This window comes from Salvelinus namaycush, chromosome 10 (genome assembly GCF_016432855.1).
Source record: "Salvelinus namaycush isolate Seneca chromosome 10, SaNama_1.0, whole genome shotgun sequence".
NCBI classification, from domain to species: domain Eukaryota; kingdom Metazoa; phylum Chordata; class Actinopteri; order Salmoniformes; family Salmonidae; genus Salvelinus; species Salvelinus namaycush.
The window spans coordinates 26,930,176-27,039,233 of NC_052316.1; the positions used below are offsets into that span (position 1 = coordinate 26,930,176).

The 109,058-nt window shown below is 43.7% G+C and overlaps 3 protein-coding genes across 3 annotated transcripts; 2 read left to right on the forward strand and 1 right to left on the reverse strand.

Annotated features, from left to right (window-relative positions):
• Positions 1-9,323: 9,323 nt before the first annotated feature.
• LOC120054276 (protein NDNF-like) lies at positions 9,324-62,423 on the reverse strand. Its single transcript, XM_039001696.1, has 5 exons — positions 62,388-62,423; positions 61,510-61,712; positions 14,937-15,140; positions 13,594-13,718; positions 9,324-10,723 (listed from the first exon to the last, which is right to left on the reverse strand). Exons 1-5 carry the CDS (start codon positions 62,421-62,423, stop codon positions 9,324-9,326), a joined length of 1,968 nt encoding a protein of 655 aa, XP_038857624.1.
• Positions 62,424-69,462: 7,039 nt separating this feature from the next.
• LOC120054905 (cytoplasmic polyadenylation element-binding protein 2-like) lies at positions 69,463-97,113 on the forward strand. The gene is made up of 11 exons (XM_039002631.1): positions 69,463-70,926; positions 79,488-79,760; positions 88,803-88,893; positions 91,669-91,719; positions 92,529-92,552; positions 93,563-93,730; positions 93,897-93,986; positions 94,286-94,404; positions 94,547-94,661; positions 94,998-95,179; positions 95,761-97,113. The coding sequence occupies exons 1-11, from the start codon at positions 70,399-70,401 to the stop codon at positions 95,986-95,988; spliced, it is 1,869 nt and encodes a 622-aa protein (XP_038858559.1). The 5' UTR covers positions 69,463-70,398; the 3' UTR covers positions 95,989-97,113.
• A 5,170-nt stretch (positions 97,114-102,283) lies between these two features.
• Positions 102,284-108,772, forward strand: LOC120054277 (complement C1q tumor necrosis factor-related protein 7-like). The gene is made up of 3 exons (XM_039001697.1): positions 102,284-102,287; positions 105,498-105,737; positions 108,144-108,772. Exons 1-3 carry the CDS (start codon positions 102,284-102,286, stop codon positions 108,770-108,772), a joined length of 873 nt encoding a protein of 290 aa, XP_038857625.1.
• Positions 108,773-109,058: the final 286 nt, after the last annotated feature.

The window sequence follows — 109,058 nt, forward strand, 5'->3', positions numbered from 1 at the left end:
CCACCATGACATTGCTTTTATCTATGCTTAATTCAGATATTTAAATAACATACTGTCATAAACAGTCATGGCAGCTGATGGCAGCAACACTGAACCATGCATTAGAGCACCAGCTGTTTCGGACAACTGTGTGATCTCGCTCTCTATAGCCGATGTGAGTAAAACCTTTAAACAGGTTAAGATTCACGGATTACCAGGACGCGTATTCAGAGCATGTGCTGACCAGTTGGCAAGTGTCTTCACTGACATTTTCAACTTCTCCCTGACACAGTCTGTAATACCTACATGTTTCAAGCAGACCACCATAATTCCTGTGCCCAAGAACGCCAAGGTAACCTGTCTAAAAGGCTATCACCCCGTAGCACTCACATATGTAGCCATGAAATGCTTTGAAAGGCTGGTCATGGCTCACATCAACACCATCATCCCAGACACCCTGGACCGTCTTCAATTCATATACTGCCTCAACAGATCCACAGATGATGCAATCTCTATTGCACTTCACACTGCCTTCTCCCACCTGGACAAAAGGAATGACTGCATGTCCACACACGACGCCAACACCATCATTAAGTTTGCTGACAACACGTCGGTGGTAGGCCTGATCAGAGATGCAGATGAGACAGCCTTTAGGGAGGATGTCAGTGACCTTGCAGTGTGGTGCCAGGACAACAACCTCTCCCTTAGCATCAGCAAGACAAAGGGGCTGATCGTGGACTACAGGAAACGGAGGGCCAATCCCGCCCCCATCCACATTGACAGGGCTGTAGTGGAGCGGGTTGAAAGCTTTAGGTTCCTAGGTGTCAACATCACTAAGGAATTAACATGTTCCACACACATCAACACAGTCGTGAAGAAGGCATGACAATGGCTCTTCCCCCTCAAGAAGCAGATCCTCAAAACGTTCTACAGCTGCACCATTGAGAGCATCTTGACTGGCTACATCACCGCTTGGTATGGCAACTGCTTGGCAAGTGTTGGTCTAACAGTAGGAACACACTCATGGTGGGTGTATAATATCAGTTACTGCTGTAGGGCCAACACTGAGCAAAATCAGCAATTGTGTTTCCACTGCTTTAAAATACCTTCTCAAGGAACTATGGTACTCTGATCCAATTGCTGTCCCCATATTCCCTTTATTGATTCTGTATGTGCAAGTGTGTGTGCGTGCATATGCGCTCGTGAGTGTGCACAATAATATGATGACTTTGCTATCCTTAGCTAAACATATCCCACTGGGAACAGTTCAACATTTGGTTTTGATTTACATTTGGTTGAGTTGTCAAATAATATGAATTCAACGTGAAATCCCCCGCAACATTCACCATATCATTGGATTTAGGTTAAAAGTTGGGTGAAAAAAATACAAAATTCAGTTTTCCACATTGATTCAACATCATCACATACATTTTTTGTTGTTGAAATGATGTAGAAACAATGTTGATGAAAGCAGTTTTTACCCAGTGGGATTGCACTTTGTTGAAGATCTCATGTACCTCCTAACCTCAAATCAAATCCAATTTTATTGGTCGCGTACACATATTTTGCAGATGTTATCGCAGGTGCAGCGAAATGCTTGTGTTTCTATCTCCAGCATTGCAGTTATACCTAACAATACCTAACAATACACACATATATACAAAAAAATTAAAGAAAGGAATTAAGAATGAAGAAACATCAGGAAGAGCAATGTCAGAGTCCGGAATGTAAAAATATATATAGGTATATGATGGTGTGTATAGACATTATGGACAGTATATGAATAGTAAAGGTGTGTACAGCATTAGTTATATAGGATGATCCTTGACTAGGATACATTATGTGCATATGAACTGGGTAAAACATGATGTAAACATTATTAAAGTGACAGTATTCAATGCAATGACTATGTATATAGGGCAGCAATCTCTAAGGTGTAGGGTTTAGTACTAGGTGGTAGCCAGCTAGTAACATTGATTAAAGTTCAGGGCAGGGTACTGGGCGGAGGCTGGCTAGTGATGACTATTTAACAGTCTGATGGCCAGGAGATAGAAGCATTTTTTCAGTCTCTCAGTCCTAGCTTTGATTCACCTGTACGGTCTCCGGCTACTAGATGGTAGCAGGGGGAACAGGCCATTCCTCGGTGGCCCTAGACAAATTTCTTCAGCCTCCTGAGATTGAAGAGGCACTGTTGTCAGTGATGTGCACGCAGAGGAACTTGAAGCTTTTCACTCTCTCCACTGCGGCCCTGTCGATGTGGATGGGGGCGTGCCCTTTCTGCTGTCTCCTGAAGTCCACGATCAGCTCCTTTGTTTTGTTGACGTTGAGGGAGAGGTTATTTTCCTGGCACCTCTCTGCCAGCGCCCTCACCTCCTCCCTGTAGGCTGTCTCGTCGTTGTTGGTAATCTGGCCTACCACTGTTGTGTCGTCTGCAAACTTGATGATTGAATTGAAGACGTGTGTGGCCACGCAGTCGTGGGTGAACAGGGAGTACAGGAGGGGGCTGAGCACGCACCCTTGTGGGGCCCCCGTGTTGAAGATCAGAATAGTGGAGGTGTTGTTGCCTACCTTCACCAGCTTGGGTCGGCCCGTCAGGAAGTCCAGAACCCAGTTGCACAGGGCGGTGTACAGACCTAGGGCCCCGAGCTTAGTGATGTGCTTGGAGGACACTATGGTGTTGAAGGCTGAGCTGTAGTCGATGAACAGCATTCTTACATAGGTATTCCTCTTGTCCAGATGGGATAGGGCAGTATGCAGTGCAATGGCGATTGTGTCATCCGTTTATCTGTTGGGGCGGTATGCAAATTGTAGTGGGTCTAGTTTGTCGGGTAAGGTGGAGGTGATATGATCCTTAAGTAGCCTCTCATAGCACTTCATGATAACAGAAGTGAGTGCTACAGGGCGATAGTCATTTATTTTGCTTTCTTGGGTACAGGAACACTGGTGGGCATATTGAAGCAAGTGGGGGACAACAGACTGGGATAGGGAGAGATTGAATATGTCCGTAAACACTCCAACCAGCTGGTCTGCACATGCTCTGAGAATGCGGCTTGGGATGCCGTGTGGGCCAGCAGCCTTGTGATCTTCCTATCTAGGTCAGAGTATGATTAATTAACTAAAAAGTATACCTTTATGTATTTAGAAACCATCTTTGCAGGAGGACTTCACACAGTCTTTGTAACTTCACACGTTAATGCTGGATGAGAGAGTATACAAAAATACATTATGCGTCCTTTCAAACTCAATCTCTGACCATTAATGAGGGAGAAATACATCACCCACCTCGATTGGTTGACTTTCACCCTGCACAACAGAGATTAGTGTGATCAAGTATTCAGGTACACTGTGTATGTTTGTGTGTATTGTCTATCTGAAGGACTGTGTATGTTGTTGGATGCAGACCTTGAACAAATCTCCTTTCTCTCTAATCAGCATTTTGTCCGCATTGTGATAGTGTTGTTTACTGTGTTTGTAACTCTTGCTTATCTTAATGACTTCCTGCGGCATTATGGCTCTGCGTTCCACTCTGACTGGTTCACATGACCAGTATGGGTTGGCTAGGTTACCACAGAGCCTTAGAGTCATAATGTTCTTGTTTTCTGAAGAGTCAATGAACTGGCATTAATCTATGCTCTCTTTCTTTGAAAGAGGATGAGTTTCCATGGGTAGGAACAGTTGTTTAAGACTCAGCACTCTGGACTCCATTGTCAAAATCCTAGTAAAGCTGTTGATTGTTTGTTTCCCTTTCCATGTTCCATTTAAACTGTGTCTTATTTATGTAGATTTCTCTTTTTAAAGAGACCAAACCTTTTAAATTTTTTATTATAACACTTTTTTTTCTCACAGTATATTCTAGTAGGAGGCTAGGCCTAGATAGACTGGAAATGGTCCTTTATTTCCGTATCACACCAGACCTGAAGTAACTCATCTTCATATTCTTTCAAATTCTTATCTGTTTCTCCTTGTCTGTTTGTGTATTTGTTTCTCAGTTCACCTTTGTATTAAAGGTTGTCTAACCAGTAGCCTTGTGTCATGTTCCAGTGGTGCTCTAAGACCCATTGACATTATATAAGAACAGGCCTATGGAAGTGCCCGCAGGAAGTCTAGGTGGACCTATTGGATGTTGGGAGTGACAAGAGGACTGAGACGGTCGTTGTGTGCCCCCAGCCCCCCTACCCCTCCTATCCCCTCCTGACCTCCCTGTCTCCCATGGTCTGGGGAGTCAGGACCGAGACAATTAAAGGCCATGACCTCTTTCTCCCCCATGCCCTCTATAGACCCCCTACCCCATTAACTTTCACTCAACTTGACTACCCTCTAGGTGATCCAGACCAACCCTGGTCTCCTACTGTTGACCAGTGACCACACACACAATCAGACATATTTTCCTGAGCTTTTCATTAGGTCTTATGTTGATGTACCTTATTCACTAGGTGGCAACAACGTTTAATTTATCTGCTAGATTCAGGTTATATTCAGGTTAGATCAGAAACAAGGCCGTATCAGACCCTGTATCAGACCATTATAAAGGTTCATAAAAAGACCAGAGGATCACTAACAGGACCAGGACTTAGAACCCAAAGAGTATTGAGCCATAGAACTTTGGATCCAACCATTTGCTCACTGTGCTGCCAATGGTGCCTCAGAGTGCCAAAAAGCACATAACACACATTTAGGACATGGCAGAGGATTGCACTGAAATAAATACTTTCAGAGATTCTTTTTTTCTAAGTAAATATTTTCACTACAGGGAAACCTCAGTTTGGCAAACACAGAAATGGTTCCATACAGGATTTTCCAAATGTCTGTGCATTTGTTGAAATACCCAAACCTGATACTGTAGGTTTAGGGGCCAGGCCACCTTTTGTTTCATGTTTCACAACCCTCCCCAGTCCCCTCACCACCCCAACCCCCTATTTCAAGTCCGTCGTCAAACAGCCAGCAAACCATTTCCTGCAGCTCCGAGGTCACTGGATTAATTATGTTTTTGTTTGTCAACCCCTGGTCCCCAACGTACCCTGTTATAGCATGTTCTTCTGAGGGAGTCTACAGAGATTACAGTACTGATGAAGCATGAGAAATTACAGGCACTTAGGAGTGATTTTATGAGCACCAGAGAACTGAGGGACCACCCCTACGAGGGTCCTACTGGGGACAGGGCATTCATACTGTAATAAGCGTACACAATCACATGTTACCTTTCATGTTCATGTATTACAATCACACACACACACACAATCATACACAACAAGGAAAAATCATGTGCATTCATACGTATACACAAAACCAACATAGACTTAGTACACATTGCACACATACATAGGCACACTAAAACACACACACACACTCCTAGATGGTAAATTACTGGCAGTTAAACAGTGAATTCAGTGTTAGTGTATTATCACAGCAGCCATACGTTGGTTGAGTCCTTCAGCTGGGGTTTGTAGATGGAGGTTGTGTGGAGCTGAAATGTCTGACTAAATCCATACTCCATCCACATCTTTTTTTCCATAGTAGCCAAGGTGCCTTAGCCTCATTCTGCTCCACAAAGCGTGTGATAGTCATCAGAGTGTCTACGGTTTCACTGCTTTCTCTGCCAAAGGGATTATCATCTCTGAGAAGCGCTCTGTGGTCTTCTTTAGTTTAAAATCTCATGAGAGTGTCATAAACAGAGGCTGTGTGTTAGTGTGTCTATGTATGTGTGTGGTGCATGGGTTTCTGTCTCTCTGGGCCTGTATGCATGCCTGCCACACTAGCGACCGTTTCTTCTTCACAAACTCTTTCCAAGTGTCACTGAGCTCTGAGGTCAGTAGCAGGATGCACTGTACATCTAGCATAATACATCCCATAGCAATTGTGGCTCTGACAATATATTATAGTGTCTGTCCCTGCTGCATTTGTGCTCAACTAGCAGTCCGGCGGTCGTTACTCTGACTGTTGCTCCAGAGCAGTTTGCGATGGACAAGTAAACTTCCCACACCAGCGTAGTGAATTTCGAGTCATGCTAACCCTGGCCAGTGATCAAAGCTGGGTCTCTGGCGCACAAGTCTCGCCATTCCACCACTCCTGCAGGGTCATGGATGTCTGTCTCCACTCTTCATTCAGCTGTATATATACGTAACGCACAGATCAAAGCTCCACGATCATTACCGTGTTAGAAAACAAACACACACAGCCCACCAGAGGGTGAGCTCCAGAACAGAGGCTTTTCTGTGTGTCTTACTTTGTGGTTTGTGCGTGCATGTGTCTGTGTCTTACTTTGTGGTTTGTGCGTGCATGTGTCTGTGTCTTACTTTGTGGTTTGTGCGTGCATGTGTCTGTGTCTTACTTTGTGGTTTGTGCATGCATGTGTCTGTGTCTTACTTTGTGGTTTGTGCGTGCATGTGTCTGTGTCTTACTTTGTGGTTTGTACGTGCATTTGCCTTTGTGTTTTACTTTGTGGTTTGTGCGTGCATTTGCCTTTGTGTTTTACTTTGTGGTTTGTGCGTGCATTTGTCTTTGTGTTTTACTTTGTGCTTTGTGCGTGCATTTGTCTTTGTGTTTTACTTTGTGGTTTGTGCGTGCATTTGCCTTTGTGTTTTACTTTGTGGTTTGTGCGTGCATTTGCCTTTGTGTTTTACTTTGTGGTTTGTGCATGCATTTGTCTTTGTGTTTTACTTTGTGGTTTGTGCGTGCATTTGTCTTTGTGTTTTACTTTGTGGTTTGTGCGTGCATTTGTCTTTGTGTTTTACTTTGTGGTTTGTGCGTGCATTTGTCTTTGTGTTTTACTTTGTGGTTTGTGCGTGCATTTGTCTTTGTGTTTTACTTTGTGGTTTGTGCGTGCATTTGTCTTTGTGTTTTACTTTGTGCTTTGTGCATGCGTTTGTCTTTGTGTTTTACTTTGTGCTTTGTGCGTGCATTTGTCTTTGTGTTTTACTTTGTGGTTTGTGCGTGCATTTGCCTTTGTGTTTTACTTTGTGGTTTGTGCATGCATTTGTCTTTGTGTTTTACTTTGTGGTTTGTGCGTGCATTTGTCTTTGTGTTTTACTTTGTGGTTTGTGCGTGCATTTGTCTTTGTGTTTTACTTTGTGGTTTGTGCGTGCATTTGCCTTTGTGTTTTACTTTGTGGTTTGTGCGTGCATTTGCCTTTGTGTTTTACTTTGTGGTTTGTGCATGCATTTGTCTTTGTGTTTTACTTTGTGGTTTGTGCATGCATTTGTCTGTGTGTATATCAATAACAAAGTGTGAGTGTTTATATTTGTTACAGGCTTATACTTCCTGAGTGACTAGTACAGAAAAAATGAAGGAGTGCCTTGGCTTCATTAAAAACCCATCTACTCCCATTCAGACCTTATTCATGACTGTGTTGACCCCTAGAGCATAGCTCTAGCAGTCCCTACCTACTGGCTTTATTAGTAGGAGTTTACAGGCCTGTCCATGACATTCCCACAGCTCTCTGGGAGCTCCTCCACATTATTCCAGGGCAACAGCAGGTTAATATAAGCCAGGTGGAGCCTCCCCCGCGCTTCCTCTGAATGAGGTCGTTTGATTGACAGGAAGTTGTGGTAGTGAATCGGAGCGTTGCTGCTCAGGATCAGGTTGTGATAGAAACATGGAGACTCACAAGGAACAGCTGTTTGACTTGGCCACAACAGAGACGACTTCTCCACTCACTTGTGACCATTCTTAATTAAAACGTGTGGATGTGTGTGTGATCAGGTCTGTGTCAGTCAGTGCATGTTGAACTCCTATTCGTCTCTTACATGTGGCAAGTATACTGTAAGTGTGGTTAAAACTGTGTTACTCTACATCTTAAAACACATGAAAACTAAACGATTGCAGACACTAATGTGACAAAAGTTGTACATTGTACCTGTGTAGACACTACAGATGTAGGATCTTAATTTGAGACAGTTTAACAACAGGTAGACTATGGCCTATTTATTGCCTTACCTCCTTACTTCATTTGCACACACTGTATACAGATTTCCTACTGTGTTATTGACTGTACGTTTGTTTATCCCATGTGTAACTCTGTGTTGTTGTTTTTGTCGCACTGCTTTGCTTTATCATGGCCAGGTCGCAGTTGTAAATGAGAACTTGTTCTCAACTGGCCTACCTGGTTAAATAAAGGTGAAATAAAATAAATACAAAATTATTATGTGGATTATAATTAATGGACATTTTTGTAGAGGCTGATACATTTTTTTGTAAGGGAAAATCAAGTCTGATATTTCTAAGTGGAAATTACAAACTACAGAAGCCTTTTAAAACCTCAAATACACTGCATTGCAGGAAAGTTCTCCGGCAACAGTTTGATCAAATGAAGATCCTACACCTGTACCTTTGAGAACTTTTGACACCGGCAATATAACAACATTTACCATCATTCAAATACATTCCTCCAAATAATTCACTCCGTCAGTCCCATTCATCTGATGCATTATGTCCATAATAAAATGTTCTTACATGTCAGTAATCGTTTATGTCAACGATCATGTTATGCTTACGAGGACATATGTAAATCTATAAACACTATATATCCTCCTTTCTGCTGATACACTGCTGTCTGACACCCTGCATCTATCTATGTGATGTTAACTAGCCCACAGAAGAACATGACACCCAGGGTGACACAGGGATTACTTGTTCTATATTTAGTGTTTATGTACATGAATATTGGCAGGACAACTCTGTACATGTGACAAACACGGTGATACAGTGATAACAGAGAGCTCCAGCACAGAACACATTTACAGACGGGCTCTAGAGTGCACCCTGGCTGAGATGCACAAGGGAATGTCTCCACAATGACAATTTCCTCATAGATTTTGAATTACTTCCTCATAAATGTAATAGTCATCATCACCAATAAATCAAACAATCAAACCAAAAGAGGCAAAGAAGTATAAAATAATTTAAATCTATCCTAAATGTGAATAATGCACTGAGAGAACTATACAAGGCCGGTAGCTATTGTATCTCTGCAGGTCAACGGGAATTGAAACTGAAGAAACAAACCATTTTGACAAACGCAAGAGTCATGCAGCAACAAAGAAACACACAAGATGAAACAGTCTCTTTTCTGAAGCTCGGAGGTCTCCCTGTTGGCAACGAGATGCTAGGTCCCCAAGCAAAGGCGACAGAGAACCTCGCTATGGATCGCCCAAAAACGTGCCAACAATGAAATGTAAACATAAATATACAGGTTGATATCTCTCTCTACAAACAGTTCAGTCTCTGCCACAGGCCCATCAGCTGTGTGAGTAGTCAGTCTGTATTCACTCCTTAGTAGAATATCACTTAGAGTTAAATAAAACTTTTTTAATATATATATTTATAATAGATTTATTCTATGCAGTCTTTTAGCAGTATTTCCTTGTTTTCACCAGTTTACTCTGGTATTTGACTGAGTGACCGCTGTGGCCCACAACATAAACGTCCAGCAGGTAGGTCTTGCCCGGCTCTAGCCCTGTGATGGTTTCCGTGGTAACGGCCTTCTGCAGGTTGGGGCTGTAAAAGTACTTGCAGAGGACCTTCTCTGACTTCCTCCGTGTCTCGGGCCCGGCACACTGGTTCTGCTCACGCCGCCGCTGCTCCTCGCCATAGCTCTCGGCCACCTCTTTTTTGTAGACACAGTACTTGTTGCGGTCCTGCGTTCCCAGCCAGGCCACAGTGGCAGTGGAGCAGGTACGCAGCTTGTCAAAAGCCTTGATGCGCGTGTCCTCGGGAAGCGATGGGAAGGGCTGCTTGCTGCTGGGCTTTGTGGTGGCCAGCACCTTCAGGGTGGACGCTCCTTTCCTGCTGCCTCGCAGACGGATCAGGTACTTGGCCTTAGGCTTCCCTCGCAGCTGGAACTGTCGTACCCCTTCCACATTCTGGGAGAGCAGCAACTTGCCGTCACGCCTCACCTGCACCTGGACAGAGTCCAGACAGGCGTGCACGAACAGAGTGACCCTCTGATGAGAGGAGACCGGGGCGAAGCGTAGGAACTTACTCCCCTTCCTCTTGATGAAGACATCAGACACCTTGCTGTTCTTCAGTTCCACCGTCTTCTGCCGAGCCTCCTCCTTAGTGCGGGCGAACGTGCCCACGTAGGCGGTGCTGGTGTTGGTGGCAGAGTTCACAGCGAATACGTCAAAGTAGTACTGAGTGTCCGGCTTCAGGTCCGACACGGTGAAGATGTTCTTGTTGCCAATACAGACTTTTTGAATGTCCGAGGCCTTGGGCTTGGCTGTGTAGGAGCGGGAGATCTTGTTGCTGGTGAGACCTCGGTCCTTGTTAAAGTCATTGTCTGAGCGGACAAAGCCAAAGTGGGCAAAGTCAAAGGGGCTGAAGTCCCGGCCTGGCTTTGGAACGGCCATGAAGGCATCGTCAGCGCTGATCTTAGCCTCGGCAGCACACAGACTTTTGAAGTTGTGCTCCTTGTTGATGACAACACAGTACTGGACGGGTTGGCCCATCAGAACGCCCGTGGGGGTGGGCTTCCAGGCCAGAGTGACAGTGGTACGGCCCAGGGCGGTGACGTCCACACGGGGATCGTAGGGCAGCTCGGGGTAGGGCTGGTCAGACTCTGGGGTGGTGGTGGCGTACACCTTGAAGTTGCTGTCCTTCTCTGTGGAGAGCATCTCCAGTTGGTAGAGGCCGGAGGGAGAGCTGGTTGCCACGTAGGACTCCACATCATTCCCCTTGTAGGAGAAGAGCTCTGTGCTCTCATCCACTGTCACCTGCTGCTGCTTCTGCTGGTCCAGGGGCTCCGGCTTACCTGGAAAGCACACAGCGACACAAGAAGACTTAACATTACTTATTTTCATATCACAGCAACCACATCATCTCCTGAGATATTTTTTGTTAACATCCCCTAATGTTTTAATTTTTTATGTTTGGTCCTGAAGTAAAATAATTTCCATAGGTGGCAAATAATTACCCATTTAAAGTGTTGATCCTGGTGAGGTCATGGTGAAGCTCTCTCCGAGCCAGACAATTAGCCCCTCACAAGCCAGCAGCCATGCTTTCACTCTAAACATCTCTAAACATCCCAAAAGATCACAGGCCAATATTCACTTGGCCCTTCCTGGGAAGTTCTGCTACAAAGAGGCCCAGCCCTTATTTCAGTTGTGCTTAGAACCATAATATTATGTTTGTCATCCAGAGAGTGGGCTGAACGGTGTTCTAAAGAAAGGATAAAAGATCCAATCTGAGGCTGAGACATTCAGCAAACAGAGGAGAGAACAGATGAATAGATAGAGAAGTTGTGCATTTGTGTATTTACAGTGTTCACTGGAAACTCGTGCACACACATCGCCTTCTACCTATATGTGAATGGCTCCTTGGTCTACGTTAAGATGCCATGTGTAGCACATATGTAGCACATTACTGTGTTACAGTATTTAGTCTCTATTCTGTAATATATTAGGACAGTGAACATCAAAAAAGTAGGAAGTATCAGGCAAAAAGCCCATTTATTAATTGGCAGAGACACACGTGCATACACATAGTCATACACGTGCACACATGTACTTTCACACCCTCACATATGTACACTCTAAAACCACCGCTGCAGTCCATGTCTGTGCTCTAATGGGACTGGGCTTGAGGGAGTTGATAGATTTTTTGTGTTTCAAAGACACTGTCCAGATGGAGAGAGAGAGTCCGAGTGTGTGTGAATGAGAGGGGAGAGAGAGTCCGAGTGTGTGTGAATGAGAGGGGAGAGAGAGTGAGAGTGAGAGTGAGAGTGAGAGTGAGAGTGAGAGTGAGTGAGAGAGAGAGAGAGAGAGAGAGAGACAGAGAGAGAGAGAGAGAGAGAGAGAGAGAGAGAGAGAGAGAGAGAGAGAGAGAGAGAGAGAGAGAGAGAGAGAGAGAGAGAGAGAGAGACAAGAGAGAGAGACAGAGAGAGAGAGAGAGAGAGAGGGAAAAGTATTCAATTTGAAGGGCATAAGGAGTATATGTTAGTAGTGGACAAGGGGATTATTGTACCTAGCTATCTAAAGATGTTTATGGGGGATTAATGTAGAAGGCTTAATCACATTCTACTTATACACTGTATTTGTCTGCCAGCCAGCCAGCCAACCAACCAGCCAACCAACCAGCCAAGGGCAGTCTCTTCTACTCAGAGCTCTGTGCCCTTTTCACAGACTACAGACATCAGGTGTGGTCAATCCAGACATCAAGTGTGGTCAGTTCATACACTGTGTTAGTTAATAACCATACCACAACCACAGCAAAAAAGCAGACCACCAACGCTGCCCAACAACAACAAAATGTAGAGTGTCTTTCCAATTTTATCCAAAACCACATCAATAAAATGTTAATGCTAGTTACTGTTCATCCTGATACATTTCTGAAATGAATGCTTATGTATTTGTTGTACCTTAATCATATATTGCACGTTTTACCACATAATTACATTGTAATAGTCCCATTTACATTAGCTAATAGTTCCATAAATCATATTTATATGAATTCCCATATACACTACATTACCAAAGGTATGTGGACACCTGCTCGTTGAACATCTCATTCCAAAATCATGGGCATTAATATGGTGTTGGTCCCCCCTATGCTGCTATAACAGCCTCCACTCTTCTGGGTAGGCATTCTACTAGATCTTGGAACATTGCTGCAGGGACTTGTTTCCATTCAGCCACAAAAGCATTAGTGAGGTCGGGCACCGATGGGTTAGAGGTGTTCAATGGGATAGAGGTCATGGCTCTGTGCAGGCCAGTCAAGTTCTTCCACACCGTTCTCGACAAACTACTTCTGTATGGACCTCGCTTTGTGCACAAGTTGGCATTGTCATGCTGAAACAGGAAAGGCCCTTTCCCAAACTGTTGCCACAAAGTTGGAAGCACAGAATCTTGTCTAGAATATCATTGTATGCGGTAGCGTTAAGATTTCCCTTCACTGGAACTACGAGGCCAAGCCCGAACCATGAAAAACAGCCCCAGACCATTATTCCTCCTCCACCAAACTTTACAGTTGGCACTATGCATTGGGGCAGGTAGCGTTCTCCTGACATCCGCCAAACGCAGATTAGTTCGTCAGGACTGCCAGATGGTGAAGCATGATTAATCACTCCAGAGAACGCGTTTCCACTGCTCCAGAGTCCAATGGCGGTGATCTTTACACCACTCCAGTTGACGCTTGGCATTGCACAAGGTGATCGAAGTCTTGTGTGCGGCTGCTCAGCCATGGAAACCCATTTCATGAAGCTCCCGACAAACAGTTATTGTGCTGACGTTGCTTCCAGAGGCAGTTTGGAACTAAGAACTGAGTGTTGCAACCGAGGACAGACGATTTTCACGCACTACACGCTTCAGCACTCGGCGGTCCCATTCTGTGAGCTTGTGCCACCTACCACTTCGCGGCTGAGACGTTTTTGCTCCTAAACGTTTCCACTTCACAATAACGGCACTTACAGTTGACCGGGGCAGCTCTAGCAGGGTAGAAATTTGAAGAACTGACTTGTTGGAAAGGTGGCATCCTATGATGGTGCCACGTTGAAAGTCTACTGACAATGTTCATCAATGGAGATTGCATGGCTGTGTGCTCGATTTTATACACCAGTCAACAACAGCTGTGGCTGAAATAGCCGAATCCACATACTTTTGTATATATAGTCTAATTGGTGTTTACCTGATCCCTCTCCGCTGGCCTCATCAGGCAGCTCCTGCAGAGTGAGCTTCCACTCCAGAGGAGCATCACATGGTGTCACCGTCACAGACATCGGGGTGTTGTCCTCCTCCACCACAAAGTAGTACCTGCAGGAACAAGAAGTAGTGCCCAGGTAAATGATAGGGTTAACTACAGGTTTAACTACTGAAATCATCTATGGTCACTCTATGGTTGTCTCCGAGTGCTAATGACCTGAGTCTCTTTTAGCAGACATTATCTCAATAACATGAACATCTCTTTCTCATCTATAATGCATTTCCTCATCCTATTATCCATTACAATGCATTCCATATTCCCAATGCATCCACTTACAGTAAGTCATCATACATAGCCTACAGTGCTATTTAGTGTGGGAAGGCTACAATGCTGTTTGTTTTCGATCAAACACAACCTGGTCTCATGTATTTGGTGAGATAAGACATACAGTACATGTACATGTTTGGAGCAATAGACCTACATGTTGGTAATGGTTGTTGATAGTGATGGCTGTATTTATAGCAGGTTAGTGTTTTTTGTCATGAATCTTGTTCTGGAGGTCACCAGCTAGCACAGCCACAAAGTCATACAATCTGATTTTAAACCTAACCCTAACCTTAACCCTAACTTTAACCACACTGCTAACCCTAATGCCTAACCCTAACCTTAAATGAAGACCAAAAAGCTTTGTTGAATTTTTACAATATAGCCAATTTTGACTTTGTAGCTGGCCTATCTACAGGGAAATCGCTCAGTTCTTGTAACGGCTTTCCTCTTCCTCTTCATCCGAAGAGGAGGAGCAGGGATTGAACCAAAATGCAGCGTCGTGATATGACATGATTTATTAAAGTAAAGACGAAAAACACGAAAACACTTTAACAAACTACAAAACAACAAACGACGTAGACGCACCTGAACATAAGAACTTACATGACACGAAGAACGCATGAAACAGGAACAGACTACATAAACCGAACGAACAAACAAACAAACAAACAAACCGAAACAGTCCCGTGTGGCGTAACATACACAGACACTGACACAGGAGACAACCACCCACAACAATCAATGTGAAAACACCTACCTTAATATGGCTCTCAATTAGAGGAAATGAAAACCACCTGCCTCTAATTGAGAGCCATATCAGGTCACCCTATAACCAACATAGAAACACATAACATAGACTACCCACCCAAACTCACGCCCTGACCGTCAAACACATACAAAATAACAGAAAACCGGTCAGGAACGTGACAGTTCTGCCTCCAGGACAAAACTTATGGCAATAAACGTCAACTTGCGTATTGCTATAGACCTGGAATCGTTACCTTTTAGGTGTGTCCCTGAACAAGTATCCACTGATCTCAGCGCCGTCTGGGATGACGGAGGAATCATGAAACAGGGTCTTGTCTCTGATCTGCATCTGGAACAGGCCCTCATCTCGCGTGGGCAGCTTCTGGCCAACTACAACCCCCAGCACCAGTGCCAGGCCCAGAGGCCAGCCCTGAGGTCCCAAGCACAGCCTCATCCTCCTGTAACACACAAAATAGTAATGCAGGAATGTCAGAACAGTTAGAAATGCCAAAGTACACTCTTTAGAAAAAAGGGTTCCAAAAAGGTTCTTCGGCTGTCCCCATAGCAGAACCCTTTTTGGTTTCAGGAAGAACTCTTTTGAGTTCCATGTAGAAGCCTGTGTAAAGGGTTCTACATGGAACTGAAAAGGGTTCCACCTGGAACCAAAAGGGTTCTTTAAAGGGTTCTCCTATGGGGACTGCCGAATAACCCTTTTAGGTTCTAGATAGCACCTTTTTTTAAAGAGTGTAGTGAATATTGGAAATCTTTCAATCAATACTTGGAAGAAGAACTTGAAAATGTGTTTCCAATCTTGCCTGTTAAGTCTCAGAATGGAAGGGAAACCAGTAACATGCTGCCAAAGAGAGGAAAGTGAGAGACAGAGATGGAGAGATAGATGCCCCATCTCTTGCAAAAAGAGAGTGGAAGGCAGACAAAAAGAGAGAAACTACATTTAAGGGGATAGAAGAGGAGGAAAGATTGGCACTGGTAGCTACAGTGTACTGTTCAGTAGATATCTCTAACAGCTATGGGATGTGACTCAGTACACGGGTCTATGCAGCTTACTGAGGCTCAGGAACACAGAGATATCCTCTGTCTATTGATTTGACCACATTGATTGCAGCTGATGGGAAAGCCAAATCCCGGCTGATTTAATCAGGGTAATGATGGCAGATTAGCCAGATACTTTACTGCCATTTACTGCAAGTGAGAGTGTGTCCTTTTAATGACCCCTCTTCCCTCTCTCTCCCTCTCTCTTCCTTGTCCTCCTTTTCTCTCTCCTTCTTTCTCTTCCACCCTAGCTCTCCATGTATTTTTTTCCCACAAATATAGCTCATCTTTTTTTTCTTCTCTCTCACACACATGTACAGTAATCTCTATCCCACCCTCTTTCTGTCCTTGTCAAACAGACATTCTCTCCTTCCTCTCCTCCCTCCCTCTGGAGAGACATAAGTCAAACCAGAGAACCCAAAGCTGGTCATGCTTCCATGCTACAAACATGGCTTCATTACTACATTATCTTCCTTTTAAAACACAATACAGAGAAAAGCCCTCGACAGCTCCTGTCAGTGTGTCCATCTCCCCTCGTGCCTGAGCTGAGCCTCCCATCATCCTGTCAGACTTCAGAGAGGCGGAGGAAAGCCTTCTAAGTGGTACTTTGAGGTTTGACTCACACGAGAGGAGATCCTTAGCTCCTCAGCTTGTCTCATTCCATTTCAGAAGCGTGTCGGGCGGAACAAAGAAATGTCTATTAATACTCAAGACAGCGCTGAGGTGGTATGTGCAGAGCTCTACAGGGACCCCAATACACAGCACAGAGGCTCCCAGAAGACTCTCCCAGTCCCTGCTGCACTAAGCCCACACAATGACACTATCAGACTGATGTCATTCGATATGGGATATGTGCTCTCTCAATGGTTAGTGTGGTGTCGTCCATCAGATTTGCTTGCCAACATATTTAGCATAACCCAACATGCACTTGATGTGCTGTTTCCAATGTAAGCAACTTGCCCACCGCGTGTGGTAATACTGATTCAAACCAATGGCTTTGGTTTGAGTTGGTCAAAGTGCTGCAGTATCCCAAGTCTGAGAAGTGTTACCACTAAATGCTACGTTCCTCCATCCAGACTCAGATCCCATGTATGAGCCATCACTGAAAGATGACACCTACACATTAATATAGTTGGATTTGACTGTGCTAATGTCTGGGCCATGTGGTTGTGTGGAGCAGCACAGACAGGCTGGAATCTGGAATGGTTGTGCATGCATGAGACTGCTCAGGCCATGGAGTTAGCTCTCTTTACCAAAATAAAACTTCAAAAAAGCTGCATCTGGAACAAATAAAGCCAAATGTTTAATTAGAGTGAGGGATAATGTATGATCGTAATTTGGGGGAGGATAATTTGAAGGCAGAGCCGGCCACAATCGTGTCAACTTTGTTTTGCTGCCGTTTATTTATTTATTTATATATTCATTTATTTTTTCGGTTTCACTCCGACTGGAACTTTGTTCAAAACTTTAAGCACTTTTGGTCATTAAAGAAAAAAGCCTAATGCATAATAAATATGAAGTTGTGCATAGCCGCAGGAAGTAGTTTGGGGGTGGGGGTGCTGCGATTCTTTTGCCAAGGGGGGAGAAAAACCAAAAATTGCCTGCGCTGAAGATGTCTATATCTGTCTAGTATAGATGTCTAGTATTCAAATACTTTGCAAATGCAACTTATTTCTATGTGAAAACTGAAATGGTCTATTCATGACTTTTCTATTTTAGTAGACGCTCTTATCCAGAGCAACTTACAGTAGTGAGTGCATACATTTTCGTATTGGTCCCCCATGGGAATCGAACCCACAAGCCTAGCAACTGAGCCACATAATCACATTACTTCATCACAAACAACTTGATGTCTCAATGTACTCAATTACTGTATTGTGCATGGTTTTTCTTCATAGTGAATAATACTGAACAGCTTATGCAGAAAGCATAATTAATGATAGAAATATAAGTATGTCTGTCACAATTTAACTGTATAACCTGTAGTAATAACTATGTAAAAACTACCTAAATTATATGACTTTACAATGACAGTTAGTTCCACATGAATTCCTATATGGCAACAAGAACATGAACCATGCAGCGTTCACTCTGTGCCTTTATCATGCCTTTAACAGAACTACGTGAATGACTATTTAGCCAAAAAACAATATTACATAACACAATAGACTAACTATACTATCACCTCCCAGGTGGAGAGTCGTTGGAATAGCACCAAATCATCTCGTTCATATAAATGCATCAACTAAGATTAAAGCAAAGTGAAGAATAATCTCATCAACTAATCAATCAACCATTTACTCAATCAATCCATACATCAAACTGAGATGTTGAAGAAGTCATCCCGTGAATGGTCAGTTTGGTTGTAGGATGTAGGTGTTTGTTGTGGTTGTTGGTGTGTGTGCTGTTTGATACCAGGTGGTGAGTCAGTGTGCGTGATTGAGCTGGTATTCCAGCAGTCAGTCAATGTGAAGCCAGCACACACTGATGACTAGCACATATATTCTGTGTATAGAGCCATTTCTGAGTGACAGCGAACATGTATGCACAACAGAGCAGCTTACACCTGTCATTCACAGGGCACTACAGTAGTCCTACCCTCCAACTGTCCAACATCAAAGAACCATGTGGAGTGTGTGTGAGGACCTCAGCGTGCATGTGTATATGAATGTGCTCACATGGGTGAATGTATAAGCATGTGTATGTAAAGGAAGATTGTGCGTCTGCATGTCTGTGTGCTTGCTTGCCTGCCTGTGTCCGTGCGGCCATGCGTGCTTGCAAGTGTGTATACTAGGCATCCCTTACACTGCCACATCCCCCCTCCGTCTCTCCATCCCTCCAATGTGTTCTTTGGGTCGCCCTGCCTACCTCCTTCTGCAGCCTCAGCCCCAGCCCCAACCCCAGTCCTGCAGCTCCATCCTCCCTCCAGCCTCCCGGCCCCAGCTCCATGTCTCTCTGTCAGGACGGGTGAACCTCCTGCCTGCTCCCACATGGAGCTCATTAGCAGGACAGGAGGGAAAAAGACACTAATTTCAACACAAATAAAGAGACATTTGGGATTCCTCCCAAAGAGACGCCTGGCAGGGTTCACAGGACCTGGAGCCGCTTTGTGTTTTCTTAAAACCTCTCTGACAGCAGATTTATGGTCAGTAGGTCTTTGGTAGCAGACTCCATCACTGATGTGCTGTCACTTCAGGGCCAACCGGGGGATTGGGGATACAGACAGGCAGGCAGGGCTGAGGGCTCAGAGCCTGAGATGGAACCAACCACACATAACCTGGGCCCATGCTGATGGACAGCCAAACCCAGAGTAGGTCTGGTGCTCTTGGAGAGCCAAACAGCTCATTAATGAATTGGTAGAGACTGAGGTTTAGGGCCTCTGTCCAGGAGCAGAACTTTTTTCTGCGCAGAATGTGAGTTTATTTGCATGTGTGTGTGTGTCTTCTAAACCGTCAAATTCCTCTCACCCAGAGTGTGTATAAGTCTACATTATCCTTCACATTCTGTCTCTAAACTATCTACATCATCATCAGCCCACAAAGACTATGCTGCTGCTCCTGGCAAAATAGTATGTTCAGAAAGGGGAGCCTACTGTATTTTCCATCCTTGCCTTTCGCTCTGTCTCTCTGTTTTATGGTTCATTTCTGAGTGAGGCCTGCAGTTAGTAAGTCGCTCTGGATAAGAGCGTCTGCTAAATGACTTAAATGTAAATGTTAGCACTGCATCCTGGAATGATGCATGGTGGAGCATGTCAGGTCGCAGGGGCAGTTTCTATTACTGCGCTACAAATGAGCCAGTCAAATTAGGGGTGCAGCTCTGACTGATGTGCAATTCATTGCTGTCATTGTGAATGAAGGGCAGATCACACAAGATTAGCCCTACAAAAAGCACAATGGGAAAGAAATCGTCCACTCTCTGCCAATCAGCATATCAACGATAAGGGCATGGACCAGCATCGTGGGAAAGGAGTCAATCATGTATCCGCTGGACAGAGAGCACAGACCCCTTCTTCAGGAGAGAGACGGCCATCAGTCTGATGGCACTGTCTCTGCTTGTGTCCATCTGAGGAGGCATAATGAGGGCTTTGCAGAGTGAATGTCATGGACACTGGGAGAGGATGTGGATATGATGAATAATTTAAGGAAGGGAATAAAAACCTGTCGCTATGGCCTTAATCTTCCAGCAACGACTCTGGACGTGACATCCCACTCCAGCGGTCCGCACAAAGCAAAGGCAACGAGGAGACTGTATATACACTGCAGCCCGTCACTTCTCCGGACGCATAAATGGCTGTAGCAACACTGGCGGAATTCTTTCAGCCGGAGTTTTCATATGCAAATCACTGTTTAGTTACGGTATGCAACACAGACCTTCCCATTTTCATACTTTTGTTCATTATTCATTCTCCTGAGAAAGTACGGGAGGCAGTGTGGCTTCTCTCTGCTACTAAATAGAGTTATTCAAATTCCCAGTCTATATTGCCTATATTTTATATAGGCTACAAATATATATTTTAAACGAATAACACTTTTTATCAATAATATATATATATATATAAAAATCAACTCAAATACATGTTATTATCTACAATAAGATAGTAGCCTGTCTAAAAACATCGCGAGAGACAAATGAATAAGTAATTATGTAAAAATGCAACAAAAAATTATGTTTACTACTTTTCATACATTTCAATAGCAGTAGGCTACTTTGTCCTGGTTTTAAGAGGGAATTTTGTGTAGGCTCCCCAAATGTGAGATGGAGTGTGGGTGAGGAATCAGAGCAGGATAGCGGTAGGCTACTTGCAGGTGCGTGGGCTTGCTCATTGGTAAAACGAAAACTCTACTATTGCAAAACTGACTCCCCAGACCAGTCTAACATTTTCCCAACATTTGTGTCATGTTCATCCGCAGCACCACTATAAAAAAAGGGCCAGTGAAGAGAATGTATGCCACGTACTATAGAAGGGGGCGAGAACGCATATTGATGAATTGCGTCTGGCGGGTTTAGAGGGTGCTCCGTCACCCTGAGAGCATGGGAACTCCGTTATGGGCACAAAGCAGGGCTCCCCAGACTCAGAGCCCCGAGTGCGCGGACACTGCCTTCCGCGTGTCCTTTTCAACTCCCTCAAAGGTTCATCCTTTTCACGCGACATTCACCGTGCCTTGTGAAATACAGCCAAACTAAGCGAACCAAATTAAAAGAGCATGCGAGCCCAGGCTTGATTGAAATGTGTTTTGAAATCCTTAACTTCCCGGAGTTTTAAACCACAAAACCCCTTCCCCTCTATTTGGCAGACGTTTCAAAGGCAGCGTTCTTTATTCGGAGAGTCCCTCTCTGTTTTTATTTTTTATGGAAAAGTCTCCCCACAAACCATTTAGACTTAATAGGCTACAAAAGCGCAAGCGTATTGCTTTATAGAACAGTTTTTTATCGATGTGGTTTATCATAAGTTCACTTCATGGAACATGTATATAAAGCAGTGATCATATGGATAGCCTAAATATAAAATATTTTGTGAATGAGCCTCAGTCTTACCTTTCAGATTTAGGGATGATAAAACAAGTTGGAAAGTTCTCTCAACCAGCTCAACACTTCTGAGACCAACACAATAAAAAAACTAAATCAAACAAAAAATACAATAAATGTGTCCTTTTCAGTGTTCGATAGATTCCTCGAGTCAGTTCTGGTGTGGTGATAATCGGACTACAGCTGTGGTGCGTGTTGGCAGTTCTGGAGGATTGAACCTTGTCTGTGTATCCTGAGTTCTGGCAGCGCGTCCGTCCCCTGCCGTGTGGCTGCTATTGAGACTGGACCGACTGAATTGGAAGACAAACTGATGCGAACTTCTGTCTATGCGCTTCCCTAGGAGCACTCCGAGAACCGGCCCACTCCTCCCCCTGGACACCACAGCCCCAACAAGTAAAAAAACAACCAGAGACCAGGCAGAACCAGCAACGGACCTATCACAGACACGGACTCAAACTGACATCACTTTATGAATGAAAAACCTATATTTCAAAAGCACCTTTAGGACTACTTTGAATTGCTATAGTCATAAACAACCCACTATGCAAAAAAATGGCAGAATCAACGTAATTTCCACCTAATTTCAACAACAACAAAAAATCGACGTGGTGAGGTTGAATCAGTATGGAAAACTGATTGGATTTGCAAAAAGTCATCAATATAAGGAAATGTTGCCTTTTTTTCAACCAGCTTTGAACCTAAATCCAATGACATGGTGAAATGTTTTGTTGATTTCACGTTGAATTTAGGTGAGGTGACAACTCAACCAAATGTAAAACTAGACGTTGAACTGAAGTCTATGCCCAGTGGGAAGTATAGGCCTAATGTATATACAATTGATCACAATTAGGCATACACACGTTTTAGCCTACATTATACATTTACAAAATAGATATATTAATTAAAAATATTACTTTTACAACTTTTTTTCAATCGAAGGTAATATCCCTGAAATGTGAGCACTAAGGTTGAACTGATTCGAAGTACTTTACAGAGGTGTCTGTTCCGCAAAGCAAAACAACGCATAAATATCGTGTCTTCGCCTCTGTTTTTTTAAGCGCGGGGATCCCCCTCGTAGTTCTCTTGTTGGGAGCTGTTTACGTCGTGATGGGCTCTGAAAACGGACACGCTTGGGTACCACCCTTTCCAAATTCACGCAAACCTCGGGGTTAAATGATCTGTGTGTGGGCAAGTTTTGTCATGGGTTTAGATAGCTGGACCATTTTATTGCTTCGTCTGTCGTGCGTAATTCATGTGTAAAATAAAGAGTGAGTTCTCCTGGTTGTTCTCGTTTGTCCGTAGTGTTTACCCGAAACTAATTTCACTGGGTCCAATGTGTTTTTGTTGCTCAAAGTTATTCCGTTTAAAGGTGTGAAAACGCCGGCGGGACAGGGATGTTTTTGTCTGTTCCCGGGCGGTAACTCAGGGAAGTAAATAATTATCCAAGATAAGGGCCATTGACCAAATTATGTCGCTTATTTGAATTGCACGGAATTTATGACTTGATGGGGCTGCTGAGCTATGCTGGGTAGCCGGATTAAAACGATGCCGTTATCCCTGCCCTAAAGGATATAGATAGGAGCTTCAAGTTACCGTTTTAAACAGTTGTTTCATTACCCCCAAACCCTTGACGCATGAGCAGGAACAAGTGTAGCAATGGGCTATATAAAGGGATACATTATTAAAGGGGGAGAGGGAGAGGAAAGCAACGTTGGATAGGAGAGAGCATGGCAATGTTATAACACTGTTTAAAAAGAGCGCCTAACATTTCCAGTTTGACCTCTAGCCTAATCATATAATTGAATACAGGGTAATTCAATATTTAGCCTGTTCTATCTATTAGCCACTTAAGAGTACAAAATCCGTAATTGTGCATTATGCCTAAGCATTAGCCTATGCTTTAAACTGGATCGAATCCCTGAGCTGACAAGGTAAAATCTGTCGTTCTGCCCCTGAGCAAGGAAGTTAACCCACTGTTCCCCAGGCGCCAAAGACGTGGATGTCGATTATGGCAGCCCCCCGCACCTCTCTGATTCAGAGGGGTTGGGTTAAATGCGGAAGACACATTTCAGTTGAATGCATTCAGTTGTACAACTGACTAGGCATCCCTCTTTCCCTAAGCATATTCATTCGCCTTTATGTTATCTTAATTTTAGCCAGTAACAAACATCCATAAATGACAGGAAATACTATTGAGTGAGAAGCCTTGGTACAACAGCATCATCTAGCGTCCGTGTTCATTCTGGAGAAGTAAATCCGCTCAAACCAGCCTACACTGGTTATCGCGCTGGCTGGTGAATTACCGAGGGACTTTCTATGACTACTCAGAGACTATGAATATCAATAATATTTCCAGGGAGACGCAAAAAGAACACGACGTTTATGAACTTGGGTCTTGTTATGTCCACTGTAAATTAACGGTTCTCCAGGCACAGGGCTGCCGCCATGACTATGTGGTCTAGTCTGCGCACAAGGTTTAATGGGTTTGAGTCATTCGGCCCAGGACCATGGTGCCACAGTGGTAGGTCCTGTCCACTCATGGCTCCGCGCATGGTCTGGACTGTCTTGAGCCTGTAGATCCTGTGTTGAACTAGATGTAGAGCTCTAGACCCCTGTCTTTCTGACCTTATTTCTCTCTTTCTCTTATACACACACACGGCTCTGACGGTGATTAGACTGCTGTGCTGTGATTTTTGTGTTTTTGAGATTAAAATATATGCCAAATTCAATCTGCTCTCAACTACACCACAGGGCTCTGGGAATGAATCCACTCTGAGGAGGGACACACTCAAACACACTTTTTCTCTTGCTCTAACTCTCACAAAAACACACAGATTGTTGGGGGGCTATTTACATGCCAACATACAGTATTTGAAACTCATCCACACTAGGGATAATTTACTACCGATGGGGGAAGGACTGGAGGAGGTTAATGAGGTGAAACATTTTCATGGCATAATTCTCTCCACTGTAATTCAGCACATGGCAGAGACATACACTACAATACCAAAAGTATGTGGACACCTGCTCGTTGAACATCACATTCCAAAATCATGGGCTTGTATGGAGTCATATGGAGTTAGCACCCCCTTTACTGCTATAACAGTCTCCACTCTTCTGTAAAAGGCTTTCCACTAGATGTTGGAACATTGCTGCGCGGACTTGCTTCCATTCAGCCACGAGAGCATTAGTGAGGTCGGGCACTGATGTTGGGCAATTAGGCCTGGGTTGCAGTCGACGTTCCAATTCATCCCAAAGGTGTTCGATGGGGTTGAGGTCAGGGACCTGTGCAGCCAGTCAAGTTCTTCCAAACCAATCTCGACAAACCATTTATGTATGGACCCCACATTGTGCACGTGTAGCGTGGTTCATTCTGCGTTGTGTACTTTTAATTAGGACGCTGCCACAACTGAAGGTCTGCTAGTTGAATTCTTGAATTCTTTTTATTTGCCCTGCACACGAAGAGACAACACACATTATGTTAACCCTTGGCGCAGTCCTAGCTCTCAGGCACCTTGCTAGCCGAAGGTCAGGCAAAAGAGCGCCAAAAGGAAATAACAGGTGCTGCGTGCACACATTCGATGCACAACAGCACACCATACAATACAAGTAAAATTATACAGAACATAATTCGGACAAAATAAAAGACATACCTGCACACGAAGAGACAACACACATGTTAACCCTTGGCGCAGTCCTAGCTCTCAGACACTCACTCAAACACTGTACTCACAAGTTACAATAGATACCCTAGTTAGCGAGCTTTGTGAAACTTGTTAACATAAATCTTTAAATTATCCACATTGTAACAAACTTATGGTAGCATAACAGTACATTGTGTAACATTATGACGGTTTTATATTAAACAATTTCGGAGCCAAGGACAACATACCTTGCTATGCCGAAGGTCAGGCAAAAGAGAACAAGAAGGGGGTACGGAAATACAGATAACCCGCGATGGGCCAAACCAAAATATACAAAACTTTTACAATCACATGTATGTACAATATTGATATGAAAAAGTGTTTGTACACCAAATAAAAACATTAGCTATGCAGCTGTAATTAAATAAAAAAATACACTGAATTATTATTATTATTATCACATTATTAACATCCCCTCTTGACCTGGCCTATTTGAATTGGTCCTTGTGTGCAACTTGGTGCATAATCTAGGGGAACAACATCACACTGCTACACACGGGAGCATTGTAATGCTGAAACAGGAAAGGGCCTTCCCCAAACTGTTGCCACAAAGTTCAAAGCACGTCCGTCGGACGGCCAGATGGTGAGGCGCGATTCATCACTCCAGAGAACACGTTTCCACTACTCCAGAGTCCAATGGCGGCAAATTTTACACCACTCCAGCCAACGCTTGACATTGCATATGCTTATCTTAGGCTTGTGTGTGGTTTCTCGGCCATGGAAACCCATTTCATGAAGCTCCAGATGAACAGTTATTGTGCTGATGTTACTTCCAGAGGCAGTTTGGAACGCAGTGGTGAGTGTTGCAACCGAGGACAGACAATTTCTATGTGCTACGCATTTCAGCACTCGGCGGTCCTGTTCTGTGAGCTTGTGTGGCCTACCACTTCGTGGCTGAGCTGCTGTTGCTCTTAGACATTTCCACTTCACAATAACAGCACTTACAGTTGACCGGGGCAGATCAAACATGGCAGAAATTTGAAGAACTGACTTGTTGGAAAGGTGGCATCCTATGATGGTGCCACGTTGAAAGTCACTGAGCTCTTCAGTAAGGCCATTCTACTGCCAATGTTTGTCTGTGGAGAGTGCATGTCTGTGTGCTCAATTGTATACACCTGTCAGCAATGGGTGTGGCTGAAACAACTGAATCCACTAATTTGAAGGGGTGTCCACATAGTTTTGTATATATAGTGTATCTCATTTTCACACACAGCCACTGACAAAAGCATTCCAAGCACATTCCAGTAAACTATTAGACACATTTGAGCATTATACTACTATACCCTATAGCCAATTCTAATTAAAAACATTATGTTAAAGTGGTGTAATTATTCTAAATATATACCATTTAAAGACCTACATTCTTACAGTAATGTTGAGTCAGCTTTACGCCATATTGTAGCCCACTCCTACAGATGTAGGATCTTAATGATCACCCTGTTGCAGAACTTTCCTGCAATGCAGCACATTTAAAACCTGTAGTGTATTTGAGATTTAAAAGGCTTCTGAATTTTGTCATTTCAACTTTGAAATTTCAGACTTGATTTTCCTTTCTAAAAAATTTATCAACCCCTACAAAAATGTCCATTCATTATAATCCACATAATAATTCATATTTCCTGTTATAGTAAACTGGCTCAAATTAAGGGTGCACGGGGTGTTCACACTAGATACAATACGAGAGTTGGTGGGGAGGGAGAAACATGAACCCCAGACAAAAACATGAACATACGAAATCAGAAACACACACACTGAGAATCACACTTACTCTAGGTAATCTATAGGTCTCTTCCTCAGAGCTATGGCATGCTAACTAGGAGAATGTTCCGTGGGCAGTGTGCCCTGCTGGCTAACAGAGCACTCCGCCACAGATAGAACAAGGAGCCAGATGTTTCACTGGATTTATAAATCTGAAGTACCCGTTTGGAATTTCCATAGCCCACCAAATATGGTGAGGAGAGGAAGCCCAGCGGCCGGCAGTGGGAGAGTATGGAGCGAGATGGAACTGTGCTGACATTCTGATGATTTTCTCATCGAAGAAAAGCCCGATCCTAATACAGTTTTCTGTTCCCAAAACTAGAATCTGTTACGAACAGTGTGCACTAAGTTTTGTAGACGTGACCCTTTGCCAAAGTTTTAAAAAATTGCATTGTTTCCAAGGAGTGCAAGGGCGAATTGAGTTATTGCACACGCACACGCAAATAATATGCAAATAATTCTAGAACGCGCAAATAGGATCTCTCTAGCTCGTGCTTGGCTCTGCCCACCTCCTTGCTTGTTCTGCCCACTATGCTTCAAATCAAATAAAACTTTATTTGTCACATGCGCCGAATACAAAAAGTGTAGACCTTACCGTGAAATGCTTACTTACAAGCCCTTAAAAACTTCTTAAGCCTAGGCGGTGAAACTGGAGGGCACGCAATTCAAATAAATAATCATACAAATTATGGATATTAAACATTTAGGTACATACAAGTGTCTTATATCGGTTGAAAGCTTATATTCTTGTTAATCTAACTGCACTGTCCAATTTACAGTAGCTATTACAGCGAAAACATGCCATGCGATTGTTTGAGAACGACGCCCCACATCAAAATATTTTTCCACCAGCACAGGTTTCATAAATTCACAAATAGCGATTAAATATCCACTTACTTTTTGAAAATATTCCTCTGATTTGTCATCCAAAGGGTCCCAGCTATAACATGAAGTGTCGATTTGTTTGATAAAATCCTTCTTTATATCCCAAAAAGTCAGTTTAGTTGGCGCCATCGATTTGAGGAATCGACTCGTTCAACATGCAGAGAAAGGAATCCGAAAATCTACCCCTAAACTTTGTTTCAACAAGTCAAAATCCATTTCTATCTACTCCTCAGATACCCTAAAATGTAATCAAACTATAATATTTCTTACGGAAAGAAGTATGTTCAATAGGAAACCGATTTTAGCAGGTGCGTCCTGTCTTCATGGCGCGTGCAAACACGAATTTCCAAGACTGTGTCCCTGTACTAAAACTGAGATTACTTATTCGTTTTGGAAGTTACAAGCCTCAAACCTTGAACATAGACTGCTGACACCCTGTGGAAGCCATAGGAATTGCATCCTGGGAGCTTTTCAGTATGCCTCTTGGGGCTAGGTGGGATGCTAGCGCCCCACCTCGACAACATCCAGTGAAATTGCAGAGCGCAAAATTCAAAATACAAAAATCGTAATATTAAACATTCATGAAAATACAAGTGTCTTACATCGTTTTAAAGCTTAACTTTGTCACCCCCTGACCATAAAGAGCCTTTTATTCTCTATGTTGGTTAGGTCGGGGTGTGACTAGGGTGGGTTATCTAGGTTATTGTATGTCTATGTTGGTCTGGTATGGTTCCCAATCAGAGGCAGCTGTTTATCGTTGTCTCTGATTGGGGATCATATTTAGGCAGCCATTTCCCCACTGTGTTTTGTGGGATCTTGTTTTGAGTTAGTGCATGTAGTCCTCTTATGTTACGGTTCGTCGTTTGTTTCCTTTAGTTTTTGTAAGTTTCACTAAAATAAAGATGTGGAACTCAGAGCACGCTGCGCCTTGGTCCGTCTCTACAAACGAACGTGACAAACTTCTTGTTAATCCAACCGCTTTGTCAGATTTCAAAAAGGCTTTACGGAGAAAGCATACCATGCGATTATCTGAGGACAGCGCCCCACATACACCAGCATTAAAAACATTTCCCAAACCAGCAGAGGTGTCACAAAAATCAAAAATAGCGATAAAATAAATCACTTACCTTTGAAGATCTTCCTCTGTTTGCAATCCCAAGGGTCCCAGCTACACAACAAATGGTTGTTTTGTTTGATAAAGTCTTTCTTTATATCCCCAAAAAGTCAGTTTAGTTAGCGCGTTTGATTCAGTAATCCACCCGTCCCACTCGTTCAACATGCAGACAAAGGAATCCCAAAAGTTACCGGTAAACTTCGTCCAGACAAGTCAAACAAAGTTTGTAATCAATCCTCAGGTACCCTAATATGTAAATAAACTATAAAATGTAAGACCGAATGTAGTATGTTCAATACCGGAGATAAATAACGAAGTGCACGCCCTCATCCACGCGCGCCACAAGACTACAGTCCAAATGAGACACACCTTGAAAAACTATGACTACTAACTAATTTTTCATAAAACAAGCCTGAAACCCTTTCTAAAGACTGTTGACATCTAGTGGAAGCCATATTCCATTGAATATCCCATAGACAAGCATTGGAATGGCATGTGACCTCAAAAAAACGAATTTCCGGATGGATTCTCCTCGGGTTTTTGCCTGCCATATCAGTTCTGTTATACTCACAGACATTACTTTAACAGTTTTAGAAACTTAAGAGTGTTTTCTATCCAATTCTACCAATTATATGCATATCCTCGCTTCTGGGCCTGAGTAACAGGCAGTTTACTTTGGACATGTCAGTCATCCGAACTTCCGAATACTGCCCCCTAGCCTTAAGAAGATTTATACTTGCCATTGTAAGAGGATGGTCTCTCAAAAAAAATGCAGGTTGGTTTTTCTTTGGATTTTCTCCTACCATATCTATTGTGTTATATTCTCCTACATTATTTTAACATTTCCACAGACTTCAAAGTGTTTTCTTTTCAATGGTACCAATTATATACATATCCTGGCTTCAGGGCCTGAGCAACAGGCAGTTTGGGCATGTCATTCAGGCGGAAATTGAGAAAAAAGGGGACTAGCCCAACAGTGCAGTTCAAGAAGAGTTTATTAATCATTTATTAATATTTACCAAAAAAACTAAAGTTACAAAATGTAAAAAGTAACACAATAAAATAACAATAACAAGGCTATATACAGGGGGTACCGGTACCGAGTCAGTTTGCGGGGGTATAGGTTAGTTGAGGTAATTTGTACATGTAGGTAAGGGTGAAGGGACTATGCATAGATAATAAACAGCGAGTAGCAGCAGTGTACAAAACAAATGGGGGGGGTCAATGTAAATAGTCCGGTGGCCATTTGATTAATTGTTCAGCAGTGTTATGGCTTGGGGGTAAAAGCTGTCAAAGAGCCTTTTGGTCATAGACTTGGCGCTCCGGTGCGGTAGCAGAGAAAACAGTCTATGACTAGGGTGGCTGGAGTCTCTGACAATTTTATGGGCTTTCCTCTGACACCGCCTATTATAAAGGGCCTGGATGGCAGGAAGCTTGGCCCGAGCGATGTACTACACTCTGTAGCGCCTTACGGTCAGATGCCGAGCAGTTGCCATACCAGGCGGTGATGCAACCGGTCAGGATGCTCTCGATGGTGCAGCTGTATAACCTTTTGAGGATCTGGGGACCCATGCCAAATCTTTTCAGTCTCCTGAGGGGGAAAAGGTTTTGTCGTGCCCTCTTCACGAGGTCTTGCTCACATCGGCTACCGAGAGCGTTATCACACAGTCATCCAGAACAGCTGGTGCTCTCATGCATGCTTCAGTGTTGCTTGCCTTGAAGCGAGCATAAAAGGCATTTAGCTCATCTGGTAGGCTCACGTCACTGGACAGCTCGCGTCTGGGTTTCCCTTTGTAGTATGTAATAGTTTTCGAGCCCTGCCACATCCGACGAGCGTCAGAGCCGGTGTAGTAGGATTCAATCGTAATCCTGTATTGACGCTTTGCTTGTTTGATGGTTCGTCTGAGGGCATAGCGGAATTTCTTATAAGAGTCCGGATTAGTGTCCCGCTCCTTGAAAGCGGCAGCTCTAGCCTTTGGCTCGGTGCGGATGTTGCCTGTAATCCATGGCTTCATTTGTTCCCATTGAAAACACAGATTAACTATCTTGAGTTAATTATAAATATCTTTGACTCCGCTACACATCTCAGCTAATCATTAACTCTGGACAGAGCTTGTGCCATGGCAACAGTTGATGTGTAAACAGCTTTCGCCATTCATAGTTTCCCCTTCCTGTTGTCCTGTTGTGTTGTCACAGAACCACAGGGACCAGGGAAGGAAGAGGCATAATGGCTGAACTCTGACATCCAACGGTCACTACTTCTTCATCCAGTCATTCAAAGACATTAGCAAAATATATTGTCACAGAGTTGCCAAAGAAGTAAAACTGATAAAGTTGATCATTCCTGAAGAGACTAGTTTGGCAGAGCAGAGAGTGGGAGAGAAGAAACAGGGTCGCAGTTCAAGGTAAGGACAGAGGGAGGGGAAGATGATAGAGAGAGGAAATAGAGAATGTGATCAAGCATCCTATAGCTGTAGTAGTAAGTAAGCCTCATCTGAACACAACTTGTCTTCTAGAAAATATTGCTCTCATGAACGCCACCTGTAAATGAACATACACTATGTGGAAGAGCCCGCTCTGTTGGAATAACAGTTTTAATATACAGTATCTCTAGTTGTCAACAATCAAACTTGCGGCTGGGACTTTCCTTGGAAGGTTTGGCTTTTCTTTTAGAGTCTGTGGCATTGAGCCACTTTAAGATCCTCAGATACACACAGATAAACATCACTGGACATTCTGGTGACATGAACGGTTCATTGTTTCTAAAAGTAGTCTATCTTTCCTGCTCTCCTTCTCTCTAAAAAAACGATTTCAATCACGGGGAGGAAGAGAACAAAAAGCCACAATTGAAGCCAGATGAAAGAAGACAAGAGTGAAGAGTGAATGTCATATCAGAGTCTAACTACCTTATGCAATAAGAGCGCGGTGTGTCAGCGTTCGACTTCATCTTATTATCCAATAAGGGAGCAGCATGACAGTGGTACCCAAAATACCCAGGGGACGGCAAACATAAACATAGCCCAAAGTTTGGATTCACAATTACATACAAGCCCCTACACACACACACACACACACACACACACACACACACACACACACACACACACACACACACACACACACACACACACACACACACACACACACACACACACACACACACACACACACAGTCTATTCCAGGCCTTTTTACTGAAACTCTAGAGCTCAGCAGCCAGAGGCATGGTATGTGTATTGTAAACACAGCCATGGAGAGTGAGTGAGTGAGAGACAAGTGGAGGAGAGCTTGACTTCCTACTCTGCCTCTTGTCTAGGCCACAGGAGGACACACTCAGTAGAAGCACTGCAGCACTGGCAGCACAGCAGCATGGTTACACAACTCACCCTTTACAGAATTTAGATATAAAGTTCAAATAAACATTGTTGTTGAAGAGCTGCTAACAGGAAGTCACTGGATGTCTACTGAATAATTGTCAAATACACCCAAAAATACAAGACGATTTGTTACTATTGCAGCATTTACTAACATAATGAATAAAAAGTATGAGCCAATGAATAGTAGCGACTGATCAGATAACAACCTGATAGTGGTCCAAGTGATTTTGGGGTGTGGACCGCACCCTCCTAAGGATGACTTAGCTGCACCCAGGGGGCATCCCACTGCGCACACCACATCATTTCAACATGGATAATTGGGCAATATTTGGTTGAGATGTTGATCAATGAGATTACAACCTATATTCACCCACTCATAAAGACAGCCAAAAGTTGGTTGAATTTCAACCATCTAAAAGCACAACCAAAGTCCAATGGAAAAACAATGTCAGATTTTTGGTTTAGTTCTCACCCAAATGTCTATCACTGTTTAACCCGAAACCTTCCCGTGTCCTTCAAGATCACCCAAGTTGAGGTAAACGTCGAAGGTATCAACGTCAACGAAAGCAAATCTTAATCGAACCTAACCTACATGGATAAAATATGAACCATGGAAGAAAGTGAGACTGTCATTATGCATAATGTACTTTGTAGTATTCATTTATACCAGTGCAGTGGTATATTTTTATATGACCAACTAACGCACCGATGTTAGCATAGGGTTAATTAGCACCCATTTTCAAGTGAGCTAGCTAATTGCTCACAATGAGGGAATCTTATTTGGACAAATTTGCCTACTTGAGCAGTAAGCCTAGGTTTACATGTACCCTTATGTAATCGATTTGATCGTTGATTTTCTGTGTTTCTTCAATGTATGCCTTGTTGTGGTTGGCTGACTAAGTGTGTATCGTTGATGCCATTCCCAGTTACACAGCGAGTCTACACAGCCTACACATAATATATACAATAATGAAATCACCTGGTCCCAACATACGTGGCAAGTCAAGAAGAGGCATTGTTTACGAAGAAAGCATACACATTGCTTATTAACAATGTCCAAGGAAAGATCATTGGCATGTGAGTGCATTGATGTGAGGTATGGTGTGTTTGCAGTCGAAAATACATTTTCTGGTCCAGCAACACCCATACATGTTGTGAAAAATACTTGGGCTAATTCAGTTCCAACTGTGTTCAAAACTGTTATGCATGCTGGAGCATAAAATGCTGTTGAACTTTTTCTTTACTTTCACATACACTGTGTTCACAGAAACATTGCTCTGATCTTGTCCCCAGGACCTTGGAGGACTTTTGTTGTAGATGATGTTCAGGTTAGATATTCCTTAAAATGATTCCATGGAATTGTACCATTTCATTGTCATTCCTTTATTGAACATCGACCCTTGTTCACACCACAGGGCCCACCAAAGCAAGGTTTCTCAAACACCCGTTGACGTGTTTGTTTTGATGGTAATATTCTGGCTATTTAGTATATTATATTAGTCCTATTTTCTGTTATAACATGAAAAGTTATTGTTTCTGTGCTTGCAGCATGTAAAGCACACTTGTTATCGCTCATACAGTCATCATCTTTATCATCATAGCCTATACAGTACCTGATCCTGCAGAGCTGGATGCTGATGTGACATGCTGTGACTTCTTGGGGGGGGGGGGGGGGGGGGGTCTTCTACATCCTGAAATATATTCCTGGGGGTGTGGTATTATTATTATTTACTATTATCATTATTGTTGTTATCATAACTATCAAACTAAACAACCTACTATTTCTTAACTTACAGTACGCTCTGTACATTGCAATGGAAGCATCGTGTGATTTCACAGAGGTATGTATAAATTATGAAATTCTCATCACTAGTGGATATAATGTTTTTTGGATACTCATCTGATTGTGTGATTTTCTTTTTCAAAAGAAAACATGCAGCAAATTGGGTGATGGTGGTGCCTAGTTCTCCTGCAGAACTTTCCCATGCCGTAAGTCTTGAACATTATAAAAACTTTTCATTTGCATCCTTAAAATCACTTGTTTCACTGTAGCCAGACTGACCTGAATATATGTTCATATTGAATGTATGTCATTCACTCAGTAAGGTCTGAAGAAGAGATGTTGAAAGATCAAAAAAGGCGGCGAAAACAAAACACACTACAGGTAGGTGTCATATGATGAGTGGTATAGTCTTAAACCAATGTTTAAAGACTTAAACCCCCCCTCTCATATGATGAGTGGTATAGTCTTAAACCAATGTTTAAAGACTTAAACCCTGCTCTCATTTGATGAGTGGTATAGTCTTAAACCAATGTTTAAAGACTTAAACCCCCCTCTCATTTGATGAGTGGTATAGTCTTAAACCAATGTTTAATGACTTAAGCCCCCCTCTCATTTGATGAGTGGTATAGTCTTAAACCAATGTTTAAAGACTTAAACCCCCCTCTCATTTGATGAGTGGTATAGTCTTAAACCAATGTTTAATGACTTAAGCCCCCCTCTCATTTGATGAGTGGTATAGTCTTAAACCAATGTTTAAAGACTTAAACCCCGCTCTCATTTGATGAGTGGTATAGTCTTAAACCAATGTTTAAAGACTTAAGCCCCCCCCCCTCCAATATATTTCAGTATGATGTAGAAGACGTCCCCCCCAAGAAGTCACAGCATGTCACATCAGCATCCAGCTCTGCAGGATCAGGTACTGTATAGGCTATTAGCTAAAGTAAGGTGCATTCTTCTACACACAACCCTAGAGGTTCCCTTACATTACTTAATGACAACAATCTGTTTTCTTTCTAGACGATACTGAAAACAAAATGCACGGCGAACTGGGAGCTGTGAACTGTGTATGTAGTCTACTGTGTGTAATACTGAAGGCTTGATGCATGCTGAACTGGGAGATGTGAACTGTGTATGTAGTCTACTGTGTGTAATACTGAAGGCTTGATGCATGGTGAACTGGGAGATGTGAACTGTGTATGTAGTCTACTGTGTGTAATACTGAAGGCTTGATGCATGGTGAACTGGGAGATGTGAACTGTGTATGTAGTCTACTGTGTGTAATACTGAAGGCTTGATGCATGGTGAACTGGGAGATGTGAACTGTGTATGTAGTCTACTGTGTGTAATACTGAAAGCTTGATGCATGGTGAACTGGGAGATGTGAACTGTGTATGTAGTCTACTGTGTGTAATACTAAAGGCTTGATGCATGGTGAACTGGGAGATGTGAACTGTGTATGTAGTCTACTGTGTGTAATACTGAAGGCTTGATGCATGGTGAACTGGGAGATGTGAACTGTGTATGTAGTCTACTGTGTGTAATACTGAAGGCTTGATGCATGGTGAACTGGGAGATGTGAACTGTGTATGTAGTCTACTGTGTGTAATACTGAAGGCTTGATGCATGGTGAACTGGGAGATGTGAACTGTGTATGTAGTCTACTGTGTGTAATACTGAAGGCTTGATGCATGGTGAACTGGGAGATGTGAACTGTGTATGTAGTCTACTGTGTGTAATACTAAAGGCTTGATGCATGGTGAACTGGGAGATGTGAACTGTGTATGTAGTCTACTGTGTGTAATACTGAAGGCTTGATGCATGGTGAACTGGGAGATGTGAACTGTGTATGTAGTCTACTGTGTGTAATACTGAAGGCTTGATGCATGGTGAACTGGGAGATGTGAACTGTGTATGTAGTCTACTGTGTGTAATACTGAAGGCTTGATGCATGGTGAACTGGGAGATGTGAACTGTGTATGTAGTCTACTGTGTGTAATACTGAAAGCTTGATGCATGGCAAGATATAATAGTTGTGATGACTTGTTGAGTAGTTATAGATATCACTGAAAACCCCTTTAGTAATAGTGGCTTTTGTTTTCATGGTGGTATTGTGAAAGTTGGGTTTAGTTTGACTTGATCACCCAATGAGGCACTACTCTTAATATTTATTCTTCCTTTTTCTTCAAGGAAGCAGATGTTCTTCTAAGGGACACCCTAGAGGCAGCAAGGTGGTGCGAACGCCAAACATTTAAAGGCACTGTTTCCCTCCCAAGTGTAATTGGGATGGACGGGGAAGACCACATTACAACCCTTAAAGAACTACGGTTGTATGATGGCCTGGATGAAGAGGAAAATATTCTCCTCAAGGAACCATTCATGTTCTCGTTCCAGTTACAGAGAGATAATGAGATGTTCTATGTGGAGGAAGTTGACAACAAGGAAATGACTGTCTTTGCCTCTTGAGGAGCAGGAGTGAAGCCATTTTTGAGGAGTGGTCAAACCTTGTTTTTGTCTGCTGTGTTAATTGTTTCAATTGTTAATAGTTTATGTTGTTTAGTAAAGATGACGTAGAAGTCACCCGAGTCTCTGATCTCTTTACTGGAGCTGGCATAACTTAAAGTATAAAGCACATTCAGCTTATGGTATATGGTACCAATATGGTATAGTCTGTCTCCATTCTCATGAGGAAAGTAAATAGCATTATAAATCAGGATAGGCAGTAACTGTGTCTGTGTGTATGTGTATATATATATATATATATATATATATATATATATATATATATATATATATATGCTCAATGAAATAATATAATTACAAAGTTATAACATTTATCAACACAATTTTAACAGTACATGACATACATAACAAGTCTGTTGTTCACTGCAACAATATCAGTAGCTTGTCTCAAATATAGCAGGAAGCAAACAGTGTTACAACACATCTGCTTGTACCACTTTATATAATATGGATTACGATCTTCAAAAATGAAATACGTTTGTAATCAACGTGTGCCTTGCGCAAACGTGTGTTTGTATTCAGTGTGTGACTGTCAAACCTCAGATGGACAGAAAGGTGGCCGAGGTCAAACGTATGTGTTGAGAAGCTTGGTGAGTTGTTGACATTATTGGATAGAGATTGAAAAGTGATAGTTGAGCATTTTTTTGTTGATATTATTCAAATTCGTTTATACAAATGACAGGAGACGGAGGATGTAGATTATAAATAGTTTTCTTGGTTTGTAACTTTATTTTTGTGTCCAGTTAGTGTAATTTATTTCAATTTGCCTTGCTAACTTCAGTTACCAGCTCGAGTGTGCAGTTTTCGCCGCAAACACTACCACACATTTCGTTGACTTTTTGTTGAAGAACATATTTCATTCTCTTGGGTACACGGAAAAAGTGCGATTTAAAACCGAACGTCGACCTCTGCCTGGGATCAGTTTCATGAAGAAGGATGAAAAGGGGAGGGCGTTCAATACCAACTGCTATCAAAGGTAATTTTTTGGTGACTACACGATTCCATGTGTGTTATTTCATAGTGTTGATGTCTTCACTGTTATTCTACAATTAAACAAAATAAAAAATAAAAACCTTGAATGAGTAGGTGTGTCCAAACTTTTGACTGGATCAACACCCCTGCGTTTTGGGGCATGCAAGAACTGGCTTTTAGAGGACACGAAGAGAGGGAAAGTTCCGTTAACAAGCGGTAATTGCACGTTACGATGCTTTACTCGCTGAACATATGGAACGCTCTACTGTCTTTTCTGGGATGTAGAAATCAATTCAGAATGATTTGATTGCTTCCACCGCATCATCCATTAATAGTTAGATTAAAGAGGTTGACGCAGCGCATTTTTCCGCGCGTAACTGGACTCAAGTAGACTTTCCACTTTGCTCCGGTATTTATTTAGCAAAGATGATAACACATAATCACACCGGACAGACACAAGAAAAAGCTCGTTACATAAATGTTGTAGCAGCCTAGGCTACACATAAACATTAGACATCTAACATGCTGTATGGGATGAAAACGAGACAATCTTTCCGTCTCATCAACTGTAGGCTACTGCATACAGCCTATGTGCGCTGTCCATTTGGTCAGGGTAACTAATTGGTAACGTTATGTATTTCTAGTCAATTTGTGTGTCAGGAGAAAATGTGATAAAAATTGGGCTGGCTATGCTGCCTATACGTTTTCAATCTAAAGTTATTAACTGGAATTAATCCATCAATTTAATAGTGATGACAGATGTGAGTACATGTTTTATAAGGCCTACAGTTGAATACAGTAGGCCTGCATGATGCAAACATTCAGAGCCAGGAGTTTTTTCCAGTTTAAAACCATGTGACCTGATTATGAAAAAGAATTCCATCATAGCTCTTATAAAACCTTTTTACAACTGATTAATCACTGTCATACCTTATAGGGTCCAGAGTTTTCCTGGTTAGGTTTTCCTGGTTAGACTAGGGACCTAGTCTGCTTGCATTTGTCAGTTATCGTCAGGTATGTGGATGATCAGGGCTTTATTCTGGAACATTTATTGGGCTACTTTGATGTGTCAAGTGGGCGAGATAGTCTGTGTTTAACTTAGTTGAGCTGTTCCCTGATTAAGAGGTGATGACAGCTCCACTCCACTACCATTGTCAACTCTCTCCTGCCATGAACTGAATCCACGCCTCATGTGCCTGATCATTCACTGGCACATTTTATGTTTCCTCTCTAAGCACTGTGAGTACCCCAATCCATTTTCAAGTCATTCACATACACAAACACAATCATATTATTGCACATCAAAGATTTTACTCCTTGCTTGGACTAACTCATTCTTAGGTCTTTTGTCTAACTGTGTAGTGTTATTGTTTGTCTTCCCAGTCAAATCCTGCATTGAAGTCAAGCCTCTGAACACCTCAACTCATGCCTCATACCCTCATTCAATCACTGCTGTGATCCCTTCCCAACTGTGTACAGTAAGTAGCCCTCTCATTCCCATTCCTCATAATATTGTTCTATAAATGTCTTTATTAAATGCTTTAAGTTAAAATAATTACTCTTTGACGATTTTTGAAACACACTTTGACGTCTCCATGCGTTCCTCGCCACAAAACACCAGTCTCAACGTCAACAGTGAAGAGGCGACTCCGGGATACTGGCCTTCTAGGCAGGGTTCCTCTGTCCAGTGTCTGTGTTCTTTTGCCCATCTCAATCTTTTATTTTTATTGGCTAGTCTGAGATGTGGCTTTTTTGTTGCAACTCTCCCTAGAAGGCCAGCATCCCGGAGTCGCCTCTTCACTGTTGACGTTGAGACTGGTGTTTTGCGGGTACTATTTAATGAAGCTGCCAGTTGAGGACTTGTGAGGCGTCTGTTTCTCAAACTAGACACTAATGTACTTGTCCTCTTGCTCAGTTGTGCACCGGGGCCTCCCACTCCTCTTTCTATTCTGGTCAGAGCCAGTTTGCGCTGTACAAGATCTTCAGTTTCTTGGCAATTTCTCGCATAGAATAGCCTTCATTTCTGGAATAGCCTTCACTTAGGAAATTTCTAAGTGACCCCAAACTTTTGAATGCTAGTGTACATAGGAAACCACATGAGCATGTTGTGGTTGGCTGATCTATGCAGGAGATTTTGGAAGATAGAAAATAGATGAAAATAAGATATAAGGGAGTTAGCTTACCAGTTCTTATTTTGTTTTCTGGAGAGAAAAACATTTGAGATGAGATCTAGAATGATGAATGGTTTCATGTCAAACAGAGCGTAAGTAAATAAACTGTTCATCTCTGGAGAATAGTATTATTAACCATTTTACATTACATGTAACAATATTTAAGTTTTCATTATCATAAATGGAGTCAAGGTTAATCTAATGTGGGATAAATATTTGTATAGTAATTCATCACTATCTCTTTTTCTCTCGCTCTCTGCAGTCCAGCTCTGATCCAATGCAGTGTATGGAGAGCAGTGCCCCCTGCTGGTTGACCGTCAGAACAGCTGCCAATGACTGGACCTGGACCAGGTCAGCATCATCTCCAGCTGGACAACTGGACTGGATCAGGTCATCCTCTACAGCTGGAAGAGCAGGACCACACCAGGTCAGCACAAACACTCAACACAAATATTAGTCTCTAAGCTTACAGAGAACGACCCATGTACGATCACACAGAAACTGTGACCATTCCCCAACACACGTGGCCATGTGCTGTAATCCCTGTGTACACACACAGATACGATCTCGTATAGCCCCCACAATCCACACATAAGCACAGACAGACACAAAGACCCATAACACAAGCTGTAGAACACGCTCTGCATAGAGACAGGAATGTAACTAGCCCTTAAAGTGAGGTCTGCTGTGGAGAAACCGGAAAAGTACTTGAGTAAAAGGAAACCATTCTTCCAGGTCACAGTTTTTTTCTGGCTCCTCTGAGGCTCCTTGTCTATCTGCTATACTGTGTATTTCTGTGGGGTTTCTTGTGAAACCTGTTTAAGAGCAAGAGGACTTACTATACTATCATACAGATCAGCACTAACTAAGCAAACAGAACTTACACTGAGTTTGGATAAAACTCCAGATCTATCTGTACTAGTTAGCACAGTGATGATGTATCAGATGCACAGGGTGCATATAGTATGTTGAAGTATGAAGCACAGAGGGGTATACAATACATTTTACATTTTAGTCATTTAGCAGACGCTCTTATCCAGAGCGACTTACAGTAGAGTGCATACATTTTATTACATTTTACATACTGAGACAAGGATATCCCTACCGGCCAAACCCTCCCTAACCCGGACGACGCTATGCCAATTATGCGTCGCCCCACGGACCTCCCGGTTGCGGCCGGCAGAGCCTGGGCCTGGGCGTGAACCCAGAGACTCTGGTGGCGCAGCTAGCACTGCGATGCAGTGCCCTAGACCACTGCGCCACCCGGGAGGCCAATACACTATGCATCATGAGGGGAAAGCTACATAGTGTACATATACAAATAAAAAATACTGGTCTGTTTATTTGAAGCACACATATGCTACTGGTCATTTGAGGAACAAGTAGTATGTTACTATCATTAAGATATCCGAGATCCCACGGAGATCAGTACAGTCTTTATTAGAGTTGCTCTGCTGTAGTCAGGGGAAATGTCAAGACAAAACATTGGAGGTCCATCTTTTTCAGCCAGAGGTTTTTCAGTCCATCCCAAAGAGAGGCTGTACAGGAAAAGCCCCATAAACCCTCTTAGAGAGACGTCCAGAATCAACAGCACATTCTAGCTTGCCAAAGAAGAGGTTGAAGAATATATGAATGGGTAGAAATGAACACGCATAGGTCTACTCACACACAGTCTGAAAAAGGTCCATGGAGTGTTTAATCAGGTCTACAGTATATGGAAACATAAAAGTAAATACATTCAAATGGTCAAACTAAAAACCGTGACCTTTACCCTACAAACTGTATGAAGCCACATGTAATTCTGTCTGAACATCATGTTCTTATGACACAATCAAAGACTTACAGTGTTACACAATATTACTTCAAGAATCCAACCAGGTGCCAGAAGGATGAGTCAATATCCAAACATTTTCAGAGGGTATTTGTGTCATGAATACAGAGACTACCCTTTTGTGGCCAGAGTAGTATATTGCACCTGCGAAACCCAAGATGCATGTTGGTGTAATACACACTAATAAACACCTGAGGGCAGTCAAAGATTATATGCTATCAAGCAAACCAAGGTTACTGTGTCCTAGTGATGGAACGCTGTTCAACCCATAGAGATAGATAGAGGACTCATCTTTGTATCTGTGCCATTATAGCGTCTGTGACAAAATGGGCAGTGCAATTGTGGCGATCTCCATTTTAAGCAGTAGAGGCTGGTAGGAGGAGCTATAGGAGGACAGGCTCATTGTAATGGCTGGAATTGAATTAATAGAACGGTATCAAACACATCAAACATACGGAAACCACATTTGACTCTGTTCCATTTATACCATTCCAGCCATTACAATGAGCCTGTCCTCCTATAGCGCCTCCCACCAGCCTCCACTGATTTTAAGGTAGTACATTTTCTTCTTCACGGTCGGCTGATCCCTCCCGATTACATGATTCCTGAAATTCTGCTAATTTTCTCATAGATGAAACATTTGATCTCAATACATTTTTATGTTCCCAGAACTAAAATCTGTTACAAACAGAGTGGACACCTTTTTGTAGGCTTTACCCTTTGCCAAAGTTTTTAAAAATTGCATTGTTTAGCAAGAGCGAATTGAGTTATTGTACACGCGCACTTCACAGAGAAGGCATTCTCTAACGGAAATATTCAAATACATGCTAGAATGCACCAATAGGATCTCGCTAGCTCTTGCTTGGCTCTGCCCACCTCCTTGCTTGCTCTGCCCACTATGATTAATATGCTCCAATTGGAAATGACCTGCTGTGGTCTATCTTGGGTTATTTACAAAAAAAAACATGTGAAACAAGAGACTGCAGGTTAGTGATTAGTGAAGTTGATGTCTCTTAAGGTATCTATTTACAGTAAACACACTGTGACGACTGTCCTATGTCCACCGTCACCGTCCTAGCTGAGGAACGCTCAACTCTCTTATAGGGAGGCGTGGTTGAGTTTTGATAACTGGTCGTGGGATTTGCTAGCAACAACATTGAGTCACCATCAGTTGATTATTGTGAAAATGTCTGGTTGTATTTGCTAAAAGTTTTTATTAAAAGCATGAATTTCAGCACCCTGCTGAAGGACCGCAGTTGTACAGGACAAACATAGGGTAGGCTACAGGTAAGCATTTTCCAAATAGACATTTTTACAAGAATCAACTGATGGTGACTCAATGTTGTTGCTAGCAAATCCCGCAACCAGTTATCAAAACTCAACTCTGCCTCTATATAAGAGAGTGGAATAGAGCGTTCCTCAGCTAACCGTCACCTGAGCTTATAGCAGCACGAAGTATGGGTGATAGAGGTGCTGCAGCACCCCCTGTTGGTGAGGTGGTAAAACTGCATACATTTGCATTCTTGATATAAATGACAATGGGATTTGGGTAGGGGAGAGAAAAAAAACATGGGATATTTATATATGGGCCACGTTCTGCATGGATAGCTCTCAGCTCTGTTTTGTAAGTGGTGCGCTCATAATATGCTCTTATCTATTCAGTTGGGGGTTTGGAGTTGGACACATGCTCTGCTGTAAGATCCCTCTAGCCCTCTCTCCCTCTTCTCTCACCCTTGTGGTGGATATCAAGTGATCTGGAGCAGTGCTCACAATACTTTTCCACTTCTATTGTCTATTAGTTTATAATTCTAAACTTGGCGAAAAAGGAATGGGAACAATATCAAATTAGGAACATGTCATTTTCTCACCCTCGGCTCGCAGGCCAGCTCCTGCCTATGTCAAACACGTAGATGTACTAGCCCACTAGTCTAGCAAGGAACACAGTGCTGGACGTGGTCCAGTGAGTGGTGCTTTCCACCCGCTGGTGCTGGATCGAGGTAAGTGGTCCACGATGGATTGCATAGCTGTCCATTTGTGCTCAGTTTTAATAGGCACAATCTTAGTTACTAGACAACACCCATCTCGTTATCTCTCTCACACACACACCCATTGTAATTATGCAGTACAAAGAAATGTGCGCTCTGTTCAAAATGGTGTATTCCTAGGTGGCGTGTGAGTTTGCAAGTTTCAAGTTGGGGAACGCTTACAATTTATATTACCATTTCTACCGATCTGCGTGCCATTTATGATTTTCATATGCGCATTTTTGTGTTTCATTTTAATGATATAATGTTTTTGTTTCTCAATCATTGTCACATAATTAATAATACAAATCTGAATTAAAATGATAAAAATCTAAAAGTAAAAATTCCACTAATGCGAGACCACCAGCCTCTGCCATTTGGACACATTGATTCACCTTGAGCCATTGAAAGCTAAAGAAATGAGGGCATGGAACTAAGAGCCTAGGCCAAAGTAGCAGTAGGCCTATAATTTCCATTGTCAACTAAGTAAAAATACATAAAAACAGAAAATATCCAGATGAAAATGCAGGTTCTTTCAATTGCATTTATCTCCCAACTCCGCCTGTCTGCCTCCCTTTCTATCTGTCTTGACTTGAGCTATCGCTAGTGAAGTGCAACATTGTAGCCTATCAAATCAATCAACTAGGTCCGACCCAATGACCGTATGAAGGTACTGCCCGAAGCTGTCGCAACATTGTATCAACTAGCCTATTCCGGGCCCTCAGAGTTCACGGAGCCAGTGAGAAATATGTTCAGGTATTTTATGATATATGGGTTCCTCAGAGCATTACATTTTGCTCTCTCACACTGAGGCCTGGTGATTATTGATGTCACGGCCGTTGAAGGAACTGGACCAAGGTGCAGCGTGGTGAGCGTACATTTTCTTTTATTTGTAAAAATGTCACCAACAAAACAATAAACACTACAAAACAAACCGTGAAGCTAAATGCTATGTGCCATAAACAAAGTCAACTTCCCACAAAGACAGGTGGGAAAAAGGGCTACCTAAGTATGGTTCTCAATCAGAGACAACGATAGACAGCTGTCCCTGATTGAGAACCCTACCAGGCCAAAACATAGAAATACAAATAATAGAACATAGAATACCCACCCCAACTCACACCCTGACCAAACCAAAATAGAGACATTAAAAGGATCTCTAAGGTCAGGGCGTGACAATCGAGGTATTTTTCAAATACTGTGAGGAACTATTATAAAAAAAATTAACTGACTTTGTTGACTTACTGTGTGAAAAAAATACTGAGAAGCTCAGCTTAATAGTGGTAGTGAGTTAAGACAATCAAAAATCAGACTGCTCTCCCTCATACCAGTGGTGTGTGGATGTGTGTGGTAGTCTGTGCCTTGACTCGTAGCCATCGCTATAGTTATTGAGATATTGCGGCAGGTGACCGCCGACCACATCTTGTGGAGGATCTTCTCTGGTAACTGGCATACTTGGGCTGTAGCGGTTACTGGATCCGGCTCGGAGAACCATGAAAAATATGGGTAGGTTGTAGAATTGAAGGACAATTAAAAATAGGGGGAAATTGTAGGTGCTGGTTTTAGGCCGGTAGCAACCACCACAGTGTGTCTGTCCAGAACACGAGTAAGCAGTATTCCATTTTAAGGGGATTTAATAAATGATCCACACACACATGAACATCCAACACCACTCTGACAGTAATTGTGGTTATTGAGATGCACAAACAATAATATATCAGACAGACAGGGAGTCAGCCCACAGGATTTTCTTTCTCAGCAGGAGGGAAAAACTGGTAGTGCTCATCAGGATGGGGAAAGCACGTTTCTGACCACACAGTGTGCTGGGGTCCTACACCAACTGAAACAGAAGTCCCAGGAATCTAGGCCACTGATAGGCTGAAGGAAATGTGGTGATAAGTAATTGGCGTGGCCTTGACCAATAAGACACTAACAGAAGTGGGGGTCATCTGAATGGGAGACGAAGCTGCCTGACTAGAACTAACCAGAAGGGATGGCTAGAATCAGCTGCTGCATCCTTCCTGTACAATGTAATGTACATACAGTAGTTATTGGTAAGAAATCTATCTCTGTTTGTAGGATGAATCTAAATGACAAAGGCTAATGATTTTTTCCATTACCTTTCAGTGTTCTCCTAGCAGCACCTGCTCTTCCAGACCACACAGAGCATCTGGAGCTCAGAGACACCTGTCATCATCATTGACCTCCGACCCCCAGCTGGAGCGCCGCTCTGGAAACACTGGGGAGAGCCCTGCCGGTGAAAAACACACACACACACACACACACACACACACACACACACACACACACACACACACACACACACACACACACACACACACACACACACACACACACACACACTAATCAAGTTTAATTGGCTATACTCGTGTAATGTAGAGGCTAATACAATGGTTTTGAAAGACAGAATCAGAGAACATGGGTTGTGTGTGACACTGTCTTTGTGTATCTGTGTGTGTGTTTTACAGACACTCCCATATGTGTGTCTGCTGCTGACAGGCCAGACTAATAGGCAGTCTGTTTTTGCCTACAGTAAATATCTACTCCATGGAAAACCAGATGGGTGTGTGTGTGTGTGTGTGTGTGTGTGTGTGTGTGTGTGTGTGTGTGTGTGTGTGTGTGTGTGTGTGTGTGTGTGTGTGTGTGTGTGTGTGTGTGTGTGTGTGTGTGTGTGTGTGTGTGTGTTCATAGCTGAGGCTTTGAGTTACCCAATACATTATTCAGTGAGAGCTCCAGCACCAAGTGTCTGCTCTGCTGCATGTCGATGTAAGACAAAAATGTGCCCGAGTAACACTGCTGCATCCTCCCTGTACAATGTAATGTACATACAGCAGTTATTGGTTTGAAATCTATCCCTGTTTGTAGGATGAATCTAAATGACAAAGGCCAATGACTCTTTCCATTACCTTTCAGTGTTTTCCCAGCAGCACCTGCTCTTCCAGACCACACAGAGCATCTGGAGCTCAAGGACACCTGTCATCATCATTGACCTCCAGCTTGAGCGCCGCTCTGGAATATTAGGAGGGTGTTCTTAATGTTTTGTACACTGTGTATATATACAAAAAGTATGTGGACACCCCTTCAAATTAGTGGGGGTTTGGCTATTTCAGCCACACCCTTTGCTGACAGGTATATAAAATTGAGCAGACGGCCATGCAATCTCCATAGGAAAACATTGGCAGCAGAATGGCCCGTGCTGAAGAGCTCAGTGACTTTCAACGTGGCACCATCATAGGATGCCACCTTTCCAACAAGTCAGTTGGTCAAATTTCTGCCCTGCTAGAGCTTCCCCGGTCAACTGTAAGTGCTGTTGTGAAGTGGAAACGTTTAGGAGCAACAACGGCTCAGCCGCCAAGTGGTAGGCAACACAAGCGCACAGAATGGGACCGCTGAGTGCTGAAGCGCGTAGTGTGTAAAAATCGTCTGTCCACGGTTGCAACACTCACTACCGAGTTCCAAACTGCCTCTGGAAACAACGCCAGCACAATAACTGTTCGTCAGAAGCTTCATGAAATGGGTTTCCATGGCCAAGCAGCCGCACACAAGCCTAACACAAACCATGTGCAATGCCTAGCGTTGGCTGGAGTGGTGTAAATCCCGCCACCATTGGTCTCTGGAGCAGTGGAAATGCGTTCTCTGGAGTGATTTATCATGCCTCACCATCTGGCAGTTCGACAGACGAATCTGGGTTTGGCGGATGTCAGGAGAACACTACCTGCCCCAATGCATAGTGCCAACTGTAAAGTTTGGTGGAGGAGGAATAATGGTCTTGGGCTGCTTTTCATGGTTCGGGCTAGACCCCTTAGCTCCAGTGAAGGGAAATCTTAACACTACAGCATACAATGACATTCTAAGCGATTCAATGCTTCCAACTTTGTGGCAACAGTTTGGGGAAGGCTCTTTCCTGTTTCAGCATGACGATGCCCCTGTGCACAAAGCAAGGTCCATACTGACCTCAACCCCATCGAACACCTTTGGAATGAATTGGAACACCGACTGCGAGCCAGGCCTAATCGCCCAACATCAGTGACCGACCTCATTAATGCTCTTGTGGCTGAATGGAAGCAAGTGCCCGTAGAAATGTTCCAACATCTAGTGGAAAGCCTTCCCAGAAGAGTGGAGGCTGTTATAGCAGCTAAGGGGGGACCAACTCCATATTAATTCTAATGATTTTGGAATTAGATGTTCGATGTGCAGGTGTCCACATACTTTTGGTAATGCAGTGTATATTCAAAGTGTTATGTTTTTAGTCTCACAGTTAGCCTGTAATGGCAACTATATACACTCTTCAGCTTGAAATATTATTGTAAAGTCTCAGGTAAATACCAATCTGGGTCCTGGAGAGCTACAAGGTGTGCAGGCTTGTTTCAGCCCAGTACTAATCCACCTACTACCTAAGACAGTGAGACTAACGTTTTCCCCAGTAGGGGTTATGGCCTGGATGCATTACATTTTTAAGAACGCTATGACTACAATGGCAGAGGTCTTCTCCTGAGTTACTGTACTCATGGCTCCCGTTCCTGAGCTGCTGCTGGCCACTCTGGATGATCTGCTCAAAACAGAGCTAAATAGATTCTAGTGGTTCCTGATAGAAGGTTTAGAAGGCGTTTCTTGCATCACAAAAGGCCAGCTGGAGAATACTAACAGATAGACTACGGTGGATAAGATGGTGGAGACCAAGGTATTGTGGGAGCTGTGAAGATCTCACTGGAGATCCTGAAGAAGATTAACCAGAACCAACTGGTTGAAACAGTAAAGAATGAGTACGATGAGGGTGAGACAACAAAACCAGCAGGTTAGAGGATTATAAAACATTTAAGATGACAACTGCACAAACAAATAACAGGACACTGATTTTTCAGACAAGATAACCAAACAAGAACATTTGAATTTAACAAGCTGTCTTTCTCTTTCTCTCTCAGCCCAGTGTGCTTCAGAGGTTCTAGATGTCAGAGGTAAGCCGTATGAATTAACACAACAGCACCCAGAAGGCAGAATTTGACAGGTGACGCCATTATGATACCATATTATGGTTGTAAACTTCTGGTTCAGAAGACATCATATAACCAGATATCAACCAGGTAAAGATGTATTTTTTAAATTTATTTTTTCATGACAACATCAAGACATCATGGGAAAGAAGTCATATTTTGGTTGTTATCTGGTCAGATAACCAGATAATTTTCTGTTGGCTAAAAATATGTTTTAAAAACAACCTGACCAAAACACATAATAATGATATTATTGCAAGGCCCTATTATTGCACTCTGACTAATCCAATCCAGATACACACAAACACATACAATATAGTAATCATGACCGTAAAATAAAGAATAAACTTTGATTTTCCTTGCAGACAAAGACAAACTGAAAGTCTAAATAAGTATGGTTGTATATGAGGGGACTTCAAAGAAAGGGGATTCTGTCTAAATCTATCTGAACCAGATATACAGTGATCTCCATGTGATTGAGGGGGCCAGGGGAGGGGTCAGAGATGAGCATGAGGTCATACATCTGGAATCCAGAACACCAGCCACAGGAGAGACCGCTATTGAAGCCAGCCAATGTTCAAGCCCATGTGAAAGACTGTCTCTGTTCAGAAGTTTATTCACGACTGGGCAGAAGGAAAAGATCTTTCCACAAAATAAATCATTATGTAGGGGAAAACAACTGTGATTGAACTGCTTCATGAATTCTTCCCTAAAATGAAACCAATCAAGACTATGACGAGCATTTCTAAAGTTCTGTTCATATTTGATCGTCTGGATGAGTGTCGACTCTCTCTGGACTTGGAATCACGTGACCCTTGAAGAAGATGGCCGTATGAACTGAGAGCTCCGCACAAGTCATTTCCAATTCTTAATCTTACCTCCACTTCAAGTTAAACCCCATTAGCTTTAGTAAAAAAAAACACGGCGGCTACAAAAGGTGACATTACATGTGACATTTTTACCTGGACTCAAGCAATATCCGCGGAAAAAGCCTCCAAGAAACAGCTAGCTTCAGAAAAAGCTAGCGTCTCTGTCGAAGACATCCTTTCTTAGCTTAGATCCCAGCGTACAGAACTCAACATCAAACTAGATGGCATTAACTCTCAGATCAGTGGGATAGGGGGCAAGGCGACAACCCTGGAAAATGCCTTTCTTGGCATCAACAACAAGATAACCATCAACGTGGGGCGCCTGGATGAGGCAGAGGGGTGAATCCTATCCATGGAAAACTCAATGGTGCATGCCATGGAAACAATAGCATCTGCTGAAAAGAAAATAGAGCATCTAGAAGAGAAAACAGAGGACCTGGAAAATAGAGGGTGAAGGAATAACTGTGTTCTATTAAACCTGACCGTAAAAGAAGAGAGAAACATACCACTGATCCGCTACCTGCAAGACAAACTCCGAGTGGATCTCGAGAGAGCTAGTACTGAGGCCCTCACCAGCAGCCAGACAACCACCGCGCCCAATCAACATACATTTCCTGAGATTCCCTGACAAGGAACTAGTCCTACAGACGGCGAAAATCAACACCATTACAGTGGGAAACTCCAAACTCACTTTACACCAGGACCTGTCAGCTGGAATACGCAGAGAGTTTGACGAGGTGAAGAAACACTTCAATGACCGAGGCATCTTCAGGGGATTCAAATACCAAAACGAGCTCAGGATTCTTCACCAAGGAGCCCTGCGACACTTCAAAACTCCCGAAGAGGCAAAACGTTTTTTGAAGGACAATCCTGGCCACTGAGAAAAGGACCAACGACTAAAAGTGATTACTGTTATTATTAATGGAGGTAAGACAACATATAGCCCCCATCCAATGACCCACCCGCCCCGCTAATGTCTATTTTTGAAATGTTATTTAATGAAATGTAGCTTAACCCAGGCCTTCTAATGTTTTAGCCTACTTGTTTTTCCCCTTTTAGGTCAAGTGAGAAAATTAAGCATTTACAGCCGGTTATCTTGTCTGTAGAACATATAGGCTAATTGGCAGACATAGAGATCAGATACTGTCAATTTATATTAGGCCTATAGCCTATTTTTTAAATTTGTATTTATCATTTTCACACAGGCCTTCATCATTGATAGCCTGTCGATTACGACACATCTACAGACGTAACGAGAGGCTCAGTGTGTGAATTTATCCTTATCCTGTTGATATTTCGTTTTAATAATAACAAACAACTTATCCTATAGATGTAATTTAGGGATTTGCTCTCTCGTTTCTGTTTTATTTTGTCCAAACATTTAGGCCTATGTCCTTTGGGGGATGTATTTGTAGGCTAGGCTATTGATTTTATTTACTTCATTTCTCCCTCTTTTTTTTACTGTGGACGGGGGCTATGTTGTCACGGAGAGGATTAGGCATTTATTTCTCTCTCTCTCAGAAGATGTTGTGCATTGCGAACTGTTCCTGTTTTTCTGAACAGAGAATTGTAACTGAGCGTGGGGTTAACAGATCCGACAGGTTATGTCGAGTTGTTGTTTGATAACTTGGATTAGGTGTTCAGAGATTGTTATTTTATGTACACCGTTTCTTTTTCTTTTATGTGATCGCAGCTGTAACTATTATCCACCTATACTGTCACATCCTGATCTGTTTCACCTGTCTTTGTGATTGTCTCCACCCCCCTCCAGGTGTCGCCCATCTCCCCCATTATTCCCTGTGTATTTATACCTGTGTTCTCTGTTTGTCTGTTGCCAGTTCGTCTTGTTTGTCAAGCCAACCATGCGTTTTTGTGTTAGCTCCTGCTTTTCCCCAGTCTCTCTTTTCTCGTCCTCCTGGTTTTTGAACCTTGCCTGTCCTGGCCCTGTACCCACCCGCCTGACCACTCTGCCTGCCCCTGACCCTGAGCCTGCCTGCCGTTCTGTACCTTTGCCCCACCTCTGGATTACCGACCTCTGCCTGACCTGAGCCTGCCTGCCGTTCTGTACCTTTGCCCCACCTCTGGATTACCGACCTCTGCCTGACCTGAGCCTGCCTGCCGTTCTGTACCTTTGCCCCACCTCTGGATTACCGACCTCTGCCTGACCTGAGCCTGCCTGCCGTTCTGTACCTTTGCCCCACCTCTGGATTACCGACCTCTGCCTGACCTGAGCCTGCCTGCCGTCCTGTACCTTTGCCCCTGTTGCTGTAATAAACATTGTTACTTCGACACGGTCTGCATCTGGGTCTTACCTTGATACCTGATATATACCCAGAGATGACTTGCACTAGAGTTCGATTACTGTTCGATGATATTGACTAGTACCTTAAATCTACTGACATGGAACTGCCATGGACTAGGTCATGCAATAAAATGGTATAAAAAGGGCTCTCAAAAAGGAAAAAGTAGACATTGCGCTATTACAAGAGGTACACCTCTGTGGTGCTGAACATGCTAAACTCCACAGAGCTTGGGTGGGACAGGTGTATTTCTAATCTTTCAAATCAAACAGTAGAGGCACAGCCATACTTATCCATAAGCATGTTCCATTCATAATTGACAAAAACATATCTGATCCGGAGGAGAGATTTATTCTGGGTCAATGTATGGACAACCAATTACTATCTTAAATATACATGCCCCTAACACTGATACTCCTGCTTTCATGTCGAAAATAAAAACCCTGTTCAATGAGCATTGTGTTTCCTTTGGAGTGCTGGCTGGAGGTTTTAATTGTACCCACAACTCAACTCTGGACAAATCATCTCAAGTCCCCACCACAAACCCTAGATCAGCAAAGATGTTGAACTCTTTTACTAAAGAGATGGGACTGATAGATATCTGGGGAGAGACTAATAGCTCATCTATGGACTATACATACTATTCCAATGTCCATAACACCTACTCTTGTATAGATTACATTTTTATCCAAAAGATTTTCATTAATTCTACCACTTACACAATCTGACCAATAGCACTTTGTCTGTGTCTGCTTTAACCTCTGTAAAAAATATCCCGAGGTCAAAGAGCTGGAAATTCAACACCTCCATGTTGTCAAACGAAGCATTCCATCCATTGGTTACTACATGGATAGACAACTACACACAAGACAGCAAAGACTCTCCTGTTTCTCTGGCCACAATGTGGGACACTGCCAAAGCTACACTGAGGTCATCTAATTGCATATGCTTTCTTTAAGAAAAAAAGCAATGGAAGCACACAGGTTAGATCTTGTAACACCAGATCTGAATAGCCTTTTCAAGGAAAATTATCTCTCACTCCTGAATCGAATCGGGAATGATCTCCGAACCTGGATCTCCCTCCCAATTAGCTTAGTCAGAAGAATCAATGTTATCCGTATGAACATCCGCCCTAGATCTAATTATTTATTTTAGATGCTCCCATGCTATCTCCCAGTTAATTATTTCAAAACAACCAACCAAAGCATCACCAAATTTATATGGGGAAATAAAAAACTTAGGATCAAGTTCTCCACTCTATCGAAACCTGAATCTAAGGGTGGTCTTGCCCTTCCCTGCCTTCAATTGTACTACTGGTCTGCCCAAATCCGCAACATGCTAACATGGATCACAAACAGACAAGACTCAATGTGGATTCATGAATAACTTTAGAGAAACCTTTGTGATTAACAGCACCCTACTAGCATGGAAGGACTAGGAAATACTGTTGCATTTCTTACCAGATATGCTTCCACTCGCCTATAGTATGCAACCCAGACTTGCCAAAATCCCTGAGTGATGCCAACTTTCATCTTTGGCATACTTTAGGGATCAGGACCTTTTCAGACCTGTTTCATCAGAACACAACTACACTGAAATGCTTTCAAGAGCTCTGCAGTGAATTCAACGTGCCAAGAGCCAAAAAAATGCAATGTCTTCAAATTAGACTCGTAAATTCCTCATTCACTTCCAAGGGGAGGTTTAGAGCTCAGCTGAATGAAGTTAAGACCCTTCTTGTTACAGCACAACCCTTCAAAGGCAAAATAGACTCCTGAGACATTCTGAGAATGTGGACTCCTCCTTTACTCCTTTGAAAATAATCTGGAAAAAGGACCTTTGTCTGACTATCATTGATGAGTTATGGGCGGATGTTTGCAACAGGGTATACTGCTCCTCTACTAATGTAAAAATGAAAGAATCTAATTACAATTTTTTTGTACAAATGTTATTACACACCAGTGAGACTCCATAGAATCAATACAGACATTTCTCCTGATTGTAAAATATGTACCTTTTGAAAGTGGAACCTATATGCATGTATTTTGGAGTAGTAGAGAGATGATCAGATTTTGGTAATCTATACATACTGCTACACACAAAATTCTAGATGTTCAGTTTGGTATGACCTCTGTCTCTATCTTCTTAATGCCCAGCAGGACTTTGTTCTTTATCCAGACAGAGAAAATGTGTTTATGACTATCACATACTTTGCTAAGAAATGTATTCTCCTACTGTGGGCTTCTAATTCTTCTCCTACATTTAAAATATGGATTGACCAGATTGTTGACTTTCTCCCTCTTGAAAAGCTCACTTATGACCTCAGCAAGAGACAGCCCAGGTTTGATAGACTCTGGTCTCCATTACTCAACTATATTTCAAAATGGACAGAGTGAATGGAAAGATTTGGGAAATGAGTGTATATACAGTTGAAGTCGAAAGTTTACATACACTTAGGTTGGAGTCATTAAAACTCGTTTTTCAACCACTCCACAAATTTCTTGTTAACAAAATATAGTTTTGGCAAGTCGGTTAGGACATCTACTTTGTGCATGACACAAGTAAGTTTTCCAACAATTGTTAACAGACAGATTATTTCACTTATAATTCACTGTATCACAATTCCAGTGGGTCAGAAGTTTACATACACTAAGTTGACTGTGCCTTTAAACAGCTTGGAAAATTCCTGAAAATGATGTCATGGCTTTAGAAGCTTCTGATAGGCTAATTGACATAATTTGAGTCAATTGGAGGTGTACCTGTGGATGTATTTCAAGGCCTACCTTCAAACTCAGTGCCTCTTTGCTTGACATCATGGGAAAATCAAAAGAAATCAGCCGAGACCTCAGAAAAACAAATGTAGACCTCCAAAAGTCTGGTTCATCCTTGGGAGAAATTTCCAAATGCCTGAAGGTACCACGTTCATCTGTACAAACAATAGTACGCAAGTATAAACACCATGGGACCACGCAGCCGTCATACCGCTCAGGAAGGAGACGCGTTTTGTCTTCTAGAGATGAACTTACTTTGGTAATACTTATTACTTATTTTCCACCATAATTTGCAAATAAATTCATTAAAAATCCTACAATGTGATTTTCTGGATTTTTTTTCCTCATTTTGTCTGTCATAGTTGAAGTGTACCTATGATGAAAATTACAGGCCTCTCTCATCTTTTTAAGTGGGAGAACTTGCACAATTGGTGGCTGACTAAATACTTTTTTCCCCCACTGTATATCCACAGTAAAACGAGTCCTATATCAACATAACCTGAAAGGCTGCTAAGCAAGGAAGAATCCACTGCTCCAAAACCACTATTAAAAAGCCAGAGTACGGTTTGCAACTGCACATGGGGACAAAGATCGTACTTTTCAGAGAAATGTCCTCTGGTCTGACGAAAGAAAAATAGAATTGTTTGGCCATAATGACCATCGTTATGTTTGGAGGAAAAAGGGAGAAGCTTGCAAGCCGAAGAACACCATCCCAACCGTGACGCACGGGGGTGACAGCATCATGTTGTGGGCCTGCTTTGCTGCAGGAGGGACTGGTGCACTTCACAAAATACATGGCATCATGAGGGAGGAAAATGATGTGGATAAATTGAAGCAACATCTCAAGACATCAGTCAGGAAGTTAAAGCTTGGTCGCAAATGGGTCTTCCAAATGGACAATGACCCCAAGCATACTTCCATAGTTGTGGCAAAATAGCTTAAGGACAACAAAGTCAAGGTACTGGAGTGGCCATCACAAAGCCCTGACCTCATTCCCATAGAAAATTTGTGGGCAGAACTGAAAAAGTGTGTGCGAGCAAAGAGGCCTACAAACCTGACTCAGCTACACCAGCTCTGTCAGGAGGAATGGACCAAAATTCACCCAACTTATTGTGGGAAGCTTGTGGAAGGCTACCTGAAACGTTTGACCCAAGTTAAACAATTTAAAGGCAATGCTACCAAATACTAATTGAGTGTATGTAAACTTCTGACCCACTGGGAATGTGATGAAAGAAATAAAAGCTGAAATAAATCATTCTCTCTACTATTATTCTGACATTTCACATTCTTAAAATAAAGTGGTGATCCTAACTGACCTAAGACAGGGAATTTTTACTCAGATTAAATGTCAGGAATTGTGAAAAACTGAGGTTAAATGTATTTGGTTAAGGTGTATCTAAACTTCCGACTTCAACTGTACTGTAAGGTGCTGTAAAAAACTCAGTACTTGCTTGTCTCAGTTAAAGCTGGAAATAGCTAACATGATCACAGATAGTGCTGCTGCAAATTTGTTTTTTGTTTTGTTTTTTCTATTTTATTATATTCTATATGTCTGCCACATCTGTGAATGTGTTTTGTTTGTTTGAAAAACATGAAAACTTAATAAAACTTTAAATAACAAAAGAAAGCTCTAAAAGATAACAAAAAGCCAGCCTGGCTGGACAAACTGATCGCAAGCCTCATCACAGGAGATCTCCTCTCCTCTGCTCTCATCTGGATAACCTCACGACCTGCAGCAGCCAATCAGATCCCTCGTGAGCACATCCACCAGTGGACAGAGGTACGACGGTTCAATGACTCACAGAAGGAGTACTTCAGTAACAAAATCAGTGATGTGAACCTGGCCAGCAGCATCTTCAACCATTTCAAGTCATCAAGGAGCCTCCACATCATGTCACAGTCTTCTGTTGGATTTTAGCCACTGTTCTAGAGAAACTAAGTTGAAGCAGAGAGTGGAGTTTCCCAACACTCTGATTGAGGCGTTCTTACACATCCTGATCTTTTAGATAGACAGGATGAGAACAAATATTTGTTCCTTAGGAAGTCCTTAAAGTTTGAGTGCTGGCATTCCGCCTGCTGCAGAAGGAACATCTGATCTTCTACAAGGGTGACCTGAGAGAGCGTGCCATTGATGTCAGACAAATATCAGTCTACTCAGTTTTGTGCACCGATCTCTTTGAGGTGGAAGGGAAGATGAGTCAGAAGACAATGTTCAGCTTTGTTCATCTGAACATCCAGGAGTGTCTTGCTGCTGTGTATGTGTTTCTCACATTCATAAACAGCAATGAGAACCCACTCAAACCAAAACTCCCTTGTCAAACTTTTGAAATGTGGGAAACACCAACCTATGATTAGGACAAGGCCTTACAGAGTAACAATGGACACCTGGACCTGCTCCTTCTGGGCCTCTCACTCGAGTCCAATCAGACTGCTCTACACGGCCTACTGACACAGACAGGAAGCAGCTCACAGACCAATGAGAAAACAGTAAAATACATCAAGAAGACAATTAGGGAGAATCATCAATCTGTTACACTGTCTGAATGAGCTGAATGACTGTTCTCTAGTGAAGGAGTTCCAAAGCTACCTGAGCTCAGGAAGTCTCTCAGAAGTCAAACTCTCACCTACACAGTGGTCAGCTCTGGTTTTTGTGTTGCTGACATCAGAAGAGGAGCTAGATGTGTTTGACCTGAAGAAATACTCCAGATCAGAGGAGGGGCTTCTGAGACTGCTGCCAGTGATCATAGCCTCCAGAACAGCTCTGTGAGTATTTATTTATTAGACATTTTGCAGGAGGAAATATCTTGAGATACACTATCTCGTTTTCAAGGATCCAAATGAAAAAACAAACAAACAGTACAAACAATACTTAGTAACAAGAATAAAATGGCAACTTGACAGTCGTTGGACCTGGGTTTGAGTCCCGATCGGGGCTACCCCCCGAATTCACTACAATAGTCTTCCATGGTTGGTTTCATTGACTCGAGTCAGGACCTCTAGAATGTATTTACTCTTATTTCTTATTTAGGCTGAATCAGTGTAACCTCACAGAGAGATGCTGTGAAGTGTTGGACTCAGCTCAAACCGCTCTCACCTGAGAGCTGGACCTGAGTAACAATGACCTGCAGGATTCAGGAGTGACGCTGGTCTCTGCTGGACTGGAGAATACACTTTAAAGTGGAGACACTAGGGTCAGTTACTATGGAATATCATAATGCACTAGATATTGAGAACAGCATTATTACTTTCTCACACACACACACGCATATGGAGTCAAATCAGACTCTGAAGTCAAGCGTGCGCGAGATGGCGCTGTCGAGCAAGATTAAACATTGCAAGCAAACACTCGAGTCGAAAGCACAGAATTTGCTAGCGCACGCAAAGGATGGGTCCCATGAGTGCACAGGCCAGCGGGTGACACGCATATAAAACTTGACTTTGAGCGAGCAGAAGATCATTGCTGCAGATCAAAAAGAAAAATGTCTTAAACAGAAAAAATGAAGAACCGTAAGCACAGAAACGTGATTCAAATGGGTAAATTTTTTATTTGAAAGCATTCAATTGTCCGCCAACAATAGTCACATATCTGTGTCAAGTTTTCGCTCTCAATTTCTCAAGTTGCTCTCTCTCAAGTCTTTGCCCCTTTGGGTTTCAATTTGTATTTTTTCTCATTTGAGTTTCAATTTGTATTCCGCCCCCAGAATAGCTTCAATTCGTCGGGACATGGACTCTACAAGGTGTCGAAAGCGTTCCACAACATGCTGGCCCATGTTGACTCCAATGTTTACCACAGTTCTGTCGAGTTGGCTGGATGTCCTTTGGGTGGTGGACCATTCTTGATTCACAAGGGAAACTGTTGAGTGTGAAAAATCCAGCAGCGTTGCAGTTCTTAACATAAACCGGTGGCCTGGCAACAACTACCAATCCCCATTCTAAGGGACTTACATTTTGGTTTTGCCAATTCACCCTCTGAAAGGCACACATACGATCCATGTCTCAATTGTCTCAAGGCTTAAAAATCCTTCTTTAACCTCTCTCCTCCCTTTCATCTACACTGATTGAAGTGGATTTAACAACTGACAATTAATAAGGGATGATAGCTTTTACCTGAATTCACCTGGTCCATCTATGTCATGGAAAGAATAGGTGTTCTTAATGTTTTGTACACTCAGTGTAAATTAAAATAGCTATAGTATACAATGAGTTGAGTGGAATCTACTTACTTGTAAGATAGAAACGTTTGTCTGTAAGACAAAGAGCAGACAGTCAGCTTTAGCTAACACCATAAAATGAGCCCAGCTCTACACTCATTTTATTTTTTTTGTGACTGGTATGTGTTTGCTTGATATGAGCAAGTTAGCCCCAATGTGTCAATGAATAGGTTGAGTATGGGGATAATGGGGCTGTGATCGAACAAGTTCATTGATCACACACTAGGTCCTGGACATAACTTAATCAAAGTGAAATATATTGTTGGGAATAACATGTGGGTACTCACATAATAATGGCTTAACAATGATAACATTGAAGAATGGAAGGACTAGTGGGCTAGTTAAAAGACAGTGCAGGAATTGAGATGAAGGCAGGATCCAATATTTAGGGTATTTATTAGGCCCAAGGGTATACACACACACACACAGGCAGCACATTGGGGATTTTGAATTATATGGAGACACAAAGGGGAGAACATGTTACATTATAACAGTACATAACCAGTGTCAAATAATGGAATGTAGACTAAAATGTATATGATTAAGCAGCTAAAACCGGGTTAACACGTCATCATGGTACACACAGCATTCAAATGAGGACTGAGGACAAGGCAACGCCATGCATTCACTAAACCCTTAACTGAGGAAAACAGATTTGTTTTGTATTAATTGTCTGATTGGGAACTACCATTAACCACGTTTCCATCTACAGTTTTTATGCGAGTAAAGTCATACCGTATAAAAAATAAATCAGAACAGCTGTTTTCGGTACAATTTTATAAATGCTGACAGATAATTTGTTAGTTCGACATGATGGGATCTTTTTGTGTAGGTAAAAATAGCGGTGGAATATTAACCATCATATCGAAGTTAACTTGGAGTCACGCAGTGACATGGTGTGTGGTCCCCCCACTACGACTCGGGAAACCAAGACCAGAGTAGGCACATACTGTGCCACCGTGCACACAAAACTATCGGTAGAGTTGAAAATGCGATGGAAACACATTGAACATTAGAATTGTATTCGGTACATGAACACTTAACCTTTTACTGCAGTGGGCTGAATCAGGGTTACACAGAGTGTTTCTTCATAGTCTTAAATCTACTTTGAAACAAAGTATACACCTCACAAACATGGTTATGGGCTTAAAAAGAAGAAGATGCATGTACCATGTCAGATATAGAGTTGAAATGTATACACTATTACACTTTATATACATCACAGAAGACTGAAATATAACAAAACCGTTTGATATGGAAACAATGGATTTGGGGCGTTTAAAAATAAATAATGTTTATTAATTATGAAATTAATTAAAAAATATATAAATAATGTTCCACCCATGAGGCCACTAATCAAATCAAAGTTTATTTGTCACGTGCGCCGAATACAACAGGTGTACACCTTACAGTGAATTGCTTACTTACAGGCTCTAACCAATAGTGCAAAAAAGGTATTAGGTGAACAATAGGTAAGTAAAGAAATAAAACAACAGTAAAAAGACAGGCTATATACAGTAGCGAGGCTATAAAAGTAGCGAGGCTACATACAGACACCGGTTAGTCAGGCTGATTGAGGTAGTATGTACATGTAGATATGGTTAAAGTGACTATGCATATATGATGAACAGAGAGTAGCAGTAGCGTAAAAGAGGGGTTGGCGGGTGGCGGGACACAATGCAGATAGTCCGGTTAGCCAATGTGTGGGAGCACTGGTTGGTCGGCCCAATTGAGGTAGTATGTACATGTAGATATAGTTAAAGTGACTATGCATATATGATAAACAGAGAGTAGCAGCAGCATAAAAAGACGGGTTTGGGTGAGGGGGGGCACGCAATGCAAAAGTCTGGGTAGCCATTCATTACCTGTTCAGGAGTCTTATGGCTTGGGGGTAAAAATTGTTGAGAAGCCTTTTTGTCCTAGACTTGGCACTCCGGTACCGCTTGCCATGCGGTAGTAGAGAGAACAGTCTATGACTGGGGTGGCTGGGGTCTTTGACAATTTTTAGGGCCTTCCTCTGACACCGCCTAATGTAGAGGTCCTGGATGGCAGGCAGCTTAGCCCCAGTGATGTACTGGGCCGTACGCACTACCCACTAGTGGGCGCTTTGGTTATTTGACTGCAGGAAAGGTACATGTGTGCACTATGTTATCACACACTGATTTCTATCCACAACAATTCAGTTTGGTGCAAACATCACTGGTGGGAAAATGCGCATCTTTTCTTAATGCAGTTTTTCGAATATTCGCATGGTAATTTTTCACCAATTGAATGGAATCCTAGCCACAGTCTATCAAATTACATTGTCTCAAATTATTTCACTTTGGCAATGGAAGTGTTATTGAGTACAGTCAGGCAGTCATAGGGAGGCTCATCAGATGTTATCAGCAAGCCAGAGGCATCCCACTTCTCACACACTGGTTGAATCAACGTTGTTTCCACGTCATTTCAATTAAATTACATTGAACCAACGTGGAATAAATGTTGAATTGACGTCTGTGCCCAGTGGGATCTGTGGAAAGAGCACAAGTAGTACAAAGATTTACGTGAAAACATAACAAATGTATCATTCAGCATTCCACCTAAAACAATGACATGAGCTTTGTCCCAATTCATCTCTGCTCAAATCCTCACTTCAGCTCTATTCGCATCCTTCTCAAAACCCATTGGAGGTCTGAGATCCTCCAATTGGGTTTTAGAAGGAGGCGTGGAAAAAGGATGCAAGGAATCGAGGAAAGATAAAATGGCACAGAGCTGTTGCATGTTTGCCTCAATATGGAATGGCAGATGTGGGACTGAGTCGAGCTGTACAATCCACACCATTCCTCAGCATTGAGCCATAAGAAACCCTCTTGAAACCTTTAGTTAAGAAACACATAAATTAGAATACAAGTACTGTATGTTTAAGCCTGTTTGAGCAGCCATACATGACTGTTAGGAGTACGGTGCCATACCTTTTAGCTCCCTGGTGCAGAAGAGCTGGTGCACTAAATATGAAGTTGCGGCAGATGTCTGTGGAGGGGTTCTTGGCCACGCTCTGGCTGTTCTCCAGACAGCGGTAATGCTGGAACGTGTCCCAGGCACTGCTCTTGGCCACGTCACCTCCCTCAGAACCAGTGAGGATCTCCAGGTTTTTACAGTGAGGCATCAGCACAATCTATAGAGACGGCAGAAAGATAAGGGAGATGGAATTAGATTTCGTCGAAGGGCTAAATCCTAACTTGAGATCCTTGTAGCAGAAAATGTTATGCAAGTGACATCACTGCATGATTAACGCAAAGGTCTCAGTTGTGTCTAGGTGTGTGGGAACTAACCAAGTCGATGATTGTATATGGGGACTGGACATCACAGAGTGCAGAGTAGAGGGACAAGCTCAGGCGAACAGTGTATTTCATCCCTGTCTCGAAACACATTGGTTTTGGGAGAACCAAACATCTGAGGAGACGACAGAGAGAGAGAGAGAGAGAGATGTCACAAAACACTGCACTAAATCAGACTCAAGAAAAGTGTCAGTATGCCGCTCGTCAGTCAGTATGGCTCAGTATTGAACAGCCTGCTGTCATTTCATGCCCAACTTTCCTCGTGAAATGCTATCCTCCTATAGGTTTACACTTCATCCTTTGCCTAACCTACTTATATATAGTACATTCAGTACAAAGCCATTCTCTGTATAGAACCATCTTTTTAACCAATAGACAGCAGTTGGTCAAGGTCAATTACACATCACCCTCTCAGTACCACTAATGATTAAGTGATTGGTGGATGTCATGGTTACCGGTTCGATTTTCCAACGGGACCAGTATGAAAAAGTACAAAAATGTACTCGACTTACCTGTACCCCCACGGTACCCCCTGTATATAGCCTCATTATTGTTATTTTATTGTTACTTGTTTGTTTTTTTAACTTTAGTTTATTTAGTAAATATTTTCTTAACTCTATTTTCATAAAACTGCATTGTTGGTTAAGGGCTTGTAAGTAAGCATTTCACGGTAAGTTTGTATTCCGCGCATGTGACAAATAAAAATGTATTTGATTTTAAATGTATGCACTCACCACTGTAAGTCGCTCTGGATAGGAGTAGCTGCTAAATGACAAAAATGTAAAAAATTATAATTATGTGGGGGGGAAGAGAGAAAGAGAGAAAAGAGGGGGAGCACTTAACACAATAAAATAACATACAACTAACCAGGGGAGAGAGAGGAAGAGACGGGGGAAGAGGAAGAGGGGAGAGAGGAAAGCATTGACTTTAAAAAGAATGGACAAAGCCAAAGATGACATCACTCCATTGTTTCCTATGTGAAGTCTCAGTGGCGCATTTGAAGATCAGGAATGTCATTTTAGCATGTCGATATCTTGCTTCATGGAAGAGTTTTTGGAAATATTGCATGAGCAGTTTGAGCTGCTCTAGGAAGTGACGTTGCAAGTTAGCTCAGGGCTGCCACCTCTCATGGAGTATCTCAAGTTTAAGGCCGACCAGGGTACTGCAGGCAAGTATTGGTACCATGATTGTGTTTAAAAAACAAGTATACACAAATATTGACTGCGAAGATTGCCATACTACCTTTGACTATAATTGGGGATCCTGCCTTCTGAAAACATTGCCTTCAGTACTCCGGTTAGCCTTTAACTTGAAATCCTCAATGAAAGGGGGCAGTCATTCTCCCCTGGAGGAAGGAGAGGAGGACAAGAGGTGAGGGAGAGAAAGTGAAGGGTCATGTTCAGTGTGTCACACCAAAATGCTAGTCTTATTTCTCTGGAAAACACAGAGACACTTGACCGGTCCCAGGGACTCGACTCATTAGCCACTCCTCGACCAATCAGGTCTGCACAAGTTTCTAATAATTGTATTTATTCATTAATAATCGACTCATTAGCCACTACTCAAACAATCAGTTCTGCACAAGTTTCTAATCTATTTATTTATTAAGACCTTTCTGTTATAAACGTACTTATAAAAAGTTATTGATTATTGAAGGGTTACTAAATTCTGACGTCTACTCTGACACACATACACACATTCCACTCTACATTCACTGGGACCCTCTACCCAAGGTTTGATGTTAACTACTCAGTGTTTCTGTGTCAGGTAGAATAGCCTTCTGTGTCCCGGAGGAACAACTAAGTGTTCAGGGAAGTCACACTTCTGTTCAAACACAACTGGGTGACTTGATGGGATATGTTTCACTCTAATCATGACATTAACATTTTAATATCTATGAATATACATCCCTGAAGTTGACAGACCTTGTAAACTAGAATTACCACACTGCTGTAAAAATGTCTCATTTAGAAAATCATTGATCTTGTTATTGCTTTTCCTTATTGTTAGTAAATAGAATGTCTGTAGAATGTTTCTTTGTAAAATTGTTGACAAAACAATCCTGCTTCTGAATGAACTCAATTATAATGTCACATATTTGACTAAATAAGATTTTGTTGAGAATATGTCAGAAGGACAGCAGTGTGTGTGCGGGGTTTGAGTGTTTGCAGAGGCTTTATCAGTCAGCTGCACAGAGACACTATTCAGTGGCGAGAGAAACACAACAAAGGGACAATTTAAAGGAACAAAGGCAGCCACTTCCTGCAGGCCATGCTGGCTGCAAATCAGAACAAAACCTCCCACAACCTCCCACAAACCCCAAGGAGACCTTTAACAAACCTTCAGACAGACTTCCACAAACCACCAGATGACCTTACAAACTTTCAGGGAACATAACATACTGTACTATATAGCCTTTACCTTGCCCTGCCTTTGAGCAACACACAGGAACACACAAATGCTTATCAATTTTGGGACCGCAATGATGAAATTGAGTCATATTTGGTACGGTGTATACTGAGTGGGTTTCGGTGTAGGAGAAACGTACAGTTATTTATAGTAGGCTTTTATATAGGAAGGTATGCATCATCTGATTCAAACCCTGACGCCATCATTCTCCCAGTCGATTTGTATACTGTTCTCCTCAACAAACCTAGAAAGCAGATACGGGTAGTATTACTCCATCCAATATATACTGAACAAAATTATAAACGCAACATGGAATTTCAGCGATTTTACTGAGTTACTGTTCATATAAGGAAATCAGTCAAATAAAATAAATTCATTAAGCACTAATCTATGGATTTCACATGACTGGGCAGAGGCACAGCCATGGGTGGGCCAGTGAGGGCATAGGCCCACCCACTTGGGAGCCAGGCCCACCCACCGAGGAGCCAGGTCCAGCCAATCAGAATGAGTTTTTCCAGACAAAAGGGCTTTATTACAGACATAAATGCTCCTCAGTTTCATCAGCTGTCCAGGTGGCTTGTCTCAGATGATCCCACAGGTAAAGAAGCCAGATGTGAAGGTCCTGAATTTGGCAGTACGTCCAACCGGCCTCACAACCGTAGACCACATTGAGGCCGTTTGGACGTACTGCCAAATTCTCTAAAATGACATTGGAGGCAGCTTATGTTAGAGAAATTAACATAAAATGATCTGGCAACCAATCTGGTGGACATTCCTGCATTCAGCATGCCAATTGCACGCTCCCTCAAAACTTGAGACATCTGTGTCATTGTGTTGTGTAACAAAACTGCACATTTTAGAGTGGCCTTTTATTGTCCCCAACACAAGGTGCACCTGTGTAATGATCTTGCTGTTTAATCAGCTTCTTGATATGTCACACCTGTCCGTTGGATGTATTATCTTGGCAAAGGAGAAATGCTCACTAACAGAGATGTAAACAAATTTGTGCACAACATTTTAGAGAAATATGCTTTTTGTGTGTATAGAACATTTCTGGTATCTTTTATTTCAACTCATGAAACATGGGACCAACACTTTACATGTTGCGATAATATTTTTGTTCAGTATAGCATCATAACTGAAATACAAGACATCAGTGTTGAGTGATACACAAGTGGCACACTTCTTGTGTTCTGGGGGAGGGATCTGAGAGATGATGGGGTATGCTACTTCAATGCAGGAATAAAGTGATCAGGCTTGATGGACAGGTCTGTCAGGATGAGCTGATCAATGCCCGACCTCGCCCCACCCCTTACAACACAAACACACACACAGCCCTGAGTCAAATAGAGTAATCAAACTGACAAAGGGAAATGCAGATTACCTGTTGCCGTGACTACAGCAGCTGCATTGTGTCACAGAGTGAACCCACCCAGACCAAGGCCTAATTTGAGCTTGCCTAACACACACCATGAAATCTGAGATAGGTCTAGATCAACATGACAGGTGTACCGTGATGGCCAAAGGTAGCGTTATAACCAACCATGTAACCATGTTAAGACCTGTTTGATTTTGTAAGTCGCATTTACACACGTGTGTGTGTTTGTGTGAATAGAAAGTGTTGATGGTGTATATGAGTATACCAAGTGCTTTTTACATGTCATTCAATTTCATTTTTTGTTTTTTTACAACTGTGCTAGTGCGAAACTGAGTTTGTGTGTAAATGTGAGTTTGTGTGTGAGCCATCCCAGGTTAGTTGTTTGTGCCTGTCTGTGTTAAGATGACTCCCGAGTGCTGCAGCGGTCTAATAGGCTGACCACACCGCTCGCGTCACGTGCGTGAGCGTTGCAAAATAAATTTAGAAATCTATGTTATTCAATTATTGCACCCACACTGCTCGCGCGCGCCAACGAGCGTCTGCGTTGCAAAGGGCTAAAATAGAAATCAGTTCTATTTCTGACGCAGATCGCACTGCAAGTCCTGCCTCTCCCATCTCCTCATTGGTTTATAGAAGCAGGTACCCACGTGCCATCTCCTCATTGGTTATACCCACGTGGGTGATTGAAAGACGAACTGTGTTGCCGGTCGGTGTAGTAATACTATGAAAGTTTAGATGCCAATCACCATATAAGTTCAAAGATGAAAAAGACTGGAAGGAGGAGAGATGACTCGAAACTATTCGGTTGACCGTTTTATGTGTGGATTAATTGTCGGAGTAGAGGACCTTGTGCGTTTCAGGTAAAATAACAACTCAATGTTTATATCCCAGGACAAATTAGCTAGCAACAGCAAGCTAGCTAAATAGGACAAATTAGCTAGCAAGTGCAAGCTAACTAGCTAAATTGCCATAAATGTTTAATGCTTTTCGACCTGTTCCCAAATTAATGTAATTGGTTCAGAGTTTGTTTTGATATTTTAACCTGCGTGTCGTAATCTCGTTTGGTGTTGGGGGACAAAATAAATGTATGCACAATGGCGCACGCGCGCAGCCGGTTTGGGTTCCGTGTAAGGCACTGCATCTCAGGGCTACAGGCGTCACTACAGACCCTGGTTCAATCCCGGGCTGTATCACAACCGGCCGTGATCGGGAGTCCCATAGGGCGGCGCACAATTGGTCCAGCGTTGTCCAGATTAGGGGAGGGGTAGGGTAGGCCAGGGTAGGCCGTCATTGTAAAATAAGAATTTGTTCTTAACTTACTTGGCGTTAAATAAAGGTTCAATAAAAATACAAAATAAATAAGATGTGTAGGTTAGAGGTTGGGATTTAGGTGTCATATTCTGCATGTGCCACTGCCAGCCCAGGGATAGGGCAGCTGGAGGCCTGAGCCTCAGAGAACAACCCCAACCAGCCACCCTTGCAACAGCACCCTCCAGGCCCCAGCCATGGTCCCCTCCCCGGCCCTGTCTAATCAGTGTGTGTGGGTGTGTAGGAGGGCCAGCACTAACAGCTGGCAGCCTGCCTGCCCCATCATCACTCCCCCACCACTTACCCCAGACTGGGTAATCACAGCCATATGATTGCTCAGCACCCTCGGTGGCTGCCACACCTGCCCCTTCCCTCACTGGTGGGATGTCCCATCTGGGACACATGGGGGGGGGGGTTGGTGGGGTACAGATGGTGTCTACTTACCAACTAAACAGTTGAAAGTGCAACGAGGACAGAGAAGAGCAACCTCTGTTGCTTAATGAGAAAAGTAAGAGATCACTGGAGAGAAACTCTTTGTTTTGAAAAAAACGTAATGAGTAAAGCATCATACGTCAGCCAGTTGTGGTGCGATACCATTGTGTTGTAGTGGCAGCCTTTGCTTGTGTTGGTCTCAAGAGTTCCTCAGATTCTGATAGGTTGCATATCTGTCACAAAATCTTTATTGCAGATTTCATACTTTTATTACAAGGATATAATACATTTTTGGGGTGAAAGGTCATAGAATGAGAAAGGGGAAATACCTAGTCAGTTGTACAACTGAATGTATTCAACTGAAATGTGTCTTCCGCATTTAACCCAACCCCTCTGAATCAGAGAGGTGCAGGGGGCTGTCTTAATTGACATCCACATCATCGGCACCCGGGGAACAGTGGGTTAACTGCCTTGCTCAGGGGCAGAACGACAGATGTTTACCTAAGAAACTAGCTCTGTATGTACGTATGTGTATGTAAGTGATTGTTAGGTGCTCAGCAAATGGAACGTTGACTATGACACACACCAGTGTGGTTCGGGGATATCCCTCCTCATTATGTCAGATAATATATACTGTATATAATACAGTACTAGCCAAAGGTTTGTACACACCTACTCATTCAAACGTTTTTCTTTATTTTTACTATTTTCTACATTGTAGAATAATAGTGAAGACATCAACACTATGAAATAACACATTTGGAATCATGTAGTAACCAAAAAAGTGTTAAACAAATAAAAATGTATTTTAGATTCTTCAAAGTAGCCAACTTTTGCCTTGATGACAGCTTTGCACACTCTTGGCATTCTCTCAAACAGCTTCATGAGGTAGTCACCTGGAATGCATTTTAATTAACAGGTGTGCCTTGTTAAAAGTTAATTTGTGGAATTTCTTTCCTTCTTAATGTGTTTGAGACAATCAGTTGTGTTGTGACAAGGTAGTGGTGGTAACAGAAGAAAGCCCTATTTGGTAAAATACCAAGTCCATATTCTGTGTGTATACTATGTTAAATGCAGTCTCTATGCAGGTTTAAACGCAACAGACACCCAATGATCTTCACAATCCTTTGAGTTCTTGGTCCCTTTCATCAATACAAACCGTCAGTATTGGAGGTAGTAACTAGATAGAGTTTCTACCAGCAATCATTTACAGATTGATGAGATTGAATGCAAATACTGACCCAGGGAAACACCCCATTCAGTGACTGGATCGACACAGAATCTAATGTTTAAATCCATTAAACAGCACTTTATAAAGCTTTGAAAAGGTATAGCCACTTATGATCATGTGTTTTGTGTTAAAGAAAGAATGCATATTTTCCCTTCTAGCCATTAAATCGAGTTAAGGAGGAAATCGACACCTTTGCAGCCTAAATGGAGAATGTATAGCCAGCTGCATATTCCCTTCGGACAGTAAAATTAAATGACTCAATATCACCATCTGCCGGATTTTGGGCTAACGATAGTGGGGGTTGGGGTATCTGACATAGGGGACTGGATCAGTTCTTGACTTGGACTGAAATAGGTGCTGGTACTCATTTGGGGTTCTGGTAGGCCTACTGTTTATATTTAGGTGCAGGAGCTCCACAATACTTTTGAGCTATTATTCTATAAGAGGAATAGGTTCTCAAGCAGTAGAACATTTGAGGTGCCGGTACTCTGCTCCAGTGAACTCCTGCCCATGTCAAGCTACACTGGATGTGCGCATTCTGCCCAAACCTGCAGTAGATAAAACAAACTCAGAAATGCAATTTAAAGCTTAATATTCAGGGCATCATGATGAAATACTGGACCTTGTGAATAAGGAAAGAATGACGTAAACAATGCGGTGTTCTTTACAGCTCGGGCCGGTAGAAGCGCTCAGCAGCATTCACTACAAAGGGCGAAGCGAGGGTCAGATCAGAACATGATGCGGACGTGACGTAGGCGTCATTCACTGGGGACCTTTAATCCGCTGCCGCAGCAGCCCGGCCGGTAACGAGAGGAGGGGTACACGGTCAGTCAGGATTGGATTGCGCAGGCTACAATATAACCGGATATATTTATAAATAGGGGCCTATATGAATCGATTTTAAAATAAGAAAATAATATTAATTGTAGAAAACGCCGACTGAACAGAGACAAACCCCTCCTCTCTCGTTAGGCTAACGTTACTTCTTTGTCGACGCATCTATTCTGCACTGTGTTCTCTTGTTCTAGGCGGAGAATTTAAAAACTTCGTTCAAATACATAGTTTTACATAAATAAATGGATGATTACGGGTTCGGTTTATTACAGACAGCGACCATTGGACACAACTCTACCCTTCTCGACGGACGCGCATTCTGATCCTAATGCTCCTCCTCTTCTGCGGTTTCCATCCGCCAGTTGTGCCCCGGCTCACCCTTGGTTTCGCGCAGTAGCCTCGCTGCCTTGTCCCCACTGTTCCTGTCAGCTGCTGCGCGTCAGCAAAACATGCAGAACGAGTCTGTGGGGTTGACAACCGAATAACGACCCTAGTCAACAGAGGAAAACTACAGCAGCAACAACAACACAATCAATAAAACCGGGATACAGCAACCAAACCAAACCAACAACCAGCAGGGAGTCCTCACTTCCCTCACAACCACCTGAACCAGAATCCAGATTTTCCAGATTTTGGTCATTTTTGCCCGACGCAGTCTATCTGTGACCTTCAGCACGACCGGAAAATACATCAGCAGTTAAGTCAGCGAGCTGAGTTTGGCTGCACTGAGTCGCCCCCACCCCAAGGAAAATTCAGTCACCTGCCGCAGAGGCAGCCTTTCACCTCTCAAGTCTCCACCGAACCCGAGCGCAGCGCATACTCTAGACCGGGACAAATCAGCCGCTCGCCAGTGGAGGAGGCTGAAGCCGATGTGGAGACTGCCGCGTCGCCATCGTCCACTTCCGTAAATCCAAACAAGGTTAGGATCCAAATGGACTCCCCCATTACCCACCATATAAATAACGGCAATGGCAGTAGCACCGGCAATATGTTGTCCGGAGGACTCGGGGGCGGTTTTCCGAACCTCCAGAACCAAGAGATGCAGAACCCGAGTGGCGCCTCAGCTTCACCTCCCCTCCCTGGATTCGGAACCCCGTGGTCCGTTCAGACCAGCTCTCCACCACCACCCGTTTCTAACTCGGCCAACCCTATCCACCACTCAAACGCGATTAATCAGATGCCTCATACCGACCCAGACAACAGCTTCTATCCCGGTATCCCCTCGTCTATCAACCCGGCCTTCTTCCAGAGTTTTTCTCCGGTGTCGACTAATCCATGCCCAGGGATTAACGTGCATGGCTTCAGCAGCCAGTTCTCACCCCAGATCAACGCCCACCAGCAGCCGCAGCAGCAGAGCCGCAGGTCCCCCGTCAGCCCCCAGATGCACCCCCAGCACCATCATCAGCACCAGCAGGGCGCCTTCCTGCAGCAGAGGAACAACTACAACCACCACCACCAGGTGAGCTCTATTCACCTGTTCACATGGAAACCCCACATCAGCATCCCCATAGAATAGAGGATTGAGCCTTTAAAATGACAGATAGAAAGAAGCTGTTAAAGAGGTGGGAGATAATATCAGAATTTTTGTAAAGCTAATGTATGCTACTAGGCTTATACACACCTCTTAGATTGTATTGGGTTCAAGCCATGTTTATACATATATGTTATTACATGTTACTCTGCAGAAGTGCATAAACCCAGTTATGATAATGAAAACTAATGTGGCCCTGTGCTCCTGGGACAGAAGGTCCATGTAGTAGAGCTGCCCGGCTAGGGTAGGGCAGGGGAGGGACTGACTGCATTATTCATAGACGAACCCCACACTGGCTTGTCTTCTCCAGTTGTCAGTTAACCTACAGCAAACAGTTTCAGGCCTGCCTCAACCCCCAAAACCATTATGGAGAAACTACCAACCAGCACTCCTAATGGCTAGGACCTTCTCATGTGACACTGCTGAGATAAGGCATGACCTGAAAAGCAGCTATCTCTCTTTGGGGGTGTGTGTGTGTGTGTGTGTGTGTGTGTGTGTGTGTGTGTGTGTGTGTGTGTGTGTGTGTGTGTGTGTGTGTGTGTGTGTGTGTGTGTGTGTGTGTGTGTGTGTGTGTGTGTGTGTGTGTGTGTGTGTGTGTGTGTGTGTGTGTGCACCTTTCATCAATCTAAACCCATGATCATAGAAGGCAAATAGGTTTTATCTGTAATGCATTTGTCGTGTCCTCTGTTATACAGATAACTGCTGCTATACAGATGTAGGATCTTAATTTGAGCCAGTTTGCTACAGCAGGAAAATAATCCTGCAGCAACAGGGAAGGGGAATTATTCTATGGATTATAATTTATGGACATTTTTATAGGGCTTGATACATTTTTCTTAAGGGAAAATCAAGTCTGAATTTTCAAAGTGGGAATTACGAACTTCAGAAGCCTTTTTAAACTTCAAATACACCGCAAGTTTTAAATGTGCCGCATTGCAGGAAAGTTCTCCAGCAACAGGGTGATCAAATTAAGATCCTACATCTGTAGGCATAGTTTCTCCCTCAGTAGCAGGGCGGGGGAGGCTGACGGGGAGGGAGGGGCGAGAGGCAAACAAGGGAGCATCACTGAATCTGACTTTTGTTCTCTGCTTGAGGCTGGCACAGAGCAGGGCATAGTCATCACATATCACTGGTTCAGGCTGATGCTCTCTATCTGAAGTCAGAGAGGCAGAGAGAGGCTGTACTGACATTGGGGGTCATGGGATTTTACTTGATGGGGGGTATATCTGATAACCAGAGGCTATACACATAACCCTCATCATGGGGGTGGGGTGAGGATGCTATACGGTGGCCTGCCTGTGTCAGCTAGAAAGAACATCCCCACTGCAGCAATAGATTTGCTCTCAGTCACAAGGGAGATTTCAGGACTCCTATTTGCAGGCTCCAACGTGCTATTGGCATCAAGAGCTGTACATACTACATACAGCATAGGGTAGAGGGCTGGAGACTGCTGCATGACAGCATTTGACTGTGTGCATGAGAGAGTTTGTGGTGTCAGTGTGGATATATGGTGGAGACAGACAGAGAGAGAGAGAGTAATGGACGTTGGTGGTGTCAGTGTGGATGTATGGTGGAGACAGACAGAGAGAGAGTAATGGACGTTGGTGGTGTCAGTGTGGATGTATGGTGGAGACAGACAGAGAGAGAGTAATGGACGTTGGTGGTGTCAGTGTGGATGTATGGTGGAGACAGACAGAGAGAGAGAGTAATGGATGTTGGTGGTGTCAGTGTGGAAGTATGGTGGAGACAGACAGAGAGAGAGTAATGGACGTTGGTTGTGTCAGTGGGGATGTATGGTGGAGACAGACAGAGAGAGAGAGAGAGTAATGGATGTTGGTGGTGTCAGTGTGGATGTATGGTGGAGACAGACAGAGAGAGAGTAATGGACGTTGGTGGTGTCAGTGTGGATGTATGGTGGAGACAGACAGAGAGAGAGTAATGGACGTTGGTGGTGTCAGTGTGGATGTATGGTGGAGACAGACAGAGAGAGAGAGTAATGGATGTTGGTGGTGTCAGTGTGGATGTATGGTGGTGTAACGTCCTGACCAGAGTTCTTATGTGTTTTGCTTGTTTAGTGTTGGTCAGGACGTGAGCTGGGTGGGAATTCTATGTTGTGTGTCTAGTTTGTCTGTTTCTATGTTCAGCCTGATATTGTTCTCAATCAGAGACAGCTGTCAATCGTTGTCCCTGATTGAGAATCATATATAGGTGGCTTGTTTTGTGTTGGGGATTTTGGGTGGTTGTTTCCTGTCTCTGTGTTTGTGTTCTGCACCAGCTAGGACTGTGACGGTATGTTCTTTTGTTATTTTGTATAGTGTTTTTGTTTTGTCCATTAAATTCATAATGTCAAATTACCACGCTGCACATTGGTCCTCTGATCCTTCTCGCCTCTCCTCGTCTGAGGAGGAGGACGAAGTAGACTGCCGTTACAGAACCACCCACCAAACCCGGATCAAGCAGCGGTACCAGGAGGAATGGTCATGGGAGCAAATATTGAACGGAGAAGGACCCTGGGCTAAGGTTGGAGAATATCGCCGCTCTCGGGAAGAGATGGAGGCAGCTAAAGCCCAGGAGCGGTGGTATGAGGAGGCAGCACGGAAGCGTGGCTGGAAGCCCGTGAAGAAACCCCAAAAATTTCTTGGGGGGGGGCTAAAGGGTAGTGTGGCGAAGGTAGGTAGGAAACCTGCGCCCACTTCCCATGCTTACCGTGGAGAGCGGGAGTACGGGCAGACACCGTGTTATGCGGAAGAGCGCACGGTGTCTCCTGTACGGGTGCATAGCCCGGTGCGGGTTATTCCGCCTCCCCGCACTGGGCGGGCTAGAGTGAGCATTGAGCCAAGTGCCATGAAGCCGGCTCTACATATCTGACCTCCAGTACGTCTCCTCGGGCCGGTGTACATGGCACCAGCCTTACGCATGGTGTCCCCGGTTCGCCAACACAGCCCAGTGCGGGTTATTCCACCTCCCCGCACTGGACGGGCTACGGGGAGCATGCAACCAGGTAAGGTTGGGCAGGCTCAGTGCTCAAGGGAGCCAGTACGCCTGCACAGTCCGGTATATCCGGCGCTACCTTCCCGCTCCAGCCCAGTACCACCAGTGCCTACACCACGCACCAGGCTTCCAGTGCGTCTCCAGAGCCCTGTTCCTCCTCCACGCACTCTCCCTGAGGTGCGTGTCTCCAGCCCAGTACCTCCAGTTCCGGCACCACGCACCAAGCCTCCTGTGCGTCTCCAGAGCCCTGTACGCACTGTTCCTTCTCCCCGCACTCGCCCTGAGGTGCGTGCCCTCAGCCCGGTACCACCAGTGCCGGTACCACGCACCAGGCCTATAGTGCGCATCGAGAGTCCAGTGTGCCCTGTTCCTGCTCCCCGCACTAGCCTTGAGGTGCGTGTCTCCAGTCCGGTACCACCAGTTCCGGCACCACGCACCAGGCCTACTGTGCGCCTCAGCGGGTCAGAGTCGGCCGTCTGCCCAACGCCGCCTGCACTGCTCGTCTGTCCAGCGCCGTCTGAGCTGCCTGCCTGCCCAGCGCCGTCTGAACTGCCTGCACTGCTCGTCTGCTCAACGCCGCCTGCACTGCTCGTCTGTCCAGCGCCGTCTGAGCTGCCTGCCTGCCCAGCACCGTCTGAACTGCCTGCACTGCTCGTCTGCTCAACGCCGCCTGCACTGCCTGCCTGCCCAGCGCCGTCTGAGCCATCCGTCTGCCCAGCTCCGTCTGAGCCATCCGTCTGCCCAGCGCCGTCTGAGCCATCCGTCTGCCCAGTGCCGTCTGAGCCATCCGTCTGCCCAGCGCCATCTGAGCCATCCGTCTGCCCAGCGCCGTCTGAGCCATCTGTCTGCCTAGCGCCATCTGAGCCATCTGTCTGCCCAGCGCCATCTGAGCCACCCGTCTGTCCCGAGCCATTAGAGCCGTCCGTCAGTCAGGAGCCGCTAGAGCCGTCCGTCAGTCAGGAGCTGCCAGAGCCGCCAGCCAGTCAGGAGCTGCCAGAGACGCCAGCCAGTCAGGAGCTGCCAGAGACGCCAGCCAGTCAGGAGCTGCCAGAGACGCCAGCCAGTCAGGAGCTGCCAGAGACGCCAGCCAGTCAGGAGCTGCCAGAGCCGCCAGCCAGCCAGGAGCTGCCAGAGCCGCCCTACAGTCATGAGCTGCCCTACAGTCATGAGCTGCCCTACAGTCATGAGCTGCCCTCCAGTCATGAGCTGCCCTCCAGTCATGAGCTGCCCTACAGTCATGAGCTGCCCTACAGTCATGAGCTGCCACCCAGTCCGGAGCTGCCACCCAGTCCGGAGCTGCCACCCAGTCCGGAGCTGCCACCCAGTCCGGAGCTGCCACTCAGTCCGGAGCTGCCACTCAGTCCGGAGCTGCCACTCAGTCCGGAGCTGCCATTCAGTCCGGAGCTGCCATTCGTCCTGAGCTGCCTCTCTGTCCGGAGTTGCCCCTCTGTCCTGAGCTACCTCTCTGTCCTGAGCTACCTCTCTGTCCTGAGCTACCTCTCTGTCCTGAGCTACCTCTCTGTCCTGAGCTACCTCCTAAATCATGTGGGGGCCTTGGGGAGGATTCTTAGGCCAAGGTCGTGGGCGAGGGTCGCCACTCAAAGGACGCTAAGGAGGGGGACAAAGACAGTGGTGGAGTGGTGTCCTCGTCCACCGCCGGAGCCGCCACCGCGGACAGATGCCCACCCAGACCCTCCCCTTGAGTTTTAGGGGTGCGTTCGGAGTCCGCACCTCAGGGGGGGGGGGGTACTGTAACGTCCTGACCAGAGTTCTTATGTGTTTTGCTTGTTTAGTGTTGGTCAGGACGTGAGCTGGGTGGGAATTCTATGTTGTGTGTCTAGTTCGTCTGTTTCTATGTTCAGCCTGATATGGTTCTCAATCAGAGACAGCTGTCAATCGTTGTCCCTGATTGAGAATCCTATATAGGTGGCTTGTTTTGTGTTGGGGATTTTGGGTGGTTGTTTCCTGTCTCTGTGTTTGTGTTCTGCACCAGCTAGGACTGTGACGGTATGTTCTTTTGTTATTTTGTATAGTGTTTTTGTTTTGTCCATTAAATTCATTATGTCAAATTACCACGCTGCACATTGGTCCTCTGATCCTTCTCGCCTCTCCTCGTCTGAGGAGGAGGACGAAGTAGACTGCCGTTACAGGTGGAGACAGACAGAGAGAGAGTAATGGACGTTGGTGGTGTCAGTGGGGATGTATGGTGGGGACAGACGGAGAGAGAGAGTAATGGATGTTGGTGGTGTCAGTGTGGACGGGATACTTAGTATTAGTCTTAAAGCCCTAAATCTTCTTAGCCACTCGCCCCCCACACAGGACCAGGTCATAGTAGACTGTGGCAGAGGGAGAAACACAGGACCAGGTCATAGTAGACTGTGGCAGAGGGAGAAACACAGGACCAGGTCATAGTAGACTGTGGCAGAGGGAGAAACACAGGACCAGGTCATAGTAGACTGTGGCAGAGGGAGAAACACAGGACCAGGTCATAGTAGACTGTGGCAGAGGGAGAAACACCGGACCAGGTCATAGTAGACTGTGGCAGAGGGAGAAACACCGGACCAGGTCATAGTAGACTGTGGCAGAGGGAGAAACACCGGACCAGGTCATAGTAGACTGTGGCAGAGGGAGAAACACCGGACCAGGTCATAGTAGACTGTGGCAGAGGGAGAAACACCGGACCAGGTCATAGTAGACTGTGGCAGAGGGAGAAACACCGGACCAGGTCATAGTAGACTGTGGCAGAGGGAGAAAACAGGACCAGGTCATAGTAGACTGTGGCAGAGGGAGAAACACAGGACCAGGTCATAGTAGACTGTGGCAGAGGGAGAAACACAGGACCAGGTCATAGTAGACTGTGGCAGAGGGAGAACCACAGGACCAGGTCATAGTAGACTGTGGCAGAGGGAGAAACACAGGACCAGGTCATAGTAGACTGTGGCAGAGGGAGAAACACAGGACCAGGTCATAGTAGACTGTGGCAGAGGGAGAAACACAGGACCAGGTCATAGTAGATTGTGGCAGAGGGAGAAACACAGGACCAGGTCATAGTAGATTGTGGCAGAGGGAGAAACACAGGACCAGGTCATAGTAGACTGTGGCAGAGGGAGAAACACAGGACCAGGTCATAGTAGACTGTGGCAGAGGGAGAAACACAGGACCAGGTCATAGTAGACTGTGGCAGAGGGAGAAACACAGGACCAGGTCATAGTAGACTGTGGCAGAGGGAGAAACACAGGACCAGGTCATAGTAGACTGTGGCAGAGGGAGAAACACAGGACCAGGTCATAGTAGACTGTGGCAGAGGGAGAAACACAGGACCAGGTCATAGTAGACTGTGGCAGAGGGAGAAACACCGGACCAGGTCATAGTAGACTGTGGCAGAGGGAGAACCACAGGACCAGGTCATAGTAGACTGTGGCAGAGGGAGAAACACAGGACCAGGTCATAGTAGACTGTGGCAGAGGGAGAACCACAGGACCAGGTCATAGTAGACTGTGGCAGAGGGAGAAACACAGGACCAGGTCATAGTAGACTGTGGCAGAGGGAGAACCACAGGACCAGGTCATAGTAGACTGTGGCAGAGGGAGAAACACAGGACCAGGTCATAGTAGACTGTGGCAGAGGGAGAACCACAGGACCAGGTCATAGTAGACTGTGGCAGAGGGAGAAACACAGGACCAGGTCATAGTAGACTGTGGCAGAGGGAGAACCACAGGACCAGGTCATAGTAGACTGTGGCAGAGGGAGAAACACAGGACCAGGTCATAGTAGACTGTGGCAGAGGGAGAACCACCGGACCAGGTCATAGTAGACTGTGGCAGAGGGAGAAACACCGGACCAGGTCATAGTAGATTGTGGCAGAGGGAGAAACACAGGACCAGGTCATAGTAGACTGTGGCAGAGGGAGAAACACAGGACCAGGTCATAGTAGACTGTGGCAGAGGGAGAAACACAGGACCAGGTCATAGTAGACTGTGGCAGAGGGAGAAACACAGGACCAGGTCATAGTAGACTGTGGCAGAGGGAGAAACACAGGACCAGGTCATAGTAGACTGTGGCAGAGGGAGAAACACAGGACCAGGTCATAGTAGACTGTGGCAGAGGGAGAAACACAGGACCAGGTCATAGTAGACTGTGGCAGAGGGAGAAACACAGGACCAGTCATAGTAGATTGTGGCAGAGGGAGAAACACAGGACCAGGTCATAGTAGACTGTGGCAGAGGGAGAACCACAGGACCAGGTCATAGTAGACTGTGGCAGAGGGAGAAACACAGGACCAGGTCATAGTAGACTGTGGCAGAGGGAGAACCACCGGACCAGGTCATAGTAGACTGTGGCAGAGGGAGAAACACCGGACCAGGTCATAGTAGATTGTGGCAGAGGGAGAAACACAGGACCAGGTCATAGTAGACTGTGGCAGAGGGAGAAACACAGGACCAGGTCATAGTAGACTGTGGCAGAGGGAGAAACACAGGACCAGGTCATAGTAGACTGTGGCAGAGGGAGAAACACAGGACCAGGTCATAGTAGACTGTGGCAGAGGGAGAAACACAGGACCAGGTCATAGTAGACTGTGGCAGAGGGAGAAACACAGGACCAGGTCATAGTAGACTGTGGCAGAGGGAGAAACACAGGACCAGGTCATAGTAGACTGTGGCAGAGGGAGAAACACAGGACCAGTCATAGTAGATTGTGGCAGAGGGAGAAACACAGGACCAGGTCATAGTAGACTATGGTAGAGGGAGAAACACCGGACCAGGTCATAGTAGACTGTGGCAGAGGGAGAAACACCGGACCAGGTCATAGTAGACTGTGGCAGAGGGAGAAACACAGGACCAGGTCATAGTAGACTGTGGCAGAGGGAGAAACACAGGACCAGGTCATAGTAGACTGTGGCAGAGGGAGAACCACAGGACCAGGTCATAGTAGACTGTGGCAGAGGGAGAACCACCGGACCAGGTCATAGTAGACTGTGGCAGAGGGAGAACCACAGGACCAGGTCATAGTAGACTGTGGCAGAGGGAGAACCACAGGACCAGGTCATAGTAGACTGTGGCAGAGGGAGAACCACAGGACCAGGTCATAGTAGACTGTGGCAGAGGGAGAACCACAGGACCAGGTCATAGTAGACTGTGGCAGAGGGAGAACCACAGGACCAGGTCATAGTAGACTGTGGCAGAGGGAGAAACACATGATCAAAGAAACACATCAAATACAAACAATAAATACTGGTTCAACAACACACAATTTCACACTGGGTCTCTTACCTCTCTCTCTCTCTCTCTCTCTCTCTCTCTCTCTCTCTCTCTCTCTCTCTCTCTCTCTCTCTCTCTCTCTCTCTCTCTCTCTCTCTCTCTCTCTCTCTCTCTCTCTCTCTCTCTCTCTCTCTCTCTCTCTCTCTCTCTCTCTCTCTCTCTCTCTCTCTCTCTCTCTCTCTCTCTCTCTCTCTCTCTCTCTCTCTCTCTCTCTCTCTCTCTCTCTCTCTGTGTCCTCAGTCCATGGTGAAGCAGTCTCCCTGGGCTGGCAGTCACCAGGGGAGTGGCTGGGGCTCTGGGAGTATGTCCTGGGGTCGGGACCACCGTCGTGGGGGAGGCATGGGCATCCCGGGCTCTGTCAGCCAGGTTTCCCCCATGAAGAAGCCCTTCTCCAGTAACGTCATTGCACCTCCCAAGTTCCCCCGCTCCGCCGGCTCCATGGGCCCCAAGTCCTGGATGGAGGAGAACATGTTCCGAACAGACAGTAACAGTAACACGCTTATGCCTCTCCAGGTACATGCTTTTTCTCAGTAAGAATAAATATACATGGGGTCTGTGTGTGTGTATATGTACTGTATACATTTTGGTGGAAGGAGTGCAAAGGGGTTTTAATGTAATAATATCCTGAATTAGATATTGGAGCCAGAGAGTGAGCAAGAGAGTACGTCTTTCAGAAAGAGTGGTCGGTGGAAGGTAGAGAGAGAGAGAGAGAGAGTACGTGTTTCAGAAAGAGTGGTCGGTGGAAGGTAGAGAGAGAGAGAGAGAGAGAGAGTACGTGTTTCAGAAAGAGTGGTCGGTGGAAGGTAGAGAGAGAGAGAGAGAGAGTACGTGTTTCAGAAAGAGTGGTCGGTGGAAGGTAGAGAGAGAGAGAGAGAGAGTACGTGTTTCAGAAAGCGTGGTCGGTGGAAGGTAGAGAGAGCGAGAGAGAGAGAGTACGTGTGGTCGGTGGAAGGTAGAGAGAGGGAGCAGGGAGGACAGGGAAAAGCTTTAAATGATGGGAATGAGACAGTTTAATATTCACAGCACTGTTTTCAGGGTGCAGAGTGTTTCACAGTATAGGATTGTTGGAAAGAAGGAGTAGGCAGGCGACAAGCATCAAACGCAGAGAGCCAGACAGTGAGAGCAGATCAGGATGCAGAGGGGAAGAGAGAGAGCTGGGAGGGAGCAGAGGGGGAGAGAGGAAGGGGGAGAGGAGGGGAGCGAGTGTAAAGGGGCTGTTTAGAAAACACACAGCTGAGAATGAATGTCAATTCCCAGATGACGAGCAGAATTAGCATTTCAATCAGACGGGAGCGGTGTTATTTCTTTCTGTCATAGTGGAGGTGTCAGGGAGCAGGCTGCAGTTAGTACTGCTTTAAAGCTACTTTAACACCACATTTAGCAGGTAACACCACATTCAGCAGGTAACACCACATTCAGCAGGTAACACCACATTTAGCAGAGTCTATTTCAGGATGGGGGTTGTTATAACTCAGTGCAGACAACCTTAGAGACCCATAACTGATGTCATCTAATTGTGTATAGCACAGTTCTGACCTTTTAAGTACAAAGGGGGAAACTGGAGGCAGCAGGCCTTAAGAAAGGATCTTTGGGTGGGCCACCGTCACCATACTGTATCTTGGTTGAGACCGGAAAAACACGCAAGTTATTTCCCTGACACATTTTTCACAGTAATCCCTTGTTACTTTCTCCCCTCTGTCATGGCGCTGCACTTCCTCTTCCAGGAAGCAGGCCCTCCTCCATGAATTTTTCATTTCTATAAACAGTGTCCGACCAGGAATTCCTCAAATTCCATACGCGTCTCCTGTCTTTTGCTTCCTTCCTGTGTGTAATGTTTTGGATAGGGGATATGCATTTGTGCTTCATCATGATGTGAACGTCATTGACAGAGATAAGCAGAAGTAGAAAGGGGGTAGTATGCTGGCACTGGGGGATTTAGAGGGGTGCCCTGTTGCCTAACCCATGGAGTGTACATTCCTACACGCTTCGATCTTTCCATAAGAATGCCTTTATAACCATTAATTTCTCTTTTTTATTTCACCTTTATTTAACCAGGTAAGCTAGTTGAGAAAAAGTTCTCATTTACAACTGCGACCTGGCCAAGATAAAGCAAAGCAGTGCGACACAAACAACAACACAGAGTTACACATGGAATAATCAAGTGTAGAGTCAATAACACAATAGAAAAAAAGAAAGTCTATATACAGTGTGTGCAAATGGCGTGAGGAGGTAAGGCAATAAATAGGCCATAGTAGCGAAGTAATTATAATTTAGCAAATTAACACTGGAGTGATAGATGAGCAGATGATGATGTTCAAGTAGATATACTGGTGTGCAAAAGAGCAGAAAAGTAAATAAAAACAATATGGGGATGAGGTAGTTAGATTGAGTGGGCTATTTACAGATGGGCTATGTACAGCTGCAGCGATCAGTCAGCTGCTCAGATAGCTGATGTTTAAAGTTGGTAAGGGAAATATAAGTCTTCATCTTCAGCGATTTTTGCAATTCGTTCCAGTCATTGGCAGCAGAGAACTGGAAGGAATGGCGGCCAAAGGAGGGGTTGGCTTTGGGGATGACCAGTGAGATATACCTGCTGGAACGTGTGCTACGGGTGGGTGTTGTTATCGTGACCAGTGAACTGAGACAAGGCGGAGCTTTACCTAGCATAGACTTATAGATGACCTGGAGCCAGTGGGTCTGGCGACGAATATGTAGCGAGGGCCAGCTGACTAGAGCATACAGGTCGCAGTGGTGGGTGGTATAAGGGGCTTTGGTGACCAAACGGATGGCACTGTGATAGACTGCATACAGTTTGCTGAGTAGAGTATTGGAAGCTATTTTGTAAATGACATCGTCGAAGTCGAGGATTGGTAGGATAGTCAGTTTTTACGAGGGTATGTTTGGCGGCGTGAGTGAAGGATGCTTTGTTGCGAAATAGATTCTAGATTTAATTTTGGATTGGAGATGTTTAAAATGAGTCTAGAATGAGAGTTTACAGTCTAGCCAGACACCTAGGTATTTGTAGTTGTCCACATATTCTAAGTCAGAACTATCCAGAGTAGTAAAGCTAGTCGGGCGGGCGAGTGCGTGCAGCGAACAGTTGAAAAGCATGCATTTGGTTTTACTAGCGTTTAAGAGCAGTTGGAGGCCACGGAGGGAGTGTAGAATGGCATTGAAGCTCGTTTGGAGGTTAGTTAACACAGTGTCCAAAGAAGGGCCAGATGTATACAGAATGGTGTTGTCTGCATGGAGGTGGATCAGGGAATCACTCGCAGCAAGAGCAACATCGTTGATATATACAGAGAAAATAGTCGGCCCGAGAATTGAACCATGTGGTACCCCCATAGAGACTGCCAGAGGTCCGGACAACAGGCCCTCCGCTTTGACACACTGAACTCTGTCTGAGAAGTAGTTGGTGAACCAGGCGAGGCAGTCATTTGAGAAACCAAGGCTGTTGAGTCTGCCGATATGAATATGGTGATTGACAGAGTCGAAAACCTTGGCCAGGTCGAAGAAAGACAGCTGCACAGTACTGTCTTTTATCGATGGCGGTTATGATATCGTTTAGTACCTTGAGCGTGGCTGAGGTGCACCCATGACCAGCTCGGATACCGGATTGCACAGCGGAGAAGGTACGGTGGGATTCGAAATGGTCAGTGATCTGTTTACTAACTTGGCTTTTGAATACTTTAGAAAGGCAGGGCAGGATGGATATAGGTCTATAACAGTTTGGGTCTAGAGTGTCTCCCCCTTTGAAGAGGGGGATGACTGCGGCAGCTTTCTAATCTTTAGGGATCTCGGACGATACGAAAGAGAGGTTGAACAGACTGGTAATAGGGGTTGCAACAATGGCGGCGGATAATTTTAGAAAGAGAGGGTCCAGATTGTCTAGCCAAGCTGATTTGTACAGGTCCAGGTTTTGTAGCTCTTTCAGAACATCTGCCATCTGGATTTGGGTGAAGGAGAAGCTGGGGAGGCTTGGGCAAGCAGCTGCGTGGGGGTGCGGAGCTGTTGGCCGGGGTTGGGGTAGCCAGGAGGAAAGCATGGCCAGCCGTAGAGAAATGCTTATTGAAATTCCTTGATTATCGTGGATTTGTCGGTGGTGACAGTGTTTCCTAGCCTCAGTGCAGTGGGCAGCTGGGAGGAGGTGCTCTTATTCTCCATGGACTTTACAGTGTCCCAAAACTTTTTGGAGAGCTACAGGATGTCAGAGCTACAGGATGCAAATTTCTGTTTGAAAAGTTAGTCTTTGCTTTCCTGACTGACTGCGTGTATTGGTTCCTGACTTCCTTGAAAAGTTGCATATCGCGGGGACTAATCGATGCTATTGCAGCCCGCCACAGGATGTTTTTGTGCTGGTCGAGGGCAGTCAGGTCTGGAGTGAACCAAGGCTATATCTGTTCTTAGTTCTACATTTTTTGAAAGGGGCATGCTTATTTAAGATGGTGAGGAAGTTACTTTTAAAGAACGACCAGGCATCCTCGACTGACGGGATGAGGTCAATATCCTTCCAGGATACCCGGGCCAGGTTGATTAGAAAGTCAGAATTGAAGTCAGGATTCAGACACAGAAGTATTTTAGGGAGCGTTTGACAGTGATGAGGGGTGGTCGTTTGACCACGGACCCATAGCGGATGCAGGCAATGAGGCAGTGATCGCTGAGATCCTGATTGAAAACAGCAGAGGTGTATTTGGAGGGCAAGTTGGTCAGGATAATATCTATGAGGGTGCCCATGTTTACGGATTTAGGGTTGTACCTGGTGGTTTCCTTGATAATTTGTGTGAGATTGAGGGCATCTAGCTTAGATTGTAGGACTGCTGGGGTGTTAAGCATATCCCAGTTTAGGTCACCTAACAGAACGAACTGTGAAGATAGATGGGGGGCAATCAATTCACATATGGTGTCCAGGGCACAGCTGGGAGCTGAGGGGGGTCTATAACAGGCGTCAACAGTGAGAGACTTATTTCTGGAGAGATTAATTTTTAAAATTAGAAGCTCGAACTGTTTGGGCATAGACCTGGAAAGTATGACAGAACTCTTCAGGCTATCTCTGGAGTAGATTGCAACTCCTCCCCCTTTGGCAGTTCTATCTTGACAGAAAATGTTGTAGTTGGGTATGGAAATCTCCGAATTTTTGGTGGCCTTCCTAAGCCAGGATTCAGACACGGCAAGGACATCAGGATTGGCAGAGTATGCTAAAGCAGTGAGTAAAACAAACTTAGGGAGGAGGCTTCTGATTTGAACATGCATGAAATTAAGTTTTTTTTGGTTACAGAAGTCAACAAATGAGAGTGCCTGGGGACACGCAGGGCCTGGGTTAACCTCCACATCACCCGAGGAACAGAGGAGGAGTAGGATGAGGGTACGGCTAAAGGCTATCAAGACTGGTCGTCTAGTGCATTGGGGACAGAGAATAAAAGGAGCAGATTTCTGGGCGTGGTAGAATAGATTCAGGGCATAATGTGCAGACAGGGGTATGGTGGGGTGCGGGTACAGTGGAGGTAAACCCAGGCACCGAGTGATGATAAGAGAGGTTGCATCTCTGAACGCGCTAGTTATGCTGGGTGAGGTCATCGCATGTGTGGGAGGTGGGACAAAGGAGGTATCTGAGGCATGTTGAGTGGGACTAGGGGCTCCGCAGTAAACTAAAACAATGATAACTATCCTAAACAACAGTGTACAAGGCATATAGACATTTGAGAGAGACATAAAGCGAAGCATAAATCAATCACAGGTGTTGATTGGGAGAGCTAGCTAAGACAACAACGGGTAAGACAACAACAGCTAATCAGCTAAGACAACAACAACAGGTAAAATGGCGATGAATGGGCAGAGAGGTTCGGTTAACTACACACAGGGCCTGAGTTCGGGGCTAGGGCCGACAGATAAACAAAAAATAAACAAGATGGAGTACCGTGATTAATGGACAGTCCAGCAGGCATCAGCTATGTAGTCAAGTGATCATAGGGTCCAGTGAACAGCAACAGATGAAACAGGGAAGCCGCTAGGTATTCGTTACTATGCTAGCAGGCGGGAGACACGGCGTTTAATGTTAGCAGACTGGGGTAAGTAGAAGCGTCTGCTCCAACGTCCGGCAAAGGCCGGTTGAGGGCACAGCGGATGGAGTTACGTCGGCGGACCAGTCGTGGTGGTACCGCGGAGCGCCGTGTCGACAAAGGGTCCAGGCCAGATGTCGAAAGAAGTATTGTAGTTGTAGTAATTTTGTTTGCTAGCCGGGAGATGCGCCTGGCTCGTGGCTAACTGGTGCTAGCTTCGGGGCAGGGGTGTTAGCCACTATAGCCACTCGGTAGCAGGTAGTTAGGAAATAGGAAATATCACATCATATAAAGGCAATTATAATACACGTTCATCTAGCTACTGTATTAGTCTCCTACATAGATCTGTACTACATTCTCATTGGGTGACTGTGTGGCAACACTCCTCAGTTGATACAGTGGATACAGCATTACCTAAACCAGAATGTCCACCTGAAGACAGACTATAGCAGGGATCGGCAACAGGCAGCCCGTGGACCAAAACCGGCCAACCAAAAAATGGTGTACAAAAAAGACTCAAATCAAATATGAGTTTCATTTTCGAAATCTGTTCACCAAGTATTCCCAAAAATAAAAAAGAGATGTGATTGTGTCTCAATGTAATCAAGGTATGAAATTGTTGTTATTTTCAAATCCAATCTCTTTTTTGGGCATAGTTGTGGTCAATTTGCAGTGTTCAAATTATTATAATTATGTTCTGGCCCCCCGACCATCCACTCCGACAGAAATCGGCCTGTGGCTGAATCTAGTTGCCTCCTAATGCCAGGGTCCCTGACTGATGCAGTAGAGTCAGCCAGGAAATGTTAGCCTAACATTGGGCTACAAATCATACACAGATTGACCACTGGACAGTATAATTTTTTTAGTTAAGTGTTTTTAATCCTGTGTCAGGACTAGAGGTCGACCGATTATGATTTTTCAACGCCGATACCGATACCGATTATTGGAGGACCAAAAAAAGCCGATACCAGTTAATCGGCGATTAATCGGTATCGGCTTTTTTTTATATATATATATATTTGTAATAATGACAATTACAGCAATACTGAATGAACAGTTTTATTTGAACTTAATATAATACATAAATAAAAATTATTTAGTCTCAAATAAATAATGAAACATGCTCAATTTGGTTTAAATAATGCAAAGAAGAAGAAGAGGAGAAGAAAGTAAAAGGGCAAAATGTGTCATGTAAAAAAGCCAACGTTTAAGTTCCTTGATCAGAACATGAGAACATATGAATGCTGGTGGTTCAATATTCCCAGTTAAGAAGTTTTAGGTTCTAGTTATTATAGGAATTATGACGCGTTGACTATTTCTCTCTATACCATTTGTATTTCATATACCTTTGACCATTGGATGTTCTAATAGGCACTTTAGTATTACCAGCCTAATCTCAGGAGTTGATAGGCTTGAAGTCATAAACAGCGCTGTTCAAGCATTGCTAAGAGCTGCTGGCAAACGCAGTAAAGTTTGAAAGAATGCTTACGAGCCTGCTGCCGCCTACCACCGCTCAATCAGACTGCATTATCAAATATCAAATCATAGACTTAATTATAATATAATAAACACAGAAATACGAGCCTTTGGTCATTAATATGGTCAAATCCGGAAACTATAATTTCGAAAACAAAACAAAATTTATTCTTTCAGTGAAATACGGAACCGTTACGTATTTTATCGAACGGGTGGCAACCCTAAGTCTAAATATTGCTGTTTCATTGCACAACCTTCAATGTTATGTCATAATTACGTAAAATTCTGGCAAATTAGTTCGCAACGAGCCAGGCGGCCCAAACTGTTGCATATACCCTGACTCTGCGTGCAATGAACACAAGAGAAGTGTCACAATTTCCCTAGTTAATATTACCTGCTAACATGAATTTATTTTAAATAAATATGCAGGTTTAAAAAAAAAAATACTTCTGTGTATAGATTTTAAGAAAGGCATTGATGTTTATGGTTAGGTACATTCGTGCAACGATTGTGCTTTTTTCGCGAATGCGCTTTTGTTAAACCATCCCCCGTTTGGCGAAGTAGGCTGTGATTCGATGATAAATTAACAGGCACCGCATTGATTATATGCAACGCAGAACAAGCTAGTTAACCTAGTAATATCATCAACCATGTGTAGTTAACTAGTGATTATGTGAAGATTGATTGTTTTTTCTAAGATAAGTTTAATGCTAGCTAGCAACTTACCTTGGCTCCTTGCTGCACTCGCATAACAGGTGGTCAGCCTGCCACCTCGTGGATTGCAATGTAATCGGCCATAATCGGCATTCCAAAAATGCAGATTACCGATTGTTATGAAAATTTGAAATCGGCCCTAATTAATTGGCCATGCCGATTAATCGGCCGACCTCTAGTCAGGACCAGTAGTGTGTGGAATACTTTTAAGTGGTGGTCAGGCTAGTATGATGACCATACCTCCAGCAACTTATCTTAGGCACCTACAAAATGCCATTATTGTCTAATTAGGTAAGGGAGTAGACATTAAGTTGGAGGTCTTTGAGGTGCTCATATGAGCTTGTATCTTCCCTCATGTTCTCAACCACGAGAGGGTCCTTGTCATGTACATACACAGTACAGTACACCATTTTCTTTAAAGGTTCTGCCATCTGTGGTATGTTATAAAGGTTGACAGGCCTCGGGTTTAGATGCACCGTGCATGGCTGTCTTATAGCCCCTCTGATGAGCTCATAACCTCCCTCTCATCCCAGTGAGCACTCTGGGTAAATGCCATTCCTGGATTTGGTTTCTGCTCTCTGTCTGTCTCTGGGACGTGCTCCAGAGTTCCTGTTGAATCCATCATTGGGTCCACTCTGCTCACTAGCATACCTTAGTACCCCTGAAGTGAATAAATACGGAAAGAATTTTAATCCATGTATGTGCTGTTAACACACTCTGAAATATTAAGCCACATACCCACAGACTTTATTACTCTACCTATGTTACCCACATACTATATTACCCATACCTATGTTACCCACAGGCTTTATTACCCATACCTATGTTACCCACAGGCTTTATTACCCATACCTATGTTACCCACATGCTTTATTACCCATACCTATGTTACCCACAGGCTTTATTACCCATACCTATGTTACCCACAGGCTTTATTACCCATACCTATGTTACCCACAGGCTTTATTACCCATACCTATGTTACCCACAGGCTTTATTACCCATACCTATGTTACCCACATGCTTTATTACCCATACCTATTTTACCCACAGGCTTTATTACCCATACCTATGTTACCCACAGGCTTTATTACCCATACCTATGTTACCCACAGGCTTTATTACCCATACCTATGTTACCCACAGGCTTTATTACCCATACCTATGTTACCCACAGGCTTTATTACCCATACCTATGTTACCCACAGGCTTTATTACCCATACCTATGTTACCCACAGGCTTTATTACCCATACCTATGTGCCAGAACACTGCAGGTTCCTTCCGCTTGTTGTATGTGTGTGTTTTAGGAACGCTCTAGAATGTACGACAGCCTGAACATGCACTCCCTGGAAAGCTCTCTGATTGACATCATGCGGGCGGAGCAAGATCCAATGAAGGGTGAGACTACTTACTTACTCCCTCTCACTGTCTTTAATTATCATACTTACTTAGTTACTGACTCACTGTATAATGGGGAAAGTCATTGTGATTGTGGTTAGGGAGAACAGTGGTTAGACGGAATGCATATGAGGTGAAGTATACCCTTTTCCAAGGCACTGACAGGCTTCCTGCTCCCTCCTAGAGGCATTTTTCCCCCCAGTGCGAGCAGCTTATGTTCTCCCTGCTAAGAGTGGGTATTACTTCCACAACCGGCTGTGCCTTTAAATGACCTTACAGCCCTGATCCTGCTGCTACTGCTACTGCTTAACCTAACCTGGGGCACACGGACAGACAGGAGTCAGGCAGGCAGCACTGCAGCACTCTCTGTCCTGATAGGATAGGATAGGAACACACCAGGGACAGGGAGTAGGGTGACAGAGACAGGGCTGGCCCAGGAGTAGGGTGACAGAGAAAGGGCTGGCCTAGGAGTAGAGTGACAGAGACAGGGCTGGCCTAGGAGTAGAGTGACAGAGACAGGGCTGGCCCAGGAGTAGAGTGACAGAGACAGGGCTGGCCCAGGAGTAGGGTGACAGAGACAGGGCTGGCCCAGGAGTAGGGTGACAGAGACAGGGCTGGCCCAGGAGTAGAGTGACAGAGACAGGGCTGGCCCAGGAGTAGAGTGACAGAGACAGGGCTGGCCCAGGAGTAGAGTGACAGAGGCTTTATTAGTGACAGAGACAGGGCTGGCCCAGGAGTAGAGTGACAGGGCTGGCCCAGGAGTAGAGTGACAGAGACAGGGCTGGCACACAGTTCCATTAGTGACAGAGACAGGGCTGGCCCAGGAGTAGAGTGACAGGGCTGGCCCAGGAGTAGAGTGACAGAGACAGGGCTTGCACACAGTTCCATGGCAGGCCTCTCCTCTAAGCTCAGCTCAGCTGCTGGACTTTTAGAAAATACTCTAAGCAGGTGCATTGTAGTCAGTGTAAAATTACTTATTACTTATTAATTATTAATTAACATAGTTATGACCACTGGCGTCAACATACTTACTCCCCCAAACCATGGACAGGGACCGAGAAGTTTAGATTGACATTTATAGTAAACAACACATTCCCTCACATTGTATTTGGCACAGTATACTACCCCTGAAAGACTATTCAGGGTCGGTAGGTTACTTTCTAAATGTAATCTATTACAGTGACTAGTTACCTGTCCTAAATTGTAATCAGTAACGTAACTTTTGGATGACCCAAATTTAGTAACGTAATCTGGTTACTATCAGTTACTTTTGGATTACTTTCCCCTTAACAGGCATTAGAAGAAGACAAAAAGGATCCATCAAACGCATTTGGTGTGTCATCATAGTGGTCTCTGGATTGTGGTCAGAGTCGCTCAGGTGGAAAAACTTTAAACTTGCGCCTTTATTTAATGCTGAATTTAAAAAATATATATATATTTTACCTTTATTTAACTAGGCAGGTCAGTTAAGAACAAATTCTTATTTTCAATGACGGCCTTGGAACAGTGTTTTTTTTTACATTGCAACATTTTAGTTACTAGTCCAACGCTCTAACCACTAGGCTACCTGCAGCACCCCCTCTAACCACTAGGCTCCCTGCAGCACCCCCTCTAACCACTAGGCTACCTGTCGCTCCATTGAATATAATTGGGAAAACAGAAAGATGTCATAATGTATTTTTTTACGCAAGCATCCTTTCTGAATTTAAGTTTAATCCAAGAAGTAATCATCTAGTTTTCTGTAATCTGATTACACATTTTTTTTCTGGTAATTTAACTGATTAAAGTTACAGTTTTTTTGTAATCAGATAACATGAGATAATATGTAATCAGTTACTCCCCAACCGTCATTATTATTATTGTTCATAAACTAGTCTAAATGTTGAAGTTGGCTCAACAAGTATTAGTGGGTGTGGTGTTGTCCTGTAGTCCTCCGGTCCTGACTGTGACTCTGGAGCCGATGGTGCGGGCATAGGCCAGTATTCACAGCACAGAGAACCAGAGGGAGACTAAATGTAGACATGATCACACTTTCACACGCTGTGTGTGACAGCCAGAGGAGGGTGGAGGGTGAGGGGAAGAGAGGGTGAGAAGAGGGTGGAGAGGAGGGGAGGGGAGAGTGGGCTCTGCCATTTATAGCCCAGACTGCTAGTACAGAAGCAGAAGACAAGCACTAACCTTACAGGACTTTAGAAATGAGCTCAGCTAACTGGGCATAGGAGATGTACCATGCTTACGTTGCAGTAGAAATAGGGTTGCTGATTTTTCAACTGGAGATCAGATCATTTGCCAGCATCTCTTCTTTCTCTGTTCACACATCTGCAATTCTTCCCATTGAATGTAGAGATAACATAAATAGCTGACATGTGCTTCTGATAGTTCATTAGGGTTAACCCAAATCTATTCAGGGTGTTGTTTTGTTGTTGTTGTATTTTGTCAGCTCAAGCTGTCTCCGTGGAAAAGAGGGTTTTGTTCAGTGTTCTGTTCCGACACTACAGCTCAGTAGGCTGTTGTCATGTGACAGTGGTGCTTCTGTTCCTTATACAGTACATGGCCGTGCCCTTGATGTCCTCAACCTGTCCTCTCCATCTGCTGAGAGTCTCATCCCTGTGTGTGTGTGTGTGTGTGTGTGTGTGTGTGTGTGTGTGTGTGTGTGTGTGTGTGTGTGTGTGTGTGTGTGTGTGTGTGTGTGTGTGTGTGTGTGTGTGTGTGTGTGTGTGTGTGTGTGTGTGTGTGTGTGTGTGTGTGTGTGTGTGTGTGTCTCTGTCATGTCAGGTCGTGTGGGATGCCCTCATCCCGGGGCTGACGGCCTGCTCATGCTCAATGGTAATTATCTCTCCTGGCCAACACCAGCTTGTGTGTCTTCTTCCATCACTATCACCAGACTATTTTAGAAATGGCCCAGTGTTCATGTTTCCATATCATGACTCGTTAGGGAGGCTCAACCAGGCTAGATCGAGAAGCAAGCTAGTTTGGGATTGACATTCCTGTCACGCTTTTCTGAACTTAATTTGTGTTGGGATATATCCTTCTCTATAGTGGACAGTGCTGGATTGTTTTGTTAAATGAGTAGTGTTGGTTCTCCTAGGCTGTGCTGTGTGTCTGTCCGTTAGGCTGACTGTTGTAACAGTCTAGTAAACATGTCTCCTGTTGAAGGATATGCATTGTTGTTGTAATCCTACTGGGGCTTGAGATGTTGAAGAGGAATGCCTAGTTGTATAAGTCACATGACCATCCGCAGGAGAGCCGGGTGGTGTAGTAGCTAGGTCACTTAGCTTATTTATGTAGGCTAGGTCACATGACTAGATGTCAGGAGAAGACTGGTATCGTTTCCATTAGGCTGCTCCTCATACGTATAGTCAGCCTAGTCCAGTTTACAATATAGCCTACATTCCTGCTTGACACATTGTCATATACCTAACTATTCAACATGATGTGAAGCCTGTGACGATAATTAGGTTTCATGACACTCCAACCATGCAGTTAGATGATGAGGGGCTGAATGGGGTAGGGGTAAATAATGGTACTAGAGGTCATAGTATCTGTAGTGTCAGTAGTACCAGGTCTGGGGATACTTTACCTTGCGAGGAATGTCTGCAGGGTATAAAACCACTCTTTACTTTGTTTCCATGCAGCAAGGAGCTATGGGAGACGTCGAGGTAAAGCCGCCTTCATGTGACGGGCAGTCTGTGTCATGTCATGTGTGTTGCATGTTCATCCACTACACAGCATGGTTTAACGCTACTGAACTGCAGCTGCCAAAACAGTGTCTGGATACAAACAATTCAGGGTTTATAGTGTCAACATGATCGCCACTGACAGTCAATCTAAATCATTTACTATGACATCCCAAGCATTTTTACCAGCAGTTGCTCCTTTTTGAATGTATTGCAGTGAATTTGGGGGGTAGATTTTAACCCAGGTCCAAGCGACTGTCGCCCCAACATCTTACTCTTTACTCCAAGAGACCCCAATCTCTAGACAAGGTCGCTAGGTGTTGGGTTAAGGTCACTACAGTATATAATTGCAGACGTATATGAATACTGCACAACACGTTTACATCCAGACATTGCCATAGGTTTCAGGCTTGGTTACCACTAGTTTACCTCAGTCCATTGCTCTGTCTACTGCTACTGCTTTGCCCCATGGTAACAATGTGAATCCACAGCTTCCTTACCAGACCTCAATCTTGTCCTCTCTGTCTACTGTCTGTCAGTCAGTCACAGAGCTCTGGCTGGAGTATTCACGGTAGCGTGTCTTGGTTTTACAGCACATGTACAGTATAAATACTACATTGGACATAATCCTCTATCACTTTATGCTTGTACTTTATCTTGTAGCTACTCAGCACAAAGCCTGGTGACAGATGTAAACAGCCATTACACATGTTGTTATGGACCCTGCTCATTTATCATGACTCATTATAATAATACTATCTCTATATAACATTAAGACGTTGGGCTCCATGAATGTGTTCAATCTAGGAACTGTCAATGGGTGTTAACAGAGCTACAGCTGGTTGGTTGCTTCTGTTGTTGGCAAAGCAGAAGTATGTGCATCTGCTTGTGATGTGACTGTATGTACTGTATGCATGTGTGTATCTATGTGGATGTCATTGTCCATGTCTGCAGGTGTTCTGACCGCTGACCTGTGACCCCCTCTTCTCCAGGCCGCTCCTCCCTGTTCCCCATTGAAGACAGCCTCCTTGATGATGGGCACGGTAACCAGGGCATCCCAGGGCTTGGCCCTAACTGTTACCCCCACCAGAATGGGGAGCGCATCGAGCGTTTCTCCCGCAAAGTGTTTGTGGGCGGCCTGCCCCCTGACATAGATGAAGGTGAGAGGAGGAAGAGCATAACACAGTGTTGTTAGTTCAGTGAATCAGTTGATATGCTGTTATGAAAGGTTGTTCTTACTCACGTTGGTTCGTTTTTCCTTCTCCCTCTTCCGTTACTCCTCACACATCCGCCTTCCTCTTGCCTCTTCTTTCTTTCTCTCGTCAGATGAGATCACCAACAGTTTCCGTCGCTTTGGCCACCTGGTGGTGGACTGGCCACACAAGGCTGAGAGCAAATCCTACTTCCCCCCCAAAGGTAAAGCTCACCTCAGACTTTCTTTAACTGAAATTGACATAAATGTATGTCATAGAGGTATGTTTTAGCACCGTATACTGTATAAATATGGCCGGTAGCAATCAATGATGGCCTTGAGACTCCTGGAAGAGACAATACAGCTAGGTTGACCAACATCCTCTTCCCCATATGACTAACCTACATAGTCTGTATATAGTACTTTTTCAAATTGAAATAATTCAGTGTATTTGTAGCAGTATTACCCCACACTATTGTCTATGCTGTCCAGGTCCTGAGAGTGTGTTGTGTGTGTTGCCTAGGTTACGCCTTCCTGCTGTTCCAGGAGGAGAGCTCAGTGCAGGCTCTGATCGAGGCCTGCATGGAGGAGGACGGCAAGCTCTACCTGTGTGTCTCCAGCCCCACCATCAAAGATAAGCCTGTGAGTCCAACACAAACCCAGCTCTCTGTAGGACCATTCCCACCAGCAAGGAGATCTGTGAGACTAGCAACACCTACGCAGTGTAATTCCATCTTGCGATTATTCAATGTATGGGATATGTGTGATGTGTGTGTGTCTCCAGGTCCAGATTCGTCCGTGGAACCTGAGTGACAGTGACTTTGTGATGGACGGCTCTCAGCCCCTGGATCCTCGCAAGACCATCTTCGTAGGAGGGGTCCCCCGCCCTCTCAGAGCAGGTAAACACTTCCCTCATCTCCCTCTATCAGATCCACATGACATCTCAGCTGGGCCTCTAGTTGATCTACTCTGTAATTGGACTGGGATGTTCATGTTGGTGATGGTAGATGTTGAAATATGTAGATAAACAGATGTTGTGTTTTGAGTAATAAGGAGCATCTGAGAGCTGCCAATGTTTTCCCTATGTAATGACAATCTGACAACCCCCTCCTCCCCTTTCTCTCTCTCACCCCTTAACCATCTCACCTACCCATGTGTCACTTCTCCATCTCCTCCCCCCATTCTTTACTCTTTTGTTTCTTCTCCTGTTCTGTCTCTCTCTCATCTCTCTCCAGTGGAGTTGGCCATGATTATGGACCGTCTCTATGGGGGGGTCTGCTACGCTGGCATCGACACCGATCCAGAGCTCAAGTACCCCAAAGGTGCGGGGCGCGTCGCATTCTCCAATCAGCAGAGTTACATCGCTGCCATCAGCGCCAGATTTGTCCAGCTGCAACATGGAGACATTGACAAGCGGGTACAGTCCTCCCTCCCTCCACTTCCCATCTAATTAACCACACAATCCTGCTGGAGATATTCTCCTCCTGATTTCCTAGGGATGCAGAGAGAGAATGAGAGAGTGAGGATTTGTGGTTCAAAGAAAAACAGTGTGTGTGTTCCAATAGCATCACACACAGATAGTCTGACGGTGGTTGCTATGGAGAGGAGAAAGCTTATTAGTGCTGATTGAATTAGTTCCATTTCCAGTCTCCTCTTTCTTTCTTTCTCTCTCTCTCTCTTCTCTCTCCTCTCTCTCTCCTCTCTCTCTCCTCTCTCTCCTCTCTCTCTCAGCGCTGCCTGACTCCATTGTCTTTGAATCTCACACAGCTTCAAACAGGCTACTCTATCATTTTAAAGGAACCTTTTCATCTCTCATCATGTATCTCAGTATTCTGCCTGTGCTCAGTGCTTTTACAGTACATGCAATGTATCCATACCTATTGTTTTTAGGTATATTATGCACCCTTTTATACACTCTTGCTCTCTCAGTACCTGTGTTATCTCTGTGTATTCCTCTTCTCATCCCCTCCATGTCCCTGTACCCCTGCACCCCTACAGGTGGAGGTAAAGCCCTATGTTCTGGACGACCAGCTGTGTGATGAGTGCCAGGGTGCGCGTTGCGGTGGGAAGTTTGCCCCTTTCTTCTGCGCCAACGTGACCTGCCTGCAGTACTACTGTGAGTTCTGCTGGGCTAATATCCACTCCCGCGCCGGCCGAGAATTCCACAAGCCGCTGGTCAAAGAGGGGGCTGACCGCCCACGCCAAATCCACTTCCGCTGGAACTGAAGAGGAACTCGACCACACGTCACCATGGCGACACGGTTAGAAGGAACGGTCAAGGAAGAGAGACATCGCCAGGCAGGAAAAAGTGCATCACTCTGCCTTTTACCCTAAGCTATCAGTATAGAGTACATAACAGTATACAGTATATATATCTTTTGTAGCAGCCAAACACTACAAGCCTCAGTTTTTCACCAAAACCCCCCTCACATCTCAGGCTCTGACAACTTTTTTGTGGTACTTTAATGTTTTTTAAGAGGAGATTTAAAAGAGATTGATTTTTTGTAGGTTTTTCAAATTATTTTTATATGTGAGATTTAACGTAGATATGAGAATGTTTTTGCATGGGAGCAGCCCATCTGTCTGTCTGTCTGCTGCTAGCCACCCCCTAGTGGGTGTAGCGTGCCCTTGTTTCTGGGGAAACCTTGATTCTATAATCTGGACGCCTGCCCCAGGTCATTTACCAAAGGTAACAAAACGATAGGAAGCATAAAAGTGATACATTTCTGCCACAAAACAAACTCTTATTTTTTATTGTTGATAATAATTTGTTCTTTTTCCCCATCAGGGAAGACATTTACAAAAATTATGAGGTTATTTTTGCTCTCTTTTGACCTGAAAAAATATTACCTCAAAATATGAATCTGGTTTTTATTAATTCTATTTAACCTTTTTAATCACAAGCTATATTAGAAGCTTTGCTGCTATATATAATATATGAATAGATGTATAGGTGGTATATATTAACGCCAGCTATAAACCTGAATCTTGAAAAATGAAATGCAGTCCGCACTCACACACTCATGGCCACCTTTGCCATGGAAGAATAGAATGTGAAAATTGAAGTGCATGTTTGTGTCTATACACCCTTTGCATGCAAGATAGACTTAACCAATACATGTAGGATAAAAAAACAACACAAACTACAGAAACTATATAACAGAAAACACTAAAATCCTACTTTGAATAGCAACAACAACAAAAACGTCAGAAGCCTAGGTGTAAGAAAATATATGTATAAAAATGAAGATAAAGGAAAATACATGAAAACGACTTAACATTAAAAAATCTTGCATGCATTGATGTTGATCCGTTGTTTGAAACATTTACATACTTATTATACAAAAAAAACGATATTGGTTCTAAACTAGTGGATGCCACCATTTTGTGATGTGGTGGTTTGTGAGGAGTAATGAACCCTGTTGAGAAGCTGAGTGGCGTTCAGTCAGTGGTTAGTGTCTGTGTCGTGTCTGTGCTGTCTGTGTGGATCTTGTTGGTGTGTGGAATGAGGTTTTAGTTTAGTAATAATGTAGGTAAACTAGAGGAGAATGAGAACATCACAACATTTTGCCTTCACCCTTCCTATCCTCCTCACCTTTGTATAGTTCCAGAGGTTACTCTAATGTAGCATAACCCTTTGCAGACCAAAAGCATACACAGAAGCCAGGCTGGATCTGATTTCTACAGGCATAAGACTGGGAGATGTGTGTTTGTGCTATGTGTTAGGCTAGTTGGCCAATTTAAACCACTGTTCAAATGTTGTCATAGAGAAGGATCCGTAAGAAAGCATCTGTCCAACATCTGTTCCTGAGTTGTGTTATCAGGCTACTCAGTTTGATACACTGTTCTCCAAAACAACCAGGCTCTCATACACATTGTAGTTACAAGTTATTAGACTCCAGACCTGTAAAAAGTGATCCAGTTTTATGTCCTGCTAATGAAAGACAACAAAGACACACTCCCTCATATATTTTCAGTGATGGGGAAATAATTATAATTTAAAAAATTGGCCTGCAGAATATGAATAACTGTGTTCTTTGTTTATCTAACTGTGACGCTGTCTCTCTGTGAGCAATGACCTGCTGGTGCACTAGCCAGCTGTTTGGTACTGTACATGTCTGTATCTATACAGTATAATATCCCTGTTATCCTTGTGTCATAGTGTTCCCTGGTGTGGAGTCAGTCCTTGGTATGCGGTTTAGACGTGGTTCAGGGGTCAAGTGTGTACTGTCACTACTACTACTTCATGGATATAAGATTGTTTATGTTAATTTATTCACGTATTAGATAATTTATTTGTTAATGTCTTTAACTTGTGAGTTGGGACCCCCTCTCTGTCCCCAGCCTCTCTAATCACTTTTGATAATATATTATGCACTACCTTTTCTATATTTTCCCTCTGATTATTTGATTCTTGACTCGTTTTCACCCTACCAGTTAGTCAGCTGATTCAATGCAGACACGGTTTGGGCAACGACCTATTTTGCTCAATTTAATCACTCATGAAAGATTCAGTTCTGCCGAACTTCTACCGATTTATAATTCTACCAGATTATTTTATTTTTTCATAATGACTTATTTAAGAAATTGTGTGAGGAGGCGTTGGTCTTAGGTTTTTCTATGTGAATGAAGCAGTATTCTAATATGTTCTAATGTATTCATAGGGGGTCCTGTTGTCTTTCAGTCTCTCCGTCAACTGAAAGAAGGAAGAAGTGCCACAGGGTACTGTGCTATGATGATTGGCTCTAGAGAAAATGGTGGCCAAAAAACGATGAGCAACCGTTCAAAGCAAATGAAGGATCGTCATTAAGCCCCCACCCTGTTTGTACTTTGTCCCGGTGGCCTCGGCTCTCGTGGTGTGGTTGGTGTTGTGCTCAGAACAGAACAGAGCTCTCTTGTACTTTGTCACCATTGACATGTAACACGACTCCTTGTGCTGTTTGTTGAGTAATGGGTCCTATTTTATAAGTTGAACACTGTTACTTTGTATGTGTGTGTCTTTGTTTTTGTAAGAATCATATTTATTTCACTATTTTTGTAGACAAATAACTATTTGATTTTGATTGTATTTTTCTATTTCAATAGATTATTATTATTATTATTATTATTACACACATTTTAGTTCCCCTAATATTCTAATTATGTCTAGAAGCAGGGCTCTGTTGAAAGACAAAAATAAACAAAAGATTTGAACAAATAATTATGTAATTGATGTATCAATATATAACTGTTTTAATATATCAATATGGTTAATATACAAGTACACATTTACACCTTTTATTTGAAGGAAGGAAACATTGAGGGTTCTATTATATTCATGGAAGACACTTGAGATTCTCCCCCTGTTGCATCGAGGCCCGCGGTGCCTCTCCTCATAGATGCTCTGAAACTTGAATATAACACATTTTGAAAGGCTGATTAACCTCGAATATGTGTTGTGACGTGCAATACTGTTTCTAATGTTTGTATAAAAAGTAAAAATTACAGTGTAAACCTTTTTAATGCAGATTTATTTTTTTCATTGCATATTTTGCAGATTTCTGATTCACAGTGTCATTTTTTACTGTCAGAAAAGAAACCCCTTTTTTTCATTGCAACTATTTTTCAATCCAGATATCTTTGTACTGATGTAAATGATTGTAGTTATTTTGGATAGTGTTTTGCTACCAAAAGGAGAGAATTTTTCATGCATATTTCTATTTCATTTAATTTTATTCCGTTTTTTTTTTTTAATAGAAGCAGAATACTTGGAATAATTTTTCATATTATATATCATTGATATTATTTTGTATTTTTATGTGGAAATATATATAATTTTAAGATGCCAATTGCTAAGGTATTATTTTTATTTGAATTATTTTTAAGCTAAATCTTTGTAATATTGTTAAAGTAACTCATTTCTAAATCAGAGTTTGTGTATGAATTCACAAAAGAGGTTTATGAGGTGTTCGGATTGTAATTATTACTCAATGGTTCTTTGATATGCAAAATTAATATCATGTCGATTTTAATTTTTGTTTTGTATTTAAATGGAGTGTTGATTACAATCTGTTTTCTTTCATTTCCTGAATAAATAAAGACCCATTCTGTTCAGACACAACATGCCTGCCTTTTTCCTCTGTGTTTGTCAAAAGGCTTTGCCTATTGTTTAGGATGACATTGCTTTTGCTTAGGTATACTTTGACTTCACTCTACAGGGAGAAATGACCCTCTGCTTACTAGCCTAACTGTACAAGGAGTCCTGTAGTTGTATGTCTGAATAGGAGTGTAGTGAGTGATATGAATCATTATATGCCTCCTCTTTAGAACAGCGACTATTCTTGAGAAGTTCTTAAATGCATTTTAGACCCGGACAGAGGCTGGGCTCCCCTGTGACTAGTAAATATATGGCCAGGGTCATTGTGCAGTCAATATGGTAAACTGCTTAGCACAGCAAGCATCCTGGGAGAGTATGGGAGTGAGGCGAGGGAAGGGTAGATTCAGAGTAAATGGATTTGGAGATCTGTTTTGACAGGTGGCCAGATGTGACTATTACCAGGGTAAAGGTGGCCGTCATTTGCACACTCAGAACACCTGCCTGTGCTTCCTCGGAGAGATTGTGTGTCACTAGCCAAACACCAGCCAGGAGCCCATCCTACAGCACCCCAATACCAAAGGCCCCATACCATAACATAGCCATCCTCCTCACAGTCCTAAAATAAAGGAAACACCAATATAAAGTGTATTAATAGGGCGTTGGGCCACCACGAGCCAGAACAGCTTCGATGCACCTTGGCATAGATTCTACAAGTGTCTGGAACTCTATTGGAGGGATGTGACAACATTCTTCCATGGGAAATTCCATAATTTGGTGTTTTGTTAACTGTTGTCTAAGGCGCCGCTCAAGAATCTCAAATAAATGTTCAATTGGGTTGTGATCTGGTGACTGAGATGGCCATGGCATATGGTTTACATAATTGTCATGCTCATCAAACCATTCAGTGACCACCCATCCCTGTGGATGGGGCATTGTTAATCTATGGGGGCATAGTCATGGTAGCCAAAATAATGGCCTGCCCAGAATTTTATATATGACCCTAAGTATGATGGGATGTTAATTGCTTAATTAACAACACCTGTGTGGAAGGACCTGCTTCCAATATACTTTGCATTCCTCATTTACTCAAGTGTTCCCATTATTCTTTCAGTTACCTGTAGTTTTAGTGCATATGCAGTATACCGCCATCTAGAGGCTAAATATTGCTATTGCTGCAACTTCTCAGTTGCAAAAAAAAATTCTGAATGATCATGCTGTTACAAGAATCACACTCCAGAATGAAGTATGATGTCAGGAGTTGACTCTTTAATGTGGACTGGTGGAAAGGGTGTGTATTCAGGCCTACACTCTGAACTTATGAAGTCAGTCCTTGAGTTGGTGATAGTTGTTTTGCTTTGTGGAAAGTTTATAACGAGACAGAGGAAGTGGATGAGGGAGAAAGAGGGAGGGGTGTGAGTGAAACAGAGAGGGGGAGGTTTGAATGACTCTAGGGAGGCTACTATTACAAATCAAGACTCTGAGAGGGAGCAGAGAGACAGAGGGAGCCCTACACAAATGTTTGACCGAGCCCTACAAAGACGAAGGATAGGAGAGCGAGACAGAGAGGTTGAGAAGGAGACTATGTTATCCAAGGACATTCTACTCATCTCTCATCACCAAGGATACAGTACTGTGACCAGGAAGGAGATCTGAGGATTGACACAATTATACTGATTTGAAGTTGTTCAAGCAGTCAACAAGAGGAGCAGCTCGCAACCTGTGGTAAGAGCATTCAGCTGGCAAACGTAACATCTGCATGTTTCTTAATACCATACATACAGTATGCCAGTGCTATGATCACTCACATTATAATAAAATAAAACTAATGTTCTTTACTTTGGGGTATAAGTTATTGGATGGGCCATACATTTTTTGAATAGATCAGAGACGCTGGCATGCTATTTCACTCTCATCATCTCAAAATAACAACCTCAGCTGGTCATCACCTTTGTCTTAATTGAAGCAATAAGGCCTGAGGGGGTGTGGTATATGTCCAATATATCACGGCTAAGGGCTGTTTTTATGCACAATGCAACGTGGAGTGCCTGGACACAGCCGTTAGCCGTGTTATATTGGCCATATATCAAACCCCTGAGGTGCTTTATTGCTATTATAAATGTTTTACACACGTAATTAGAGCAGTTAAAATAAATGTTTTACACACGTAATTAGAGCAGTTAAAATAAATGTTTTGTCATACCCTTGGTATACGGTTTGATATTCCCCGTCTGTCACCCAATCAGCATTCAGGTCTCAAACCACCCAGGTAATAATTTTCATTTTAGCATGTTTACCAATTAAAATAATGGCACTATGCTTTTAAGAATGTGTGAGTTCTGTCCTTTCTTTCTGTGTGTGTGAGCGTGTGTATGCCCAGGTGAACATTTTGTCTCTGTGTGTGAGAATGCATGCATCTGAGAGTAGAGCAGGGTCAGTGCTTTAATGATGGGTAGGTCCCAGTCATGACATCATCCCTGCTGGGCAGAAATGGTGGGTGGGGATTCTCCCTCAGAGGGCCTTTCTCACACTGGCTATGCTGAGTTCATTACAGTATTACCCTCAAATCGAAAAACATGTTCCACCGAGAGCGGCTGCCTTTAACGTAAATAGCCCTAATTAATTATGGGGGGCCAGGGGGTATCTATTTCACAGTGCTGGCTGAGCTTATGTAGTATGTGAATTTGTGTGTGTATGTTCATTGGGGGGCCTTTGTGTGTGTGTGTGTGTGTGTGTGTGTGTGTGTGTGTGTGTGTGTGTGTGTGTGTGTGTGTGTGTGTGTGTGTGTGTGTGTGTGTGTGTGTGTGTGTGTGTTTGTGTGTGTGTGTGTGTGTGTGTGTGTGTGTGTGTGTGTGTGTGTGTGTGTGTGTGTGTGTGTGTGTGTGTGTGTGTGTGTTGGATTATAAAGCATTTGCATGTGTGAGAATAAAGCATTTACACAAACGATTTATATTGTGTTCCGTGGGTTGTGATTCCCCTGATCATGATCTTCAAGTCTTCCATCTTCAGGACAGAGTGTTCATTCTGTATCTCTAACATCTCACAACAAACGTTGCAGAATGTTTTTTAAACTCAACGCCATGGAAACCCAATGTTAGTTCCACTATTCCTAAACACACGTTATTGTCAGAGACACAGACGTGGAACAGATGTACAAACATACTGACACACAGAGCTAACATGCTCACGCGCAATTGCCCAGACATACTATATACACACAACAACAAAGAGCAAAATTACAGACATTAATATACTCAGATCTCACAAATATCCATAACTGTACCTGTTTGAATCTATGGTTCGGGTTTTGTTACATTACTGTATACTCGGAATGTACAAAACATTAACAACCCCTGCTCTTTCCATGACATAGACTGACCAGGTGAATCCAGGTGAAAGCTATGATCCCTCATTGATGTCACTTGCTAAATCCACTTCAATGAGTGTAGATGAAGGAGACCGCTTAAAGAATTGACACATGGATTGTGTATGTGTGCCATTCAGAGGACGAATGGGAAAATCAATATTAGGAAAGTGTTCATAATGTTTGGTACACTCAGTTATTAACTACATTATACATGCTGAAGCTGAAGATAAACTCCCGGGCATTTTCCTGTATCAAGTTGAAGCTGGGTTTCCCAAGTCGTTCAGTGCATAATGTTCAAGCCACTGAGCTATAAATTATCAAGCCGGCTAGCCAGCTAAACAGACATCTCTGCAACGCATCTGTTTAAAGTCACGTACACAAGAATGCTCAACCAATCACACGACACAACACTGGACTGGCCAAGGGCTGGCATTTGTTAGTTCGTCCATCATTCCAGTGACATTGACCATCCAGCCAACTTGACACAACTGTGGGAAGCATTAGAGTCAACATGGGCCAGCAACTCTGTGGAACGCTTTCGACACCTGGTAGAGTCCATGTCCCGATGAGTTGAGACTGTTCTGAGGGCAAAAGGGGGGGGGGGGGGGGGGGGCATTCAATACTAGGAAGGTGTTCCTAATGTTTGGTACACTCAGTGTATATTAACTACATTATACATGCTGAAGCTGAAGATACACTCCCGGGCATTTTTCCACAGCATTTTTCCACAGCTGCCAACCATTACCGCCATACATGCATATTGTTTACAGTATAATTACGATAGAGAATGAAATATAATTACTGTTATGAAGCATGTCTAACAACACTTGTGAAGTCAATTATGTTTCCATGTGGTGTGTAACTAAGTGTCTAACTTCATCTGTATGATTTAAGCCTTATGACCTATCATGTTTCGCCAAATGGTATCCAGCTACAGTATGGTATCTAGCTACAGTATGGTACCTAGCTACAGTATGGTATCCAGCTACAGTATGGTACCTAGCTACAGTATGGTATCCAGCTACAGTATGGTATCTAGCTACAGTATGGTATCTAGCTACAGTATGGTATCCAGCTACAGTATGGTATCTAGCTACAGTATGGTACCTAGCTACAGTATGGTATCTAGCTACAGTATGGTATCCAGCTACAGTATGGTATCTAGCTACAGTATGGTACCTAGCTACAGTATGGTATCCAGCTACAGTATGGTATCTAGCTACACTATGGTATCTAGCTACAGTATGGTATCCAGCTACTGTATGGTATCTAGCTACAGTATGGTATCCAGCTACAGTATGGTATCCAGCTACAGTATGGTATCTAGCTACAGTATGGTATCTAGCTACAGTATGGTATCTAGCTACAGTATTGGTTCCAGGGGAGAAAGGTTTCCATGATGTGGTCTCTTATATCCCATCCATACAGTCACTTGATGACCCCTGGTTTGCTGCCCAGTCATTACAGAACCAAAGTTACCTTTCTTTCGCTCTCTTTCTAAACCATAATTTATCTCATTGCTAAGTGCAATCGTCAACTCTTTCAATAACATGATTGTTATTGTGTTCTATCAATGTTTCTTAGATCCAAGAGCAGATAACATGGCTGTGTTTCTGTGCGAGTCTGTGTCCAGAGGGTTATTTCAGCCTTGGGTTGCTCTGACATAGTTGTTCTGGCTGTTGTGTCATAACTAAGGAATGCATTGACAAAATGGAATTGGCTTGGAAGTGAGGCAAATGCTTCTCTCACTGCTGCAGCCGCTAACACATTAATGCGACTGGGGGGGCTGACAACAGAGAGGAAGAGAAAAAGAGAGTCCAAAACGCAGCGTTGTCCATTAGGACCCACATCTGGCGCTGTGGCTGTAGTTTGGCAGGAGAGAGGTGCGGTGCGTGATCTTGATTCCTTCATATGTTATTTTACAGGGGAATCTGCTGTGTTTTATAGTGCTGTGTCTAATGCTTATTATTTTAGCAGGTTCCTGTGTTTAGTCCCTCCGACCTTATCTCAGTCTGTCTGTTGGAGAGCTGGCACTAGAACATGCTCCTCTCCCGCCAGGACACTGCTGTGTTTTCATTTCTGGTCGTCTCTAATAACTGGAATCTAAACTGGGCTGTTTCTCAACTTAGAAGAAAGTTTCCAGATTTGTTAGATTAATATCCACTCAGATCATGCACACTCTGCCATTATAAGAGAATGTCACCCGTTTGTGAATGTGGTCATTTGAGGTTGTGTATCACGTACTCTACAGTAGGTCTGATGAGGTGGCGGTCGTTTTCTTTTCTCTCTCTACAGAGCTGAGGATGTGGCGATTGGTAGGCGTGGCCTTTCTGTGCCAGTGTGTGATTGGCCAGCTGCTGGAGGCCAAGGTGAGAGGAGCTCCACCTCATCTGATCTGCAGTGTTCCGGGGTTGCCAGGGACACCAGGTAAACCTGGCCCAAACGGGCCTCCAGGGGCCAACGGGAACGTAGGAATCCCAGGAAGAGACGGCAGAGATGGCAGGAGAGGAGAGAAAGGAGAGAAGGGCGGAGCAGGTACAGTACTGACCTTATCTAATTCCATAAAACATACCCACAATCAGAGGCGTCATGCCCATAAGTAGCACAGGGGCACAATAATCATTGTAAAAATATATAATCAAGTTAGAGTCGCTAGCTTGTAGAACTACTGTATTTTAGCTGGCTTGCCTGCTGGCAAGGTTAATAGACTTTAGAAAAGCAAGCAATTACTAAATGTACTGAAGTTTGCAGAGAAGCATATTTAGTTTATTTTTTTTAGTGCCACCCGTCAGGAAGATACAGACAGCTCAAGAGATCTGATTAGATATGAAGAAAAATAAACGTATTTTTAACATAGAATTAAGCATAATGATTATGGCTCTAGATTGCAGGAAAAAGCTGTTTCAGGTGAAAAATGCAAATTCTCCAACTTACAGACCGGAGACCTAGCCCCCCTCCAGATCACCCTCCCCCCCAGCCATCCTCACGTACTTTGTGCCCCCTCAGATTTTTGGGGTAGATGACGCCCCTGCACACAGTTCAAATATTGACTCCTACTGTATATTTACTTATTGTCTACTTTACCTCCACGAACACGCCATGGCCTTTTGGCAGTAAGTAAATATATAAACATTATAACGATTGCATCGAAAGACAAGTTTACACCACCAAAGATACATTTCAGTCCTTTTTAATTATCCTAACCCAAGCATTTCACAATCTGAATCTGCCCTGCAGATGGGTTTGCTTTCAGGACATTAAAGAGGCTTCAGTGATTGATGTAGAAGACAAATGGGACCCTCCAGTGATCTCTGAAATGGTGTTTATTAATCATGATCAAACTACATCAGCTACACAGCCATATTTCACCAGGGAGACCATGAGCCAGACAGAAAAAGTTACGTGATGTGTGGTTTAAATCAAAACTACCTCTACCAGGTGTTTTTCTAAGACCAAGGTTTCTATGTGTCTGAGCTTCCCAGGCAGTTCCCTTTATTTGGGGTGTGTTCATATTTGTCCCAATGGTTGGATGCCTGGTTCTCCTGCCTTTGGAGTGATCCAAAAGATAATATTTTATATGGGTCAAGGAAGCTGAAATATTTGGAAGAACAAAGTTAAATCACTGCCTCTGTTTTTTTGTTTTTATTGTCAGTGTCTGTTAGTGTCATCCAAGTGCAACACGGCTTTAAGACAAACCTTGTTTCAGATCCAATACGTACTATGTCAATGACCTGTAAATGTCAGGCTCACAGTACCTGCATTCTGCATGATGTTCTTTTATAGACCTACACATTTAAAAGGAACCTAGGCATGCAAATACCACACGGACTCTTTCTCACACACACATCAGAATAGCACACATGTTTTCACACATTCAGTACATGCATACACAAGCATCCTGTCCATTCTTTCCTAGCTCCAATACAATTATTGTGTGATGGTTTGGTTTGATACAATCCCAGATTTGACGACACTGTACAACAGTCAGTGCAGTAGTAAAACATAGATTGTGGCTGGACTCCAAGGGCGACATAATAACCGAGGATGGCTGTGAGGCACTGAGCAGTGGTGGAAAAAGTACCCAATTTTCATACTTGAGTAAAAGTATAGATATCTTAATAGAAAGTTACTCAAGTAAAAGTGAAAGTCACCCAGTAAAATACTACTTGAGTAAAAGTCTAAAAGTATTTGGTTCTAAATATACTTAAACATCAAAAGTAAAAGTCTAAATAATTTCAAATTCCTAAAATAAAGCAAACCAGACGCCACCATTTTCTTGTTTTTAAAATTTTCGGATAGCCAGCGGTACACACTAACACTCAGACATAATTTACAAACAATGCATTTGTGTTTAGTGAGTCCTCCAGATCAGAGGCAGTAGGATTGACCATGTGTTCTCTTGATAAGTGTGTTTAGTGAGTCTGCCAGATCAGAGGCAGTAGGATTGACCATGTGTTCTCTTGATAAGTGTGTTTAGTGAGTCTGCCAGATCAGAGGCAGTAGGGATGACCATGTGTTCTCTTGATAAGTGTGTGAATTTTACAATTTTTCTGTTCTGCTAAGCACTCAACATGTAACGAGTACTTTTGAGTGTCAGGAAAAATGTATGGAGTAAAAATTACATTATTTTCTTTAGGAATGTAGTGAAGTAAAAGTAAAAGTAGTCAAAAATATAAATAGTAAAGAAATTTACAGATACCCCCAAAAAACTCCTTAAATAGTTCTTTAAAGTATGTTTACTTAAGTACTTTACACCACTGGCACTGAGCCTATTCACTAATCCTTAAATAGTAGGGTTTTACATGCAGGGAATCAGCTTACTCATATTACAAATAATCCAACAATGCTGGTCAAATGTGATAATAACTGTTCAAGTATGTGTCAATGGCAATACACAGCTGGAGTTACAGTCAGTCAGAACACCAACTGTCTCCATTTCAGGGGTAAAGGGGAAAGTCGGCCCAACGGGTAAACTTGGCCAGCGGGGTGACCGGGGTCCTGGTGGGAAGAGGGGTCCTGTTGGAGAGAGCGGGGACGGGGGCCTACCGGGTCCTCCAGGGCCCCTTGGGAAGAAAGGGGACATGGGCCAGCGAGGGCCAAGGGGGATGGCAGGAGTCTGCCGGTGTGGCAGCCTGGTGCCTAAAGCAGCCTTCTCTGTGGGAATCACCAGCAGTTACCCTGCTGAGAAGGAACCTATCAAGTTCAACAAGGTCCTCTTCAATGAGGGCGGCCACTACAACCCAGAGACGGGCAAGTTCATCTGTGCCTACCCAGGCATCTACTACTTCTCCTATGACATCACACTGGCCAACAAGCATCTGGCCATCGGGCTGGTGCAGAACGGACAGTACCGCATCAAGACTTTTGACGCAAACACAGGAAACCATGACGTGGCCTCCGGGTCCTTAGTAATGTTCCTGAACCCAGAAGACGAGGTGTGGCTGGAGATCTTCTTCAAGGACCAGAATGGCCTGTTTGCAGACGCAGGGTGGTCTGACAGCCTGTTCTCTGGATTCCTGATCTATGCAGACACCAACTACCTGGACTCACTAGCAGAGGACTACGCATAGTGACTTATTACATTCAATAAAGAACTGAGAGGACTGAGTTTATAGCCTCCCCTTGATGCATTTACAGTATCTATTTCATCATGTTTTATTTATATTCTATATAAATACAGTGAGCTCCAAAAGTATTGGGACAGCTACATTTTTGTTGTTGTTGTTGTTTTGGCTCTGTATTCCCGCACATTGGATTTGAAATGATACATGAGGTTAAAGTGCAGACTGTCAACTTTAATTTGAGGGTTTTTTCTTCCATATCGGATTAACCGTTTACAAATTACAGCAGTTTTTG

Coding starts and splice junctions, on each gene's coding strand:
- LOC120054276 (XM_039001696.1), bottom strand. CDS start 62,423: ATGAGGCTATATACAGGGGGTACCGTGGGGGTACAG. Junction 61,713..62,387: donor GGGGTACCGTGGGGGTACAG/GTAAGTCGAGTA, acceptor CCGTCTCTATAG/ATTGTGCTGATGCCTCACTG. Junction 13,719..14,936: donor TTCAGGGACACACCTAAAAG/GTAACGATTCCA, acceptor TTGTTCCTGCAG/GTACTACTTTGTGGTGGAGG.
- LOC120054905 (XM_039002631.1), top strand. CDS start 70,399: ATGGACTCCCCCATTACCCACCATATAAATAACGGCAATGGCAGTAGC. Junction 91,720..92,528: donor CGGCCTGCTCATGCTCAATG/GTAATTATCTCT, acceptor GTTTCCATGCAG/CAAGGAGCTATGGGAGACGT. Junction 93,731..93,896: donor GCCCCCTGACATAGATGAAG/GTGAGAGGAGGA, acceptor TTCTCTCGTCAG/ATGAGATCACCAACAGTTTC.
- LOC120054277 (XM_039001697.1), top strand. Junction 105,738..108,143: donor AGGAGAGAAGGGCGGAGCAG/GTACAGTACTGA, acceptor TCTCCATTTCAG/GGGTAAAGGGGAAAGTCGGC.